The following is a 144,179-nucleotide window of genomic DNA, read 5'->3' on the forward strand; positions in this document are numbered from 1 at the left end:
TAGGCCATCAATAACTATTTTTTGTTTAACGATGTCGCGATGTCGGGGAAATTTTTAAGTCTGATGGAAGAACAAAAACAACAAAGTTTCCAGGCTGAAGCAAATAGGTTTATTGAGAGAGGGTTAGTCCCCCAACAAAGCCAATAGGTTTATTGAGAGAGTTTTAGTCTCCCAATAAAGCCAGTCATCCAGGCGTTGGACCTGAAAGACCCAGAGTTACAAAATCCATGGGTTTATATACCCTTCCAAAAGTTACACTTATACAACATTTTATTAATCTTTATTAGTTGCACTTCTAAAATTAAAACATATTCTTAGGAAATGTGAGGAACTACCTAAATGACCATAAATGTGGGTCATTGTCAGGCCACTGGTCAGCAGCGTGAACTCTTTAAGAAAAGTATGTCACTCGTGGTTACTAAAGTATAGCATTGCTGACTACTATATCTTGTGATATTACTTAATGCTTGACATTGGAAGGTTAGACAGAAGAGAGACTTAACCTTTTGACCTTATGTAATTGTAACAAAATAATATCTAATTATTTTCTTAATCAAATCACTTATAACTATGGTGAGTTTCTTATAACTAAAGGATGGGAAAAATCTCACTCACAATGATAAAATTTAAGTTCCTGCTGAAAACAAGCACACCAAAAAGCACGGACTCAACATGCAATAGCCAAGCAACAGATATTGGGGAGGAAGAAAAACGTTGAATGAAAAGTGAATCCTTTAACTGTTTTTTATAGATCCTATCCCAGACTCAGTCAGAAATATTCAGCATGTAATATTCCTATTAGAACTATTCCTGTTGTAATGATTTCAATGTGATAATGTCATAGAACACTTCCAGCAAGCAGTGGTGATAATGGAGTGGCTAAGGTAACTTTCAATACTTTAGCTTAGTATACTGAAGTGGCTCCTTTTTAAAAACAGAATCATTAGTTTTGCCATCAAGAGCAAGTTAAGAAGCAGAATGCAAACAATTCCTTGGTTCTCTTTTATTTCCATTTTCCCTAATTTATTATGATTTGTTGGTATTGGTGTTGATGGTGGTGTGTGTGTGTGTGTGTGTGTGTATGTGTAGGGGAGATAGAAGACACTATTCCATTATCACTGACTTCCAAATTAACATATACATATATGGCCCTTTTAAAATTTCAATATTTTATAGTCATGTTTAAAATTTTTTTGTTATTTTGTTTTGTTTTGCAACTAAAAGAGGTAAGGATAGCCCTAGAAGGATCCCCTAACTTAGCTGTTAAGGTAGTTGTTTAATTTTTCAAGTACTTTCAGCCCTGGGTATTTTAAGTTCATATAAAAACAACTCCATTGTCTTCCTCTTGCCTCTAGGATAAAAAATAAAGTCACCTGTTTTGCTTTTAAAGACCTTAAACTGTCCTCAACTTATCTTTCCTTCTTCAATGGAAATCAAATTCTATTGGAATCCAAATGTATTGGAATTTAATCATACCACACCAACAAACTGACCTCTCTTTTACTCACAAATGAAAGATCATTTCTCATCACCTTGCATTTGTAATGACCATCCCACATGCCTGAAAGACACTTGTGATTTTCCTCTGCTTCAGAGAGTCCCTCTCTTCCATTAAGATGCATCTTAATCATCATCTTCCTGTAGCCTTTCCTTAATTACAAATTTTATATATGAGGGGAAAGAGGGTCATGTGAACATGATAATCCTGACATTACAAACCTGAGACATTGGAAGGATTCCACTCTCTTCTATAAAATTTGGCAAATTTGGAAGTGAGGCAATATTTTTCAGAAAAAAAAGTCAATTTTGGACATTTTATTTGGAGATTTCTCAAGACAATCTACTTTGAAATACAAAATAGGAAATTTGTGTTGAGGGATTGAAGCTATCTATCTATCACCTATCTATCTATCTATCTATCTATCTATCTATCTATCTATCTATCTATCTATCTATCTATCTATCCATCCATCCATCCATCCATCCATCCATCCATCCATCCATCCATCCATCCATCCATCTATCTATCTATCTATCTATCTATCTATCTATCTATCTATCTATCTATCTATCTATCTATCTATCATCTGTGTATGTATATTTATATATATGCATATATGTATGTATGTATGCATGTGTCTCACTGTCATATAACGATATTGATTTTTCTGTGAATCATTCATAGAGAGATGATGGTTAAGTACATGAAAGTGCAAAAGTCATTGAAGAGAGAATATAGAGAGAAAAGGGAAGAGGACCCAAGATAGCATTTTGGTGGTAAATTAACAGTTGGGGATGTACTACTGAAGTTGATCCAGTAAATGATACTGAGAAGACATGTAGGAAGAGAACCAAGACTGGGCTATCATGAAAAACGATAGAATGAAGACTATCCAAGAGGAGAGGGTGATTAAAAGCTCCATGACTGGCAGGCTCACATTATGACTGAAGCAACCTGTAAACTTTTACCCCCAATGTCAAATGATATACTCTTATGTTCCAATTAAATGGTTATATATTGCAAACTGCACTTCTCTTGATTTTAGCCATAAAAATGTATGAACTAATTTAACAAAATGGTCATAATTGGTTTTGTGGCAACTTATAAACAATTAGCCTCAAAAGAAAATCCAAAGACAATTTTTATGACATGATATGTTGCACTTCCATGACTAGTTGCCTTATTTGAATTTGTGTTGAAGGATCTGATATGTGCATTTATACACATGTAATGACATATACAATATATGTGTGGATGTGGTGTGTGTATATCTTATATATATACATATATAGTCACATATGCACATATGTGTATATATGTTCAAATAAGTTATTTTGAGGAATTGGGAACATTTCCATGACAACCCTATTGCTGCAACTATGACAACATGGAAATAGAATTAGCCCAAGCAACCTGGGCCCTAGTTCTGCCTTTAATATTGGGTTTATCTTGATCAAATATTTATTCTATATGATCCTCAGTTTTCTCATCTGTAAAGTGATAAACTTTAAATTTCCTTCTATTTCTAGATTTTATGATTGTATAATTCTGTTGCTATGGTCTATGTTTAGGGACCACAATATATAAAGAAGCAGCATGGAATATTGGAAAAAGTGCTTGAATTGATACTAGGAAAACCAGAGATTTTAAGAGACCCTGGCAACTGGTCAGAAAGGGATTACAAGGGATCCCTGTGCTATTACTAAGCATGGAGTAAGGTTATGTTTGGCAAATAATTAAGAAGTCAAAGAGATGAATAGAACTTAGAAAAGGTAGTTATGATAGACCTCTGGAAAAAACTGAATGAAAATAAAGTAGTGGACCTTTTTTCTGAGATGTACATGTTACCTTTATAAAAATTGACTATGTATTAAGGTATAAAAACCTCATAACCAAATGCAGTAAAGCAGGAGTACTACATGTAGACTTTTCAGTCCATAACACAATAAAAATTAAATTTAATAAAGAGTGAGGGAAACTTTAATAATTGACTGGAAACTAAATAATCTAATAATAAAATGAGTGAGTCAAAGAAAACATAATAGAAACAGTAAAAAATTTCATAAAAGAAAATTAAAACAATGAGAAAGGATTCCAAAATTTGTGGGATGTAGCTAAAGCAGTTATTAGGGGAAATATATATTGCTAAATGCTTACATAAATAAAACAGAGAAAGGTAAGATCAATTAATTGGGCATACAACTAAAATAAACTAGAAAAAGAACAAATTAAAAATCCCCAATTAAACACCAAAATGGAAATTCTAAAAAATCAAAAGGGATTAATAAAATTGAAACTAGATTTAAAAAGCCCCAAAACAAAATGCTCCAACTGATAAGAAAAACTTGGGACTGGTTTGAACAAAAACCCAATAACATAGATATAACTTTGGCTAATTTATTTTATTTATTTTTTAATATGGAAGAAAACTGGGCGGGGGGAGAAGGGGGGGGGCTGAGCCAAGATGGAGGGAAAAGGCTGTGATCCTTGGATCTCCAGACATGAACAGTCCACATACCTTCAAAATAATTCCATAAGACAATTCTTGGAGCAGTAGAACACACAAAAGAACAGAGGGAAACCATTTCCCAGCCAAAGATTTCTTAAAAAGGTGACAGGGAAGGACTATAGAACTTGGCTGAGAAAGGAGCAGTGCACACAGTACAGATTCAGCCTCAGTCAGGCCATGCCTTCAGAGCCTTGGAACCATCAGTGTCAGCATCTACTTCTGAAACTTGGCTCATGGACCAGGAAGGGGACCAGTGTTTCCCCTGTGTGTGTGTGTGTGTGTGTGTATGTGTATAACTATGGTTTCTTCTGGTGCTAAGGTAGAGCACCCATATTCTGAAATAGTAAGCAAACTAGAGTGAGAGTGGCCCAGTAGGAGAGGGACATAAGCACGCTAAGCTTCTGACCATAGAGAATCAGATTTCAATCAGATTTCTACTTCTGGGTTAAAGAGTAAGCAGTGTGCAGATGGCAGAGGAAAGGCTCTTGAACTCATGACATGATCACTCCAAAAAACATCCAAATAATGCCACAGGACCATGCCTAGAGCAGCAAAACACATGGAAGAATGTGCTGAAATCATTTTCTAACCAAGAATGGCTTGGAAGGTCAGAAGGAGGGAGCTGTCCCTCCTTCCAACCAGGAAGTCTTCACCAGAGAAGGAGACTCCCAGAGCCTCTGAATCAGCTGAAGCACCAGTGTCATCTGGAACTAAGCTCACAGTCTGGTGAGAGGGCTGAGCTCTTGGCAGAGGGGAGACTACAGGGGTCTATGTTGGTACTGAGGCAGAACTTGAGTTTTTCACCTCTGCTGGGAACCAGGAGGTAGGCTTGAGTAGCAGTGGCCCAGGTGGGGGAGGGGCATAGGCTCATCAGAGCTGACAACCACAACACACAAAGCTGGTTTATTAGCAAGTTGGTCTAGGGTCATCTATAGACCAGGGAACAGGCCAGGCAAGTGAAGAACCCGATTCTCCTTAAATCATACCACCTGGGACTTCTGAAGTTTAGTATACTGTAGTATGGAAACAGTGCCCCACTTTAAGGAGCTAAAAGTCAAGTAAAAGAAAGGCAAGATGATCAGACAGAGAAAGGTGAGGACCATAGAAAGTCTCTTCAGTGACAAGGAAGATTGAGGTTCACCCTCAGAGGAAGATGACAATGTCAGATCTCCTGTATCTAAAGCTTCCAAGAAAAATGTTAATTGGTTTCAGGCCATAGAGGTACTCAAAAGGACTTTGAAGATAAAGTTAGAGAAGTAGAGGAAAAATAGAAAAAGAAATGAGTGTGATGCAGGAAATACATGAGCAAAAAGTCAACAGCTTAAAAAGTCAAATTGGCCAAATGTAAAAGGAGGTACAAAAGCGCTCTGATGAAAATAATTGCCTAAGAATTAGGATTGAACAAATGGAAGTGAGTGACTTTATAAGGAACCAAGACACAATAAAGCAAATCCAAATGAATAAAAAATAGAGGGAAATGTGAAATAACTTCTACAAAAACTGCTGACCTGCAAAATAGGTCCAGGAGAGATAATCAGAAAATTATTGTTCTACCTGAAAACCATGATCAAGGAAAGAGCTTAGACATCATCTTCCAAGGTATTCTCAGGGAAAATTGCCCTGATATTCTAGAAGCAGAAGATAAAATAGAAATTGAAAGAATGAACCAATCACCTCCAGAAAAAGATCCCAAAAGGAAAACTCCTAGGATTATTATAGCCAAATTCCAGAGTTCTCATCAAGGAGGGAATATTGCAAGCTGCCAAAAAGAAAGAATTCAAGTACTGTGGAGCCCCAGTCAGTATACACAAAATCTAGCAGCTTCTACATTAAAGGACTGGAAGGCATGGAATTTGATAATCCAGAGGGCAAAGGAATTGGGATTACAACCAAGAATCACCTACCCAGCAAAACTGATCATAATCTTTCAGAGGAAAAATGGGACTTTAATGAAAAAGAGGACTTTCAGATATTCCAGATGAAAAGACCTGAACTGAATGGCAAATTTGACTTTCAAATACAAGACCCTAGAGAATCATAAAAAATTGGAGTTGGGGGATATACTTGGGGTCATGCAGTGGGTAACTGTCTTGTATTTGAGGCCAGGTTTTGGCTGGGATCCCCCTGGGTCCAGGGTGGATGCTTTGTCCACTGTGTCACCTAGCTGCCCCATAATGACATCTTTAGGGTTAAATTGAGGGGTGAAGGTAATGCACTGGGGGTAGGGGAAGGGCAGAGGTGAAATCCTACATGAAAGTAACAAGAAAAGGCTTGTGGAGTGGGGAAATAGATGGGGGAGGAGCAGGGCAGTAAATGAATTTTACAGTCACAAGGAAAGGCTCAAAGACCTTAAACTCTCAGAATTGCCTCGATAAGGGATTAACACACACACACACAACTGTGTGGAGTAATTGATTTAAGATGGGCAGTAAATGAGCCTAACACTCATCAGAATAGGCTCAACGACCTCAATCTCATCAGCATTGGCTCAAGGAGGGAATAATGTACACACTCAATTGGGTGGCGTAATAACTCTAAACCTTTGGGAAAAAAAGGAGGGGAAGGGGATAAAGAGAGAGGGGCAAAATAAGGAAGGGAAGATTGGGGGAAGGGACAGACAGAAGCAAATCCCTTTTGAAGAGGGATAGGATGAAAGAAAATGGATAATAGAATAAATATCATGGGGAAGGGAAGAGGATGGAAGTGAAACAGTTAACAATAATAAACATGAAAAAGAGAAAGGGGGAGAATTGTACAAAAATATTTATAGAAACCCTTTGTGCTGGCTAGCATTTGAGAATCAAGGGAATGTCCATCAACTGAGGAATGGCTGAAGAAGCTGTGGTATATGATTATGGTCGAATGATATTGTGCTATAGGAAATGACAAACAGGATGATTCCAGAAAAACTCATGAACTGATGTATAGTGAAGTGAGCAGTGTTGGAAGGATATTGTGCATAGTGACAACAGTATTGTTCAATGAGCAATTGTGAATGACTTAACTGCTCTCAGCAATGCAATCATCCAAGACAATCCCAAGGGACAAATGACAAAGCTTCCTATTCACCCCCATAGAAAGAATTGATAAAAAGAGCACTTGTGGATTGTACATATATAACCTGGTTGCTGTCTTGTGGAAGGGGGAGGAAAGGAATGGAGGGAGAAAAATTTGGAACTCTAAATCTTATGAAAATGAATGTTGAAAACTACCCTTACATGTAACTAGAAAAATAAAATAAATGTTTGTTGCAAAAAAATTAAAAAATACAATAAAAATAAAAAATTTACATTCTAGATTTGCTTGTAACTTTTGATTACAAATCATGCATTCTTTCCAATGTACCACAATATCTTCAATTGTATTAAGAATATTTTAGCATAAAACTCAGTTATTTAAAATACTGCTTTCAAGTTAATTTTTTTTTGTTTCTTGCTCAAATCAGAGAAGGTAATTTAGGTTATATTTTAGGAAGAAAGTTATAGATGACTAGGAATGGGCTGCACAGAAATTACTAACAGGGCTAAAATAAAAACAGTTTAAAATCTGCCAAAAAAAAATAGAATAAGCGGCCTGTGGTAACTTACAGGTCAGGCGAGCTGAAAACCAGACTGTCATTAAATTGTACCATATTGGAGCCCCTGTATCTTTGGACAGTGAATCCTGGAAGCAGGGCTCCACTGTAATTAGATAAAACCCAAAGGATAAGCTGGCATAATGAGCAGGCAGAAAAAGCAGCAGACCATCAAAAGTTCCTTTGGTGGCAAGGCAGATCAAAATACACCCTCAGAAGAAAATAGCAAAGTCAAAGCTCCTACATCAAAAGCTTCCAAGAAAAATATGAATTGGTATGAGACCATAAAGGCACTCAAAATGGACTTTGAAGACAAAACTAGAGTTAGAGGGAAAACAGAGAGGTAGAGGAAAAAATGGAAAGAGAAATGAGATTGATGCAGGAGTGTCAGGCAAAAAAAAATGTCAACAGTTGAAAAGCCAAATTGGCCAAATGGAAAAGGAGGCACAGAAGCTCCCTGAAGAAAATCATTGCTTAAGAATTAAGACAGAGCACATAGAAGTTAATGACTTTATGAGAAATCAAGACACAATAAAACAAATCCAAATGAATAAAAAATAGAGGGCAATTTGAAATACATCCTTGGAAAACAGCTGACCTGGAAAACAGGTCCAGGAGAAATAATTTGAAAATCATTGCACCACCTGAAAACCATGACCGAAAAAGAAAAAGCTTAGACAACATCTTCCAAGAAATTGTCAGGGAAAATTGCCCTGATATTCTAGAAACAGATGGTAAAATATCAATTGAAAGAATCAACAGATTACCTCCAGAAAGAGATCACAAAAGGAAAACTTCCAGGAATATTATAGCCAAATTCCAGAGCTCCGAAGTCAAGAAGAAAATATTGCAAGCAGCTAGAAAAAAGGAATTCAAATATTGTTGAGCTACAGCCAGGATAACCCAAGATATAGCAGCTTCTACATTAAAGTACTGGAAGGCATGGCCTATGATATTCTGGAGGGCAAAGGAACTGGGATTATAACAAAAATCACCTACCCAGAAAAACTGATTATAGTCTTCCAGGGGAAAAAATGGACTTCAATGAAAAAGAGCACTTTCAGGCATTCATGATGAAAAGACTTGAACTGAATAGAAATTTTGATTTTCAAATACAAGACCTTTGAGAAGCATAAAAAGATAATCAGGAATAAGAAACCATGAGGGAAAATTAAGGTTTAGACTGTTTACATTCCTACATGTGAAGATAATACTTTAACTCATAAAACTTTCTCAGTAATAGGCCAGTTGAAAGGAATATACTTAGATAGCACAGGTGTGAATAGAATATGAAGGGATGATATATGTAAAGCATCTAATTTTTGCTTATCCTTGTCTTTTGTGGGGCAGGCAGGCTGGGGTGGCTTATATCTCGGGTCAGATTTGGGCTCAGGCCCTCCTGGCTCCATGGCTGTTGTTTTTTCCACTGTGTCACCTAGTTGACCCATGATGACATCATTAAAATAAATTTAAGGGGTAAGAGGAATACACTGGAAGAAAGGGAAAGGCAGAGGTGGAATGGGGTAAAGTAGCTCACAAAAAAAGAAAAAAAAGAAAAAGCTTATGGAGTATAGGGGAAGATAGGGAAGGAATGTCGGAGTGAGTGAGCCTTACTCTAGTCATAATTGGCTCAAAGAGGGAATAGCATACACACTGAAGTGAGCATAATAATTTATCTTGCCCTCAGGGAAAGTGAGGGGAAGGGAATAAGGTGGGAAAGGTGATGGAAGGGAGGGCAGTTTGGAGGAGGGTACAATAAAAAGCAAAACACTTTTGAGGAGGGATAGGGTGAAAGAAGATAGAAAATAGAGTACATATCAAGGGGAGGGAATAGGATGGAGAGTAATACAGTTAGCAATAGTAATTGGGAAAGAATTGAGGAGGAGGATGCTATCAGAAGGATGAAAGAACAATGCAAACCACTAATAGAGAAAGAACTGATGGTATCTGAATACAGTTTGAAGTGTAATTTTATTTGTTATTTCCTCTTTCTAGAGTTATTTTGTCTGTTTTCTTTCACAATCTGACTAACGTGAAGATGTTTTGCATGACTGTACATGTATTACATATTGATTTGCTTAATTTCTTAGCGAGGGGTGAGGAAGGAGAGAGAAAGCAATTTTGGAACACAAAATTTTTAAAAATCAATGTGAAACAATTGTGGTTTTTTATATGTAACTTGGGGAAATTTCTAAATAAATAAATAATAACAAGAGTTTTATTGTCCACAGGCAACTGAGGATGGACTTTGTTCAAGACTTTTTGTTTCCTGTGCCTTTGATTTCACTGATGTAGGGAATTCAACCCCATTCAGTTCAACAAATGATTATGGAAGTGTCTATCAGTCACTGTCAGGGTCTGGAGATCAAAAGATGAAAATTGAAAAAAACCCTATACTAACATAAGGTTTACATTATAACTCTTGTTCAGAACCAAAAACTCTTCTGAATTTATAGTCTTAAAAGATTATATAAAATTGCTCAGGAGGGAAGGAGGAAGAAAATTTGGAACACAAAGGCTTAAAAAGTCGTGTGAAAAAAATAAGGAAGAAAACAAATTAGCAGTATCAAAAAGATAAAGGGTAAATTTACCACCTTGATGATAAAATTAAAGCAATTATTAGGGTTTGTTGGCTAATTGTAATTTAGTAAAACTGATGATTTCAGTGAAATGGATGATTATTTCCAAAAATGCAAAATGTAAAGATATATATAAGTGGAAATAGCCTCTCACATAACCCTAAAGCCCCAAATTACCTGATATTAGGGAAAAAACACCAATTGAATAAGATATCTAAGAGCTCCCTAAGGGGGAAAACAGGATCAAATGGATTTACAAATGAATTGTACCAAACACTTAAGGTATAATTAATCCCAGTACTATATAAACTATTTTAAAAATAAGTAATGAAGGATTCTGTGGTAAAAAGTTTTTTCCAGTCGGTTAGTGAATATGGAAAGACACCAGTTTGTAAAGGACCACCCTTTCGGGGAGGAGACCGACGGCGGCCATGCATAGGCTACACACTCCAGCCCAGCTGCTAAGCACTCCACTTCAGGGGTGTGAGCTTAAAAGGCAAGGAGAGAATGGAAGTGGGAGCTCTTGCCTGCTCTCCTGGTCCAATGACTGGCACGACACACAGACAAATGCGGACTGGAGTTGTACGTAGCCCAGCTCGCCGTTAGCAGCACATGCTTGACTCAGCTCTCTCTCTCCCCCCAAAGGTGGCCTTGGGCTTTTGGTGAGTTTTATATGGAATATAGACTAAGCTTAGACTTAAGACTATTTGGATTGTATTTCTACTTTCCTATCCGTTTAATCAACATTACCTGGTAACTACCACACAATAAAAGCTCTAACTATAGACCAGAGGTTTCTTCCATTTACTAGTCTGGGAGATAAATTAAGGGAAAGGTTAAAGAGGGGAGATTTATGATCTAATAACCAATTTTAAATCTCACAATTCCTACGAATTTCCTTTTATGACACAAATATGGTTTTGATAACTGAACCAAGGGGAATGAAAACTAAGAAAACTAAAGGCCCATTTCCTTATTGAAAATTAATGCAAAAAATTTACATAAAATTCTAGGAAGTAGTTTACAGCAATATATCATAGAGGTCATATAGTATTACTAAATGGAATTTATACCAGAAATGCAGGACTGGTTCAATATTATTAGGAAACTATCAGCATAATTTATTGTATCAATACAAAAAAGCCCTATACGATGATATTATATCAATAAATGAAGAAAAAAGACCTTTAACAAAATAACACATCCATTCGTATTGAAAGAAAAACAACTATTATGAAGGATAGGAATCTATGGAGTTTTTCTTAAATTATAAGTAGCATCTATCTAAAACCAAGAGCAAACATTATGTATATTGGGAATAAATTTAAAGCCTTCCCATTAAGATCAGTGATGAAGCAAGAATGCCTAATATCACAACTATTATTTAATATTATACTTGAAATGCTAGCTATAACAATGACAAGAAAAAGAAAGTGAAATAATAAAAACAGTCAGTGAGGAAAACTACTACTTTTCTGCAGAGAACCCTAGAGAATCAGCTAAAAACTATTTGAAATAATTAAAAACCTCAGTAAAGTTGCAGGACATAAAATAAACCCATATAAATTATCACCATTTCTGTATACTACCAATGAAATCCAGCAGCAAGATATACAAAGACAAATTACATTTAAAATAACTGCAGACAATATAAAGTATCTGGGTGTCTATCTGCCAAGTCAAACCCAGGAATTATATGAACACAATTAAAAACCACATTTAACACATATAAAAATATGTATAAACAATTAAAGAAATATTAATTGTTCACTATAGACAGAGTCAATATAATAAAAATGACAATTTTACCAAAGTTCACTTACTTATTCAATGCCATACCAATCAAACTACCAAATGATTATATTGTAGAACTCGAAACAATAAGAAAATTCATCTGGAAGAATAAGAAGTCAAGAATATCAAAAGAATCAGTGAAAAAATATGATAGAAGACAACTTAGCAAGTCCATATGTTAAACTATGTTATGAAATGGTACTCATCAAAACAATCTAGTACTTGTTAAGAAATAAAGTAATGGATCAGTGGAATAATTTGGGCTCACAGTACACAGTAGGAAATGACCAAAAGTTCAAGCTTTTGAGATTAGAACTACTCATTTGAGAAAAAAAATTATGGGAAAACTGAAAATCTGTTTGGCACAGAGAAAAAGGAAGAAAGGAAGGAAGAAAGGAAGGAAGGAAGGAAGGAAGGAAGGAAGGAAGGAAGGAAGGAAGGAAGGAAGGAAGGAAGGAAGGAAGGAAGGAAGGAAAAAAGAAAGAAGAAAGGAAGAAATCTAAATATAGACCAGCATCTAACACCATATACCAAAAGAAAGTCAGAATGGAAAAGTGATTTAGGCATAAAGGATGATATCATAAGTAAATTAGGGGAGTATGTGAAGATGTACTTCTTAGAACTGTGGAAAAGGGAAGACTTTATGACGAAATAAGACAGAGAGAATCATGGGAGGTAAAAGAGATAATCTTGCTTACATTAAATTAAAAAAAAGATCTGCAGAAACAAAATAAATGCAGTCAAAATAGAAGAAAAACAGGAAACTGGGGGGGTTACATCAAGTTTCTCAGATAAAGACATAACCAAATATATAGAAAATGGAGCCATTTATTTTTTTAAAGAGCCATTAATCAATTTAAAAATGGCTAAAGGATATAAATAGGCATTTTTTTAAATCACAAAAGTATTTTATTATTTTCAGGTTACAAATAGAGATAGTTTTCAATATTTGTTTTTAAAATATTTCTAGTTCCAAATTTTTCTCCCTCCCTCACTTCCCTCCCTCCTCTTCAAGACAAAAAGCTATCTGAAATAGGTAATATATATGTACAATCACATTAAACATATTTCTGCATTAGTCATGTTGTGAAAGAAGAATCAGAATAGAAGGTATAAAAACCTCAAAAAAGAAAAAAACAAACAAAAGCAAAGGTAGAAACAGGAATACTTAGTTTCTAACATACTATCTTCCAGTTCCCCAGAAGTTTTTGTCAAATAGTGAGTTTTTATCCTAGGAGCTAGAGTCTTTGGGTTTATCAAACAGTAAATTACTATAGGCATTTACTACTGTGTCTCCTGTGCCTAAACTATTCCATTGGTCTACCACTCTATTTCTTAGCCAACACCAAATACTTTTGATGAATACCACTTTTTAGTATACTTTCAGATTTGATAGGGCTAGCCCACCTTAGTGTGCATATTTTCATTAGTTCCCTTGATATTCTTGACCTTTTGTTCTTCCAGATAAATTTTGTGATTATTTTTTCTAGTGGTAAAAATAATTTTTGGTAGTCTGATTGGTATGGCATTGAATAAGTACATTACTTTAGTTAGAATTGCCATTTTTTATTATCTTAGCTCAGCCTATCTATGAGCAATTGACATTTTTCCAATTATTTAGATCTGGTTTGATTTGTGTGAAAAATGTTTTGTAATTTCTTTTGTAGAGTTCCTGGGTTTGTCTTGGAATTTCTCTTTCTCTTGCTGCTCAACTTTGTTGGTCATGTACAAAATGCTGATGATTTTTGTGGATTTATTTTACATCCTACAACTCTGCTAAAGTTGTTCATTGTTTCAAGTGGTTATTTAGTTGATTCTCTAGTATACTCTAAGTATACCATCATATCATCTGCAGTTTTGTTTCCTCCTTGCCTATTCTAATTTCTTTAATTCCTTTTTCTTCTATTATTGCTAAAGCTAACATTTCTAGTACAATATGAAATAATAGAGGTGGTAATGGACATCCCTATTTCACTCCTTAAACTTACTGGAAATGTCTCTAACTTATCCCCATTACATACGTTTGCTGATGGTTTTAGGTAGATACTGCTTATCATATTTATGAAAACTCAATTTTCCCTATGATCTCTAGTGTTTTTGAGAGGAATGGGTGCTGTATTTTGTCAAAAGCTTTTTCTCCATGTATTGAGATGATCATATGATTTTGTTTAGTTTTGTTATTGATGTTGTCAATTATGTTGACAATTTTCCAAATTTTGAACCAGCCCTGCATACCTGCTATAAACCTCACCAGGTCATAGTCTATTATCATTGTGATAAATTGCTGTAATCTCCTTGATAATGTTTTGTTTAAAATTCTTGCATCAATATTCATTACAGAAATTGGTGTATGAATTTCTTACACTGTTTTGGCTCTGTCTGTTTTAGGTATCAACACTATTTTTGTGTCATAAAAGGAAGGTGGTAGAACCCCCTCTTCACATATTTTACAAAATCCTTTATATAGTATGTCCTTTGAAAATTTGTAGTGGTGCCTACCTATGTCCCAAGTTTTAGGGAACTTAACGGGGGTTTCTAATTTATTGCTACTTATAAATAAGAGGCTGTAGGACCAGTTTGGGGCATTAAACATTTATTAAAGCATATTAAATATTAGTAAAGAGAGAACATGTGGCTATGAAAGTTCAGAAGCCTAAAAGACAGACAGAGAGAGAAAGGCATGGCCTCTTCTGAGTCTCAGGCCAAGAGGAAGTTTGTGAGTATGTGAGTGGAAGCTTCCTGCAAGTCTGGAGGAGAGGCGGCCTTTACACATTGTGTCAAGCTAATTGCCTAGCATCATTCAAATCTATTGGTTTACTGGACTTCAGGGTGGTCCATGAGCAGTATGTGCTGAGGTCAGAGTAAAGAGGACAGACCCTCTGAGGGGAAAGCTTTCAGGTAAGTGTGATTTTAATCTGTAATTGTCTGTATTCACAGTCCAATGTCCAACTACTTTTTCTTTGAAATTCTCCTGACTCTGGGGCAGCCTTAAGAAAGGTCAGGCAAGGCACTCTGGGTCTCATAGGACCCCATTATTTTCTCACAAGATTATTGGAACCAATTGTTCTTTAAATGTTTGGTAGAATTCTCTAAGAAACTCATCTGACCCTGGAGATTTTTTCTTATGCAATTCATTGATGAATTTTCAGTTTCCTTCGCTAAAATGATGCTATTCAAGTCTTTTTTTTCCCTTTTCTGTTAATCTGGACAATTTAAAATTTTGTACATATTCATACATTTCATTTGGATTGGCAAATTTATTGATGTACAGTTGGGAAAAATAGTCCCTAATTATTCCTTTAATTTCCACTTTATTGGTGGCGAATCCACCCCTTTCATTTTTGATACTGGTAATTTGGCTTCATTCTTGCTTTTTTTAATCAAATTGACCAAAGGTTTATCAATATTATTGATTTTTTCATAAAAACAACTCTTAGTTTTATTTATTAATTCTACAGTTTTCTTACTTTCAATTTTATGAATCTCTCCTTTGATTTTCAGAACTTCTTATCTAATATTTAATTGGATATTCTTAATTTGTTTTTATTCTAGCTTTTTAGTTTCATCCCTAATTCATTGATCTCCTATTTCTCTATTTTAAAGATGTAAGCATTTAGAGATACAATATTTCCCTAAGAACTGCTTTGGCTGTATCCCATAAGTTTTGGTATGTTGTCTCGTCTCACTGTTCTTTCTCTTGGAAGAAGTTATTGATTGTTTCTATAATTTGTTGTTTGACCCATTCATCATTTTAGATGGGATTATTTAGTTTTCAATTAATTTTCAGTTTATCTTTCTATGACTCTATTGCATATAATTTTTATTGCATCATGTGGCCCTATACCTTTTCTTTCCCCTTGCTTCCTTTGCTACTGCCCTCTCTTCTATATGTACCTCCTTTTCCCCTTTTACTTCTTTAAGGGGTAAGCTAAGTTTCTTTATCCAAATGGGTATATATGTCACTCCCACTTTGAACCAAATCTGATGAGAGTAAGGTTGGGTATACTTCTTTTTTGGGGGGGTGGGGGGAAATGGGGGTTAAGTGACTTGCCCAGGGTCACACAGCTAGTATGTGTCAAGTGTCTGAGGCCGGATTTGAACTCAGGTACTCCTGAATCCAGGAACAGTGCTTTATCCACTGTGCCACCTAGCTGCCCCTGGGTATATTTCTTGTGGTTATGTTATCAGAGAACATAGACAGGTGTTGCACAGGATGAGTTAGTCAAGTATTAATTATAATCTATATCTCCAGAGAAAATATCTAAATCTATGCTTTACAAAGTTATTTGATGATATCTGTATATTTCTACTACTGACCTTGATTCATATATACTCCAGCACTTGTTTTATCTATCACTACTAGAAATTTGTGTACCATTCTACTTGTGCTTAGCCAGCTCACTTAGCTTTGTAGAGTATGCCAGTGGGGTTATATTCTGAATGGTGTTTCTTCAATTCCCCCTTGTTCTTCAGGGATCAGCCAATAAAATAATCGTTTCCACTAATGTAAATTACAATCTTTATGTGACTCTTTAGACTGTTTTGATAGTATTTGTGGCCTAAAATTTAATAACAAACTTGATGATAAGTCCTTCTGAAATTAAGTACACTGGTCCTCGAATGACAGATATACATCACCAGGCCTACCAACTTTATTGCTTGATAAAACCACTCAGAGCTTGTGTTCCTTTGGCAAAGTCTTCATAAATCCAAAGATATAATTTTTAAATAATGATACATTAGATTAAGACTTTATTATTTTAGTACTTATTATTAATCTGTATTACTAAATGCTACCTGTAATCATTCTATTCTTTGAAATATTTGGTAAAATGAAAAGAAAGGTGAAATAAAATTCTATGTGGCACATGAGAATCTAAAGAATAACTTTGGGGGGGCAGCTAGGTGGTGTGGGGACCAATTTTTAATTGGGGAGTGTTAGCTAAGCGGCTTGCCACAATATTAGGGCAAGGAAGGAGACAACTTTTCTCAAAACAGAGCAAGATTTACTTAACAAGAATGAACTTAAATAACACAAACAGTATTTGTAGGATCAAGGGAAAGGAAATAAAATGGGGAAAGGGAAATTATACAACCAGAACTACACCACTGCCCAGGAATCAGCTGAGCACACACAGCAGTGTCCTGTTGCCTTCCAGCTTCAAGCTAAAATGGTGATCTTCCCAGCAGACCCCAGGCTTACCACACACAGCCCCCAGCCAATTGGCTGGCCACTCTGACAGTCACATGACTGCCCTCACTAGGCTTCTAATCATTATAATTTTGCCAGGCCCATGTAGGTGTGGGTGAGTGGTGATGATGTGAGGTGTCAGCCCCATAGCTACAGCTATGAACAGTGGGTGGAGCCCTATGCCCTTTGCGGAGCCCCAGAGACCACTGTGCATGCTGAGGTTTTTTTTTTTTTTTAATTCTAGCCAAAAAATGGGGTCATAAAAACCTCAAATAACAATTAATTCTTTACAGTGGCACAGTGGATAAAGCATTGGCCCTGGATTCAAGAGGACCTGAGTTCAAATCTGGCCTCAGACACTTAACACTTACTAGCTGTGTGACCCTGGGCCAGTCACTTAACCCCAATTGCCCTGCAAAAAAGAAAGAAAGAAAGAAAGAAAGAAAGAAAGAAAGAAAGAAAGAAAGAAAGAAAGAAAGAAAAGAAAAGAAAAGAAAAAAGAAGAACTTTGGGGAAAAATAAAGGCATAGTGAGTATTTGTTAATTGAGAAATTGCTTAAATATTATACAATTCTTATGCATTTTTATTGTACAGTAAGATATTGAGAATATGAAGAATCTAGAGAGATATTTTAAGATTTCTGTGGACTGCTATGAAATGCAATGATCAGAACCAAAAGAATAACACACATGACTATAGCAGTATCCAATAAAATACCAATAAAAGGGATCAAAATTTAAAAAATTAAAAATTAAAAAAGGAAAGCAAATTCTGAGGAATTTAAAAATAATAATAACCTCAAATATTACATAAGTAAACATACCTATTTCTTCTCAACAAAGATGAATGAGACTATGATGGTGGTGTAACATATATCATTAAATCCAGTATACTTCTTGTCAAGTTCCTTTTATTTACTTTTTTCAAATAAAAGTTTAATTTTGATGTGGATAATAGTTACAGAAATTACTGTGATCTAAAAACAAAAGGCAACAATAATACTTCTGATTTTTCTTTTAAAGAACTTTGGGGAAATTTATCATATGTAAGAGAAACTGGAAATATTTTCATTATTTTTACTTGTTTTGGTCATATTTGCAGAGACATGTTAATAGCCATGTGTCATTGAACAATATCAACATTATATCTTAAATTCAAAAAGTTTTTTTTCCCATTGTGTGTAAATGTATAGGATGAAAAAGATATTCATGTAAATTAAATGAAGCATATTCAGTTAAATTTATATAATCTGGAGGTAGCTAGGTGGTGCAGTGGATAGAGCAACAGCCCTAGATTCAGAAAGACCTGAGTTCAAATCCGGCCTCAGACACTTGACACTTACTAGCTGTGTGACCCTGGGCCACTCACTTAACCCTCATTGCCCCATAAAAAAATTATATAAGCTCATTAAATATGTGTATACATACACACATACATACATGCTATATGTCCAATAATGAAAAATGTACTCATACTTATGAGATATTTCTATTCAAATTATATAACCAATTCTAAACAGAAAATTTTGGGAGCTATTGAATAAATGAAATATTAGTCTTGTAAATCTTTTTTGTAATTGTTGATCTTTCTTCTATTACATATCTTGGTTTCAATTCCTTCACTAAAATCCTTTGGCTATTAATGAGATAATGAAGTATAGATACCATTTTTGAGAGTTTTTTTAATACTTTTCTACATTATATGCTTCAATAACATATGTAAATCCAGATTTCCAGAAAAAATTCTCCTTCATCAAAATTGTCATATATTCCCAAAGGGATGTGTAAATTTAAGACTCTTAATAAATATGATTTGGTGTCTATATTTTAGTATTGCTTTTAAAAATGTTTGATAGCACATGATTCTAAATAGGTTTTATTTTTTCCCTTTCTATCTATGACTGTAGTGGACACTTGAATCTATTTAGATACATGAGAAATGTGCACTAAATGAATAAGTAAATAATAGATACTCATTACATTAATGTTCAGTTTAAAATTTCTAGAAACAATGTACATTCATGATTTAAGTAATGCCTTTTGTGGATTGGGAGACATTAGGCTAATATCTCCTTTTCTGGAAGTGAAAAGAAAGTTGGGAAACAATTTTTTTACATTTCTTACTTCTCCAGAAATTACTTGTTTGAACTTGGGAAGGCATATCACCACTCTGGGCCTCAGTCTCATAATTTGTGAATTGAGGGAGTTGGATTCCCTTAGCTCTAAAATCTCTTACTTCTAACACTGTAGCTCATTGTATAAAGCTTTAACATTTGAAACATGCAACAATGTGGACTCATTCATTCAATTTATGTTGAACATGAACTTTTAAAGGTATACAATTTAGTTCTGAAATTCTGTTTATCTTCTCACCTCTAAAAATTACTACTCATTAAACAAAAAACTACTTGTATTCTTAAGGTAGATTACATTTTCATAGACCTGAAAATCATAAAGGTTTTCTTTGATTTGAAAAAAAAAGTAAATGATGTCTTTTAAAGCATCAGCTTATTATTATCATCCTGATGTACTGTGAATAAATCCATATTTTTCTGCCCTTACTTCTGGTGATTTGTGTGACATCTGTGGAAATAAAAGGCTTTGAAAGAAAATGGGCAAATCTGGGTTACACGTGAGTTGCTGATGAGCTGAAATCTCAGCTACAGAGGAAAAGTGGATAGTGGCCTACTTAAACAACTGTTAAATAGAGTTCTGCTCCTGAATTATACTTCATCCTCACCAATGGACATCAATAAGGCCATTTTTTGAACCTATGAAAAGTAATGTCGTGTCATTGTAATATTCCCCCTGGAAAGTGTAAGTCCAGTGGAACCTCTATATGCACTTATGTTGAAAGGAGGGGAGAATTGTGTCACAGCTGACTTTTCCCTAGTTCATGAATTCTTTAGCTACTACACAGTTTAGTGAATGTATGGAATCTTCACCTTTTGTACTTTGAGTGAGAATTCTTTTCTTCCTTACAGGATTCTAAGGACAGGGCCCTGGCGTATGAGTCAAGAGACCTGAGATCAAGTCTCAAGGATTATATTACCTTGGGTAGATCATTTATTCTTTCTATACCATAGTATCTTTACATTAGCAATAAAGAAAACCATGCTCTAGATATCCCATAGGTTCACTATGTGGATTAAATAATATAGTATATATGAAATAATTTGGAATAACACAGAATCATAAAACAAGTGGAAACTTCTTACCGTTATCATTGTGTATTTTCCACTTTATTTCTACTCAGATGTCCTACTGTGATGCTGGGTTCTGAGGAGCTATACATGAAGAATGTCATTTTTGGCAGATTTTATTAAACTATAAAGACTTCGAGTACGGGTCAATTGACAGCCTGATATCTCAGGATCAGATCAAGTTTAGAGTTTTGTCAGTAGAAGCTCAACTTCCAAGTGATACTTTTTTGACCAGAGAAACTTACAAAATTAGCTACTGAGATGAGAAAGACTTTCAACCATTGTTGTAGAAAAGAATATTCACATTAATGAGTGTACTTATCTTTTGAAATTTATTTTAATATAATTACCATTATCCTCATATTAATTACTTATGGGTTATCTCAGGATGAACATTTTATTCCTCCAAGCTTAGTGAGAGGATCTGGTGTTATGGCCTTATTCAGCTAATAGGTATCCAATAGCTGCAATGGCTATTTTAGGCCCTAAGGCACATCTTTTCTTCTCTCAAAAATCATTTTAATTTCTGTCCCTCAAAAAGGAGGAAAAGAGAATTGTTAATCCCCATGGATGAGGTATTTACTATTAATAGATTAATAAATGCCCAGGGGTTTCAGCAAAATGGAACCAGTTTAGAGCTTTAAAGGAAAATAAATATTTCATGTAATATTCATTCACATTAAATAAACTAACATAGAGTCATGGGTAACTACCACTACCAAATTTAGTGTTGGGATTGGGGGCCATATTTCTTTTTCTTTCTTAACATTAATATAATCCTAGCCATTAATATACCTTGGCCACAGAATAAAAGTCCTACTGGTTCCTCTAATTTAGCTTTCAAATAAAGCTTTTTATTACTTTGCCACTTTAAACCATTGGCTCTATGAACACTCACTTTACTTTTTATAATGAAAAGAAATTGCATAGGTATACTTATGAGATAACTTCCACTACTTTTTCTCATTTCTTTCATAAAAAGAAGTAGAAATCTCTTCTTATTTAATAACCTCAGTATCACATTCAAAATAGGTCATGGCTTTTAGGCCATTAAAAACTGACAAAGAAAATAAAATAACCTGTTTTCTACTTCATAATGTACTGCTCTTGACCTAGTAGGTATTTTACAAATGTTTGTGATATCATCATACCAACATATTACATGAGAAACACTTCTCAGCTTCTTTGTAATGCCTTTTTGTCTTTGTGAAGTATAAATTTATTCCTTAAGGTTCTTGTTAAGGAATGTGTAGGATAATTCACACACACACCACACACTACACACACACACACACACACCACACACACAGGTTTGTCCCTGAATTTCCTATGCCTCATACATACATATATATATATATGTGTGTGTATATGTATATGTGTGTGTATAGTACATAACATGTATGTATATATACATATATACACACAAATGTATATATAATATGTACACGCATACACACACATATATAATATATACATACATACACACACAAATATATATATATAACCCTATATATATATATTAATCTATACAGGTGACACTCAGAGACTGTGGATAAAGATTGAATGAGTCTATCTTTGACCTAGCCTAATTGCCTCTGTGACCTCAAGCAAATAACTTTAGTTCTTTGTATTTCAGCAAATCCATTCTGTTATCAGAGACTAATATCATCTCAAAATTATTCAATGCACTTAGATAAAAGGGTGGTATTAGCAGGCAAGCAATAGATGATCACTATGTTAAAGATATAAGGAGACTATATGGATATAAGAATTTCATGGATATTTTTTATTTATAGCCTATTATTTCATTAATTACTATTATGAAATAACACCAGATTAAAAATAGACAAATGTTAAATTATAATATATTTGTCACATAGCTTCAAAGCCTTAGTAGGTCTTAAAATCCAGATTTTCAATATTCAATTTAAGTGACAGAAAACACACAATATGTAAAAATATGCATATATTATGAAAGACCACAGTAAGCAAAGAAAAAATATAATGATGTAAACTATGTATCTCACTTTCAAGAGAGAGTGGATATATATTGAAATGTGTATTGAAAATTCCTTAATTTTCAAATTGAATGGGTAAGGTATTTCTGAAGTGACCTCATTTTAAATACTTATGGGTGGAATTTTTTACTATAAAAATATATACTAGTTATTTTGCACATTAGAAGAATAAATTTTATTGTTGTCTTGCTCTTTCAAAATCTAATGTTCAAATATATAAAACCTTACCAGTTGTTGCAAGAGCACATTCTGTGGAATGACTGATTTTAGTTGTGTTTGTCTGAGACAAATGAAGAAAATGAAGACATTTAATTAGCAGATGGAGAAAGGTGAAATAATTGGAATAATTTAACCTGAAAAGGATACCAAAGATGAAGTTCTGGTTGTTTTTTAAATATAAAAAAGAAGTAGAATTTGTTATCCATCAACCAGAAAAGCAAGGAAAATTCTAGTATCATTTTATTAATATTTTCCTTAAAGATAACTAAAGGTTTTCATATTAATGTTACTCAGAGCAGAATGAGTTTCTTGTAGTACCCTGGAATCTTTAGTAATAAAATGAGGATCGTTCTAGTTTAAATAGAATAAGACAATCATGGCTGGGAGAATTGTGTTGAGTGAACTGGAATAGCTGAATTCTTATCCAGGTTATAAAACATAAAACTTAAATTTGACCACAACAAACCCCAAAGATAGTGAAATATTATTCATATTGAGTTCAACTTTTATTGGGTTATATCTACAATTATTTGCCTTTAGTATACAATAATCAGAGTACACTAAAATGGAAATGTGTAGGTTCAACCAGGACATCAGGAGTCAAAGATATAGCATTTGAAGGCAGTAGATAGTTGCCTTATATGAGCAATTCCTACTTGTCATCCTTCTCCTGATCCTTCCATGCTTAGGGATCCTCCTATTATAAACGGACAAAAAGTAGCTAAAGCTTTGGTCTCGTTTTTTATCTTCGCCTGTGGGGTCTCTCCTGAATATACTACCCCTACTATTCAGCACCACCTACTGCTCTGGGGTGGTGGTGCTGAAGGGACAGCTCCCAGCACTGAGGGCCGTCTCAGTCAGAGCTCCAGCAAAGCTTTTTGAAAGCATCGCCCAAAACATTCCTTTTTAACACGCATTCATTCACAAAATCTGAGAAGAGAACCACCCTCATCTCTGCTTACATGGGAATCTACTTAGACTGACTCTCGAGAACACCCACCACCCACCCTACCAATATTTAGTATGTAAACTGACGCGGAGCAAGAGGGGGAGGGAAGAGGAATCCAGGTGAGGATTTTGGGTCAGGGGGAGGGGAGGAGAGCTGAAGTTATCCCCCTCCTCCCATCTCTCTCTCTCTCTCTCTCTCTCTCTCTCTCTCTCTCTCTCTCTCTCTCTCTCTCTCTCTCTCTCTCTCTCTCTCGTTTCCCTCACCTATCATTTCCCCAACAACAACACCACCCCCAACCCCCGCCCCAACATACAGAGTTTGTGACTGGAGAGGATCCGGAAATGAGGCACTGTTGTTTTCTTGAGCCCATACAACATTAGCACGATTTATTCAATTAAATACTCGAAATTCTCCAAATACAGGGTCAAATATGCGTGCGTGTTTTCTACAATCACACAGTTGCTTTGCACAGATAAAACTCAGCCCTAAAGCGCGCTCGCTTACGCCCTTGAAAGCAGTAAAAGACAGTTGAAGAAAGGAGTTTTCTCAGTCCGTCCCTGTCCGTTCCATGAGTGTAAGGGTGCAGGCATCATAAACACCTGCTGCTGAACTCCTGGCCCCCATCGTTCCATGCCATATAATACACGTAGACCTGTACATTGTAGAGGTAAAGAGAAAGAGGAGGGAAATATATTTCCTTCATAAATAACTTGCATCTCCGCATTTCAGAATTCTTGATCATTCATGTTTTATGCAGCTGTTAAATATTTCATCAAAGGTAGATACTAATGCAGAACAGTTTTATTTTTAATAGGAAAGCCTTAAAATAGTCTGTTAGTAAATTGCAAGTATCAAATGATTTCAAATGTAATCTCTTCAAGTTCCCCCCATCCCCACCCCCTCAAAAAAAAAAGCTTGCTGCAGATTGTAGAGGATTAAGTCTGCAGCTAGAGCGAGGGGGATTAGGGCGATAGCCGTGCAAGTTAATTGTGCTGCATATAAAAAAAATGGGCGATTTGGTCTCTAGATGGAGAGACTGGTACCACCTTCCTTTCTAAAATAAAATCTCTCTGGCATGAAGTCACTGCCTATTCACATCCGGTTTACCCTGGGACGTATTACTACTGTCTTGGTAAAGAGAAATCTTTTGTTGTATATCTGCAGACCGAATATTGGGAAGAAATTTGGGTGTGAAATCTTGAACATTGAAGTACGGAAGAGTCCATGATGCTCAGACTGTATGAGTGAGAGGCAGAGCCAGGGACAACTACTCAGCTCCAGTCCCTCAGCCATCCTTACTCTGACCAGCTCCGATTTCTGGCGATTTTCTCTGGCAGACTTTCCACCCTCCCTTCCCAACCCCCCTCCCCCCGCCCCCCGCCCGCTTCTTCAGAGATCCAGTGCCTGGAGGGGGCCGGAGGTAAGTGCTGCTTCAGGACAGCGAGCAGACCTTTGAACGTGGGTTTTTCAAGCCTGAGAGATCAGGAATCTACAGGGGGAAGAGAGAGGGAGAGGCAGAATGCGAAGAGCCCGTTTCCACAGCAGGTAGAAAAGATTGGGGAAAAATGATGAAAACCTCAGTAATCGTTGGGTTACCCCCTACTCTCCCCCCATTTTCTTCCCTAGTTTTGGGTCGATTTGAATTTGGAATTTATTCTTGGAAGAGAAGGGCGAAATAAGACTTGTTTTGGTCTATTTTGCAAAGGTGGGGGTGAGAGGGATATCGTCCAAAGTTGCAATGATGGGAAGCAAAACATGTTTCAATGTAAGCTCTGGGTGAAGGCACTCTTTTAATCTGGCATCAAAATGCATTAAATGCATCGTTTCCCCTTTTTCAGTGGAGGCTGCTGAAATGCTCTTGCGTGTGGAAGTCTTTCTCATTTTGCATTTGATAAACTCAAGATATATTTTAAAGCGTTTAGATTGGGGTATGCAAGTGGGGGGGTGTAGAGGGGTAGGCACGTAGAAAAGAAAGTAGCCTGGGGTTCTTTTGTAAATTGGCATGTTTGCATTTCTCTTTTCATGCTGGCAAAGAAACTTAGTTCTTCAACAACTGTAGTATCTTGTTGAGATTGTTTTCTCTTTTAAAAATATAAAGGAAGGCAAAAGACCTGGAGCTCAATTTATAGATAATATTTCGGGAGGCTTAAAGAAAAATCAAAATACAATATATTTTTTAACGTTAGTTGAGTTCAATAAGGGAAATAATTTTTATTTAAATGTTGCTGCTTTATTGTAAGGTGCATTATGTTTGTTCTACTTGAATGCCAATCTCTTACTACATAGATTTTTATTGTTTCTTTTCTCTCACATTTAACTCATCTTTGTCAAAGCTAAACATGAAATCAGCTCAGATCTACTGATGGCTTAGCATTTCTTATCTCTAGATCCTTTTGTTTAAAATACATTGTTTTATTGTTCATATGTCTGATTGTAACTGTTTTTTTAAATTGATTTAATAGTCCCCGAGAGAGTGGAATGAATTGGTGTGGATTATTTTAGAGGCACACCATATTAAATTGTTGAGTACTTAATTTATAAAGTGCCTTAATATATTGTAATTCATTAATCTTGTCAACTACTAGAGATGCAAATTTGCATTTACATTTTCCGAATGTTTTAATTAAAATTCATTCAAAAATATAGAAATCTATTCAATTCCCTGATACTGAATTGGATTTTCAAAACTGAAGCATTGAATAGATTCAAAGTTTACATTACTGAAACCTCCCTACCATTCCTTCTAATAACCTACACATCAAAACCCAATAATTAGTAATGTTTTCATTTTATCTAAAAGAGAAATATTCTAGACAAAATCCTGGCAAAATGATGCACCTATTAGCTCTCATCTTAAAATATACCTGTTTATATGGAAACATTTCTGAGCAGGCAGCATAGCAAAAAAAGGGGGTGGAAGCTAAAGAAGTATCAGTATGTTTGTATGATATGTGTAATCAGCACAGGTTGGATTATAAAGTATGTCCTTAAGCATCATGGAGTGTTCGTGTGCTACTGAATAGGAATCAAAAGGATGGAGATTTCCAGCATTATTTTTGTACACAAACAAGTAGTTTCAAAAGATAAGAAAGATAAGCATGGTTAGCTCTGAGATAAAGGTTGAGTCCATTTATAAAAAGGTGATACAACCAGTAAAAAACAAAACAAAACAAAGACCCTTTCTGTTAGCTTCTACCATAATACATCGCTCTGAATATGACAAATAGTTTTAAAAGTTACTGCACAGTAAATTCTTGAAACTTTATTTTGAGGTGATTAAGTTTTTAGATTATACACAAAAAAGTAGAAGAGGATAGTTTTCTTCATATTGGGAAAGTTGAAAAGTGAAGTCCCAAAGACAGTTCTCAAGTTTGAGAGAATGCCATCAGAAAGTATTTAGATGTTTGTGCGTTTTCCAAGGGAAAATTAAGGATACAGATTTATTTCTCAATGGAGAAATGAAAGGGAGAGTGGGAAAATGGATGAGGCCATATGTTTGTATTGTTCCTATGTGGTGTCATGTCACTGTGAGGTCACTTCCTGACTTGAAAACATTCATCTAAATGGCCTCAGCTTTAGTGGCTATAACTCAACTTTTCCTGAAAGATATGTTGATATCTACTTATTTTATATTTTAGCTAGGAAAACCGAAGATGAAGAAGAAACTTGGTCTTTCTGAATATCTTGGGCCCTGGACACTCCTTCTGAATGCACTTTCTGGAAAAAGGTGGGGAGAATTCATTTAAAACTGCATGAATATTTCTATAACCTTTCATTTATTCAAACAGGGAGAAGTAAATTTGGCCTGAAAGGAAGCACTTCTAAGGGAATTCAGGAAAGTTAATTGGAGTCAAATCCCAGCTAAGTCTAAAGAGAACAGCCTGAAAGAATAATGCTGCTTCTTAGCATGGCATGTTAATTAGATTATGCTCAACAACCCTTCAACAAAGAATATGGGAATATAGCATTAAATTTCAAAATTGAACTTTCATTCCAAATAGGATCTGCTTATAACATGTTATTCATCGAGAACAAAAAAAAATCTTCCAAAATTCAGGTGCATCTACTCTGTTCCATAAAGTAATGTATCTATATATTAAACTTAGGTGTATAGGAATGCAGGGAATACATTATCTTCTAAAGTAATACTTCAGATTTGAACTCTAGATTTTATATGAAATGATGATATAGTTTACATATTAAATCAATGCTATGTCTGCTTAATTATATGTAGTGACTTATTTTTTTCAAATCTTTTAACATATATAGCAAAATATGATCTTGAATGAATGAGTGGTGAATATGGGATATAATTGATTGAAAGAGAAACATTTGTACAGGTAATTTTAATCAAAGCAAAAAGTAAAATCCATCAATAATCCAATTGATACTTTAATAACAGACAATATATTTTTGGTAACACTTTGTGAAACCAAAACAATTTTTTTTTAAAAGTTATGCATACATTAACTCACCATTGCTATTGCCAAGGATAGAGTAGGCATAACACAAAATCCAAATATTTTTTCAAAATGTAATAAATGAAACCTGTTTATTCAAACTATGAGGCAAACAAATTAATTTTTCAAACTCATACTTCGTAGGAGAATTTATAAATATTAATGTTTTTCACTTTTTCTGTCTCACTACCATTCATGGTGAAAGATATTTAAATGATGAGTGGAGGATATAGATTACAGTAATATATAACTAATTGAAAGATTTAAATGTAATTCATTGCTTTTTGAAAAATTATGTGGTGTCACTATTGTAATGACCTGTAGATGGAGTTAGTGTACAGTGTTTTATTATATGGTGTTTAGTTTGAAACCATAGTCACATACAGTAACTGACATTTCCTTTCAAAATACACACTCAGTTAATACCAATAAATGGTCTTGCTCTTTATCATCATTCCATATTCTGTTTTTTCAGAGTTGTAGTAAAATAGGAATATTGGCAATGAAATATCAAATTACACATAATTTTTTTTAAAAGTTCTCTATTTCCACTAGACCAACAAAGCTGGTCCTTTTTAGTCCAAAAGCAAGCAAGAATGTTGTGAAAAAGACTCATTTTCATATGGATATCCTACTATGCTGGACAAAGGGCATTGGGATGAAAATAACACATCTTGTTAATGCATGCGAGTCACAGCAATATATCTTCCATTTGGAAACAACTATATAAACTGATGAAAAATACAGGTACAGGTATCTGAAGGGTGTCCCAGAGATTAGTTTAATTGCACAAATTTAGCTTGCCTTACTATCTAACTTCATGGTCTTCCCTTCTTCCTCTCTTCCCACTTCTTTTCATGCTCATTCTTATATTTCTCAGTCTAAGGTATACTGGCATTTTACTTCCTGTTTTCTATGTGTAACCTTCAAATAACCTTGGAATGATACATGTACAACATTTGTTTAGTGACATTGAGTTTTATAAAGAATTTCATCAGGGTACTGCTTCTGCATTCCTGCCGTCATCTGCCGAGTAGAGGTCATGAAAATGCAAGACTCCTTGAAAAATTGGGCTATAAAGTTTTAAAAACCCAAACATTTAGGGTACAGACGAAATACAAAATAAACAAGTTTTTTTTTTTTAATGGGGGGAAACCTATATTGGAAAACCTTTATCTAAAGAAAGTTTAATGTATTTTCAAACATTGAAAGTTTTTTTTTTTTTAATTTATAACATACGGATTAAACTGATACTTGTATGTCTGGACCTTGCACACATAAAAAATTAAAATCTCATTTATCAATGTTTTATTTGGAAATGACATTTTGATAACATCATTTTTTTCCTTTAACAAAAACTCCTGAATATCTTGTTTTACTTATTTATTCACCTATTTGTGTTTGAAAATCCAGTAGAAGCAGAAAAAAATGAGGCCCAGCACCATTCTAAAAATTTTCTTATCAATGATCTGTTAATGACATATTTTGATCAAATATTGCTTTTATTGTTGCTTCAAGCTAGTTATAATAAGCAGGCTCATGTTGTAATTCTGCCATTTAGTGGCATCACATCAAATTTCCTAGAAGAGGGTTCTCACTTGTAAAAGATCAATTTTTCAGTAACAGTCTTTATTATACAAAATATAATTGATACTATAGGCAATTACTTCAAAGAAATTGATTATATTGAGTACACAGAAGACAAAGAAGTTGAGGTTCAAGATGGGAGACTATTAACCTGAGGTGCAATATGTATGCAATCGGTAGATTCTAGTTATATATACTATCCAAGTCTTATGCAATGAAGGGAATTGTACTAATGGGCAACCTTAGTCTTGACTTGACTTAACAATTGGCTATAATACCTCAAGGAATTTACTTCATATGATTCACTTTCCTTACCTATAAAAGGCTGGATTCTGTTAAATTATCTCTAATGGTATATTCTTATTCTGTGATACAAATGAACCAAAAAATATTCAAATAAGGAAACTGCCTCAAATGCCTGGAATATGTTACTGAAATTACTATGGAAGCTTTAAATGGACATTCCGTCAATTTACATTAAGACAAGTATTGATTTTAGCTTTCATGGAGGTAATATGTTGTTTTAAAAGTAATAAATATGGAAAAAAATGAAAATTGGAATATATTTGGATTTAGCAAGGGACTCACTAGAAAAAATGAGATACTTGATATGGGGATTACTTAATTTAGAAGAATGCCTGGATATTTCTTTGGAAGGAATTTTGTATTTGTGATTATTCTGTATTCCAGCTTTGGGCAAACTTCACTACAAGATGAAATTAAAGGACAATACCACTGTATTTACAAGAATTTTGGATCGACTCCTAGATGGTTATGATAACCGCCTAAGACAGGATTGGGAGGTTTGTGACATTCTTGTATTATTGCTCCATAAATTATTATTGAGCCTTTAATTTAATAATGATTTCTCTGTAGATTTTAAAACTATAAAAAGTACCATCTAATTTAGTGAACAACTTAAAAAAATCATCCTGTGCTAATTAAATATTTTGCATTAAAAATTTAAGTAATGTGAGATATTTGATGATAGACTTAACAAAAATATTCCACGATGGTGTGAAAAACAATTATATGTTTCACGAATATTACTTTTACCATACATGAAAGACTGGAAAACATTGTTTTTCCATTTATAGAATTTATTTCCATGTTCAGGGAAAAATAAATGTTATATTTTTATATTTTGCTGCACAAGAATCTAATGAAGATCATCCATTGCTTATCATCGCATTGTTATGAAACGTTTGAATTTGAGCAAGACATATAGATGTCCATTTATTCACAGGTGTGTTTTGAAATAGAACATATTTATCTATCATTTAATATTCATAGGATGGTTTCTCAAAGAGAATAGAACAGTTAAGACAATCTCTTTGCAAATATCTTGAACTTTGTCCTTTTAATCCCTTTGGAAATGTTAGAGTATAATTAGATTTTCCTGCTAACTGATAAGTGTGGGATGGGAGAATTTAATTAGTTATGTCCATTATGGGAGAGGTGCTGGATTCAGAGTCAGAGCACCTGAGTTCAAAGCCTAACCCTGCCACTCCCCATCTGTTTGACTTTGAGCACATCATTTATTCTCTCTTAGCCTAGGTCTACTCATTTTAAAATAAACAGGTTGGACTAGATGTTTGCTGAAGTGTGTTTCTAATTCTCAAAGTATGATGCTATTATTGAAGTTCATGATAACAAATCATGAAGCACTTTACATGAACATTTATAATAATTTTCAAATTTAAGGCAAAAAAACTCTGACCCCAAAAGTAAAATAGATTGTTTTTAAAAAATGGAATGTTCAAAGCCTCAGCACATAGTCCTACCACTGTCTATCAAGGTGGAAAGGTCTTAAGTATTTGCATGGTGATCCTGTAATGTGCTATCTCAAGAGAAGCATAGCTAAATTTGAAGTGACTCATCAACAAAACATGGACCACCAGCTGATACATTGCTTTCACTAAAACAGCTCATAAAGATTATTTATTAAAGCATAGAGAGTTTAGTTTCTGGATAAATGGGAATCTTTAATGAATGATATGGAATAGGAATACTTGAAATATTGATTGTATTTGTTCCATACAAAATAAATCATTATTTTCATTAGGATTAGAATGTATGATCCAAGTTCTTAGGCCATTCCATGAAATAATAAATACTGTTATTAAATACCAAGGGAAAATATAATAAATCTTACGTGTCACAGTTCTATTTAATCTTCAGATGCTTAAGGATCTTATCTTGATTTTAATGCTGAATTTGCTTCAAGTCACCTGAAGTTTCCTTATTCTTTGGAGGAGATGAGTCACTTGAGAGGATTATGGGACTGTTGTGATGGGTGCCAACTGACATTATGATTTCAGAAGGCCCTAAGGGGACTACCTTGTCAAAGCCACAAGTCAAGAATATGTCAAAAATCTCATTAGTTGCCTTTTCCTATCAAATTCAAATATTACATATCTGAAACAAACCTTTCACATTTTTAATTAAGTTATACTTTTAGTTTTCACTTAAGTATCTTTCTACAATCTGTAATAGAAAATAATTGCCCATTAAAATGTAAGTTCACATATAAAAGAATGAGCAAAAAGAGACAGTATATATGGCGTGTCAAAGTTTTATCTGCTTTCATGTAAACATTTGGATTAGCTCCAAAAATATGTATTCATTAGCTCTTCATTAGTGCATCTTTCAGTAATAATACATGATGAAACAGAATCTTATAATGCTTGAGTCAAGGATTGCAGATGAGACAAAGTGTAGTTACAAGAACAAGTAGTCAATTTGCTGCTCTAATATACAAGACGTCTTTAAACATGTGATAAGGAAATCAATGAGATTCCTTCATTAATCTCCAGCTCTAATATGTGGTTAATCCTCCCTCCACCCTACAACATTTTTCATTAAAACTTGGAATGTATGAATTAAAATTCAATGGATACCATCTTGGCCCTTGGACATAGTTAAAGAAATCCTTTCTCAGATTTTTACAAGTTATTCTATTTACATCCTTTATGAGATTTGGTACATTCCCCAATGAAAATTGTTTAAAATAGAGTACTTTTTAAAAAACAATATTTAGAAGATTTTGTTTTCTAAAATTTTGGACAAGTGATAAATTTTGATTATCCTAAATTGGTAACATCACTATATATACACTTGATTTTTTGCAAAAATAAGTGTGTGACAATATTGTGGTTAAGATGCCAAAATAATGGATGCTATTAAAAATAACTTAGAAATAATTTGTATATATCATGTTTTTATTTCCTTTATATACAATGTATATTCTTCATATTTGCCTTAATGATCTATCACATGCATGATTCTCCATGGTAGGGGCCTTGATTTGGGGGTTACAAAGGTAAAGGAGTGACCTAGGTAATTGCTTTTCAGTACATAGAGCAAGAGGATACCCTTTCAAAGAAATAACTTCATTTTGTCTAACCAAAGGGACAGGTGCACTTTAGCTAAACAGTTTAAACATAGTAAAGAAAATTGAGATAGACTTTTATAGAACAGAAGGAATAGTTTATAAACACAGACCAAAACTATCTCAGCCAGTATTTTTCCTTTCATGGATAGTATGGGAAGTAGAAGATGAGTAAAAGCAGGAACTTGATGAAAAATAACAATCGATCCTGTCTTCCCCTGTTAAGCATGACTTCAAAAGCTTAATCCCTGAAGAAATAACATTGTATGTGGAAATTGTGAAAAAAGTTTTTAGAAAGAAAAGTCCAAATTCTTACCGACTTTTCCAGCTAAAATATTCCACATAAGGGGAGATTTCTATTAAAATTGTCCAATTTGAATCATAGAGAAAGCTTTAGTACTGATAAACCTCATACTTTTTTGCCCCTATTTCAGGCAATGTGTACCATAGATGACATTTAGGTTTGGGCATATCAGACCATTCAATGCATATACAGCCATTAGTTTCTGAGAAGCTACAATTTGTGAAAATTTCTAACATCAATACTCTTACACCTGAAACAGCAAACCTAAATATTTAGTCTTTTTCCCCTTTAAATTAGCATAACAATTTACACACATGCACATATACATATGTAAAACTTTTCCACTTTATATTTCATTCATTAAGGGATTTTCTTTACTGGAAAATCACCACCTCTCTGTGCCTTACTAGTGGTCATAGGATAATAGATCTAAAGCTGGTAAGGTCTTCAAACTCCTCATTTTATATATGAGGAGACTGAAGTCAAGGAGCTTAATATAACAACCCAGGGAGTAAGAGTCAGATGCAAGCTTGTAGACTAGTTTTCCCAATTCTTGAGGCTCTGTCCCACACTATCTTCCTTGTAATAACCAAAGATATGACTTGATGGCCTATTCTGTGGTTGACCCTCTCAGTGAGAAGTTAATGAGGTTAGTCTTCACATAAGAGGCAAGATAAGTTAACATGCCTATAGCCAAAATCTTCTAGCTTGGTTGGAACCTTCTTAGAAACATATATTATACTGGCATAACTTGAGGAACCTATAGTCAGTTGCATTACATGGTGAAACATCATAATGAGAGTCAATGGAAGTAGCTAATAATTATAGTGATTTCAAAATAATCTAATTAATTTTATTTTTACAGGCCCCTTTACTCTATGTTTATCTCTACTTTACTGACACAGGTAGGGCAAGGCATTCAATATTATTCAAGGTGAATTAATTTCAACATGCCCCCGAGCAAAGAATACCCACCAATCGTTAAAAAATGACATGAAGTAAGATTTAAGATAATATTAATTGTAATAAGGCAAGGGGAGATCTGGGCTACTAATTTTGCTAGATGCTATTGTGGCCCAATATTAGATAGATAGACAAGATGATAGATAGATAGATAGATAGATAGATAGATAGATAGATAGATAGATAGATAGATAGATAGACAGACAGCCAGACAGAAAGAAAGACAGCTATAGCATACTTTAGCAAACACCTTAATGTTTCTTTAATTGTTCTTATCCTGTGAAATGAACAGAAACTGGGGTTTGTTGGTTTTTGTTGTTTTGTTTGAGTTTTTGTTTTGTCTACTGAGGAACTAAGAATGAGAGAGTAAGTGCCTCTCCAAGGGTCAAAGAACTAGTCAGCTCAAGTCAACAACAAACATTTAATAAATAACATAGATCAATTGGAAGGTAATCTCAGAAAGAAACTATCAACATTGAAAGGAATCAGGAAAGGCTTCTTTCAGAAGGTGAGATTTTACCTGAGATTTGAAGAAGTCACGGAATACAGGAGATAGACAATAGAGAGAAAATTCCAGGCATGGGAGGTAAACATTAAAAAATGACTGGATGGGGCAGCTAGGTGGTACAGTGGATAGAATACGGCCCTAGAGTCAGCAGAATTTGAGTTTCAAATCCGGCCTCGACACTTAACACTTACTAGCTGTGTGACCCCTGGGCAAATCACATAACCACAATTGCCTCGCCAATATATATACTGGAAATGGGGAATGAAATGCCATGTGTAAGAAGGGGAAAGGATACCAGTGCCATTGGATCATAGACCAAGGGAAAATGCTTAAGAATGAAGGGTTCAAATGCATATTTTCTTCCACTCCAAGTCCTAATACTATGTCAGTAAGTACTCTCACTAAAACCCATCTCTCTTGTGTGCCTTATAAGGATGCAGTTCAAGCAAGTGGTCCACCTCTTTCATGGGAGTCTTCCCTAATCCCGTCCCAGTCAACAGAATGTTCTCTCTCTTGTTAGCTATTCCTAAATAACTTTGGCCCTTGACTTTGTGGTCATCATTCTCTACCTTTTATGTCTTTATGTGTATGCATGCCATATACTTTCCAGTAAAATTTAAGTTCCTTGAGAGCAGGTATTGTTTTGTTTTTGAATTGGATAACCCACCACCAAGCCTAATACCTTGGGCACAATGGTTACTTAAAAAATAAATTTTAAATGAATTTGATGATATACTCACTCTACTTTTATGAAGATTAGAATCCAAAGTTTCAAATGGGAGGGATTGTTTACTTTTTTCAAAGTAACATAAGTTGTGTCATAGGTAGGATAGGAATCCAAGTCTTCCACACTAGTGCTAAATATGACAATAACTCACACTCTTTATACTTTAAACCTTAAGAAATATGCAGGTATCAGTTATATTACCAGAAACAGGATGTTCTTGTAAGTATTCAAGAAGGAAAGAGGAAAAAAAGAATTTGAGTTATTATTAATAGGCACAATCATTAATATGTAACTTCAGAAGCTTTTCCCAATTCTGAGTGTAGGCAATAATCATCCCTCAGCTTTATAGCTTAGTTACACTAAAAAAACAAACAAACAAAAACAAACTTGTGGCATATCACTTATTTAAATGGAACTAATAAATACATTTTCAAAGGGTTGTAACTGATTTGCAAAGGGCTGAACTTTAGTATCAAGAAAGAATGTTTTAAGTGTTATTTTACTCTGACTGTATCAGTATTATTCTTAGTATAGCCTTTGGAAGTCTAGCTAATTATTATTATTTTTTAATCTCAGGGTGGGATGGGGGCAGCTAGGTGGTGCATGGATAAAGCACTGGACCTGGATTCAGAAAGACCTGAGTTCAAATCTGATCTCAGACACTTGACACTTACTAGCTGTGTGACTCTGGGCAAGTCACTAAATTCTCATTGCTCTGCAATTAAAAAACAAAAAAAATCTCAATATAATTTTAACCAAAATAATTACTTAGAAAGATTGTAGAAATTAAATCTCTCTACTAGCTGTATGAGCCTGGGCAAGTCATTTTAACCCCCATTATCCCCCACAAAAAATTAATCTCTTATCAAAGAGAAAAATAAAGAACAAAATATTGACCACTTATGTCAATATCTGGTTATAAAGAGAGAAGCACAGGCAAGGTATTTTATTTGCAAAGAAATAAGCAATTAGTTTAAACTGGGAATTAAAGATCAAAATTAAATATCAGACTTCGACTAGGATGTAATTGTTTCATCTGTACCTGTGGAATGTTTTATATGGGGGGGGAACTCAATAGACATTTAACCTAATAAATAAGATCCAGAGTGTGACTTGTTTAAGTCGTAGTTTAAGGCATAGACATTGTAGAAGGCAGACATAGAAAGGGGGTAAGAAGAGGAAGGAAATATATTAAAGATAGAAAACGAGAAAGAAAGAATCAGAAACAAAAAAGGGAAATGAAAAAGAAAGCAGAGAATGGTAAGCAGCAGAAATAGAAAAAGAGGAAGGAAGATGAAGGAGAGAGGAAAAGAACCAAAAGGAAGATGAAGAAATGAAATAATGAAGAGGACTGCTCACTGAGATTTCTCAGAAGCACAGAAAATCTGTTTTGGAAGAAACCTTAAGAGACAATGGGGGACAGCGGGGTAGCGCAGTAGATAGAGCACCAGCCCTGGAGTCAGGAGGACCTGAGTTCAAATCCTGCCTCAGACACTTAACACTTGCTAGCTGTGTGACCCTAGGCAAGTCACTTAACCCCAATTGCCTCACACACAAAAAAAGAGAATGAACAAGACTATGTCTGATCAGGGATCTCTTCTATGACATAGCCAACAAGTTGTCATACAATCCTTGCTTAAAGATTTCTATTTGACGGGAGGACCCACAACTTCCTGGAGAAGTATGCTTAAATATTTGCATTTGATAGACTTTTGTTTGTGAAACATGTAAGTTATAGGTTACCAACTACTGGTTTAAGTTACAAACCACTCATCTTATTTTGCTGCATTGCTTATAATGCCATAACATTTAGTCCAATGATTTAGAAACCTGACCTTCCTGTGTTATATAGAACTGAGGGGGAGAAATGTGTAACTGCAACTGATGACTGTAAGTTTTATGATAATTCCAATTGCTTTGGGAACCCAATATGAAGTCGCTATTGCATTCTGTGACTGAGTAAAAAGTTATTAGCTAAAGAGAAAACATCCCTGCTTCTCTTTGCACTTTGGAAATGTTTTATTTTTAGTTTGTTTGCATTAAATGCATACATTTTTATACTTAAGTCAGAAAGCCACAAGTGGGGACCTAGGGTAAGAAGTTATTTGGCTTGTCACCCAGGATGAGAATTTGTCCTTCATATCCTATACATATTAAGGATTTCTTGTGATCATAAAAAAATCTATATAGGAAACAGAAATTCACTAGAATTCCTCAAAACATTGGATCTTGAATGTGAACTGAATTTTCTGAAGTAGTAATTCAGACTCTCATTTTAATTGAACAATTATTACTGAAAATATTTTGAAAGCATCTGGTCCTTTCCGCCTTAGTTCTCATGAATTGGGAATTTGAGGTGTCTCAGAATCATCATCCAGTAGATTAATTATCATTAAAAATATTTTGTAGATGTAGAAGTTAACAGATATTGAAATGAACATGTACTTACCTCAAAACATCCTTTGATTAAAAAAAAATCCTCAGTAACATCTCAATGTACTACTTTTTACTACTTTTACCAAACATGAATATCTCATAATTTATCTGGATTTTCTCTGAAATAATAAAAAGGAAAGAAGAGTTTAAATAATTTAGAATTGCTTTATGTGGTCAAAAGTGAATTGTTTTTTGTTACTACTGAAAAGTAACATTTTGCAAATTTGTATAAATATGTGCTGTTGGGGGTGATTAAAACATCAAGACCTATGGAGTTTCCAAGTTTCCCCCCCAGGGTTAAGGATTCATTTTAAATGATGAATCAAAGAATCTTAGAATTAGAAGCAGTCTCAGAGATGATCTAATTCAAGTTCTTACCTGATGCAGAAATCCCATCTACAAAATGATGTGATTATTCATTTTCTACTTGAAGATTTCCTAAGGAAGCTCAGCATTTACTTTTAGTAATATATGCTATCACTGCATTTCTTGGCTTTATTAAAATCCATGCAACATTTATTCTGTTGAATTTTGTGGTCAACTAAAATTCTTTAAAAAATCATAACATCTAGATGCAGATTGAACCACATTATCTCTATTTTTTTGGTTTTTCCTTTTAGAGGTTTTTCCTTTTTGCTCTGATTCTTCTTGCACAGCAAGATTAATGCAGAAATATGTTTATATGATTGTACATATATAACCTATATCTGATTGCTAGCTGTCTTGGGGAGAGGAGAGGGAGGGAGAAATAATTGAAACTAGAAATCTTATAAAAACAAATGTTGCAAACTCTCTCTACATGTAAAAGGAAAATAATAAAATATTTTATAAAATATCATAACTTTGGGCAGCTAGGTGGCACAGTGTATAGAGTACCAGTCCTGGAGTCAGGAGGACCTGAGTTCAAATCCTGCCTCAGACACTTGACACTTACTAGCTATGTGACCCTGGACAAGTCACTTAACCCCAATTGCCTCACCAAAAAAATAAAATATTATTACTAGTGTTAAGCCACATCCCCACCCCATCCTTTCCCTAAAGAGTGTGGTCAAGTAAACACAGAAGCCTGGTAAACACTGGAAAACTTGTGCATAGGTAATATGTCATATTGTTTAACATGAAATTTATTTTGAAACTCCAACTTTGAGGCACTATACTAGAAACTATTTCCAATTTTGACCTCTCCAAATATAATTTTATTTAAATTTATTGTTATAAAAAGCATTGCATTCTTAAATAAAAGAAGATTTTTAAAAATATGAAATGATTCATGAGACTGGTAATCCTGCATTTGTTGAAAATTTTATGAATTGGGGGTAGCTGGGTGGCCCAGTGGATAAAGTACCAGCCCTGGATTCAGGAGTACCTGCGCTCAAATCTGGCCTCAGACACTTAACCCTTATAGGGGTATGACCCTGGGCAAGTCACTTAGCCCCCATTTCCCCGGAAAAAAAATTATGAAATGTATTTTTCATGGAATAGCAATAGGGCATAGATAAATTTAAAACTTAAAACAATTTTAGGTCATTGTCTTAGGTATGTGGCACATAGCTATTGCATGGAGACTTTTGAGATTATCAAATCTGTCCTCTCTGCTCATTACAAGAATAGTTCTTACAATATCCTTATAAGGGGAACATTCAAATTCAGTTAAAATACCATTAGCTATGGAAAACTCATTAGCTCAATATGCAGTCCAGTCCATTTTTGATAGCTCTAAGGAATTCTCTAGCCCATTAAAAAAACCTCTTGCCCTTATCATTTTAAATATTTTAAACTGCATTTTAAGCCATCTGTCTGATCAATTCCAAAAAGCTTCCAAGATTAGGCAGAACCTTTGATACAATGCCAGAAAAGTTAAAAATCAGAGCTTGTGCAATGGGGAAACAGCTGCTGTGAATATTAGACGCAATCACCAATATGACCTTTTCACATGGGATCAGTTCCCTATTTCCATTCCATAGTCATTTCTCATGGCCAGGGTGACTAAACCAGGCAAACTCCCTTTGAGAGTGATTTGCCACACACTGGCTAGCTTGCAAGCCAAGTTCTCATCATGATCTGTCATCCTTTAAAAAAATAAGGAATGACCATGATTTTATTTTTGACCTTCTTTCATGTAATTTGAATGTTATTTCCAAGGAACAGCCATTAATTGGAAACTCAAAGACTTTCTGTTTCCTCACAGTAGACTATAGTAGTTAATGATCCTCCTCTCCTTTAGCTAATCCTTCACTTTACACATACACCAAAGATTCTATTTTCTATGCTTCCTAAATGGAACTATGTGGTCATGTCATCCTTGGTAAATAAATTATAAAGAGTATGCCCAATAAGAAATCAATAATAATAGATGGTGAAAGGCAAATAATTTTTATTCATGTGTAACAAATTCAAGATAAACAGATGCACAAGTCTAAGACAAAATTATTGTTTTCTAATTATATTCCCATCCTTCTCTTTACCTAGTCTTCCCTTCCTTGGTATTTCTGCTCTGTGTTTCAAGCCCCAGAATTTTTCAGTATTCAGGGACATGCAATCAATGTGTACATCAAAAGTAGGACTTGAAACTAAGTGTTCCTGATTCTGAAGCCCAGATTTCTATTTCGTAATCTACTGTGTCAAACAACACAGAAAAATACATGTACTAACACACAAAAACAAACACATAGAGACTAGCTCAATGGAATGTATATTCAGCAGCATATAATATATTGGAATATTGAACCAAAGTTCAAGTTTCCATTTAAATATTAATGATTACTCTTGTGAGTCTGTCCATTTAAGTAGCACTTTTTCAATCATACTACTATTTACCCCTATAAACTGCAACTTGTCCCCAAGAACAGACATTGAGTCTGAATACAATTTAAGTAAGCTATACTTCCAGTATTCCCTTGACATTCTATATAGGAAAACCCAGGTGTAAAGGAAATTAATTTAATTGTAATGAACTATTCTTGATGATGTCATACAGGCTCTTTGTGATTGGCACTTTTTCTATACCTATGTTATTTTAAACAGTGGCCTTGCTTCTTTTGAGCATTACATCATCATGGAAAACTAACAAATCTCAGATCTTCACACTTTAGTGAATGAACTGTTAATGGAACTCATTACTTCCTATATAAACCTAGGGGGCCACAAAAAAGTGCAGATATCAAATTTTATTCTAAGTAATATAATTAATGGCAACCAACAGATCAAATGCACATACCTCAAGTTGCCTTTGTATGTATACCTATGTAGACAGTGATCAATAAGCCAACTGTGTTCATATAAATGCATGTAAATCAATCCTGTTTTCGAAATTAATGCTGCAAAAAATGAAAGTAGATAAAGAGCACCATCATCTCCACTCCATATGCATCACTTTATTCCAATTGGTACTTAAATTATTGAGAATAATTCTTATTTTCAGACTTAGAAACGAAACAAAGTTTGAATCACATATTAAGTCAGATACTAATTTAGAGGTTCCAGACTTTGAAGATTTCCAAAATATTGGATAACTTCTTCTTCAATGGTAACTTTACAGTGACCCTGGGCAAGTCACTTAATCCTCAGTGCCCCACTAAAAAAAAGAAAAAGAAGAATTCTATCTTATATATGACCCTTTAAGAATAAAAATATAGCTATTTTTTATTTAAAAAATTAAGCAGGGGCAGCTAGATGGCACAGTGGATAGAGCACCGGCCCTGGAAATCAGGAGTAGTCCTGAGTTCAAATCCGGCCTCAGACACTTAACACTTAACTAGCTGTGTGACCCTGGGCAAGTCACTTTACCCCAATTGCCTCACTAAAAAAAAAAAATTAAGCAGGGCAAAGAGAGTTAAGTGACTTGCCCAGGGTCACACAGCTAGTAAGTGTCAAGCGTCTGAGGCCAAATTTTTACTCAGGTCTTCCTGAATCCAGGGCCAGTGCTTTATCCATGCACCCCTAGCTGCCCCTAAGATGGCTATTTTTAAAAAACCTGTTATGTGCCATCAGAGAATGGTAATTTCAGAACAAGTATAAATGTTTATCCATTATGTTAATGAAATGATGGATGATATTTTCACTGTTCAAACCATAGTTCTTAGAGAATAGAATACAAACATTTTCTTGTCAAGGTGGCATTCAATACTAAATCTCTTTTGAAATTATTCTAATATAGGATAAGTTTGTGGATTAAATCTTTTGTGACTACAAAAAAAATAAAGTAGCTCAAATAAACCATCATTCTACTGTGAAACTGGACAGTAACACTAGGTTGACTTCTTAGACTGATGGGGTAGGAGGATTGGATGAGATCACAATTCTGCTTGCAAATCCCATCTGATTATCTGGAAGCAGGAATTAGTAGTTTAGTATGCTCAAGTAACAATCCTATTTTTTTTTTTGGCTACCCTGTGTTTATGTTCTTCAAAGGCAACCCTTCAAAAGTGAGAAATGAAGGGAAACTTTGAACTTCTTGGACCCAATTATATTAGACAGTTTTTAAGAGGCTTTAAATTACTGTATAGGACACTTATGAGTTCTAAATCAGATTTTTTTGCCATTTGAAAAAATGACGTACTCTCATGGATCTATGACTTGTAGTACTGGAGTTATCATTGATTCTTTTTAAAACATAATAAATACCTTTCTTTTTACTTTGTATTACTATCATCACTTTCCTATGATCTCTGATCCTCCTTCATATACCTTTCCCTTGTAAGAAAGTATAATAAGCAAAATAAACAAACACAATGACAATATCTGACAACATATTTCTTGTTTTATACTTAGAATCTATTATCTTTCTTATATCCAATTGGAGTAAGATGACAAGTTTTCAATTTTTTACTATAAAAACAAATCTTTCAAATTTATTCCCTTTGGACATTGTGACATAGTCACCGCCTAACTCATACCCTAAACTTCTCTTTGCTAGACTAATTTTCAATTTCCTAGCCTCCTATTTGTTTACCTGATTTTTGTTTCTTTTCTCTACAATTTAAGACACCATTGTCAAGATATGCTTGTAAGGTAGAGCTGTGACTTTATCCTTTCTTGCTTACAAGCTCCTTCAGTCATCACTGAATTTAGGCTATAGTACAGAATACTTACTGTGGTATTTAAGATCCATAATATATTTTAGCCCATATTTTCAGGCCTAACTGCATATAATTCTTTTTCAAAAATTTTATGTTCCAACCAAACAGAAATGTCAAACATTCCCTGAACTCAATATTTTCTTACCTCTGTGCATGTGCCACAATTACAAGCTTGCACTAGCCTCACCCATCTCTGCCTCTCAGAATTATTGTTCTTCCTGTGACACTTCACTTAGGTAGCAACTTCCCAATGATGTCTTCCATAATCCTCTCATCGTTGTTGCTCTCTTCTCGTAGTTTTCTGGTTATTACACTCAACTGTGTGCTTGTTTTGTCTCTGTGATAGAACAGAAGTTTTTTGAGGGAAAGATCTGCTTTATTTTTGTCTGTAAATCTCCTGCTACCAGCGTAGTGGCTGTATATAGTACTAAATATTTCTGCAATTGCATCATATAGATCTGAATTACATAGTTCCATTAGGGAATTTTTTCCAGAAATTTGTCAGACATACTATAGTATAAAAAAAAATAAAGCTAGTAATTATATTTATGTATTATTATGCTAGATATTAATATGTTATATTCACATGGTCTATATTAATATTATAAATAACATATTAAATTCAATGCTAATTTAATCTTAGAATTTCATTTTTTACATTCTATGTCAGATCGATAGTTTTTTTTTTTTGTTTTTTGGTGAGGCAATTGGGCGTTGTGACTTGCTAGGGTCACACAGCTAGTAAGTGTTAAGTGTCTGAGGCTGGATTTAAACTCAGGTCCTCCTGTCTCCAGGGCCAGTGCTCTATCTACTGCACCACTTAGGTGCCCCTAAGTTATTTTAGTAAACAAATTGACCTCCAAATTGTGATCATTTATAATCAAAGCAAGAATATTGCTATAATCTAATACAATACCTTGCACAGGCAGATCATGTTCAGTACTTCAACATTTTGTTTCTTTCATGTAAACAACACATTTCTTCTACTGCCTACTGTATTTCTTATGAAATGTTATTGTTTATGTTAAGAAGTGTCATAACATTGCAGTATATTTGGTTTATTGTTTGATATATATGTCACCAAAGGCCAATAAAAATAATTCAAAGTTGAACTTGAAATGTTTTCTAATATATGGTTTTTCATCCCATGATGTGCATACTATTTTTTTAACCAACTTTGATGACATCAGTAGAAGTTATAGGCACGTATTTTGGATTATTTGATTGCAACGTAGTACCTAAAAATGGGCATTGTTTAATGTGCAACATTGTTTTTGAAGAGAATAAGTTTCCCAGACCCTTATTGATTGTGAATCTGGAGAATTAGTTTCAGAATAGCACGAGAATGTGGATTCGAATGTGCAAGATAGTCTAGCCTTAAACTATAGAAATTTTCAACAGAAGAGTCAGCAAAGCAGAACAGAATACACTGTAATTACAATGATTAAGGATAGCCCATATTAAAAACAATGCAAAAAATGTCCCTCCCTGTATTCTTTGAAGAGGTAAGGTACTACAAGTATGGAACTCCTGAATATGCTATCAGAATCAGTTGATGGCTAGTTTATTTTGCTGAACTTTCCCCCATTTTTTCATTCCTTGTTACAAGGCATGTTCCCCTGGCTAGTGCAGTGAGGGAGAGATGTATTCAGAATAAAGGTGATATAGAGGTTAGCAATAAAAAATGAAAAAAAATTAAAAATGCATACACGCAATGATTTATTTTGACTATAAATAAAGAAAAATTTTGTATAATTAGTAAGAGAATGTATGTCCATTAATATATAATTGATTACGGTATAAGTAATGGAAATCAATTAAATCCTCACCAAAAGATCCCTATGCATTAGCAAAAGATTATACTGTCTCTCAAAGTGGCATATTTCAACTTTCTTCCTTGCTGAAAATATTAACTGTGAAATTTCCTGTGTAAGCAGTAAATTATCAAGGACTATACTACAGACCAATTTTAGAAATAGCTAATCAAAGGCAATAAATTTCCCATTTGAGTGTGAGTTTGTGGTGGGGAGATCTAATGAGAATTGTTGATAGACACTCACTGTCCTAATTTCCTGCTTCATCAGAGCGTGTAACTGAGGTGGAAGACTGATATCTTCGTCACCAGCTTCGGACCCGTCTCAGACCATGATATGGTGAGTGACACTTCAGCTCTGCATTTATTGATGTGGTTTCCTTTTTAAAAGTTTTCTTAGAGATGAGGGTAAGAAAACTTAGAGCATGAGGACTAGTCTTCAATCGTTTGATACAAGCAACTACTTGTAAACTTTTTATATCTCCCAAAATGCCAAGTTGTATGGTTAGTGATTGTTCCTAGCAATGGCTGCATTCAAGGGTATTTAAATTATCGATCACTGTGGTTTTCAAATAAAGGATTACATAATATGCATGTTGTACTGTGGCATACTCAAGAGTGCCAGCCACTTAATTCTTGAAAATATTACAATCTTATTTTTCAAATCACAATGTGGTTCTGGTTGATGGTATTGCCAGCAAAAGAATAATGTATTAACTTTAGTTTTGGTAAAGAAGCTGATGTTGATTAAAGGATATGAGTCCTGATGTACCTAGATGTAGCCTGGTACATGGCAATAATCAAAAGTGAAATTGCTGAAATTACTCTGGACAGAGAAAAAAAACAAAACAAAACACAAAACCGTAACCAGTGAACATTTGATAAAAGAAGCAAAAAGCAGTACAAGGATTGTACCAAGGAGAATCTATGCTTCAACCATGGCAGGGACTACTTGGAGTAAAATTCATGAATAAGAAGCAAATTGATACATGTACATGCTTTTTTCACAACCGCATTTGTGCTAATTATATATGTTCTGCATTCCAGTAGAAGCTGGAATTATTTTAAGCAAATTGCACATTGTAAAGCACACACAAAGGGAACTTGAGAATTCATTTGTGGAATTCTATATGGATAGTATTGTTACTTTTTATAACAATGATCAAAAGTCTTTTCTTGGTGTAATATTTTCTTCAATTACCTAAAAGACACTGGAATCCAGGTGCATGGAGTATTGACAAACAGCTCATGTACTAGCTCTGTGTTATTGGGCAAGTCATTTTACCTTTGTTCTGCCTCAGTTTGGAAACTAGTTTAGTTAAATCAGGCCTAGTGTTCAACTGGTAACAAATTGTCCTCACCACTGGAATTAGAGTACCCCTAAATTTCTTGGTTTGGCACCAAAATTCTTACTATAACCAATGCACAGCATAAATCAGTTTCTAACAGGGTCCCTGGAAACACACACTGAGATTAATTCTTAAGCAAGATCTTTAATCTAGATCTCTAATCTAGTTTCTAAAATGTCTATTTGTTGGTATCATCTTACCACATAGTGCATACAGTGCTTCTTCTAGCATCATCCTTAGCACTTGGATACTAATAGATATAGAACAGAATGTTATGTCTTTAATCTAATAATACCTTATTGAGATCATATTCATCTTTTAAAAATTTACTTTTTTAAAGTTAGTACAAAGCAAATAATGTATACAAGAATCATATCTAAAGGTCTCTTTTGTCAGCTATATTCATTTCTCATATAACTCACATGACTATCATGAATATTTGTATAAATTAAGTTTATACAAAATAGGTATTCTGATGAATTGTCATATTAAAAATTCTGTGCATATAAACATCACAATCTTCTTAAAATACCATTTCCATCGTATCCTCCCTCTACTTAAGAAGCCATAATTATACACAAATTAGTAATAGACTTATTCCAAACTTCTTTTCTTGAAATTAAAGACACTTCATCTAATTTCATCTTCTCTTCCCAGAATTCTTCTCATCATAAACCCAAAAGAAACATTTCATCTAAGTTGGGCAGTCTCCTCTTTGTTATGAACCAAAACCATGTTTGTTGTTATAGAAGTGCATTCCTAACCACCTATAGGAGGTTCCCTTTCTATTCTTCCTCATCTATTCAAAACCCTAATTCTTCCTTCAATGATTAGTTAGCCCTAAACTGGCCATATTCTAGACCCTAGGTCTGACGATCGTTGCATATTAATCTTATCCTTGAGGCATACATATCATATGCTAGTTTTTCTGTGGGTAGGGAGTTTCAAATCTATGTCTCATCTCCTAAGATAGATTAAATGACAGAACCATAACCTTTTTATGTCTTTAGCATTTCAGCCTTACCCTAGTTCCAAGAACAGACTGAACATAGAGGGAAACTTGATAAATAGTGATTATTTGGGTAAACTTAGGGTATAAGGTCTTATATTTAATATTATCATTCCGCAAACCTCCAAAACTAGTGTTAACTTTTAATCCTAGTTTATATGCTAGCCTTTCTAGGCAGGTAGGTACTATAGTTCAGTGATCTGCCAATATCAAAAAGAAATAGATTTGTGCAGACTACATATTGACTTAGAAAACTTCAAATCAACATTACCTATGTCATATTGTATTTTCATCTATTTTGTTAAATAGTTACAATTACATTTTATTCTGTTTCAAACAACATTCTGTAGTTTTGCAGACAGTCTTGCTTGTGGGCTGTGATTTTAACATTTCTAGTGCAATGGTCCCTGGAGTCAGGAAGACCTCAGTTTAAATTCAGCCTCAGATACTTACTAGCTCGGTGTTATTGGGCAAGTCACTTTACTTTTGTCTGCCTCAGTCCCATGTTCTATAAAATGGAGATATAATGGTACATATATCCCAGGGGTTATGATAAGGATAAAATGAGATAACAGTTGTAAAGTGCGTCTGTGACCTACATGCCAGATATTATTTATATTATTATTTTAAATGATGCTATTTTTTTCAAATGGTCAAATCAGATGGGATATAGACTTTGAGATTCATTTTTAGCAATGAGGTTAAATTGTATTGTTAACCACAGTCTATTATTACACAATATCATAAATTTTTAAATGCCAATTTTTATGAAGATTTTATAGATACATATGTATGTGTATAGATGTATGTATATATATGTATATATGTGTGTATATACACATACAAACACGTGGATAAAATTAAATTATTGCTGCCCCTTAGAACCATGACATATAATGAGATTTTGATGTTCTACAGTCTTGCAACTCTTTAATTACCCCACTGAACTCATGCATTCCTGTGTAAACATCAGTAGTGGAAGTGGTGGGCCAAGTCAAAGGAAGTATGTCCTGATTTGTACATGTAAAGCCAGAAAATGACCATATTCCTCTTTGAGAGCTGAGCAATTAGCCATAGGTCTGTGATTGATTTGCCACATGTGATTAGTGTTGAATATATAGTAAAACACAGTCTTAGCATCTAAATGATTTGATCATTGGAGTGACATCATGCAGAATCTATCCAAGGCATTCATTCAGTGGTAAGCAACAAACCTCAGAGTAATGGAGCTGTTCTGGAAATCCAATCAAGACAGAATGTCACAGCCCAAATAAAACTATTTTTACTAAGAAAAAAAAGAACCTCCTATATCTTTCCATGAGAAGCTGATTTTTAAAAATCTATTCATAAAACTAAGGCAGCCTGCTTTCATTTGGGACTAAAAAAAAAATAGGACAGCTCCTTGAAATTATTTTAAAAGCCACTAAGTGGTAATCAGGCAGCCAATTCCCAGAGCCCTGGCCTCAGACAGAAATATTCAGAGAGCTCCATCAAATGGAGTCCATAGTGTTTAAAATGTATTATGTAGAAGAACACAGATGGGAATAGAAGTTGCACGCTGGGAATACTGAAATAATTACAGTATTGTTTAAAAATGTAAATCATTTTTACTCTATATGTATAAAGCAAGGTGATATTCTTCTAGGATACATGATAGAACAGGATTTCTTGGTGAGAAATTCCATCCAGGTTATGTGGGTTGAAACTGTGAAGCTTAACGTGGGTTTCTGGCACTCTATCTTTGTCTGCAGTTTTCTTGCCTACCCTTCCTGTTATCACTGCCTCTCCTCCTCATCACCCTTGTTCCTGCCAGCAAACCTTCTTTACTCCTCTAAACAAAATGAAATTTTCCTACTCAACATTTTAAAAACCTGCTATGCATTCTGAAATATACAGGTACATTATGGCATATGCACATTAATATGCATATGAAATTATGATGGTTAAAATATGAAAAAAGTTTGCAAAGTTATTCAACATAGGAGTGTAGAGAGATTTAAGTTCATAACACAACAGCGATAGTTTCATTTAGCTCTGAAAAACCCTGAAAAGACGTTGACATAAAGACCTATAGAATCCTATAATCAACTGCTTCTTAAGTGCTGCCAACTGCCTAGAGACTTCAAATCTCTGAACCTCAGTTTGCTCATCTTTAAAATGAGATTGAACTCTATAACCAGTTTGAATAGTTTTCTACTGTGTCAGAGTTCTTGGATCACCAGTGAATGGCACTACATAGATAACATATTTGGGCCTTCTGATGGAGTCTCAAAAGTCAATTTAAGGAGTGTTAAGTTTGTTCATAGATAACATGGGAGCCATTATCTAGGATGCCCAATTACTGCTACTATTGCTATTACTACAAGTACCAGTACTACTGTCAAATCAAGAAATATCATTTAAATTATATGAGTGAGGTAGGATGATATGATATATAGACAACTAGACTCTGAATAGAAAAGCCCAGAATTCACATTCTGCTTTTTATACATACTATCTGTGTAACCCTGAGTAAGTCATTTAACCTCCCCACGGCCCAAGGAACATTCTAGTTTTTCCAGCTTTATTAAACTTTACTCCTTTCTATGTACTATATGATGGAGTAGTAATAGCCTCCTTGCTCTTTACACTCAAGGCACTGCATATCCTGCCTCTGATCATTTTCACTGGCTATTCCACATGCTAAATGCTCTCCATTATCATCTCTGCCTGCTTGTTTCCCTGTCTTCTTTCAAATCTCAAATAAATTTTCACCTTTCTCAAGAAACCTTTAGCATGCCTTAATCTAATGACCTTCCCTCTGAGATTCATCTCATATGTTTAGTTCTGGAGCTTAAAAATATAGATGAAGATAATTTACACATTTTTGTACATGGTTATTTAGCTATTTACATGTTGTTTCTTGCATCCAACTGTGAACTCTTAAAAGCAAGGGCTATTTTTTTAAACCATTCTTTGTATCTCTACGTCTTTGACCAAGAGCCTGGCACATAGTGAGTGCTTAATAAATGGTAAGATGACTGCCAGACTAAGTTATAGAGAAGTTGTTCATCTGTATTAATAAATAAAGCTCTTAGATATCCCAACACCATTATAATTGCAAATATAGTTTAAGAAATAGAGGAAATTAAATTCTATTACATGCACTAAGAGTGTTTGTTATCATGTCTTATTTTTTGGTAAGTAATACAGTTAGTTTGAACTTAATTATATATACTCTCCTTTGACCATTGTCTATTTTTAGAGTAGAATTGGAAACTATTTTATTCCCAGCCATCACAATTTGGGGCGATTTTTCTGTGATCATTCATTTCAGTAAGTATTGAAGCAGGATTCAAACCCATGTCTCTCCTAACTCCAACTCTTTGCACTCTTATCATTATGCAGTTTGTTTTATATCGCAATGATGGTATAGCCATTTCTTTGTTTTTTCTGGGTCCTGTAGCTGAAGAATCCATAGCAAAGCACCTTAAAATAGTCAAGACTGATATTGCTTTGCTTTGTATTGAGAAAGAAAAATGAGAAAAGGAAAACTCATTTGTGGCTTCCTTTATGTTTGGCTCTCTAATGAGGAAATAGAATAACATGGCTTTTCTTGGGTTGCCTACATTCCACTTTGGGAAATGCTAATATTGGTGTTCATGAGGGATGTTAATGGCAAGACCTTTAGTTCTAATTCAGCATCAGGATAGTGAGTACTGTAAGGAGACATTAACCTTTTCAATTTCAAGAGCTGGTAAGTCCCTGTTGCTTGTTTGAGGATTAATAGATGTTTGATTCTAGCTACTGTCAAGCAAAATGCCATGTTTTGTTCAAATAAATATATTCCAAGGTGGTCTCATATGGAAGAGAATGATAATGAGCCTCTCAGAGTCCTTTTATGATGTATGCTCTCATGTTTGCAGATATCTTTTGTTATTTTTTTTAAAAGGAGTGGACAGAGGACTTTCCTTTCCTTTCCAAGTCCACCATACCTCTTCCAAATACAGGAACTATTAGAGGAGGGATAGCAATGCATTTTCTTACTGAGTAGAGAATGAGAAGGATAAAAATTAAAATTATAGCAAAGAGATTTAGGATTGGTATAATAGTGCAATAGCACTTCATATGTCTTTAAAGATTTAGTCATGAGTCTATAAAAGGAATGGCTAAAGTCAAAATCTGAAGGTTCCTTTTAAGTTTATGATTCCATATTTAACTCTTATACTTGTTTTAACATCTTTTTCTTTGAAAGAATTATAGAGATCCAATGGCATTGAGTGGCTACTGTGTTGGATTTTGATTTCAGAAAACCTGGGCTTGAATCTTGCTACTTTAATTAGCTGTGTGACTCAGGACAAATTACTTAACGTATTAAACCTGTTTCTTCTTTTGTATAATGGGTAAATCAAAGAATGAAAGCACATACTTAATTATTTCAAAGATAAATATATTATTATATTGTGTAAAAGACCTTATGACCCTATATATGTGCATATTGCACATAGAAATTGCACACTGCACATATATGTATAAATATAGAACACTACACACACACACACACACACACACACACACACATATATATATATATATATTGCACATTGCACCTATATAGGGTTATAAGATCTTTTAAGCTTATTATACATATCACGCATATTAACATTATATTGCTCATATACATTTTCTTTTTTTCTGTTCCTGCCACATACTATTTAGATAAACACCTCAATCTTGTAAAGAGAATTTAATACCATCTATAAATGAATATATAATAAATAGAAAATATTGAAGTCCCCAGATGTTACTGTTAATCTTTGTATTGTTGTTTTAACTCATAATTTCTACTTTCCCTTCAATGTGAATTTCTTCCAAAGTCAGCATGTACAAGCAAAACTACCAGTTAATAACATGATGATGATACCAATAACATGTATCCACCAAAATAACAAAATTAAAATGTTTTCTCTGAAAAATAGTCATCAAAACTGATCATTCTTCATTCTTTATGGTAGTATTCAAAAATCAATTGATTAGCAGTACAAAAATGGAACATCAAACCTTTAAAAATTATTTTCCAAATTTATTTAGGAATATACAATAGATGTATTTTTCCGTCAAAGCTGGAAGGATGAGAGACTTAAATTTAAGGGACCTATGACTGTCCTTCGTTTAAATAACCTAATGGCAAGTAAAATTTGGACTCCTGATACCTTCTTTCACAATGGGAAGAAATCTGTGGCCCATAACATGACCATGCCAAACAAGCTGCTTCGCATTACTGAGGATGGCACCCTGCTGTACACCATGAGGTAAGAGCCAATAATCTGTGCATCCACCAGTGAATATGTTTCTCTACCCCGCATCTCTATTACTCTGTTTCTCATTGAAGCCACCCTGCTTCAATTTAAAGTGTTCTATTTCTTATATTTTTCGTTTTCCTTTGTATTTCTTAGATTTCTGGTTGTTATTATCAACATCCAATGTGGGCTTAGAAGTAAAATTGTTACCTAAAATAAAAGTGTTTCTGCTGATAAAAAAGACCAAGACAAAAGAAAAAGGACACCCAATAAATAACTTAAGTGAAATAGATAACATGAAATGCTTCCAAGTCATATTTATTGGTTGTAAGAAATGAAAGTTTCTCTTACCTTTTCAAATCACTTTGAGGCTTTTCTGATGACTATAAGTGAATGGAATACATGAGCAGAAAACTCATTGCCCCATCCCATTGGCAACAAATAATGTACATACATAAACATTATTCATATAATCTCTATATTTTCTTTAAGGAAAAATAAGCAGTTGGAAATTTTAAATCATAGAGAACTGTTCCTTATGAGAAAGCAATTGTCCCAATTGCTGATAGCTTGAAAAAGGGTTTTCTATTTGTGAATTAGCCCCAAATTCAGCAACTAGAGTCATGTAATTTCTCCCTTGATATAAAAAGGTAATGAAAGCAAATTCTGAATTCATTTGGCATGTTTTTGCATGGAGGTAGAATTATATTTTGCCTTTAGAGTACTGCCAATCCTGGGTTTTCATTCACTGAGATTCAAAAATATTTGAAAAGCTGCTTTCGATATTGGTCCCAGCTGGCTAGAATTGGTACGAATATGTGGGTTCCAATGTTAAAAAACACAACAGAAAGAAAGAAATAAGGGGACAATTGGCCATGTGTGGGGAGAATTTGCCAAATATTCCAGGCATGATCTGTTTATATTCAAATGCTGGCCTTAAAGCTTTGTGACTGGTTAACCAAATCCATTGCTAATCTTTTCACTGCCCAGCTGTCAATTTGCTGGCTTGGGGTTTTTGTATCTTTACCTTTTTTTAAGATTAATCACTATGAATATATGCCAATTTTTCTCATTCCAAAAAATAAACAGGTTCCTTCCGTTAGCTAAATTTCTAACTACCCTTTGGTAATGGATGATATTGTATTGCTCCAGGACACTATGCATCCTATTAAAATTATTATATCTTTGGAAACTTGAAAGTAACCTTGAAAAACATAGTGACTACATTTATTGGTAGCATACTAATTCACACTTTTAACTGAGTTTATGATGATCTTATGGTATTAAACTTTCATTATTATTCTCTTCAAACATAAAATAACCTGTGTCCTTCAAATATTTATGGATAACCTGGTTTGGAAATACATATAATTTTACTAAATAGATAACGCAAAGTCTGAGCATGTCAAAATATATTAGAGAAACCTTCTTAAGTCATCTGTTATCTTTTGTTGTTTTTAGTGGAAAAATAAGGTTTAAAATTGCTTGAACAATAGTCCCTCACACAATAAGATCATTGATTGAAATAATAGTCTAGGGTTTTTTGTTTGTTTTTCCCTGAATCAAGCAACGGGCAAATACAGAGGTTGGCTATTCCCATTCAGCAGTGTCATCATCAGAACATCATTCCTTGATTCACCCAATAAACTACTATATATATTCTTGTTCATACGTGTGTGTGTACATGTATGTTTTAGGAGTTAGGATAATTTTTTGAGGACAGAGGTGGGACAAGTATGTTATTTCTAAATATTAAAGGGAATTGAAAGATTTATCCAAGAAAATCAAAGAAGATGAAATCAATTCTCTTTTATATTGGCCCTGCTAATGTACCCCAAATACATGTACACTACTACTTGCCTTTCTCAACCAATTAATTAGAAGTGGTCTCTAAATCATGAAAACATACTATATATACCATTTATAATGAGAAATTAGATAATTTTCCCATGAGGGAATGTCTGTAGAAAGCAAAAGACACTCATTTTAAAAAATTGTTACATGTGGATAAATAGAACATGGGTGTATACACACACACATATATGTATCTATAAACACACTCCCATTTTATGATACACACATATATGTGCATATATATGCATGCACATACATATAGTGTATATATATGTATATATGTATACATAGGTATATAAGTGAGTATGTGTGTATGTATATATGCATGGATGTGCAATCTCTGGCCATTTCTTCAAGCCTTAGGTAAAATCTTATATTCTACAGAAGACCTTTTCCAGTTCCTTCAGCAACCAATGCTTTCCTCTTTATGATTATCTTCCATTCTCTCTCTGTGTCTCTGTCTATCTGTGTCTCTTTGTCTCTCTTGGTCTCTGTCTCTCTCTTTCTGTGTGTGCATGTGTATCTATCATCTATCTCTCTAGCAATCTATATACATATAGGTAGATAGATAGATAGATAGATAGATAGATAGATAGATAGATAGATAGATAGATAGATAGATAATCAACTCCTTTATTCCTGGTTATGGGCAATTAGTTGGTACAGTGTATTAGAGTACTGGCCCTGGACTCAGGAATACCTGAGTTCAAAACTGGCCTCAGAAACTTACTAGTTGTGTGACCCTGGTCAAGTCACTTAACGTGTTTGGCCCAGTTTCCACATCTGTAAAATTATCCAGAGAAGGAAATGGCAAACCACTCCAGTATCTCTGCCAAGAAAACCCGAAATGAGGTCATGAAGAGTTGGACACAACTGAAATGACTGAACAACATCCCATTATATGAATCTTCTGATTTGCTATGCCTGAAAACATTATATGTAATGTTTATACACTATATATACATATATATGCACATGCAGTGTTATAATATAGGATACCATATCATGCCATGCCATGTTCCATTATATTACATAATAATATGGAATAATAACACAGTATAGAAAAATATGATATTGTATTACATGTCTATAATTATTTATATGTTGTCATTCCCATTAGAATGGAGGTTCCTTGACAGTAGAGCTTGTTTTTTGCCTTTTTTCTGTGTCTCTACCACCTATCATAGTGCCTTGAACACAGAAAGTGATTAGTAAATACATACTGATTAACTAACTGATCTTGAAGTCAAAAAGACTTTGAGTATTGACCCAGTGATGGGATGCATATCTTTCAGCTCTGGGTATGTCTAGCTAAGGCGTTCATTTTTAGATGGCTGGTCACCAAGTTATGAGATTTTTTTTTCAGCCATAGCAAATCATGAACGTTATTTAACAAAATAGAGGAACTGAGATATTCCTTGGGAGATGGAATGATGGAACGAAAGAAAACATTGCTATTTAAAGTATTGTAAATGGACAAACAGTGCATTGCTTTTCTTAGCCATTTGCCCAGATTTACCTTTTTATTATAGTGAATCTATCTCATTAGTAGTATTGGGAAGGAGAATGGTGGTGCAGAATCTGATGTGTAGTGCTTTTCCCTCATTTCTCAAATGACTAGATTGACTGTGAGAGCTGAATGTCCAATGCACCTTGAGGATTTTCCAATGGATGCCCATGCCTGCCCATTGAAATTTGGAAGCTGTGAGTTCCCTTAATTTTAATTGTCTATAATTTTGAGACCTCTAAGACTCAAATCAGACATGTTTGAAAGTGAGTACATTGGTAAAGTGCTTTTAGGAATCTTAAAATATGGTACCCTATCTATAACAATGAGTTTTCTATGTACTTTTTTTTTTTAGGAGGCAATTGGGGCTAAGTGACTTGCCCAGGGTCACACAGCTAGTAAGTGTTAAGTGTCTGAAGCTGGATTTGAACTCAGGTCCTCCTGACTCCAGGGCCGGTGCTCTATCCACTGTGCCACCTAGCTGCCCCTCTATGTACTTTTAAAAGAGCTTCAACAAGAGCTAACAACAGATAGCCAATGGAATAGATAACTGAATGAATAAGTTGAACTTACAAATTTCACTTCAATGGAATAATCAAATATTAAATAGGGGGTGAGAGTGAAATTAAAAAAAAATAAATTTCAGATTCACCCAAACTTAATTTACTTTTAAACTAAGATTGATATAATGGTTTAGTACTTATCAACAACAACAAAAAAATTATATGTTAATATCAGGTTGAATTGGTAATAAGTAAAAACAGTTCCCACTGAAAGGATTATCTAAACTTATTAGATGTTGAAATGGGGAAAATATATTAACCTTGTCCATGAGAAAATGATAGACCCCTTTGGATACACAAAGGAACTTATTTCATTATAAATAGTTTTAATGATACTCAGTATTTAACTAGTGTCTTATATTTTGAAGTTCACCTAGAAATGAACAGGAACCTTAATTTATCTGCCATTTCAAAATACAAAATTAGCAAACATATTCCTTGTCTATAGAGATATTACAAGGGTTCACTTCTCAGAGAGGTATACACTCTCCTCCTCCTCCATTTCATTCTTAGCTTAGGCAAATACTATTTGATAAGCATATGTGTCTACATGAAAAGTAGGTCACAATAACCTTGTCCCTAGCTTTTTTATTGTAGGATAAAATGGATGTGAGCACATTCAACTCCTTAACTATCTTCCATGCTTTCCTACTCTTTAAGTTGTTCTTCCTGAGTAGCTATTTTTGTCGCAATATGTGATTCATGGAGGAAAAATAAAAGTAATGTAGGAAGGTATCAAGAGAAGATACAATAAGGGCTCCCTTTGATTAATTGAACTAACATATTTTAAAAGATCCCAAGAAGGCATTATCATCATGTTCTAGACAAGACAGCACTCAAGTTCACTTAAATAGGCCTCTGCTCCTTATAGAAATATTTAAAGTCAAACTATAAAAATACTATAAGCTGTCATTTAATGATCCTCAGATCTAAAGAAAATGTTATTACAGCTTACTCCTAGGAATCTGTCTTTCTTAATCCTGTCCTGAAATCTTTGTCTATGGTGAAACTTCTCAATCATATCTTACACCACAAGCTGGAAATTTGTAATAAAATTTCTAAGAAGCAACTACAAATTTGTCTTTTTTGGGGGGGAGATTGTAATTTGAAATATTTTTCTTAAAATATTCTCATTGATAGAGGGCATGGGCTGAGGGGAGTTCTATCTATGCCAGCCTAAACTCTTAACTGCCACTTTTTTGCTGATGAACACCACAAATGACAAATAACATTTTTTTTTTGGTGAGGCAATTGGGGTTAAGTGACTTGCCCAGGGTCACACAGCTAGTAAGTGTCAAGTGTCTGAGGCCGGATTTGAACTCAGGTACTCCTGAATCCAGGGCCGGTGCTTTATCCACTGCGCCACCTAGCCGCCCCGACAAATAACATATTTCAATATCATTTATCCATTAGGTCACACGCATGTGAGATTTCTGAGAAAACTAGAGTGCTCACCCCTAATCACTGACCTCTTTAGTATTCAAATTGCCATAAGTGCTTTGAGGATTTTATAGGAAAAAAGCTGAAGAAGGATGAGACGGAAGATGCTTTAGAAAGTATCTATGCCAACTCTTCCTTATTTATATAGAAAGAAATTATGGTTTAGATAAGCAATACAATTTGTTTAAGGTTAGAAACCAAAGAACTGTGTTTAGATACTGTCTTTTGCCTCTCAGCACAGAAAATACCTGACTACAATACACTTCCTAATACCATGGTGGAAAAATTGCACACTCTCAAATAATCAGATGCTTGAAATAATCACCTGCCTCCTTCCCCATGCAAACAAACAAACAAACCCAAATAAACAAACAAGAAAAACTCCAAACCAAATAAGTAAATATTTCTCAGGAAAGTTGATGATAGTTCCTTCATGTGGATTATATTTCAGACATAACAGAGAAAATATTTACTCTAGGTCAATGTTCATTCTATTTAAATTCCTTACTGACCCTTCCTCACTCCCAAATATGGCACATATGAATTGTGTAGTGAAGGAGGCCATAAAAGCATTCTGCAGAAAAGCTTAACATGATTGTCAGGAATATCATGTTTTAGTGAGTGTTTCAATGAAATCCCAGTCAAGAGCCCTGACTTTGGGTAAACAAATTCACGTTATAATTCCATGTATATGTTGAAAGCTTAAATTATGTTTTCCAAGTTCTATTCTAGCTCCAATATTCTATTATCAATCAATTGGTTTCTCAAATGTCTGGGTGACTGTATTTTTTTTCAGTAGCCTGAAAAATACTATGCCATTATTTCATGTTGTAATTTATAATTGCCTGAGGGCTAAGAAATTTACTGGGTTTTCTTAGTAGGCTGCCAGCTGCTTAACTCTCATGGGTCATGACAAAGCATATCAACCACCCTTGGACTCACTCAACAGCCAGCAGACTTCAAAGAGGATACTTTGGAGACCTGTTTGGGGGTAGACTTGTCCTGGTCTACAGGGAGCTAAAATGAAAAGGGGAATATTTATTTTTAAGAGAGGGCCTTGGATAGATGGTGGATTTCACTCAAATCATACTGGCCAAAAAATTCCTCAACCTATTTCCAATGGTCCTCTAGTCAAAATACCAGATTAAATGGAATGTGGTTACAATTTATGCGAACATCATATAAAAGATGCTTATAAGCTTTCTGGAACAACAAAAGCCATATGTTGGCATGCAAAAAATATTAAAAAGATGTTTTCTTTAGCACAATCCTCTAAAATATGATTGTCATTGTTAACATGTTTTCTGCTTCTTAAAGAAAAAAAGGACAGATGTGCGTTTGTATGTATCAGACAGAAAAGGGTGAGGTGGGGTTATCGAGTACAATTGAATAATCCTCATTAAGTAACAACTTTATTTTTCCTTGGGTGAAAAGTCATAGTGAGATAGAACAAGTGGTGAATTTATTTTGGAAGATATTTTAGAATTTAAAGCTTAACCTAGAAGGATATAGTCACATAATTGGGTGCTTGAAACATTTCCCCCATCTTGGTTGTCTGGTTGGTTGAGTAATTGATTCTCTAGGACATGAGTAGTTTTCCACAATAGATCTTTGACTTGTTTTTCCTTCTTCAAATTGTACCAGGGATAGGCATTCCACAACTTCTTCCTGTACTCCATACTATTGTTCTATAACCCTGAAGATAGTGGCTCTGAAGACAAAGGCCTTAGGGTCAAATACTATATCTGATATTACTGGTGTGATCTTGGATGAATCACAACTTTGTGACTGATTTTCCTCATATGTAAAATAAAGGACTTTGAGCAGATATGAACTGTTATCTCTGCCATTTCTAGAGCTCTAATCCCTGCAATTCTATGAATTTTCCTTTTTTAATTTAAGCCTTATTTCCTCTTTTCTGGTACATTGATGATTTAGATATCTAGTGACACTCTTGCTTATACATAACCTTTAACTTGAAGAATAAATTTCCTCCTTAACTTTCTTTTTCTCAGATTGAACAATTCCAATTGCTTTAGCCTTTAACATTTCAAGCTCAGAAAGGAGAATGCATTGCAATGCAAAGAACACTAGATTTGGAACCAGATGATCTTGATTCTTGTCCTAGCTCCACTGATTATTAACTGTGAGATATTAGTCAAATCAATGGGTCTCAGGTCACTAATCTATAAAATGAGTTTTACACCAAATTACTTTTAAGCTCCTTAAACCTCTGAATCTATGATCACATGATCCATTGGAATTAGTTCAAAGAAAAGAAAATAGCTTGCCACTTGCTGTGATGCCTCAAGGAATGTATATCAAGACATTATGGATATGCTTTAAACATATGTATATATGTGTATATTATACTACTAGCCACAAAAATGTGATCTTTGCTATTCTAATTTATATTATGATAGACTGGGACAGAGAACAAGAATATGGAATAATCTACCTCTAAGTTAATTGAGGAGTTTATGGTAGCTCAAGATAATTATAGCATTGAGAACTATTAAAGCTAAGAAGGTTACCAACAATTGCTGTGGAATGATATATTAAAATTACATAGTTGTTGTCAAAGTAGACATTATATGTACATGTTTTATTTTTTCTGCTCAGCCATGCAAACAATTTAGGAGCTAGTGCAAGCCAAGGAATCATGGCTTCCATTGGCCCTGTTCCTACTTGTGAAGATAGAAGAATGTATTCTCTTTTGAGATCTTCCTATATGAAGTGAACTGAACAGTCCTTAGTGATCTGCCTGACTTAGAAAAGAGTAGAAATTAATTTGTTTAGTGTTTTATGTTTTTTCTGCATGTGCCCCTGGACCATAGTAAGTGCTTAATAAATGCTCTTTGATTGACTGATATAATTTGGATTTGACCTTTGCAACATTTCTATATTTCAGCAGGACAGATGTTGTTATCTAAATATTATAAAAATTTTTGGACTGAGGTATTTGTAATGGATCAGACTAGAAGACTGGAGAGCTGCAAATAACATATATAATATGAAGGAGAAAACCTAACATTAGCACAAATTAGCTATGTAACCATCAGGAAATCAATTCACCTGTGAAAAAATAAGGAACATGGATGATCAAATGATCTGTTAGCTTCCAACTATAAGAATCTATAAATCATAAGTAGAAAGTCATCCAAAATAAGAAAAATTTTGGATAAGAATTGTTTGTCACTATCCATGGAAGTCACTTTATTAAAACGGGAACTCCAATTTTTAGGCACTATAACTATTTTCCACCTGGATTTCCATGCCCTTCCCTCTGTGTGAATAAAAATCCTCTTTGGGGCATGCTGACCGACAGATGCAAGTTTCACATTTATTGCAACACATGCTCAATGCCTCACTAATTTAAAAATCAATGTGGCCAAATCCCCAAATTATCCATTTGTCATTCTTGCATGTCACACAAAGAGTCACTAGCCACTGTAATGATTCATAGAAAACTCTTTTTCAAACATCTGATGAGTGTACATCCAAAAATGAAACAAAGGAAAGCAAAAACTGATTGCTGACTGGTGACCCAGAAAGGAAGGGATTGAGGAGAAAAGATAAAATGCCTTTCTAATGGATAATTAAACCATGTGGGTAAGGTTCACAGCATCACTCACCTCATGACAGTCAGGTCCTTTTAGGAAAGCTTGGAAAAAAGAGAAACCTCTGGTAATCACCAAGTTTTGCTTTGCTTCTACAAACTCATCATTATTGGGAAAAGAAAATGACTTTCAAAGCCAGTTTGTAATATCTTAGTAGAGGGTACACACAATATTTTTGAAACCAAAATCCCAATTTTATTACAAGGATGGGAAAATCATGATCTGGTTGTGAGTGATAAGTATTTAGAATCCAATATTTTGGTAGGAATGATTTATTTATCCCACTTTTGATCTTATGATTTTTCAACAACAAGTTCTATATATGAAATATGGAAATCATAGTATCACATGTTAAAATGTCCCAAGGAAGCATAATCTATTTTTGTTTTGTTTTGTTTTTTTGTTGTTGAGGCAATTGGGGTTAAGTGACTTGCCCAGGGTCACTCAGCTAGTAAGTGTCAAGTGTCTGAGGCCGGATTTGAACTCAGGTCCTCCTGACTCCAGGCCCGGTGCTCTATCCACTGCACCACCTAGCTGCCCCAGCATAATCTGTTTTTAATCAGGTATAGTAAAACCTATTCTGATACTATAATAATGGAAATGAAAGTGCTTTGTGAATTATATAAAGCAATACAAATACAAAAATATATTATTATTATTATATAAAAACCCTAAAATTTCATGGTAACATGAATAACCATCATTGTTTTCTATATAAACATAAATGTTAATTATATGTCAGAGTAAAGCTACTTTCTAGTATTTTAGTCTATCCTTAATACAAATTTCTATGACAGTGATTATGCTAATAAATCATATTTTTAGTATATTCTTTTTCTGAGGGGTGAGGCAATGAGGGTTAAGTGACTTGCCCAAAGTCACACAGCTAGTAAGTGTCAAGTGTCTGAGATCACATTTGAACTCAGGTCTCCTGAATCCAGGGCCAGTGCTTTATCCACTGTGCCACCTAGCTACCTCTTTTAATTATTTTTTTCGGTAAGGCAATTAGGGTTAAGTGACTTGCCGAGGGTCAAACAGCTAGTAAGTATCAAGTGTCTGAGGTCGGATTTGAACTCAGGTCTTTCTGAATCTGGGACCAGTGCTCTATCCACTTCATCACCTAGCTGCCCCTTTTTTTTTTGGTACATTCTTAAGAAGGAGTGGGGTTTAGTAGAAGAATCATTACACAAAGAGCTAAGGAGATCTTTTAGAGTAGTAACTAGGGTGTGATTACTAGAGCTTTGACCCAGGTGCTGAATTTTTAGGGTATCAGTATCACTTGTCTTTTACCAATGCAGAAGTAACAGAGCTTAATACTTGATTATCAAGCACAATTAAAAAATAAGAAGCTCTTTCCTGCTCCATGGTTCTCCCTATGACTTCATGCATGTATTCAAGTATTCCTAATCAGTCAATTGTCATAGCCTCTCCCAAATGATGGCATTTGTGTGTGTGTGTGTGTGTGTGTGTGTGTGTGTGTGTATGTGTGTGTGTGTGTGCTAGGTGTGATTGGTGGTTCTTGCCTTGTGTGTAAAAAATTCTAGTTGTATCTAGAGATACAACTCTGAATTCAAGTATTCCCTCAGACATATATTAGCTTTGTCACAATTTTTCTGGGCCTAAGTTACTTTGTCCATAAAATTAGGTTATAATACCTATCTGGGGGCAGCTAGATGGCACAGGGGATAGAGCACTGGCCCTGGAGTCAGTAGTACCTGAGTTCAAATCCGGCCTTAGACACTTAACACTTACTGGCTGTGTGACCCTGGGCAAGTCACTTAACCCCAATTGCCTCACCAATAAATAAACAAACAAACAAACAAATAAATAAATAAAAATAAAATAATACCTATCTGTCTGAAGAGATGGGTTTGATTAAATATTCAGTGAGAAACCTCCAGTCTTAACAGTTCTGTGACTTCTGTGATGTGATACATTATTCTGCTTTTCCAATTAGATGCTTACACTAGAGCAGAAGTTGTATACGAATGGACCAGAGAACCAGCACGGTCAGTGGTTGTAGCAGAAGATGGCTCTCGCCTAAATCAATATGATCTCCTTGGACAAACTGTGGACTCTGGAATTGTCCAGTCCAGTACAGGTGAGTGATCATTCTAAATTCTAGTATTAGGGAAGAACATCAATGCAAGTTTTAAAAAAAAGTTACAGATTCAGGCACTTTAAACTGAGAAATCGATGTTATCTTTAATAAAATGGAAGACAGTGTAGAGGGGAGGTAAGGGCACTGTGGTCAAAGTCAAGAGATCATGTTTCTTGTTCCAGCTCTGGCACCAACTTTCTGAATCATATTCATCAGATCAGTTCTCTTCTGTAGGCCTCTGATTTTTCATCTATAAAATTAGGAGGTGAAATAGGTTATTTTCATGGTCCTTCTCTCCTCTGTGTTCTAGGAAGGTTCTGGTGACTAGGTCCATAACTGAAGCATTCAAAGGGAAATGTTTTATTAGAGGAGCTCTCTCTTTAACTAAGAAGCTTTCCAAACTAAAATTTGAATGAGAGAACAGATTCACTGTGCACTGAAAAAAGGTCTTCTGTTGATCTTTAGGGAGATTGGGTATGTTTGGAGTAGGTGGGGTGCCAGTCTTTTGTTGCTTTGTAATTGATATGCTAATGATAGTGCAGAAGGTTTAAGATCTGGATCAGATGTTATTAAACAGTTGGGACCCAATTTTCAAATTTGGGCAATCAGACTCCACTAATGAGTAATCAAATCAGTGCTTAGTCATTTAAGCATCCATTTTATGTGTCTAAGTGAAATGGGAACATCAGTTCAGCACCCAAAAGTCACATTTGGATTCCAGCTCTTTGGGAAATGTACCAAAAGGCTGAAAGCATGACTCTGGAATCCCACTGCATGGGAAAGAGTTCAATTTATGACAACTTTAAAAGTCTTCAGCAAAATGTAACCCTTTTAATGGAGTTCCTTTAAAAATCTAATCATCTACATGTCTCAAGAGACTTAGGCTCCCAAATAAAAATTATTTAGCAATAAAATAATCACAAAAAACAAAAGAAAACAACAAAAGATCACATTTTAGGTTTCTGTTATGCTGCCATTTTTTATAATTTAAATATTCAAAATGGGGCCTACACAATCTTTACAATATTAAAACATCTGAAAACTTTCCCCCTAAATATCAGGTAACCCCAAATCAGTATACTTTTCCCTCTATAGCACTGTATTTGTTTTTAAAGCCTAATGTATATATTCATTTGTTTTTCACTGGAGGCAAAGAAAAAGAGATATGGTTAGATGTTTTGTTTTGTTTCATAAGGAGAAAAAAATATTTATATTTACAAAGAAGTTTCTAAGTTTGAGTCTGACACATATCTGTTTCTTAAAAAAAATGCTTATTGGGGACAACTAGGTGGTACAGTGGATAAAGACCCAGCCCTGGATTCAGGAGGACCTGAGTTCAAATCTGATCTCAGACACTTGACACTTATTAGCTGTGTGACCCTGGGCAAGTCACTTAACCCTCATTGCCCTGCAAAAACAATGCTTATTGATGACATATGAATATATTTGATTGCAACCACATCACATGACTGAGTAGTGAAAAGACCACTAGAACAGGAGCCCAAGGAGCTGTCATCTTGCCTGTATATGAGCTACAGCATAGCATAGTAGAATAGCTATGAAAACAGCACCTTCAGTAAAAATTTGGCTATATTGCTCTCTAAGTGTTTCACTTTAGTCAAATATCTTCCATTTTTTGAGTCAGTTTCTTCATTTGTGAAATGAGATGGGTGGAATTTGATTATCTGTGAAGTCCTTTCTACGTCTAACTCTATAAAACAATGACTAGCATAAGGCTACATCTCTTTTCTGTATTTGTGTCCACATTTGGGGGAAAAAATAAGAGTAGGGTTGGAACAGATGACTAAAATTCCCTTTTTGCTCCAACATGCTATGAGTGTTCTGATTGAAATTGCTTTATTCTGAGCATTTTAAATAAATACAAAATCATGAAGGTAGTAATAGACTGAATAAGGCCTTTTTATATTCATATTTCTGAGTAGTAGCTTGGACAATTCATGAATATTTGGGGGAACAGAAGTGGCAGAATTCAGTGAATTATTGGGATTGGGAAGCAAATTTGATTTATTTAGTAAATTATGTGGAAGCACTCCAAAGGAATATAAGCTTTCTGGGTTTCTGCTCTTGCCATCCATTAAGACAGTCTCTATATGCACAGTATGAATGAACAAAATGTTAGAGTTAGGTCTCTGATGACATATTTCATACCTTATTGTATAGCTTTAAAAATATTAAGAGAAGTAAGAGTGCTATCACCTACCTGCTGCCAAAGGGCCAGGAAAGATGGCAGATTCTATCCTAATGAGCTACACATAGGATAATAAAGGAAGGGGGAAGGTGAGGATCTTTAGTCACTATAAAGCTTTTCCTGGATACAAAATCAATCCAATTACTCTCTTGGACAGGGAGACTGCCATTCATTTTTTGTTCAATGATTGCTCCCTGAAGGTATAAATTCCCCAGCAACTCCTTTTGGATAACAAATTAAGGGAAAGATAGGAGGCTGACCAATATATTTTGATTTTCAGATTGATTACATATTGATGAAAGTCAGTTTTTTTTTTTTTTTTTTTTTTTATGGATTAATTGCCAACATGACATAGTAAAGAGGTTCAATCTTGAAGAGAATGATGAGTGTACTCAGTTTGGTGGAAAAGCACTTGAACTATTATCCAGACACTTTTTAAACACCATTCCCAGTATAAGTCAAGCAATGTGACAATTTATTTTTTCAAGTCTTATTTATCTACCAACTATACCTACGAAGTAGATGACCATGAACCATGTTCCTTCTACATTTAAGTCTTAGGAAAGGTTTTCACTCAGAGTTTACTCTAGAAGTAAGTGGTAGCACAGTGGATAGAGCATTGTGTCTAGAGTCAGGAAGACCTAAGTTCAAACTAAATTTCAGACACTCAATATCTGTGTGAATCTGAGCAAGTAATTGATTCTTTTTTAGCCTTGGTTCCCTCAATTATAAAATAGGGATATACAATAAGGACATTGTGAGAATCTTATGGGATAATATTTATTCACAAATAATCCCTTAGTGCAAATCTCACAAATGATTGGCACTATATAAAGGCCTATTCCCATTCTTTCTGCTTCTTTCATTACTTTTACTCCATATGCAATTTTAAGAAGTTTGGTCTAGAACAGTTTAAAAGTAGGGAATATTTTTAGAGTGTAATAAATACAATACCTGATGGTCATCAAGAAACATTTGACCTGTACATAGGTATTTGGGGGAGTCATCAAGTTTAGATATGTTACTATCAAATATATTTAGTTTTAATGACCTTTAAAAGGAGTGCACTTATCTGGAAACAATAATGTAGTCAATAATTTCCTGACAATGTCCAATCAGTGAGGCATGTAGAACTATGGATATTTATGGTCCAGGAGCTAACTTCTTTCCAAGGTCTACCTATATGCTTCATCTTGATTTGGAGATGAACTTGAGTCTTACTTAGACAGGCAGTCAATAAACATTTATTAAGTATCTACAATGTGGCAGACAGTGTGCTAAGAGCTCGGTATACAGAAAATCCCACAAAAGTTAGTCATTGATCTTGAAGAGCTCACAATCTAATGGGACGGACAATAATCAAACAAATATGTTCAACTTGCAAACTGAGGACATCCTTTCAAATGGAAAATAGATCTCTCATTCCCCAAAGGAGAAGACTGGAGAACACAAAGATCAGTTCTCCAGAGAATGAGAAGGCCAGTTCTTGAGATTGAAATCCCCATTTTCCCAAAAGAGAAGGAAAACTGGAGAAAGACAATGCCTGTAAAATCAAAGAAAGGTTTTTATTTATTATTTATTTATTTATTTATTTATTTATTTATTTATTTACTTACTTACTTTTTTTATTTATTCATTTAATTTATTGTATTTATTTCTTATTTAGCAGGGAAGAAAAGAACAATTTAATATGCTGCATGGTTACTATCCAGCCTATGCTGAATAGGACACCAGATATTAGATTGTGTAGGTTTATATATATTTTAAACAAAAGGACTTAATTTTGGAAGGAAAGGTGGGCTTAGCAAGTGGGTTCCATTCTTAAGGGGAGGAGGAGTGAGAAATTACAGGGGTCTAGGAGGTGGCCTTTGATATACAAATGAGAAAGCCTCTTTGATGATAAGCAGTTTATGCTTCAAGGCTTGATTAGGATATGTCTTGATAAGGAGATACCTCAAAACAAACAAACAAACAAACAAAAACCCAGGATAATTCTGAGAGTCCCATAACCAGGGCTGGGAAAGAGTTAGAGACAATAAGACCATAAATGGGATATATTCATAGTCTCAGAACTTGCAGACAGGTAAGATAGAAATGTCTCTTAAAGGTCCATAAACCCCCATCACCAAATGGTTCAGGAACTGCTTCAATGCTGATATGATATTGGATTCAGAGCTACTAATTCTACAGCTAGTTTGACTTTGGTCACTGCAAAGGATTGTTGGTGTGTTAGACAATACAAGCAGCCCTCACAAGTTGTACTGATTACCTGGATAAGTGGCAGACTCAAGCAAATCAAGGTATCAATTTTCATAAGCTATATACAGTAAAAAATAGGAAATAGTTAACAGAGGTAAAGTACTAGAATTGATGGATTAGAAAATGTTTTCTGTAGAGCATGGAACTGTAGTTGGGCTTTGATGGAATTCAGGAAATGCAGAAGGTGGAGATGAGGAGAGAGAAGATTCCAGACCCTGAGGAGAGGCAAGACTTGAAAGAAGAAGTTCCTTGCTTGTGAAACAGCAAGGTGGTCAGTGTCACTGGGTCAAAGAGTATGTGGTGGGTAGTAAGATATAAGAAAATGAGAAAGGGGTGTGTGTGTGTGTGTGTGTGTGTGTGTGTGTGTGTGTGTGTGGAGAGAGAGAGAGAGAGAGAGAGAGAGAGAGAGAGAGAGAGAGAGAGAGAGAGAGAGAGAGAGAGAGAGGTTATGATTGATCCTAGAGGTGTTTTAGAGATATTAGTATTTATTGAGTGTATGAAAGGGAGGATGACATGGTCAGATCCATGATTTAGGAAAATTACTTTGGTGGTTGAATGGAGGATGGATTGGAGAGAGGAGAATTTTGAGGCAGTCAGACCCAACAGTAGGCTCTTGTAGTAATTCAAATGTGAGGTGATAAGGACATGAACTTGAGTGGTGGCAGTATCATAATAGAAAAAGGGGCATGTTAAAGAGATTTTGCATGTATAAAAAGGTGAGCCCTTGGCAACAGAGTTAATATGGAGGATGAAATATAATGCGGAGTTGAATATGACACCCAAGTGCCAAGTCTAAGGAACTAGGAAGATAGTGTTGTCCTCTACATTAAAATAACAAAAATAGGAGTGTGAAGGCTTAAGGAAAAAGTAAGGAAGTTCAATTTAGGAAATCTTGAGTTTAAAATGTCTATTAGACATCACAATTGAGATGTATGAATGGCAATTGGAGTTTGGATTTCAGCAAAATGGTTAGGGACATATAGTTTGATTTCAGAATCATTGACATAGAGATAGTCATTTAAATCTATGGAAGCTGATGAGATCACCAAGTGAAAGAGTATGGAGAAAGAAAAAAAAGAAGGCATACCACCACAGAATCCTGTGGTATGCCTATAGTTAGAAAGTGTAACCTGAATGAGGATACAGTGATGGAGACTGTGAAAGAATGGTCAGACACATAGGAGGAAAAAGAATAGTATTCCAAAAACCAAAGAGAAGAGAGTATTGAGTAAAAGAGAGTAATCAACAGTGACAAACAGTAAAGAAAGGTCAAGGAAAATGAGGATATAGAAACAGACTACTGGATTTGGCAATTAAGGGATCATTGGCAACTTTGGAGAGAGCAACTTCCGCGAACTAATCAGATTGGAAGCTAGATTGTACGAGGCTAAGAAGTGAGAAGAAAATGGAGGCACCTACATCACATGAGAGACAGCCTTTTCAAAGAATTTGTTCACAAAGAGTGGGGAATATATAGGAGTTAGTGGGGTTGGAAGGGATGGGAACTCTTAAATAATTGAATTGAAATTAATAGCCTAAAATTAAGGGTTTTGAGGATGGGAGTGACATGAATATGTTTATAGGCAGTTGGGAGGAAGTAAGTAGAGAGGGAGAGATTTGAAAATAAATGGTAGAGTGGAGATGGCAGAGGGGCCAATTTCTTGGAAGATACAAAATTGAATGGGAATGGAATGGCATTAACCTAAGCCACCTCATCAAGTGAGACAGAGGTGAAGGAGGCAATAGTGGCAGAAGGTCATCTGAGTGATACTAGACAAGTAAGAAAGAAGAGGAGGGAGGTCCTGGTGAATATCCTCCATTTTTCCTCTGGGAAATATGACACAGGAATTTTAGTTAAGATGTTAATGTTAGGGAGAATCATGGAAGGTTTGAGGGTGAAAATAACGGTTTGGAAAGGCTATTGTGGAGAATGGGATAGTGAGTTTCTAGGAGAACTATAGAAGAATTACCTGGCATAGGTGAGATCCCAGTTAAAGTTACATAAGGTACTTTGTAGTAGAGAAATCAGAATAGTGATTTTTCTTCTCCTAGATTCAACAGCATGTGTAAGGGAGTGAAGGTGACATATGGTTGAAGTCATCCAAGTTTGATGCTTTGCAGGGTGATATTATTAGGTGACAAGATAAGGGTCCCAGGGATTCAAGAGAAAAAGGTAGAATAGACGTAAACTGACTCACAAAGGAGTCAAGATGGGGAAAAGATCAGAGAGTGACTAGTTCAGGAGAGATGGTGTGGAAGAATGTTGAATTCTATAGGATTTGAGTTTTGGTGTAAATAATGAGTAGTGTCTGGTAAAGGAAGGTAGAGTGAGAGCTAGAAAGCCAAAAGATTATGGTCACAAGAGGATGAAGTTTGGATTCTTGACCACGTTAATGCATTTGTGGTTGATAATGTGCTTATGGATCAAAAATTGCAGGAAGTCATATCACAGTATAAAGGCTTTGATTATCAGTTCCAGGGATAGACTATGTGTCACCTACACCCCTACCTATTTAAGTTGAAAAAGGGTCATCATGAATAATCTCATAAAGTAATGCATTTTTTGGTCATGAGAACAAATCATAGAGGAATAGAAATCTATGTTTGAGGAGGTGGAAGACACCAGAGACATCTTCACATTCTGAAGATCAGGACACTGACTTACATAGAGGTGAAAAAATCATGGATCCTTCAGTTGAATAAAATAACTATCTAAAATATTTAAGCAAGACCATGTTCATAATAATCAGATCACAAACTTCCCCTACTCTCAAATTGAAAAATATGTCAAAATAGATAGAATGCTGAACTTGGATTCAGGAAAACCTGATTTCATTTATTACCTCAGATAATTAATATCTATGTGACTCTGAGCAAGCCATTTAATATCTCTTAGCCTCGGTATTTTTTAGAAGTAATATAAGAATAATAATAGTTACTTGTTCACATAGTTGTTCTGAGGACCAACCAAAATAAAATATGTATAGCACTTTAAAAATCTAAAAATTCTTTATAAATATAAGATAGTAGTAGTAGGAGTAGCAGCAACAGCAGTAGTAGCAATAGTAGTAGCAGTATTAGTAGTCATTGTTGTCATCATCACTGTTGTAGCATCTTGAAAAGCTACATTACTCTTGTCCAACTAATAGTAGATGCTTTAAAACCATGAAATCTTTAAGAACTATGGCAAACAAAGACTATTTCAAGAATCACAGTAATTCTTAAGTGATCCTAATATGAAATGCTATAGAAAGGAAGATTTATCTTTCCAATATTTAACTTTGATAAGGATTGATACTTCTTCATTGGTAGCAGAGTTCATTCACTAAATGACCATTAAGTACAGTGGAAAAGGTAAGAATTAATTTGTTTATTCAAAATGTATCACTTTCCTCTGTCATATAACTTCCTTGAATGCAGGGACATACTCATTTGTTTGTTTGCTTTTGTCAGTACTTAACATGATCCCTGGACCATAGTAAATCACATAAGAAAGAGCAAATAAGTGGTTTTTCATTTATTCTCCATCAATCTAATGAAGAGTATTCATAATAATGCAGTAGAGACAAACTGGCAGGTGAGGAAGAAAAGGCCATTTTCACTTTCAAGTCAAGGTTAATTTTTTATTTAAAAATCTTCTAAAATTTCCTGAGTTAATGAAAAAGAGGATGGCAAAAAGTTGAACTTAAACTGACTTACAATTTTTAAAGATCACATTTGCTGCTGCAACCCTATTGAAGACAAATGTATATTTGAAAGACTCAAAGTTCCATTTAGATGGAAATCATCTGCCACTTGCAAAGTATTGTCTTGCCCTAAAAATCAGCAGTCTTTGTGCTCAATAAATGTTATATTTTTGTTGCTATATGCTGAGTGCATCCGCTGAGAGGACAGATTTCTAAATAGGATTTCTTTCTGGCCAGTTATCCAGTGCAGATATTGAAGTGCTAAATATTAAAGCTGAAGAAAAATGGTCCTGTTTCTATCCCTAACATAGGGCAACTGTAAGATATGGCTCCTACTTTTTTATAGCAGGAATGTGAGCTATTTAGGGGCAAGGGCTGCTTCAATTTTTTTTCTTTTCAATCCAAAATACTTAACACACTGCTTTATACGTAGTAGATGCATGATCAATTGCTTAATGAAGAAATTAGTAAACAACAGATTTTCTTACACATCTGAAACTCTTAGCTTACAAGGCAATAGACTATTAGAGCTGGACCTCACATATCATGCAATCCTACCCCCTCATTTAACAAAGGAAATGGAAGCCCAGTTTGGGGAAATGACTTGCCCAAGGCCATATAAATATTGGTAGGGATAAGAAAAGTGTCTCACTTCTCAGCACTCTTAGGGTGGTACTATGACCTGATGTTTCTCTTTTGTGATAAAATAATATCATGGCCCTATTGACAATTAGAAAATCATTTACCTAGAATTTTAATTCAAAATATAACATAATCATCAAACTAAATAATTTTAAACCTTTGACCACACATATAAGGTACACTATGTGTAGCCTGAAACATATTTTAGTGGAAATATTATATCTCCTTAACACAATAAATGCAGCAAATATCTCCCAAACTGATTTTCATGATATCTTCAGTGTTCTCAGTGCTTTTAGAAGCAATAGTTCATTCAGTTCGATTATAAGAATGGAACTATCTTTGACACCTTGTGACTGAAATAAAAATCAGGTAGATTTAGGAAGAAGAAATGTGGAGAAAAATTATAAAATAAAAACCATATTTTTTATATTTGCAAGTGAAACATGTTAAAATGAAGGAATCTGTGACTTATGAAAAACCTGATACGTCATCTTTGGATCCTGAAAAAGTGAGTGACTTAAGCCAGATGTTGGGTTAAGTACATTCATGCTATCTGGAGCCACAATTAAATTGAAAGCATAATCTTAAGATGCTGCATAGAATGCCCAAACTGAGCACCTTTTAGAAAATGTTTATTCCTACTCCCTGGTTTTCAGATGAAGAAGGTACATTCATAGAGAAGTAACTTGAAAAGGGTCACACAGCTGGTAAATAGCAGACCCATTAGCAGAAACTGGGTATCTCTCCTACCAATCCAGTGCTCTCTTCACTCTATTACTGCAACTTCCATCTTCCATATACCAGATAATAGCCTGTTTCTCAATCAAAGCCTTTAGATTATGGGTGAAAGCCAGAAGTGATTATTACAGTGGAAAATAATATCTAGAAGACATGAAAAGACCCAGTATCATTCAGCACAGAGAAGAAAAGATTGAATAGTCTAACCCCTACAAGGATCATGATTGTGGAAAAATGAGAAAGCTGGTAAAATGAAATATAAACTTAGTTGTGACCTTAGGAAACTCATATCTCCTCTCTAGGCCCAAGTTCCCTCATAAGGAAAATAAAAGGGTTAGATTAAATGATCTCTAAATATCCTTACCTCTCTAATGTCCCATGATCTGATTAAGGTATATTGTCACATTGGTGTTTTCTGTCCTTTACTAAGGACATTAGAAGAAAAAAATAAAATGTTTGCAGGAGAAATTTGGGTTGGTAATGGGATAAAATTTTATCAGAAATATAGTTCTTAAGCCTTAGAGCACAGGGTCATAGAATTTAGAGTTGGAAGGGACTTTTAGACCATCTGAATTAATATCTTTGCTTTTCAAGGCACTATAGTGTAGAAAAGAGAATTGACCAAGGTTACACAGATCACAGAGTTACTCCAGATTACAACCAAAATAAGAAATTTCCTTGAATCTACTTTTATAAAAACTTGTACTCTTCTTTCAGAGGCAGTTTAAGTACTACCCCAAACTATGTTTGAGTAAGGTACCAATCAGGGGTGATAACAATTTTCAAACTCTGAAGTTATACTTACAGTTCCAATTAACACAACTGCTCAAAGGAGTACTGGTTAGCCCTGCAGAGACCACTATTACATTATGAGACTCCAAGAATCACTAGAATGTTATCTTCTAGTCATTTTTTAGCTATGATCTACAATGACAACATTCTGCAACTGAAGCTGTATTCATTAACTAGCAGAAAAATATGAAGATTGGTACCCTGTAAAATGATGTTGATGACGATAATCATGATAATCATGATAGCTCATCTTATATATAGTAGATTAAGGGTTGCAAACCACAATATTTACATCACCTCATTTGATCCTCACAACAACCTTTCCAAGTCAGTGCTATTATTACCACCATTTTATAGATGAGTAAACCTAAGCTGTGCTTAGATGACATCCAATGACACATAGCTTGTATGTGTCTCAGAAGGGATCTGAACCCATGTCTTCCTGGCTCTAAGTCCAGTATTCTATCCAGGATCTCATATTGCTTATAATGTACAATCTAGATGAATATAATGCTGTAATATAGATTTTAAAGTTTTTGAAGTACCTCAGGCTGTACCTGGAGGGACACACAGCTTGAAATCTGTGATATGAGTCTCCCTATATCTCTCTGATCCTAAACTCTTCATATGCAAAATGTGGATAATAATAGTGCCTACCTGCAGTGTTGTTGTAAGGATCAAATGAAATAATGTATTTAAAACACATTGAAACCGTTAAAGCACTATGTATTCACACTTTCATTATTATCATAATCAGTTTATCTTATTTGAAGGAAGATAAGGAAGGAGAGCAGAAAGATAAAGGCAGGCATTTCTTTCTCTTTACTGTTTCTCACAGTGAAAATCTGTGGCTAATTTAAATAGCCAAATAAATCTTCATTATGGTATGATGCATTGGTATATCTTACATGTACCTTTAAGTCCATTATATGTTCACACTATTGTGAGATATTCATAGTTCAGCAATCCTCTGTCTAGGAGAGGTCTTAGTCATATTTTAGCCCAATCCATTCATTTTACTGGTGAGTAAGAAGAACATAGAGGGATAGTTATTTTGTAAAAGGTCCCACTGTTAGTGACAGGTTATACTAGAACCTAGGTCACATAAGTTCAAGGTCAGCCCTCTTTGAAATTAACCCTGTTAAATTAGTCTTGCATTTTCATATACCCCAGCCTTTTTGAGATAAAAAAATCTTCCCTATTGATTTATATTGTTAACTAATATTTAGCTTATTTAAGTGCTTTTGAATAAGGTTATTGTTAAACAAGTCATAAAATAAACATCAAGGGGAAAGGTATTTCTAAGGCTTTACTGAAAAACTAACATATTTTTGGATTCAGTTCAAAAAGAATTTGTTACCTGTCTATGAGTAGAATACTGTACTAGACATGGAGAAGTGTATACAATTATCCAGTGGAACTATGATCTCAGCAATATGAGTCCTCCTAATAATGAAGAGAACAAGCCATTAATGATTTTACTTACTGAGACACTTTTACTCATGTCCTTCATAAAACTATCAGAACATGTTCACTGACTATTCTGTAGACTTTCTTCACATCCTTTTAACATTGCACAGTTTTCATGAGACACAAAGACTCTCCAGCAGTTATCCCTTGCACTCTCTATAAGGCCATCTGTATTCCCACACACAATATGAATGACTATTAAAATATTTATTGATATATTTTATTTTTATAACACCTGAACTCCTCATTGTATTGTCATTATATTCAAATCCTTCCAGATAGCTGTCCCTTGTAATTGATAAGAAAAACTACAAAGAAGGTTGAGAGGGGAGTAATTCAGAAAAACTAACCAATATTGAAACAAGTCAAATTATGCAGTGTTATGTGCTCATGGTTATCCACTTTTTATTTTTTATTTTTTTGTGAGGCAATTGGGGTTAAGTCACTTGCCCAGGGTCACAGCTAGTAAGTGTTAAGTGTCTGAGGCCAGATTTGAACTCAGGTACTCCTGACTCCAGGGCCGTTACTCTATCCACTGTGCCACCTAGCTGCCCCGGTTATCCACTTCTATGAAGGAAATGATGTCTTCTCATTCCTATTCTTTGTGTATAAACCTCACTATTAGAATTTGGAGGTAGCAGATTTCAATTTTATTATTGTTACTGTTGTTTTCTTTTATGCTGGTGTAGTCATTGCATATATTGTTTGCCTCATCGTACTGACTTTATTTTGTATCACTTGATATGATTATCCCTATGCTATTCTGGATTTATTGTATTCATTATTTCTTACAGCACAGTAATATTCCATTACATTCATGTACTAAACTTTTTTTAGCCATTCTCTAATCAATAGGGCCCATCTTTTTCCTCCTGTTCATCCATTTCTGATAAATTCCTTTACACTGCTTCTTCTGTGTAATTCCTTATTTGTAAAATTTCAGTTTTAAGCACACCATTTAATTTTTATTATGTTTTGTATGATCTTCCAATTAATTTTCTTAGAGGTTATATTGTTCCATGTGATGTAGTCATGGCATAAAATTGCAAATGCTATACAGAAAACAAAAAAGAACAATTCATGTGTGTGTTTATGTGTATATGTGAGCATGTGCTTTATTCTAAGTTCCATAATGGTAAGGACTCTTCTTTTGGGTGCCTCCCCTTCCTGTTGGTCCCACTGTGCACTATAGTAAACATTCATCAGAGGCACTGAATTGTTGTTGAGTGAATGAAGAAATATATAATCCTTGCCCTCATGGAGCTTACATTCTAGTAATGAATGAATTATTGAATGAAATAAATATCCCATATAAAGAGCTTATTATGTACCAAATATTACAAAAATTGAAGTTCTGACACTCTATTAGAAATGAAACAGTACAATTAGAAGAGTTGTGACTAAGAAATAAAGTCTCAGTGTGGGTAGTCACAGAGATCTATCAGCTGATCGATGGCCAGCTGACTGACAATTTCTTCCAGAACTAATGGTAGTATTAATTTTATTAATGAAACTAAAATAGTAGATGAAGAACTATGGGAATGAGAGAGCATAAAACACCAAGATATAATATGCATATAAATAATTATAACATAGAAGAAGGAGGAGTATATTTTGCATGTGAATGTGTGTAATTTTCATGAATTTCTTTTCACATTTGACTATTATACAGCTAGAGCTTTTAGCTTTTTAAAGCAAATTCTCAGCTTCTTGTTATTGTTTTTTGTTTTTGTTTTTGATTTTTTGTTGAGGCAATTGGGGTTAAGTGACTTGCCCAGGGTCACACAGCTAGTAAGTGCCAAGTTTCTGAGGCCAGATTTGAACTCAGGTCCTCCTGACTCCAGGGCTGGTGCTCTATCCACTGCAACACCTAGCTGCCCCTTTCTTGTTATTGTTGATGTTCTTTTTCTTCTCCTCTTCCTCCTCCTTTTTCTTTTTCCTTTTGATGCTAGTACTAACATGGTAACATATATACTGTAAAAGTGGTGATATTATCTTCATGAGGTAGGGTTTTGTTAAGGTCCCACAGTTACTTACATCCTGAATACTTGAACCCTAGGCTCAATGCATATTATTTGAATTAAAAAATGCTCTCACTTTTACTCAATTACTCCTCCTGACTTCCTATTATAACCTCAAATATATTCTTATTTCTCATGAATTTCTTCAGAGACAGATGTTGTATAAGACTATTTGAATGAACATTTTCTCTCACATGTTGAATTAGAGGAAGAAGCATTTGCCAAATTTGGTGTATAAGCACTTATTGTCTAGGCACAGTTTTTCACCAATCCAATTTAGGATTTTGTGTGTGTGTGCATATGTATATATATATATGTGTGTATATGTTTTGACTGATACAACAAGGTTATATCTATATTTGCCTTTCATTTTTTCAAAAGATGCTCCTGAAACTCCTGCATCATCTATAATGTAAGCCAGTGGCTGTGTGAAATGTTGCATGGTCTCCCGTTCCTTCTTCCCAGAAACTTCTGTTTGACAGCCAGTCATTTGTAAGGAGAGCATAATGTCAAATAATGGATTCTAAGATCTTTCAAAAGTCACTTTCCTTTGGAGATATTTCCTAAAATGTCACACATCAAAGGATGAAAATAGAGGCTATGCATATTTCTAGCATTGTATGAAACATGAAATTTATCCTTGAGGATGGCGACATTTTCTAGGCAGTAATCAAGGAAATGCTTAAGAATATGTCTATATCTAGCTAGCTAGCTATATGTGTATATTCATGTGTGTATACACATACATATATGTATATATAATATTGTTAATTCTATATTTGTCCCTCTATGAAACTGTAAATAAATAGAAATATGAGCTATGCTATGTATGGCAATACAATTTTCTGCATTTTTATTCAAGGTCGTGTCACATTTTTTATTAACTCCAGGCATCATGATTGTTTTTGCTTTTCCAAAAGCACTGAGTAGGTATTTCCTACATAATGTGTCAATCATGCAAACAATTAGAAAATTCATTAGAAACAAATAATATTAATACATTAAGGAATCTTAGTGATTAACTATCAAAAATCTCTTATACATATATGCGAACTGAGGCTCAGAGAAGTTAAATGGATTGTCCATGGTGACATAATTTGCTAGTGACAAAGTCAGGATTCCAACCTTTTTTACTTATTCCCAGGCCAATGTATGTCTTAGCCTGATTTATACTTCCTAAAAAAGTGCTAATTTTTGGTAAGCAACATTCATTGAAGCTCCGTCTCCTCCAAGTAGTAATAAATGAATGAATTTTAAGTTTAAAATTTTCAAATATGTTTAAGTATCCTGAGTTTATATTTTATATCAGATATACAAACAAAAGAAGACATTCTTTTGGCCTAACAGTTTCCTGATAAAGTATTACTTAATTAAATAGTGATCTTTTAGGCAATGAAGCAAATATAAAACAAAAAAACTAAAGAATGAAAAAAAAACCCTTACCTGCAGTTTTCTTTTTAGTAGCATTATGTGTTTCTATTTCTACTATTTTGGTAAAATATAAGCTTCTTGAGGTCAGGGATCTTTTTTTTTTTTGTCTTTTTATCCCCAGCACCTATGACAGTACCTGACCCATGGTAAGTGCTTTATAAATGATTATTTAATTAAATTTACTTCCTTCTACACAGGAAAATGAGACTATATTCTGAGTGATTAAATTACATTTTGGAATAGTATCTGTAAAAAAGCAGTTTATACTACAATGCAAACCAGTTGATTTGTCAATTGATAAGAGCTATAGAATAAAAAAAAAATTAGACCTTGAATGGAAACTTAGTGATTATACACTCCTCCCCAACATTAACAAACTACCCCACCTTTACAGGATAGAGAGCTAGATTTGGCACTATAGCATCTATGTTTGAATCTTCCTTCTGATATATTTTACCTTGTGATCTTGGGCAAATCAGTTAACCCTTTAAGGATTCAGTTCCCTCATCTATAAAAAATGGAACTATATTAAACAATCTATACTATACCTCTCAGCTCTAAATCCAGCTATATGATAGACTATGTCAATGAAAATCTCAAAAGCATTTGGGCTTGGTTTGAATCATGCTATGTGAGATTATTTAATGACATGGTTTATGTCAGCCATCTTGATGTCTTGGCATTACAAATATTATTTTGACCCATAAAGAGGTTTTCTTCCAAGGTGAACAAGATTTTCACCAGTGTGTTCATACTGTCCACATCTACTATTGGTGAATGTCATTTTATTCCCTATGGAAAGCCATATCTTATGATTTACTTTTTATTGATTTCCAGGTGAATATGTTGTCATGACCACCCATTTCCACTTGAAGAGAAAGATTGGTTACTTTGTTATTCAAACATACTTACCTTGTATAATGACGGTTATCCTCTCTCAAGTTTCTTTTTGGCTCAATCGAGAGTCAGTCCCAGCAAGAACTGTATTTGGTAAGTGCAAAATAAATATTTAACTCTCATTCATATGTATCTAGAGAGAGAGAGTTATATTGATATCAAAAGTATATACAGGGCAGGGCAGCTAGGTGGCGCAGTGGATAGAGCACTGGCCCTGGAGTCAGTAGTACCTGAGTTCAAAATCCGGCCTCAGACACTTAACACTTACTAGCTGTGTGACTGGGGGCAAGTCACTTAACCCCAATTGCCTCACTTAAAAAAAAAAAAAAAAGTATATGCGGGGCAGCTAGGTGGTGTAGTGGATAGAGCATCGGGCCTGGAGTCAGGAGGACCTGGGTTCAAATATGGCCTCAGACACTTGACACTTACTAGCTGTGTGACCCTGGGCAAGTCACTTAACCCAAATTGCCTCACCAAAAATAAAAAAAGTATATGCTATCCAGGGCAGCTAGGTGGCCCAGTGGATAAAGTATCGGCCCTGGATTCAAGAGGACCTGAGTTTAAATCTGGCCTCAGACACTTGACACTTACTAGCTGTGTGACCCTGGGCACGTCACTTAACCCTTATTGCCCTACCATAAAAAAATGAAAAGAAAAGAAAGTATATGCTATCCTTTAATAAAAAAAAGAAAAAGACAGCAAAAAAAAATAGGAATTTGACAACAGAAAAATGCAGGTAATATTTGTATATATCATATGAGCAGTGTTTGCTTTTGAAAATAATCACATCAAATTTCTTTTAAATAATAAGGTTCTCTGATAAATATTATTTACTATGTGATATATAATATATCTAGAGAAAATTATGCAAAGGAACGTATCTGTATAGAAGAACAAAGGTAATATAAATATTACTAAGGTTTTTTAAACAATAAAAACCCATATTACATTACAATTTTTAAAAACTCTTAAGAATTAATACTCATGAACACTAAAGAATTTTTCTGTACAGACAACTTTCAAATCACTTTCACTGGGAATTCTTCCACTTTGGACAAAAAATAGACTTAGAGAAAGGGTGAAGAAGATAGTGTGATAGAAGGAACTGGTAGCATAGAGGACAGTTGAATTTTGAGTACAATTGGACTAGGAAAGACAACAGCTTGTCTCCCAGAATGTCTACCACATATCGCTATGGGGTTAGAGGAAAAACATTAAGACAGAGGAACAATGTTGAAGAGACACTAGACATGTTGACCCTGGAAAAGATGAAGGTATAGAACCACATTGTATAGAGAATATTGAGGTTCAGTTTCCACGTAGAAGTAATTCCCAAGGCAAAATAAATGTACACTCCTAGATATTGGCATTCTGGGAATAACCCTTTGATGCCCTGGAATAGTTACAGTTCTGAAATAGATACAAATTAAATCACTTAGTACTCACAATAACTCTCTGAAGAAAATAAGTCAGGGATTATGAGATTCACTTTATAAAAGAGGGAAAGAAAGTAGAATTTAGGTGAAATAAGTATGTCCAAGTTCATACAACTAGTGAGAATGCATAAGTATTAGGATCCTAAAATTAGAACTGGAAGGCTATTTTCCAGATGAAGAAACTGCAGTCAAGAAAGGTCAAAATGACTTGTCCAAGGATTCTCAAATATTATTTGAGAGGCAAATGGTTTGAATCTCTGTATTCACCTGGAATAATGGCCTTATTACAAATCTAAATGAAAGTATAAGATTGTCTCCAGATCCCACAAATATAAACAAAAGTCAAAACATTCAATTTCAAATATTCATATTCATATACTTTTAGAGTTGGAAGCACATTAGAATATGTAATGCTCTCTTTTCCTATATCATGAATTCTAAGTAAGAGAAAATCTTTCCTTTTAAGGATCCCATCATTTTTACTTTAGTGGCCAGTTTTTCCTCTTTGTGGAGAATCAGGTCCCTAATAATCATCATAGCCACAGTGACCAAAGTAATGGAAATGAAGTTAAAAAAGACTCGTGTACAAATTAAACTTCACACTTACTGGCTGTGTGACCCTCAGCAAGTCACTTAAACAATATCTCCCTCAGTTTCTGCATCTATTAAAGGAGTATAATCGTAGTACCTACCTCCAAGGGGATATGTAGTGAGGATAAAATAATATTTTCAAAATGCTTTACACGCCTTAAAGTGTTTTATAAATGAGAGATGCTATTATTGTTATCTTAGTCAGCTGTTCAAGCATTTCTTTCAACCTGTAGTCTTTGTTAACCTTCTGTTTTGTAACTAGCAGTTTAGCTGCTTATCAGAATTAAATACAAATTCCTAAAAGGTGTATTGAATCAGGACATTTTGTTCCTTAATAATTTCAAAAGCCAAGAAAAGTTTGTGTGTGTGTGTGTGTGTGTGTGTGTTTTAAGAATGAAAATGTAATGGCAAGTTTGAAGAAAAATTCACCTACAAAGGTATTTTGTTTTTATTAACTTTTTTTTCCCTTTTTGGAGAAAATTCCCTTCAGCTTTTCAAAGTGTTTTACATGTAGCAAACTTTGATCACAATGCTTTTCAAAGGTTTTTTTCTCTGACTGATATATGCCCTTTTGATTATAACTACATAGCAAACCCAGCTGTGGTCAAGGTATTCTGAACATCAAGTTGCATTTTTTTCAAATATTTTGCCTTCAAAAAAAACCCCGAATTCTGAGACCTTTATGCCTTCAAAACTTACTTAACAAACATGTTCCTGATCTTTTTACTTTGAACTCAGTGTGTTATTTTAAACTATGCCCTGCCTGAAGGTTTATGGACTGTGCAAAAAAATATGCAAAAAGCCACTTAAATGTTGCATCTAAAATTATTTATTTAAACTTGTATCTCATAAATTCATGAATTATTAAGTATTACAAATATTATTATAGACCTCCTAAATACATTGTAAATCAAAATGAAAACACCCTGCTAGTTATATCTGCTATCAACTAATGGATACACATACATACACACACATATATACATATGTGTTCATGTATATAAAATCAGCTGATCAACAAAAAATGATTGACTATTACCATGAGCCTTTAATATATACCATATATGAAATAATACCTGACTTTAAAGAACTTACATTATATTCGAAAGACAAAATGTATATATATCTACTTTGTGTATAAATGTTTATAAATATATGCATTTATATAGAGATATGCAAACATAATATATACAAAATGAATACAGGATATGAATAGGATATGGAAGGAAGAGGTCCCACTAGCACCTAAGAGGTGTAAGAAATTGATCCATAATCATGGCATTTAAAAGCACTATTTCTTAATTGTTATGATCCATTAAGACTAAGCACTGTGGACATAAACCACAACAGGAATTGAATATATTATATGAGTACAGTTATCAAGATACTTGGTAAATAACTGATTGTATATAAATACAAAAAAATGGTGAAATGTGTACTATATCCCATGAATTTCAGGAAATTCTCAATCCCCAAATTATTATTCTCTGTCTATTATTAGAAGAATAACCTACTGCCTCCTCTTATAAATGAGGAACTAGAGTTTCAGAAAATGACATAGCCATAGCCACTGCCTCCCACAAGTTATCATCTAACACCAAACATTAATAACTATTGGTTTTCTTTCTTAAACCACTGCTACTCCACAGGGATCTTAGTAGATATCATTGGGTGCTTTTAAGTTAATGAAACATGAAGACATTTCTATTCTTTTCTCACTAATGAGATATTTTATGGAAAGAGCTATAAAAGCTTGAAGTACAACAGAAATGGGAGATATTATTACAACAGTTTTTCATGCAATTTTTTGAATATAGAATAAGGGTTGATGAAGGGTAAATTGATTCCATATATATTTTCAAAATTGGCCCACAGGGAAAGGGAAAAAGGGGAGGGTCAGAAAAGAAGAGAACTACCTTTCATGATATGGACTACCCCAGGAATATAGGGGTTGTAATTAAAAGTAAGAGAATCAGCACAATTAATTTGTATGTTTATTTGATACCCAGAATTGGTTCAACTCAGAAAGTAACCATTGAGCTCCTCCTTACAATCTAGTATTGTTGAGATTAGAAAAGTGCCACTGCACCCTCAAATAGCTTGTAATATTTGACTTTTGTGACCAATATCACATGGATTATAAACAAAAAAAGAACATTTTATAACATTAAAAATTCCCAGAAAATCAATTCTGCATTACAATATTGTAATGGTAATTTATGAAAGACAGCAATTCTGATTAAGACAAGGATTTAGTATAATCCCAAAGGATCAATGATTAAAAATGCTATCCCCCTCTAGAAAGAGAATTAATAAACTGTGAGTGTAGATTGAAACATACTTTTAAAAAACTTTCCTTATTTTTCTTGTTTTTTGTGTATTTTCTTTTGCAATATGTCTATTATGGAAATAGTTTTTACATGACTTCACAGGTATAATTGATATCACATTGCTTGCCTTCTCAAGAGCTAGTAGAGGGTCAGGAGAGAGGGACAGAGTTTGGAACTAAGTTTTTTTTTTAATGAATGTTTAAATGATTCTAAATGTAATTGGGAAATAGTCAATAAAATAAAATATATATTTCAAGACATAGTCTGCATGAAATTTTTTTCTCTGTAACTCCATAGCTTTTCATGGTGACTTTGAAACCAAAGAATGGAAGTAATTTATCCAGAGTCACACAGAAAGTACCATACTAAATTAAAAACCTGAGATGGGATCTAAACCTAGGTCTTCTTATTCCAAATCTGAAATCATGATTAGATCATTATTCATTCTGCCTAGATTCTACCTTCCCCAAAGTAGAATAAAAGGGAAACCACATTCTCACTCTATAAAGCTGTATAATCTTTCTTTATTGATAGATTAATATTCCAATTTTTTATATTTTTATGCATGTTTTCTTTTCTCCCTCCAGGAGTGACAACTGTGCTTACTATGACCACCCTAAGTATCAGTGCCAGAAATTCTCTTCCCAAAGTAGCCTATGCCACAGCCATGGATTGGTTTATTGCAGTGTGTTATGCCTTTGTATTTTCAGCATTGATTGAATTTGCCACTGTCAACTATTTTACCAAGAGGGGTTATGCTTGGGATGGCAAAAGTGTTGTTCCTGAAAAGGTAAAAATATTTAACAGTTACAATAGAGCATGTCATTTCTTTGAGAGTCCCTAAAAGTAAGTAAACCAATTAGGGGACCATGTCAACAAATCAGACCAATAAATATTTAAATGCTTACTATGTCCTAGATATTATGGTAGGAAAGGCCAATTAGATTCATTCATTTAATCATCACTTTTTAAATATATCTATTATATACATTCATTGTGTATTACTAAGGTAATTTGGTAAAGTACTAAGATAAGATACTAAAGTAATTTCCATAGTTCCTGACTTTCAGGACTTTATAGTCTATGTGTCCCTTGGAAAGTTTCTTAAAATCTATGAGTCTTCACTTTTAAAACAAGAGGTTTGTAATAGATGGCTTTAAGATTCCTTCCAACTCAAAATCTAGAATCTTATGAATTCCATAGGTAAGACAAAATATATAAAATGGTATATGCCTATGAAAAATATGTCATATGAACATCAGTTGAAGAAATTTCAACTAATCTTTAGCATGGAGAAGGGCATGATGGCTGTCTTCAAACATTTGAAAAATTATGTGGAAGAAGAATTAGGCTTTTTTTTCTATTTGTTCAGTCTCAGAAGAGAATCAGGAATAATGGACATAAGCTGTAAAGCATCAGATTCAGGGTTGATATCAGTAAAAAAAATAAAGAAAGAAAAATCAACAATTAGAGCTGTAAAAATCTAAAATGAGTTGAGTCTAGATGTGGTAGGTTTTCTTTCTTCATAAGCCCCTTCAAGTAAAAAAAGTGGATGACCACTGGTACAGTATGGGTGTTCTAATATTATAGCATCTATGTGTTGCATTGGAAGGCCACTAAAGTCTTTACAAATCTAAACTTCTGGGATTCTATGAATTATATGATTCAGTAAAATAAATATTATGCAAGGTAGAACTAGAAAAGTACATAATAGTGGTGTGAGTTGAGAGGACAGAGAGAAATGTCTTTTGGCTTGAGGAAGGGAGAATTGAAAATCAGAGATGGCTTCTGGAAGGAAGTGACATTAGCCTTGATTATTTTTTAAATAGAATTTTATTTTCCAAAATATATGCAAAAACAAATTTTAACATCAATTTAAAAAAAAAAAAGGATGAGTTGAATTTCAAGAGACAGACATAGGGGTTGTAATGATTCCTGGCAATATAAACTTAGGGGAAAAAAGAAATGCTGAAGTGGGGAGAGCAGAAACAAAATCCACTGAACAAACATTTGGTGCTGATTTCAATGTTATATATCAAAGCGTTGTATAAATGGTCTCATATAATTCATGCATGAACTAACACCACTTATTCGTTTACTGAGTTCAATTAGGCTAAATGTTTATAACTTCAATTTCTAGACTTTGGGTTACCTGGTGACTTCCAAATTAATAATTAAAAATGACTGAATAGGTGATATTTGTAATTTACATAGTAAGTCATTATCTTCATCGTACTGTTCTGAATCTAGAACTGATTTTTCCTCCTTTCTCTTCTGAGGTAAATTGAGTAGGCTAGGGTTTGGTTTTCAAACAAACAAACACACAAACAAAACCCCCTAAAAATCCACCTCTGTCAAAGAATGAATATTTCTGAACATAGGCTCAATAATATTAGGATTTTGAATTAGGATGGTAGGATTATTTTAGGATTTGGAAGGAACTTTGAAATCTCCAAATGAAGGGTTCTTCCTACAATATGCTTGACAGATGGTTCATCTACTCCCTGTTTGAACCTCCATAGCATTCTTGGGCCTAATGACAGCTTGGTTGAGTGAATTTTGTCAGGAACAGTCTATAGTTCTAGCTAATAAAACTGTAATGTAACTATGTTACACTATTTCCCATGGATTTATATTATTTCTTTTTATTACTTTTTAAATGTTCTAAATGAGAGTTAGTTTAAGAAAGCATTAAATGACAATCTAGTACTGATTATAAAAGGTTAAAGTATCCCTAAAAATCTATTCTTCCTTGATTACATTTTAAAGATAATTATATGTCCTATTGAAGAGGAGATATTTTGCTAATTGAATAATTTGGTAATTAACACCAGAAAAAGCCTTTTAGAACTAGGATACCCTATCTAGCATGACTGAATTCCAAAATTTTGATATGTACAATTTTAGAAATCAAGAAAATCAGCTTTTGTTAAGCACTATGTGCCAAGAACTGTGCTAAGCACATTACAAATATTATCTCATTTGATCTTACAACAACTCTGTGAGGTAGACTTTATTATTATGCCCATTTTTTTTTTACACTTCAGGAAACCAGTATAGGCAGATTTTACTTGACTTGTCCAGGGTCATACAGCTAGTAAATGACTGAGGTTGTAACTCAGGTCTATCCTGACACTAGACCCAGTGCTCTATCTACTCTGCCAACTACTTGCCTCTAAAGAAAACAGAGATCACAGAGTATTTCCAGTAGCACTGTGTAATGTATTTAAATATATATTTGGATGAACATAGAATTCACTAAATTAAAATGTAATGCCACCTCCAATTGCTTATAAAGGAATGGTATACAAAACTTATTTTGGGTGACCAAATAATTCTCAATAAAGAAATAGAAAATTTCAGATAATTGCCAAAAATTTAGTAATATTCTATTTGCCTTGATCTATGAATAGCATGATAAAACATTAGAAAACAATTCAAGAAATCCTTATCTGAGTTTACTATGTGAAAGTGAAACTGGAGATAGGTGAAATTCGGGTTCCCTGTTAAAATCTATGAATAGTTTGTCTTTTGGAACATAGCAGAAACTTTGGAAACAATGTTGGGTTCTTTTTAAATAAGCCAAATTAAACCAAATCATCAAGGTGGACAAAGAAATATACAGCTACTTATTTTAGTGTGGGTAAAAGAAAACCAAATACCCAAATAGATGCTGTCACTCCCACAAGAGTGGGATCACAACACTTCCATTCCTGCTCTTCCTTTGTGTAGGATCACAACATATTTCTGTCCCCTACAGAAGTCCAATCCAATGTACTATGGATAGTTTTTTCTGCTATCTTTTGAAATCCCATGGATACCAGTGGAATTCAAGGACTTGGTTAAGCTCTTGTCACATGACCAGCCCATCACCTCTTTCACATATATTTTTCTTTGTTGATATCTTTGACACTTTCTCTTTTAGAATTCCTATGTGTAATGTGTTAAGAATCTTTTGGATCCTGTAACTTTGTTTATTGACTTTTTTATCCAATGACTAAAAAAAAAATGTAGTTCCTCAGCAATTGTAGTGACTTTGAGACAAACAACAGATATAAAATATATAAAAAATACTAGCTGGAGTTCTTATTACTTTGAAAGCTAGAGATGGTGTTTAGTCTTCTTTCTGGAATCAGCATAAAACCTGAAATAAGTCTGGGTAATTTAAACTCACATGCCTTATATATTTAAGACAATTCATAGCAAGGAAACAGTCTGGTTTATGGGTTGGTAAGATTGATTTAACCTATAGTATTTTTGTAGAAAAAAAATCACTGAACAGAATGTTGGTTTTCCTCTTTTTTCCAGCCAAAGAAAGTGAAAGATCCTCTGATTAAGAAAAACAATACCTATGCTGCCACAGCAACAAGCTACACCCCTAACATCGCTCGGGGGGATCCTGGGTTAGCCACAATTGCTAAAAGTGCAACAATAGAGCCCAAAGAAGTCAAGCCTGAAACGAAACCACCAGAGCCCAAGAAAACTTTTAACAGTGTCAGCAAAATTGACCGATTGTCAAGAATAGCATTCCCATTGCTTTTTGGAATCTTTAATCTAGTCTACTGGGCTACCTATTTAAACAGAGAGCCTCAGCTTAAAGCCCCCAACCCACATCAATAGGTATTTTAACTTGCATAGTCTTGTTCAATATTTCCACACTGGGAATTGCCTTCCGTTCTCAACACAGTAATTCCCATTTGCTTCATTGCCTCTGTCTTAAAGAAACTGAAGGTTTCCTTATTTTAAGAATAAATCATAACAGAACAAGAAACCCTGTATGTTAAGTCCAAAGCTGTGTGGTAAATACACCTGGGAAACCGGATTTTGAGAGAGGGAGTGGAAAAAAAACAAAAAAACATGATCATGGAAAAAAAAAAGGAGACAGAGAGAGAGAGAGAGAGAGAGAGAGAGAGAGAGAGAGAGAGAGAACAAAGAAGAGAGGGAAAGTGAAAGAAGTAGTGAAAAATACTTAATGATCTAACCAAATTTTATGTAGATATTATATTGCCAAATTCCCTAACAGAGACACTATATATGTCAAAATATTTTTATGCAAATGGTTTAAGGAAAAATATGTTTAAATGTTGTAAAAAAGCTTACTTCCTTGTTGCATAGAATATATAATGTATTTACTCTTCTGTTCATTGACATGATAGAAGGAAGGATTGGATTTTTGAGATTTCCAAGTTCTGAATACTGTTGCTTATGCTAATTCTATTTTTAAATCCCCAGGCTTATTGTTATAGAGCTAAATACTATTTTAAAAATATATATATATATGGAAATTTCATATTCTAAGGTGCATTGATGAATGCTTCAATCTGTCATTTATTGTCATTGTTGTTTTTAGCAAGCAGTCTAGATGAGGCATCATCTGAATTGCATAATCAATAGAATGGGAAAAAATAGTCTTCCCCTTTCCAAAAATCTAACTCCAATAGAATCCAGGTCCTAAAAAAGGTTGCTTCTTGTCTGGAAAATGTTTTAAGAGGGGGTGAAAAAAAAGTATTTTGCAAGCTCTAGATATGTTGAATGTATTATTTTCTATAACACTACATTAAAAGCTTTAGATTGAAATTTATGAATAGCAGAAAAAACAAAATAGAGTATTTAATATATGTAAATAAATGGCATGAGATTGTACATTTTTTTTTACTTTTTTAAATTTGAGTTCTTAAAATACTGTGCAGGGCTCACCTCTGTTAGGTCTTAATATGTTATATTTTGTGGAAACATATTTAGAGCCTGCATATAAAAGAACCTGCAGGAATCAGTAAGAGCATAAAGGAAGAAGATATTAATTGGGATTATAGAGATAGAGAGAAAGCTGGCAATTTCAAAAATACCTGATGCAGAGTAGTAAGTAAATTACTCTCTGCTCCAATTTTAGAGAAATATTCAAATTTAGTCTACTGTGTGGTAGAGAAAATAAATTTTTTAAAAAAATTGTTCCAGCTAGAAAATCATCTGTATATTACTGCTATATTTGCTGATACATAACTGTTACAATAAGTGATGTAATATATGTAGCATTCAATACAAAACAAACATCATACACAAAAGAATGTACAGAAAATAGATTTTATTGAGTAAACTTACTACATGTCATTTTTACTGTAGCAATATCTTTGTAGGAACACTACGTAAGGGCTTTAAATATACAATGTACATTTTGCAGGTATACTATTTATTATTCCCTAGGAAACAATTCTAGTCAGTTTCATTACAGCTGACAAGTTTTAGAGATATACGTTTAAGTAGCAGGTATTTTTGAAGTGCTCTGTTTGATTGAAAAGAGTTTTAAAGATATTTAAATTCAGTAATCCAGAATTCATGGGCCATGTTCTGAATACATTTAAAATACTATCACATGAAAATTTAGCAGAGATGTTCAGTGAGACAGTTAATTTTCAGTCCTAAATGTGGGGCAACATTTGATCAAGTCTTTTCTTTAAAAGCTTCTCTCCAATGGGAAAAAAACAACAACAAATTAGTAGTGTATTGTGTAAACACACATTTGTATATGTATACATACATACATACATACACACAGTGATTGCTCAAGTTACACAAGATTTGGTCCTGCCTAAACTTGAAGAGCTAATCTGAAGTTGAACCAAGGATGTTTCACCTTCTGCTATCATGTGTAGATATATGTATAAAAAAACACAATAAAATATGGCTCTTTAACTTCTCTGTACTTGTTTATCTTGTTCTTTTGGTGTTAAACTAATGTGTTCATTTAGAGCGTTTTATGCTCCAACTTATTCAAAGCTAACTTTTGGTCTGCATTTTGCACAATAGATATGGATATTACTTAAGTAGTCTGCTTTTTTGCTATGCAACGATGGCATTATATGACCTCTTTGTTTGTTAGTATATGTGGATAGTATTTTATTGTATGAATTGATTGCACAGTTTATCAGAGACCAGATATTTTATGTAGCTTTTCTACAGTGCTTTGCTAAACCATGTAACACTAGTAAGTCTTCCTTGAAAATAATGGTACACTCTTATAGAGGACAGTTCCTGTTTACTCCTGGGATAATTTTAAAGATGACAGTGAATGTTTATTGCACCTCAGTGCAGTGATGTGGCAATAAAACCTAAAACTAACAGAGGTTGTTTATGGCAGACGCATGCATTGCTTTACAGAGTTTAGCAAAAGCTCTTTATTTTATGTCAGGCTGTAATTCTATTATAATAATAAAGCTCAAATTATTCAATAACAAAATTAAATTGTATACTTTGTTTTTTTTATTGGTCACTTGCTACTCTAATGTTGACAAGAAATTAATTTTCTTCTGTGTTTGGGAGATCCAAAGACAAAAATCAAGATATTGCCTGTCCTCAAGGAGCATGCATTCTACTGATTGTTCCATTACCTTAATAATTACTGAAAAAATCATGTAAGTACATTGGTTCATAGGATTATAGGCTCAGATGTGGAAAGGAACTTTGAAGTCATGCAGCTGATTCCCTTGTGTTACAGATAAGCATTTCAGGTAAGCCCAAGAAATTGTCACAATTAGAACCAAATTCATCTAACTACAAACCCAGTTTGCTTTCTATTTCACCAGGCAAAGAAAAAAAGAGTATAGAGTTAAAATTATTATTTTTGTCTTTATGGTATAGGTTGAAGAGTTTCAAAGATTATAAACCTTTGATGGTCTCAGAAATTATGACTCTGCCTTCTGTCAAAACATTACTTCATACCTTTTAAAAATGGTTTTCAGCTAACGAATTTAACCATCATAAGCATTATCCATCTGAAAATCTTTTTCCACGTGAGAAATCTCATTCAAAAGCTCCCTAAATATGTATCTCTTGTCGCCTCTCCTCCTCCTTTTCTTCCTCTTTATCCTCCTCTTTATCCTCCTCTTTATCCTTCTCCTGTTCCTTAGTCTTCTTAACTTTTCCATGTTCATCACACAGTTCAGAGGTAGGATTTGAACCTAAATCATCCTGACTATAGATGTATCTCTCTAGTTGCAATTCTACTCTGTCTCTCATTAAGAAAGTATAATAAATATATGGAGGTGATTTTTACTTGTCAAATTTACACTATTGCATGGATTCCAGCAAGGATTATTAAGAATAGATAAGAGTATATTTAAATATAAAATATAATCATATTAGAAAATATAGTGAAAATAAAAATATAATTTAATACAGTACAATACAGCATCATATCGAATAAAATATTACAATATACTGTCATATACCACAATCTAACATAACATAGAATAATTTAAAATAATCCAATAGAGCATAGTATAAAGGCATAACAATATAATATGACATATAACATCATATAGGATGACATGAAATGAAAAGGTATGGTGTATTAAAAAGGTAATATAGAGCAAAACAACCCTATTGCAATGAAATGCAATCAAATATAATACAATATGATATAGCAGGATATGATAGGACGGGGTAGGATAGAATAGAATAGAGTAAGGTAGGATAGAGTATTATAGTATAATATAATGTAATATAGCATAATATAACCTATTATAACAGTACCCTGTATCACATAGCATGACATGATATGATACCAAAATCAAGACATTATATAATATGATATAGTGATATCATGATAGCATTGGGTCCTTTTTGTTCCTGACCTTGCGCTGGCAGGTTGGGTGATGGAGGTCTCTTAGAAATAGTTAGATTTTTACTTTTCTCTCTGATCATTAGATCCTAATGCTCTTTTTTTTTTAAAGCGAGGCAATTGGGGTTAAGTGACTTGCCCAGGGTCACACAGCTAGTTAAGTATTAAGTGTCTGAGGCCGGATCTGAACTCAGGTACTCCTGACTCCAGGGCCAGTGCTCCATCCACTGCACCATCTAGCTGCCCCAATGCTCTTTAATAAATGCTTAAAGGTCTAAACTCTTGCTAAAGCTTCTAATTTATTGGCAACAACTCATTAGAGTTTTAGACAGTATAGCTAGATTGATACTTTACAGTATATATGTGCTATTTTCGTGGGGTGCATGTAATACTGACTCAATCACAGGTTCAAATATTAAATCTTTTCCCCTGAGAACGTAAAAGTGGAAGCCTCACCTCTATTTGCTCAGTCTCTTCTGGGTAAGGGAAAACCGATATTTATGTTATTGTTGTCATTTCAGTTGTATTCAATTTTTTGTGAACCCATTGGGGTTTTTCTTGATTAAAGATACTAGAATGGTTAGAGATTTCCTTCTCCAGCTCATTTTACAGATGATGAAACTGAGACAGAGTTAAGAGATTTTCCCAGGGTCACACAGCTAGTAAGTTTTTGAAGCCAGATTTGAACTTGAGATGTATCTTTCTCACTCCAAGACTGGTATGCTATCTACTTATGTGCATACACACACACACATAGATTCCTGCATAAATGCACTCAAGCATATAATATATATATATTTATATTTATTTGCATATATGCTAAATTTGCTTCTGATGTGAGATTGTAATTTTTACATTTGACAAAGTATATTAGTCATTAGAAAATGTATTTATAGATTTGTAGAATTTCAGGGCTGAAAGGAGTTTTTGGTTTCAGGAAATCCAAACCTCCTATTTTACACTTACAGAAATAGAGACTCAGAGAGGTTGTGACATGTCCATTGTGTTAAAGATAAAAACTAATAAGAGAACTCAGGTATTTCCAATCCTGGGCGGGGGGAACCCTCAAATATGTCTGTTTTCCCTCTGCCTTCCTAGGCTTATGGGTAGAGTTAAAGTATTTTGATTCAGCTAATCACTTGTTGATCCTTACTAATTCCCCTATCTAAAGATCCCAGTAGAGCTTTCTGGAAGAGATCCAATATTATAAAGAAAGATTAATTAAGCATCTACTATATACCAAACATTTGATGAGCTCTTTAAAAAAATCTCATTTCATCTTCAAAGCAGTCTATTGCTATTATATTATGCACATTTTGCCATTGAAGAAACTGAGGCAAACTGAGGTTAAATGACTTTCCCGGGGATGCACAGTTTATGTCTGAGGTTAGATTTGAACTCAAGTCTTCTTAAACTCAAGGCCCAGTACATTAATTACAATACCATCTAGCTACTTCTGACAAACAGAATGTTCATCCTTTCATTTTTCTTTTTTAAACGTATAACCATAAACATTAGAAAACAAATTCAACACCTTTTTTCCATATTCAAATAAATAAATTTCCATATAGAAAATATCTAAAGTCACTTCTTCTTTGTCTCTTTTAACTTCCTTTCTTCTTTTATTCCTACATACATTTAGTAGGGGTTTTGGTCACATTAAATTCTTTAAATTTATATATATATATATATATATATATATATATATTTTAATTTATATTTTTCTTGACCTATTATTTTCTTGTTTTTGTTTAATAAACATATTTGTTTATGTTCTATATCCTTATGAATCTTAATTATATGATTATATTCCATTTTATTGCTATATCTTGATTTATTTAACTCTTCTTCAAAAGAAATGGTATGGGGCAGCTAGGTAGTGCAGTGGATAGAGCACTGGCCCTGGAGTCAGGAGTACCTGAGTTCAAATCTGGCCTCAGACACTTGACACTTACTAGCTGTTTGACCCTAGGCAAGTCACTTAACCCCAATTGCCTCACTGAAAAAAAAAAAAGAAATGGTATAAAGGCCATGGTAATTTTTTTTTCAAGGAAAAAGCTACAATGTCATTAAATTTCACTGCCTACCTAAGGTGTAGTTTCCTATCTCTTTTTTAAAAAATTCCACTCTCCCTGCATACCAAAGTTAAAGAATCTCTGGAGGAAAGAACTGGACATTCTTTGAAGCAAATGCTCTTGCCTCAAGAAATCGTGTTCATTCAGAATAGGATGCCAAGAGTAATAGGTTTCCTGAAAATATAGGAGGAATATAGAAATCTAAATTTAGAATTTGATACAGAATATGAAAAGATGCCAGAAGAAATTTCATCATAGGGACTTAAATATAAATAATAAAAAGATTCATCGCCTAGCCCCCCCCCTCCAAAGAAATAAAACAAAACAAAACAAAAGATCCATTTTAACAAGAATACACAAATAATCTCTTATGGAAAAAAATGTGATGAAGCATGAGAGATATAGACAGGAACTTAATAATTCATGCAAAAAAGGGGGTTTGCACCTTAGGGAGAAGCAGTGGTGTGTAGATCTTATAGCTACAAAAAGAGATGTTACTTGAATAACAATAGCTTTTTCCTCTAAAATCTGGGGTAAGAAGAGAAGAGATTGGATCATGTGAGATATCTTAGTGAGAAAAAATATTCAAAGGGATATTGAGATGGAGAAATTTGGGATCAGAGACCTTTGTGTTTGTGTGTATATGTATTTGTGCAAGCATGTATGCATATGTTTATATGCACATTTATATGTTTATAGCCCACACATATGAATGCACATATATTTGCACAATTTAACTTTAATAATCATATTAGGGATGTTTTGAAGATTTAGTGCAATGGAAGTATTCATATTTATTCACTTTTCTCCAGAGAAAAATATTTCTTAGCCATTACTTCCTTCCATAGTAAAACAAGTAAAAATTCTAGGTGATATGACATATCTTTCTTTCAAAGAAAATCTAAATAATATCCTCAGATGAAGTCAACGTGATTGTAGATAATTGTCAACTGAAAAGTTGAGCACATTTTAAAAAATAAGATCTAACACACAGGCAAACTTTAGTATTCATATTTACCTTGATAGAGGACTTGGAGTTTTAAAATAAGTCAGTACAAGTGTTCATTTTGTGTATCAATCAGTTGCAGTCTGCTGATCTTATTAGAGGCTTTGAAAACAGTTTGGTGGTGATTGCATACAATCAGGTCGGCTCTTATGTGAGAATAAAGAAACAAAAGTATCTGTTAAGCATGAGGTTAGGGAAAAGAATTCTGGTTGTTTTCAATAAATGTGACCACATAATTCTATCCTGTGTCTCCTAAGAATGTTGCCGAATATTTTTAAGGGCTACTCTCTTGTAAGTTTTTAAAATTAAAAATAAAACATGTTAAAAACCATATTTATCTATTCACATATATTTACACATATGCATATATAATATCTATTTTTACATACACAGATATTTTATATATATATATACACCCACACCCACACACAGATACAGAGAAAGATAACTGTCAGGATAGGGACATAGAGATAGAAATAGAATAGGGAGATGCATAGAGAAGGGCCATATGTTTTCAGTGATAAAGAGAATTCCCAGGAGAGGAAAATCTCTCTACTAGTACAGGTCAGCTCCTTCTCTGAAACTTATATTCTTGTCACCTACCTAGAGCACTAAGATGTTAAATGACTTTTTGAGAGTTATACAATCAGTATGTGTCGAAACTGATTACAAGTTATGTCAAAAATGTCTATAAAGGGGAATCAAATGATATTTGGACAATTCCTCAGGAGAAGCTTTCAAATTTGATTAAAATTGATAAACTTTCCTAATGGTTTATTGTTGTTTAAAGTTTTACTGTTAGAAATTAATAGAGGAATAGATTCCTTTAAATACTGTAGAAATAGTACCAGGCTCTAGTATTAGGCTACAGTTGCGGACGACCATGGATCAGTGCCTTGAAGAGCTACAGGCCACAGTGTAGCTGTGTAGTCCCATACGGGATCCGCAGCTCCTGGCGCAATGAGGACATCGGAAAACTGCGCTCTCTGTTGCCGGTCAGTTCCTGTGTCTCATTCGTTTTTCTTCCGCCAGAGCTTGAAGGCCCATTTCAGCTGCACGCAAGCTGCTCCTGAGTACTGAACTCCATCGGGCACAGTCTTTGGCCATCTCCTCCCAGCTGCTGATGTCTATTCCTAGAGCCCTCAAGTCTCACTTGCACACATCTCTGTAGGGAAGCTGGGGGCATCCAGCAGGTCTTTGGCCTGAGGCTAACCCGCCATAGAATAGGTCCTTAGGAATGTGCCTGTCTTGCATGGGTGCACATGACCGAGCTCTAGGCGTAGGGCAAAGAAATTACATTACCTGATATTTGTCTTCCTTTGATTCAAATTAAAATAAATTAAAGGTACAGCCTAATAATTTTAAGAAGCTTTTTTGAGATGGAGAAGAATTTACAAAGAGAAATAAGAACAAGTTAGTGTCCTAAAGATTACAGGCTTGTATGGGGAAAAAAGAAACACTTGAAAATTTTAAATACCTCAATTTTTCAAAAGCTCTGGAGTTTTATTAGGGTCAGCACTCTGTCCATTTTCATCCTTTACAAACCCTCCATGCCTTTGCAGGCATTTTCATGTGTTGCTGTAGATAATACCACATGTGCATATATAATAAAATATATTCTATTTCATATATAATCCAATATTTTATAATACATGTAAATAATATTATTTCTAATACCATCTTTATAGTATATCCTAATAGTTTAAAACTACCTTGTCTTTTTTTTTTTTTTTGCAGGGCAATGAGGGTTAAGTGACTTGCCCACAGTCACACAGCTAGTAAGTGTGAAGTGTCTGAGGCCAGATTTGAACTCAGGTTCTTCTGAATCTAGGGCCACTGCTTTATCCACTGCTCCACATAGCTGCCCCTACCCTGTCTTTTTTTTTTTTTTTGGTGAGGCAATTGAGGTTCAGTGGTGACTTGCCCAGAGTCACATAGCTAGTAAGTGTTAAGTGTCTGAGGCCAGATTTGAACTTGACTCCTAGATGTCACAGCAACCCTTTAAAATACTGGAGGTGGGGGAGTTGGAATACTCCTTTTCCCTATTGCCACATCCAGGTTTTTCCTCCACATCTATCACTTAGTAACTCCTTCTCCTTTTGTGTTCACCCAGTCCATATCTAAAATCCAATCAAAACTGTGGTAGCTGTTGTCTACTGGCCTCCATGACATTCTCCTTTCCCCATTGCATTCACTATATGGCTCACAGTATACCTCTCTGCTGCATCTCCTTCCCTCATACTAGGATACTTCAACATATATATATATATATATATATATATATATATATATATATATATATATATATATATATATATATATGTGTGTGTGTGTGTGTGTGTGTGTGTGTGTGTGTATGTATATATGTGTGTGTGTGTGTATGTGTGTATATATATATCTATATACATATATATATATAAATTTTCAAATACTCTCCCCATTCTACATTCTGCTCATTTCTCATGACCAACTCCTCCATCCACCATAGCCATATAAAAATGATCACACCCCTGATCTTGCCATCACCCAGAAATGTTCCACTTCCATGTATATGGAAATTCCTTTACCTTATCACATTTTTTGTTATTTTACATCTCCCTCTGCCTTATAGACTCTATTCCTCATTCTCACCAAGACTTCCAATTCCTCAAGCTGTCTGTTCTTTCTCATGCAACTACTTCTTCACCAACAACACTTATTTTTCTTCCCTGTCTTGATCTTTAGGTGAACTACTTCAACTCTATACTATCCTCTTATCACAAGTTTCCCACCTCTTATACTTTTCATTTATCTTGCCAGGCCCAGCCTCAGCTTTGGATAATTCCTACCATCTGCTGCATTTATTCCCACAAATGTGCTGTTGAAAGAAGCTTTAGAAAATCATGAAACTCCTGACTGGGTCCACTAGATATTTGTTATACAATCTCACCTACCATACCCCCCACTATAATAAGGCAATACTTCTGTATTTTCCAATTAGCTCACAATACTACTCATCATGATAACACTTGAAAACCTTTTTCTCCCTCTTTAAATCTTCCATGATTTCCCTTCTCCACACCCCTTCAGATAACTTTTCTTCATATTTTTCTGGAAAAAAAAAATGAAGCCATTCACCAAGAGCCCTGGCTTCTGCCTGGTCCTGGTCTCACATTACCAAAATGCTTTCTGTCATTATCGCCTTCCAGTCTTCCTTTCACTTGAAGAGGTTGTCCTTTTCCTTGATGACCTTTCTCTGTAAGGGTCTACACCCTATCCCATCTTCTAAACATGGAGGACTCAATGTTGGTCAAAAGGGTAATAAGATAACTTCAAAAGCTAATGTGGGGTGGCTAGGTGGTGCAGTGGATAAAGCACCGGCCCTGGATTCAGTACCTGAGTTTAAATCCGGCCTCAGACACTTGACACTTACTAGCTGTGTGACCCTGGGCAAGTCACTTAACCCCCATTGCCCCGCCAAAAAAAAAAGGCTAATGTGATCATGGTTTACATTTAGATGCACAGCAGCTTAAAATGAGATCATCATTGTGTTATATTCTGCCAGATTAGATCATCACTGAATTCTTTTTTTTTTTTTCAGGGCAATGAGCATTAAATGACTTGCCTAGGGTCACACAGCTAGTAAATGTCAAGTATCTGAGGCCAGATTTGAAGTCAGATCCTCCTGAAACCAGGGCCAGTGTTTTATCTACTGCACCACCTAGCTGCCCCAAAATCCCTGAATTCTTGTGTTCAGTTTTATGTCTCACATTGTAGTAAGGACAATGACAAGTTGGGGAACATCTACAGAATGGACAGCAGAATATTAAAGAGACTCCTTAGGGTCAGTTGAGTGTTTGGGGGAGTTTGTGACCTGGATTAGGGGACTAGCTCACCCAAAGAATTGGAGGCTTATCACAAATCTTATAAAATAAAAAGAGATTTATTACGAGAGGAATATATGGCTTGAGAACAGATCACCTTGATGACTATCCCATTGGAATAATAGGAGATTGGTCTCTTATATTTTTATCAGATAAAAGTCAGGGAAAGGTATTACAAAGAACTGGGAGGAAATTATAAAGCAATAAGAAACACAAAATAAACCGTGGCCAGTTAACCTAAGAGGTTTTCTTTGATAACAGGGTATTAGTCTTTGATAACAGGGTATCAGTAGAGTATGCAGCATTCCATTCATAACTTGCACATCATCTTTCAGCCCTTAGCATTGCTCATCAGCATACTGAGGTCTTGCCCTACAGCAGCTCATTCCTGAGATGGAAATGTTTTCCCCTTGGCCTAGGGGGTTTTAATCTTTTGTATTTCTTTGGGTCCCATTACATTTCCCCCTCTCTTATTTCTGGCAAGAAAGGGGTGAATGTTCATCTTCTGTAGCTTCTTCAAGGCTGAAAAATGGGGCATAGAGATGTCCCTGTTGATTAAAGAGAGAGGGAGTGAGAGGTCTTATGGGCACAGTCAAAGTGTGACAGTGGCATCACTATGGCTTAGGCTCAGTTGACAAATCTATAAATGTTTAGTCCAGAGAATAGAAGTCTCTTTAGAGAGATTTCAAAAACTTCAACAACTGTAGCTATCACATGGAAAGGGACTAAAAGTATTTTTCTCCCAGAGAGGAGAATTAGTAGTAGTTTTTAGTAACTGAAAAGATGATTTTAAGCTTGTTATGTGAGAAAATTTTCTAACAATATAGGAATGCAAAATTTGGATTTCTAAAGGAAGTGGGATACTCCTTATCAAAAGTTTCCAAGCAAAAGTCAGATGACCAATTATCATATATAATGTAGCAAGAATTCTTTTTTTTTCAGACTAGGGTCAGAGTAGACACTGAGATGTTTTCCAAATTAAAACTTCTTTCATTTAGAAAAGAACCCATAATCTGGGAGGTGATAAAATAAGGTCATAAGATGAATAACAATGGGCTGGGCCCAAGTGCACATCAGGTTAAGTTATGGGACCAATAGACAAGTAAGTTGTTTCCTTAGATGGGGAGTTGTGTCCTGCCATATCTGGAGAAAATGAAATCCCCAAACATCCAAGATATTTATTTCATTGGAGATAATAGACAATCCATGCTTGTTGGCATTCAGTCTAAGCAACAACTACTCTAGCAACAGATGGCTCCGATTAAGGCTCTTCCCCAAGGGTTAATGAGTGCAAGAACCATAATCATGAGTAACACTAATAGTGTCAGCTCCATATTTAAAGAATTTGTTTTCTGGTCAATTAAACACAGGATCCTCAAAATACTAGGGAAAATGTTGTGGTTTTACATGTAAACATTAGGCAGGGCTATACAAAAAATGATGATAGTTCTATATCCACCATTGTAAATAGCATTTCATAAACTTACTAAAATGTTAACCAATATGTGCCACATATTCTTTGATTTCAGAAAATTATTCCTCATCACTTAAATATTTTAAAGATTTTACATTGGAGAGAAAATATAAGAAGTATCCAACAGAAATAAAACAGGTTTTTTTGGTTGTTTTCTTATAAAGTTATAAATTAACCCATACTGAAATTAGGAAGGCAGGAATGGGCTGGAAAGTCTAAGCAAAACAACATCAGCCCACAAAAACCCTTCATTAATCTAGCTCCTAAATTACACATCCAATTTAATTGAACAAGCATTAAGTGAGTTCTTCTAATGATACTTCAGTCTTTTATCAGCTGTAAATGTATAATTTTTTTTTTCCAAATGACAGATACTATTCTAGATTCTGGTAAGGATTACTTTCTTCTGAGGGTGGGGTGAGGATCTATCATTTGTATAAAGAATTCAACAAAAACTCTTTGTTATTGAGGTCTGATCTTGTAATGCCATTGACAAAAGGAACTTCATGTGAGGAAATTCCCTTTATTTTTCAGTCCAATAATTCTTCTGTAACTTATGTTTTACAGAGCTCCTCAGGGACACTGAGAGGTTGTGATCTGCCCAAGGTCACAAAATTTATATATGTTATCAGTAGGAATTGAATCCAGGTTTTTCTTACTCTAAAGCTAGCTTTCATGAATACAAACCATAAAGATATATTGTGTAGACACACACAAACACACACATGCACATGGGCTAGAATATAACCTATACAAAATCAATTAAGAGGTAATTCAGGGCAGGCACAGAGATCATTGACAATTCATTCTGGTTCAAGAAAATCCTCTGGAATGGTTATATCCAAATTTATCTAATTTAAAAAGTGAGAGAGGAGGTGCTAAGCAGCTGTTTCATAGAATCTCCCTGTTTTAATCTCCCTGTACTTGCTATATAAGAATAATTTCATGGTGCACCTGGTCCTATCTACCTGAAAATGATACCAAGATGAAAAATAAGCAAAATAAAGTAAAAATGGGGGAAGGACTAAAAGATTTTCTTTTCATTTTTTTATTATGGATTGTGAAAGCTCAGGATTAAAAACCCTTCCTTTGGTAGCACTTGACTCTGTATAAGCACGTGATATATTTAACATGAATGTTACTAAGATGTCAATCAGCTTTACTGCTTCCTTTAAATGGGATTTTCAGAAAGGATTCCTCATAGGAGGGGTATATAGGAAGACAGGTTTCAAAGATCATAGAGAAGTTATTACTATGACTTTACTGATAAGCAATATGACAAGATTTCTTTTAGAAATTGCGGATCTCTGACAGTTAGTTATTTAAAATTTATTGATTTAAATAAATCTGTTTTCTTCACTATTGTGAATCTTAAGGTATTACCAATATTCATAAAAAGGAGATTTCTTGATCCTTTGCCCATCTCTTTGCTTTAATATAACATTCTGGGGAAATAATTGTTTTCATTTACATGTAACATATAATTTAAAGCCTCATTATTTAGTAGTCTGTTGATGCAAAAGGAAGGGGAAGCTGCTGGTCCTATCTTGATAATGACACAATATGGGCAAATTATTTAACATTTATCCTAATGGTAAATATACCATGAATGCATCTAAACTTCCAGTCTACACTTTCTCCTCTACCAATCACCAATGAAGAAATTGAAATAGTAGGATTAAATATTTTCATATGCCAAAGAGCATATGTGTGTATAATGTATGTAAAAAGGAAGGTGAATCCCTGCCTTTACTCCACCATTTTGTATCTACCTCCCTGGTCTTCAATATCTTTGCACAAAGTTTTTATCATCTGATGGCACACACTTCAAAATACACCCTCAGAGGAAGATAACTAAGTCAAAGCTCCTACAAGCAAAGTTTCCAAGATTATGAATTGGTCTCAAGCCATATAAGATCTCAAAAAGGATTTTAAAAAGAGAGGTGGGGTGGCTAGGTGGTGCAGTGGATAGAGCACCGGCCCTGGAGTCAGGAGTACCTGGGTTTAAATCTGGCCTCAGACACTTAACACTTACTAGCTGTGTGACCCTGGGCAAGTCACTTAACCCCAATTGCCTCACTAAAAAAAAAAAAAAAAAAAGAGAGGTAGAGGAAAAAATGGAAAGAGAAATGAGAGTGATAAAAGAAAATAATGAAAAAAGTCAACAGTTTGGTTAAGGAGAAATAAAAAATACTGAATAAAAGATCACCTTAAGAAACAGACTACACCAAGTTACAAAAGTGGTACAAAAAGCCATTGAGGAAAAATGTCTTGAAATGGTGAATTGGCCAAATGGAAAAGGAGGTACAAAAGCTCTCTGAAGAAAATAACTCCTTAAAAACTAGGATTGACACTATTGATTAGAAAAATGCAAATTAAAACAGCTCTGAAGTACCACCTCACACCTATCAGATTGGCTAATATGACAAAAAAGGAAAATAATAAATGTTGGAGAAGCTTTGGAAAAATTGGAAAACTAATGAATTGTTGGTGGAGCTGTGAACTGATCTAACCATTTTGGAGAACAATTTGGAACTATGCCCAAAGGGCTATGGAACTGTTCATACCCTTTGACCCAGTGGTACCACTACTAGGTCTGGATCCCAAAGAAACCATAGAAAAGGGAAAAGGGCCCACATATGCAAAAAATATTTATAGCAGCTTTCTTTGTAGTGCCAAAGAATTGGAAATTGAGGGAATGCCCATCAATAGGGGAATAGCTAAACGAGTTGTGGTATAGAAATGTAATGGAATGCTATTGTGATGTAAGAAAAGATGAGTAGGAATAGTTCAGAGAAACCTGGAAGGACTTGAACTTATGCTGACTGAGAGGAGCAGAACCAGGACAACATTGCACATAGTAACAGCAACATTGTGTGATGAACAATGGTGATAGACTTGGCTCTTCTCAGAAGATCAACCATCCAAGATAATTCCAAAGAACTCATGATGTAAAATGTTTTCCATATCCAGAAAAAAGAACTGTGGATTCTGAATGCAGATTGAACCATACTATTTCTACTGTTTTGTTTTGGTTTTTTATGTTTTTTGAGTTTTTTCCCTGGTTTCTGATTCTTCTTTCAAAACATGACTAATGCAGAAATATGTTCAATGTGATTGTACATATATAGCCTATATCACATTACTTTCTGTCTTGGGGAGGGGGGAGGGAAGGGAGAGATGGAGAAAAATTTGGAACTAAAAATCTCATGAAAGAAAATGTTGAAAATTATCTTTACATGTAACTGGAAAAATAACAAAATACTTTTATGATTAAAAAAGAAAACTAGGATTGAGCAAATGGAAGTTTTATGAGAAATCAAGAAACAATGAAGCAAAACTGAAAAATGAAAAAAAAATAGAAGGCAAAGTGAAATATCTCATTGGAAAAACCACTCACCTCTAATATAGATCCAGGAGAGATCATTTGAAAATTAATGGACTACCTGAAAGCCATAATCAAAAAAGAGCCTTGACATTATCTTCCAAGAAATTGTCAGGGAAAATTGCCCTGATATTTTAGTATCAAAAGGTAAAATAGAATTTTAAAGAATCCACTAATCACCTCCTGAAAGAACTTCCAAAATGAAAACTCCCAGGAATATTATAGCCAAATTCTAGAGCTCCCAGGTCAAGGAGGAAATATTGCAAGAAGCTAGAAAGAAACAAATCAAGTACTGTGGGGACACAGTCAGGATAACCCAAGATCTAACAACTACTACATTAAAGTATTAGAGGGCATGGAATATGATATTCTGGAGGGCAAAGTAATTGGTATTACAACTAAAAATCACCTACCCAGAAAAACATTGTATAATCTTTCAGAGGAAAAAATGGGCATTCCATGACAGAGAGGACTTTTAGGCATTTGTTTTTAAGTGAGGCATTTGGGGTTAAGTGACTTGCCCAGGTTCACACAGCTAGTAAATTTTAAGTGTCTGAGGCCAGATCTGAGCTCAGGTACTCCTGACTCCAGGGCCGGTGCTCTATCCACTGTGCCACCTAGCTGCCCCACTTTTAGGCATTCTTGATGAAAAGACCTGAGCTGAATAGAAAATTTACCTTTCAAATACTAGGCTCAAGAGATGCATAAAAAGGTAAACAGGAAAAAGAAATCATAAGGGATATTAAAAGATCAAACTGTTTATTTTGATTCCTACATGTGAAGATGATACTTGTAACTCATAAGAACTTTCTCATTATTAGGGCAGCTGGATGGAGTATATTTAGAAATAGGTGTGAGTTTAATATGAAGGTATGATGTCTTTAATAAATAAAATTAAGTGGTAGTAGATGAATGCATTGGATAAAGGGAAAGGGAGAGGTGGAATGGGATGAAGTATCTCACATCAAAGAAGCAAGGAAAAGCTTATGCAATGGAGGGGAAGATGGGAGATGTGCTGGGGAGTGAGTGAAACTTATTCCCATCAGAATTGAATCAAAGAGGGAATAACATACACACTCAATTGGGTATAGAAATCTATCTTAGGGGGCAGCTAGGTGGTGCAGTGGATAAAGCACCAGCCCTGGATTCAGGAGGACCTGAGTTCAAATCTGACCTCAGACACTTGATACTTACTAGCTATGTGACCCTGGGCAAGTCATTTAACCCTCATTGCCCCAGAAAAACTATATATCTTAACTTGCAGGAAAATAGAAGGGCAAGGGAATAAAGGGGTATGTGGTAGAAGGGATGGCAGAGTGGGGGAGGGGTTAGTCAGAAGGAAAACACTTTTGAGGAGGAATAGGGTGAAAGGAGATAGATAATAGTGTAAATGTCATGGGGACAGAATAGGATGGAGAGAAATGCAGTTAACAATTATAACTATGAAAAAATTTTGAAGCCAGTTTGTCTGATAAAGAACTTGTTTCACAAACACATAGAGAATAGAGTCAAATTTATTAAAATACTAGCCATTCCCCAATTGATAAGTGACCAAAAGATATAAACAGTTTGTAGATGAAATAATCAAGGCTATCTGTAGTCATATGTAACAAATATTCTAACTCACTATTGAATAGAAAGATGCAAGTCAAAACAATTCTGAAGTCCTACCTCATACCTTTTGGATTGGATAATAAGACAGCAGAGGGAAATGACATATGTTGTCAGTGATATGGGGGAAATGAGACATTAATGCACTCTTGGTGGAGTTGTAAACTGATTCAAACATTCTATAGAGCAATTTGGAACTATGGTCAAGGGGCTATAAAACCAAGCATGCTATTTGAACTAGTAATACCACTACTAGGATGGTATCCAAAAAGAGATTAAAAAAATGTTAAAGGACCTATATATACAAAAATATTTATGGCAGCTGTTTTCTGGTGCAAAGCATTTGAAATTGAGGGGATGCCCATCACTTGGTGAATGGCTGAACAAATTGTGGAACGTGATTATGATGGAACATTTTTGTGCTATAAGAAATGATGAACAGAATGCTCTCAGAAAAAATCTGAAAAGATTTACATGAGCTAATGCAAAGTGAAATGTACCATATATAAAATTTCAGCAATATTATAAGATGATCAACTGTGAATGACATAGCTATTCTCAGTAATCCAATGAATTATCTAAGACAACTCTGAATGACTATGATAAAAATGTGATCTGTCTCCAGAGAACGAACTGTTGGTGTTTAAATATCTATTGAAGCATAATTTTCTTGAGGTTTTTTATCTGTTTTCTTTCACAATGTGACTAATATTAAAATGTTTTTCATGACTATAAATGTATACCTTATTTTGAATAGCTTGCCTCCTTGGGGAAGTGGGAGGAAGGAAGGAATGGAATTTGGAGCACAAAATTTCAAAAATGGACATTAAAATTGTTTTTACATGTAATTGGGGAAAAATAAAATTCCAAATAAATGAAAAAAGTGTACATAGATGTTTTTGTTTGTTTTTTGGATTTTTTTTTATGGAGTGAATTACATTGAGGATCAGGCATTCCACTAAGGATTACCAATATATATTCTGCCTTACTGAGATCAGTGTCTAATCAATATAGTCATTAGCCTTTGATTCAATAGAAAGGCATAAAATATGGACAAAATAGGGAGCCCTCCATATACAAACATTCATATATTGTGTTTTGTGTGTTTTGTGTGTGTGTGTGTGTGTGTGTGTGTGTGTGTGTGTGTGTGTGTGTGTGTGTGTGAGAGAGAGAGAGAGAGAGAGAGAGAGAGAGAGAGAGAGAGAGGGAGGGAGGTGTAGCATAGCTCAGAAAAAGTGTACTTGGAATGAAGAAGACCTGAATTAAAGTCTGGCCTCAAGAACTTCTAGTTGTGGGACCTGAAGCAATTCATTGTACCTCTACCAACCTCAGCTTCCTCATCTATAAAACTCGGATAAAATTAGTACTTATTTCACAGAGTGGTTGTGAGAACCAAATGAGTTAATACTTGAAAGCAAACCTTCAATTGCTAGATAATACCATCTCATATTTTAAATATTTATTTTGCTTTTCAGACCTCCTGTCAAATGTTCTAAGGGGCCATGCCATATCCTAACAGCAAAATTTTAGTAATCTAAATTCTGTCCAAGTCCATATATTACACTATTTATTGCACTTATGGAATAGAAGCCAAAAAATTGGTTTTCCTTTGAGTTTTTGCATCCATGGCCTGCTCAGGCTTTCTTTGGAAAGGAGATTTAAAAAACAAAATCTGTGATCAAACCATTGTTAGAAAGGAATTTTCCAGGGATGTTTTGGAAATAGAGCCTAAGTCCTTTGAGAAGTAACTGATCATTCTGTAAACAACAGTCTAGTTTCCAGGGAAAAGTAGATAAATAGGAAAGAAGAAAGGAAGGAAGGAAGGAGAGGAGCAAGGGAGGAAGGAATAGATCAAGGGAGGAAGGAAGAGAGAGAGGGAGGGAAGGACGGAGAGATGAAAGAAAGAAGGAAAAAACAGAGCTATCATGCCACAAAGGAAACTGACTCCACAAAGGGAAAACAAACCCATAAGAAGAAAGTTCAGTACATAGTTCAGGAGGCCTATTGTTGAAATTGAATATTCATGGGGCAGCTAGGTGGCACAGTGGAGTCAGAAGGACCTGAGTTCACTCAGACACTTAACATTTACTAGCTGTGTGACCCTGGGCAAGTCACTTAACCCCAATTGCCTCACTAAAAAAAAATGAATATTCAGTACTTACTAAGATCCAAAGCTAGGAGAATGATAATCGGCAGGTATTTGGGGTATTCATCCTTCAAAAAAAATCCCATGATAATTGTATCTAAATAAAAGTCCAAGTAAGGAATGTACAAGAAATCTAAGCTACTGATATATTATCAATTACAAACATATAATAGATGGGAAAGGAGCCAGGAAGAGGGAGGAATATGTCTGCCAATAGTTTCAGTGAGCCAATTGGGAAATAAGTAATGTATGAAGGACATACTTGGCGGCTGCTCAAGTTAGATATCTACAAATTCTGTAAAGGTTAAATAAATGTAACAGGATTCCACTAACACTCCCATGATGGGCCCAAAATAATAAATCCAAATAACTTACAGCAAAGGGTTCTTTAGGAAGGAAATGAGTTTAATAGATGGGATTTAAGGAGGGAGTGTGGAATTTTGCTTTAAAGAAGGACCTTAGTCTTACCTAAGGTTATGGCAAGATAATTTTGGCTTATGAGGGAGTTATTATGAACCAAACTTCAGAGAATATTATTTTACCTAAAGAATAGAGTGAGAGCAGAGGTTTCCAATTCATGGATATAAAAGTTTACTTAATATATACCATTACATTGCAAAAAACAAAGCATAAAAGAAAATAATTATTCAATAATTCAGGTATGAGAGGACCTCAGAATGAAATTGGTTCTGTGTTGGACAGGAAGAACAAATTTACAAAACCAAATGATTTTCCAAATGGTCTCTCTAATCAGATTTCTATTTTCCAAGAAACAAGAAGAGAGTTTGATGACAAGACATTTAGAAGGAACAAAAAAATGAATGAATGGATGGATGGATGGATGGATGGATGGATGGATGGATGGATGGATGGATGATTATATAGACTGACCAGTGAATGAATGGAGAAGGGGAAGAGAGAATCTTTTCTCACTATCTATAACTGAGATGAAATGATATTAATACAATGTCAAAAATAAAGTCATAGAGACTGGGTTAAGCCTTTGGAGCTTGTATTTTATTTATTACATACAAAACTATATGGTTATTTCTATCATCTTATTGTGATGGTTGTTGCCCTATGGATTTTGTCTGTTAATAGAAGCATCAAATGCTTTCTGAATATAATATAGGAAGATTTCAAGTAGAGGCAAATTCTGGCATCTAATTGTGCTTCCTTAAGGGATAAACATTAGTTTCCATGAATCAAATAACTTTGGATTAAAAAAAATAAAAGAAAGAAAAAGCAGGTCTCCTTTACTAGTAATGTTGGTCTTTCATATACCTGTTTGCTTTCATTGTTGCCAACGGTTATTAGGAAATGAATCGAAAAACATTCTTGGGATAAAGTAGAAATGACAGATTGTACTATGCCATATGGGGGCCATGAACAAAAGCAGCTAGCAGCCTGAGGCAGCATGTGTTGGCATAAGGGAACAGCCTTCCCCAGACTGCCAAGTCCAGCAGCTTTTAATCAAGACCTCTAGGTGACCCAGGTGACACTGAGTTTTAGCCACCCTAGTATAATTCAAGAAAAAAATAAAAATGAATGCTTCATTCCAACACAATTCAGTTTGACTTCCTGTTATTTCCCTATATGTGCCCTTAAGAGCAAGTGAAATAGTCTTATTTAGAGACTCAACTGTGCTCCATCAAGTGGAAGAAAAAAAGAGATTAAAAAATTAAATTCACGTAGGAGAAGGCAGGGATATCTGCTGAAGGGAAAGGGCCCCAAAGTATTTGAGAAGTTGTTGCGTTCCGTAAATGTGGAGATAAAAAGGCTAAACACTCAAATATTAATAAAACAATAATAAATTGCTCCATATATTTGTTTGTTCATTCATTCCATCCACTTAATAAATAAAAAAGCAAGTATTAAGCACGACTTAAGTCCTAGACACTGTGACAGGTACTGGGAACACAAGCAGAAATAATTGAACAATCCCTCCTTCCCAGGAATTCGATGTAATATTCTATATAGAATAAAAATAATGTATATGTGAATTAGCACAAATTATTTTGACAAGGAAGTAGATAGTGAACTGGCCACAAAGCCAGGAAAAAAGTTGATTCAAGCCCTACTTCTGACATATCTCAGCTGTGTGACCCTGCATGTCACTTATCCTCTCAGTGGCCTAGGGAATTCTTTGACATTATAAATTACATAAAAAATGCTGACATTCACTGGTAGATGAATTTCTTACTATGAGTTCCTTAAGCCAATAACAGTCCAGGGTAATTGCTTATCCCTACTGCTACATACAAGGTAGTTTGGCAGAAAGAATTTTAGTACTTGGAAATGGGGGTAGGAATGTGATAGAGAAGATTCCAAGTACTTGAGCTAAACCTTAAAAGTAGAGAGGGGGTACTATGAGGTGGAAATTAGGATACATTCATTCCTAGAACAAAGTGTAGATGTTACAAATTACAAAGACATAAATAATGTAGATACATACATGCAATGTAGATTTCAGAATAAAAGAGGGATAATGATGTATAGGAAAAGTATAATTATAGATCGGGGCCAAATGGAAAAAGACTCTGAAACTACAATATAATTTATTCCAGTTAATAAGGAGGTACTGGGTTTTACAGGGAAATATCCTAGTCATATCAGTGCCTGAAGAAAGTAACTGGAATAGGGAGGGAATTTAGACAAGAGCACTAATTAGAAGGCTTTGTGTGATAATTTGAAATAGGGCTGATAAGACCCTAAGTAGTTGTTTGAGTAAAAAGGAGTCAAATATGAATGACATTAAAGATAGAAAGGCAATTGATTAGTTATGAGAAGTGAGCAGGAATAAGGGGTTAAGGATAAGACTGAAATTAAGGACATGGGATATTAGAAGGATAATGCACTGGATAAAAATAGAAAAATTCACATATTCATTCATTCAATAAATATTCATTGTGCAACAACTATGTGCTAGGATAGACATGAGTACATGCTGTCATTCTAGTCTTCAATTAAATTACATTGTAGATAGAGTGATGAGATGGAAATATTAAAAATAAAAGTATTATTTACTAAACTAAAACTTTGATAATGCCACAGATTGATCTATCTGTGGACACACTGATGTTGGTGATGATAATGTTTTATTCAAATTTAATCTATTTGTACTCAGAAATCATTCACAAGAACTCAATTCCACATGCTGAGGTCTGTCTTCTGATCTATTAAAACTATGTGAGCAAACAGGTTGTCTATCCATCATCTCTTGTTTTTGCCACTTAATTTTTCTAGCACTTTTTGTTCTAAATCTCTTTGTTGATATTTTTATGTCCCTTTGGGAGATATTGTATTTCATGGTAGAATTGAGGGCAATTCCTTATGGGTTATATTCTGCTGTCTATTCAAAGCCACTTTGCAACTCTCCATTATTCTTTTGCTGAACTGCAACTTGAGTTCCTCAGTAATAATGGAGCAGTGGGGGGCAGAGCCAAGATGGCAGAGAGAAGTCAGGAAGTTGCCTGAGTTTGCCCAAGTTTCCCTCAAAAACAACATTATATAAAGCCTCTAAACAGATTCTGAAAATACAAAACCTACAAAAACACAGAGAGACACAATATTCCAACTTGAGATAATTTACAAGACTTCAGGAAAGGTCAGTCTCACTCAGGCAAAAAGTGAGTAAAGCACAACTCTGCACAGTACAGCATGGAGAGGGTCTGGGCAAGTCAGCACGAAGCTCTTGGCCACAGCAGAGCAACTGAGACCCCTTGATCCTGGCTCAGCAAACTAGTGGCCCAGCAGGCCAGTGGTGAGATCCACCAGCACCAGAAGAGAGGGCATGCTGCAAGCTGGTGGGCCACCCATGCGACAGGCACCACTGGGCCTGGCCATTATAGTGCCTGAAGCAAACACAGGGAGGAAGCCCAAGGAAGTGAGAAATCCATAAGCCACAGAGTCCTCAGAGTAGAAAGTCAGTGATACAGCCCCTATCCCCAAGCACAAGAAGCTTGAGCAGTGACCCTTCTACCCCAGAAGAAGACCTCAAATTAAAAAAAAAAAAATAAAATTAAGCTGCAATGTGAGTAAGAAACAGAAGAGGGCTCTTACAGTTGAGAACTTCTGTATCAATAGGGAAGAGCTAAACACAAACTCAGATGATAACAATACTCTCAAATTGCCTACATGTGACACCTCAAAAGGGAAGATGAATTGGTCTTAAGACCAAAAATCCTTCTAGGAAGAGCTCAAAAAGGATTTTTAAAATGAATTGAGAGAGGTAGAAAAAAATGGGGAAAGAAATGAAAGCAACACAAGAAAATTATGAAAAGAGGATCAGCAGCTTAGAAAAGGAAGCACAGAGATTGACTGAAGAAAAGAATTCCTTAAAAAATTCATTTGCCCAAATGGAAAAGGAGGTGCAAAAGTGTACTGAAGTAAACAATGTCGTAAAAATTCAAATTGAACAGATGGAAGCTGATGATGCCATGAGACATCAGGAATAAGTCAAACAGAATGAAAAGAATGAAAGAATAGAAGAAAATGTAAAATACCTCACTGAAAAGACAACTGACATAGAAAATAGATCCAGGAGAGACAATCTGAGAATCATTGGACTGCCTGAAATCTATGATCAGAAAAAGATTACAATTTCAGATTTTTCTCCCTCCCTCCCCTCACTCCCCCCTCACCTAGACAGCAGATAATCTGATATAGGTTATATCTATATATCTATACAGATATAGATATAGATATAGATATATACATATCTATACACACAAATATATATATATATATACACATAATAACATTAATCCTATTTCTGCATTAGTCCTGTTATAAGAGAAAAAATCAGAGCAATAATGAAAAACCTCAAAATAGAAAAAAAAAAAACACCAGCACCAAAAACAAAAGAAATAGTATGGTTCATTCAGCATCTATACTCCACAGTTCTTTTTTTTTTTTTTCTTGGATTTGGAGATCCTCTTCTATCATGAGTTCCCTGGAATTCTTCTTTACCATAGCATTGGTGAGAAGAATATAGTCCATCACAGTAGATCAACACTCAATGTTGATGATACTGTGTACAATGTTCTTCTGGTTCTGCTCATCTCACTCATCATCAGCTCACGTAAGACCGTCCAGGGTTCTCTGAACTCCTCCTGCTCATCATTTCTTTCAGCACAATAGTATTCCATTGTATTCATATACCACAACGTGTCCAGCCATTCCTCAATTGATGGGCACCCCCTAAACTTCCAATTCCTTGCTACCACGTAAAGAGCAGCTATAAATATTTTTGTACATGTGGGTCCCTTTCCCCTTTCCATGATTTCTATGGGAAAAAGTCCTAAAAGTGGAATTGCTGGGTCAAAGGGTATGCACAGCTTTATCGCCCTTTGGGCATAATTCCAAATTGCTCTCCAGAATGGTTGGATCAGTTCACAGCTCCACCAACAATGCATTAGTGTTCCAATTTTCCCACAGCTTCTCCAACATTTATTATCTTCCTTTTTTGTCATTTTAGCCAGTCTGATAGGTGTCAGGTGGTACCTCAGAGTTGTTTTAATTTGCATCTCTCTAATCATTAGAGATTTAGAGCATTTTTTCATATGGGAATAGATAGCTTTGGTTTCGTCATCAGAAAACTGCCTGTTCATGTCCTTTGACCATTTCTCAATTGGGGAATGACTTGGATTCTTATAAATTTGATTTAGTTCCCTATATATTTTAGAGATGAGGCCTTTATCAGAAGTACTGGCCTCAAAAATTGTTTCCCAGCTTTCTGCGTCCCTTCTAATTTTGGATGCATTGCTTCTGTTTGTACAAAATTTTTTTAATTTAATATAATCAAAATCATTCATTTTGCATTTTATAATATACTCTATCTCTTGTTTGGTCATAAACTGTTTTCCTTTCCAAAGATCTGATAGGTAGACTATTCCTTTCTCTCCTAATTTACCTATGGTATCACCTCTTATGTCTAAATCGTGTATCCATTTTGACCTTATTTTAGTATACGGTGTCAGATGTTGGTCTATGCCTAATTTCTGTCATACTATCTTCCAGTTTTCCCAGCAGTTTTTGTCAAATACTGAGTTCCTATCCCAGAAGCTGGAGTCTTTGGGTTTATCAAATACTATATTACTGGTGTCATTTACTACTGCATTTCCTGAGCCTAGCCTAGTCCATTGATCTATCACTCTATTTTTTAGCCAGTACCAGATAGTTTTGATGATTGACACTTTATAGTAAAGCTCCAGGTTTGGTACCACTAACCCACCTTCCTGTGAATTTTTTTTTCATTATTTCCCTGGATATTCTTGATTTTTTGTTTTTCCAGATGAATTTTGTTATTATTTTTTCTAGCTCTATAAAATAATTTTTAGGTAGTCTGATTGGTATGGCACTGAATAAGTAAATTAATTTAGGCAGTATTGTCATTTTTACTATATTAGCTCTGCCTATCCATGAGCAATTGCTATCTTTCCAATTATTAAGATCTGATTTGATTTGTGTGAATAGCGTTTCGTAGTTGTGTTCATAGAGTTCCTGGGTTTGTCTTGGCAAGTAGACTCCCAAGTATTTTATATTATCTACCATTACTTTAAATGGAATTTCTCTTTCTATCTCTTGCTGCTGGACTTTGTGGGTCATGTATAGAAATGCTGATGATTTATGTGGATTTATTTTATATCCTGCTACTTTGCTAAAGTTGTTAATTGTTTCAAGTAATTTTTGAGTTGATTCTCTAGGATTCTTTAAGTATACCATCATATCATCTGCAAAGAGTGATAGTTTTGTCCTCCTTGCCTATTCTAATTCCTTTAATTCCTTTCTCTTCTCTGATTGCTAAAGCTAACATTTCTAGGACAATATTAAATAATAGGGGTGATAATGGACATCCCTGTTTCACCCCTGATCTTATTGGGAAGGCCTCTAATTTATCTCCATTGCATATAATACTTGCTGATGGCTTTAGGTAGATACTGTTTATTATTCTAAGGAAAGCTCCACCTATTCCTAAACTCTCTAGTGTTTTTATTAGGAATGGGTATTGTACTTTGTCAAAAGCTTTTTCTGCATCTATTGAGATAATCATATGATTTTGGTTGGTTTTCTTATTGATGTGGTTGATTATGTTAATAGTTTTCCTAATGTTGAACCAGCCCTGCATTCCTGGTATAAATCCCACCTGGTCATAGTGTATTATCCTGGTGATCACTTGCTGTAATCTCCTTGCTAATATCTTATTTAAGATTTTAGCATCAATATTCATTAGGGAAATTGGTCTATAATTTTCTTTCTCTGTTTTTGCTTTGCCTGGTTTTGGTATCACCACCATATGTGTGTCATAAAATGAATTTGGTAGAACTCCTTCTTCACCTATTTTTCCAAATAATTTGTATAATATTGGAATTAATTGTTCTTTAAATGTTTGGTAAAATTCACCTGTAAACCCATCTGGCCCTGGGGATTTTTTCTTAGGGAGTTCATTAATGGCTTGTTCAATTTCCTTTTCTAATATGGGTTTATTTAAAGATTTTATTTCTTCTTCAGTTAACCTGGGCAGTTTGTATTTTTGTAAATATTCATCCATTTCATTTAGATTGTCAAATTTATTGGCATACAGTTGGGCAAAATAGTTCCTAATTATTGATTTAATTTCCACTTCAGTGGTGGTAACATCACCCTTTTCATTTTTGATACTGGTAATTTGGTTTTCTTCTTTCTTTATTTTAATCAAATTAACCAATATTTTATCTATTTTATTGGTTTTTGCATAAAACCAGCTCTTAGTTTTATTGATTAATTCTATAGTTTTTTTTGCTTTCAATCTTATTAATTTCTCCTTTAATTTTCAGGATTTCTAGTTTAGTATCTAATTGTGGATTTGTAATTTGTTCTTTTTCTAGCTTTTTAAGTTGCTTGCTCAATTTATTGATCTTCTCTTTCTCTTTTTTTATTCATGTAAGCAGTTAGAGCTATAAATTTTCCCCTAAGCACTGCTTTTGTGGCATCCCATAGGTTTTGGTATGTTGTCTCATTATTGTCATTCTCTTGGATATAGTTATTGATTGTTTCTATGATTTGTTGTTTGGCCCATTCATTCTTTAGAATGAAATTATTTAGTTTCCAATTGACTTTCATTCTACTTTCCCTGGCTCTTTCCTCCTCACGACGTTTTACTTCTTACACCTGCCTCCCCCAATCTGCCCTCCCTTTTTATCACCCCCCCCCCTTTTCTTTACCCCTTTCTCCCTTGCTTTTGTCCAAAAATGCACATTTTTGCTGGGTAATAGATTCTTGGCTGCCATCCAAGCTCCTTTGCCTTCCGGAATATTTTGTTTTGTTATAGGTGCTGTGTGACCTGCTTTTTACTCTGAGGCCTTTATAGTGTGTGCAGTTCAGCCCCCTGCACTTCCTGTCAGAGCGTGCTCTACCAGGTGCCCGATCCCGGCGTCCGATACTGCCTGTCCGGTTCGTGGCCCTCCCAGACGGTGCAGGTAGGTTTTTCCACTGTCCTTCTTGGCCACCAGATTTTTGAGCCAGGTTCCAGGGGCCTCAGTTGTTCGGCTGTGGCCTGCAGCTCCTGCTGACTTGCCCCAACCCCCTCAGCGCTGGGCTGCTGCCCTGCACTGGGTCTCCCTTTTTCCTGAGTCGGACCGACCTTTTCCTGAAGTCTTCTAAATAATCTCTGGTTGGAAGACTGTGTCTCTCTGTCTCTTTGCAGATTCTGTAGTTTCAGAATCTGTCCAGAAGCTTGATTTAATGTTCTTTTTGAGGGAACAGAGGAGAGCTCAGGCAGCTTGCTGCTTCCTCTCCACCATCTTGGCTCCGCCCCGCCCCCCCCCAAGTGTTCTTTTTATCAGTTCCTTCTATGGGGGTGCATAGTAAGCTTCTTCATTAGTTCCTTGGTATTGTCTTGGATCATTGCATTGCTGAGAGTAAAGTCATTCACAACTGCTGATTGAACAATACTGCTGTCACTATGCACAATGTCCTCCCAGCTCTGCTCACTTCACTATACATCAATGTTCATTAGTCTTTCCAGGTTTTTCTGGGATCGTCCTGTTTGTCATTTCCTATAGCACAAGACCATTCCACCACAACCATATAGCACAGCTTTTTCCATCATTCCTCAATTGATGGATATTCTCTTGATTCTCAATTCTTAGCCACCACAAAGAGTTGCTATAAATATTTTTTGTACAATTTTCCCCCCTTTTCTCTTTTTCATGATTACTATTGTTAACTGTTTCCCTTCCATCCTATTCCCTTCCCCATGATATTTATTCTATTGTCCATCTTCTTTCATCCTATACCTCTTCAAAAGGCATTTGCTTCTTTCTGTCCCCTCCCCCACTCTGCCCCTCCTTCTTCTGCCCCTCTCTCTTTATCCCCTTCCCCTCCTATTTTCCTGAAGCATTAGAGATTATTCCACCCAATTCATTGTGTACATTATTATCTCCTTGAGCCAATTCTGATGAGATTGAGGTCTTTGAGCCAATTCTGATGAATTTTAGGCTCATTTATTGCCCAGATTAAATAGATTACTCCACCAAGTTGGGTATATGTGTTAGTCCCTCCTGGAGGCAGGTTGGATGAGTTTAAGGTCTTAGAGCCTTTTCTGAAGAGTGTAAAATTCATTTACTTCCCTGTTCCTCTCCCAACTCTTCCCTAACTCCATAAGCCTTTTCCTGCTTCTTTCATGTAGGATTTCACCTCTGCCCTTCCCCCTCTGCCAGTGCTTTCCCTTCCCCCCTCAATTTAACACTAAAGATGTCATCACCTAGCTAGGTTACACAGTGGACAAAGCATCACTCCTCGACCCAGGGGGATGCCAGCCAAAACCTGGCCTCGGACACAAGAAAGTCGCCCACTGTACAACCCCAGGTTATGTCCCCCAGCTACAATTTTTTATGGTTCTCTAGGGTCTTATATTTGAAAGTCAAATTTGCCATTCAGTTCAGGTCTTTTCATTACAAATATCTGAAAGTATTTTTCATTAAAGTCCCATTTTTTCCACTGTAAGATTATGCTGAGTTTTGCTGGGTAGGTGATTCTTGTTTGTAATCCCATTTTCTTTGCCCTATGGAATATCATATTCCATACCATCTGGTCCCTTAATGTAGAAGCTGCTAGATCTTGTACTATCCTGACTGGGGCTCCACAGTACTTGAATTCTTTCTCTTTGGCAGCTTACAAAATATTCTCCTTGACCTGAGAGCTCTGGAATTTGGCTATAATATTGCTAGGAGTTTTCCCTTTGGGATCTCTTTCTGGAGGTGATTGGTGGATTCTTTCAATTTATATTTTAGCTTCTTCTAGAATTTCAGGGGGATTTTCCCTGAGAATATCTTGGAAGATGATGTCTAAGCTCTTTCCTTGATCATGGTTTTCAGGTAGACCAATAATTTTCAAATTATCTCTCCTGGACCTATTCTCCAGGTCAGCAGTTTTTCCAAGAAGATACTACACATTGCACTCTATTTTTTCATTCATTTGGATTTGCTTTATTGTGTCTTTGTTTCTCATAAAGACACTGGCTTCCATTTGTTCAATCCTCACTCTTAGGCAATTATTTTCATCAGAGATCTTTTGTACCTCCTTTTCCATTTGGCCAATTTGACTTTTCAAGCTGTTGACTTTTTTCTCATGTCTTTCCTGCATCACCCTCATTTCTCTTTCCATTTTTTCCTCTACCTCTCTAACTTTATCTTCAAAGACCTTTTTGAGTGCCTCTATGGCCTGAGACCAATTCATATTTTTCTTGGAAGCTTTAGATATAGGGGCACTGATGTTGACATCTTCCTCTGAGGGTGCACCTCGATCCTCCTTGTTACTGAAGAAACTTTCTATGGTCTTCACCTTTCTCTGTCTGCTCATTTTGCCTTTCTTTTACTTGACTTTTAGCTCCTTATAGTGGGGCACTGTTTCCAGGCTATAGTTTCCCAAACTTCAGAAGTCCCAGGTGGTATGATTTAAGGAGGATCAGGTTCTTCACTCACCTGGACTGTTCCCTCTTCCTAGATGACCCCAGACCAACTTGCTAATGAACCAGCATTGTGTGCAGTGGTTATTAGCTCTGACTACCCTGTGCCCCTCCCAGACCTGGACCACTGCTACTCAAGCCTACCTTCTGCTTCCCAGCAGGGGTGAACAACCCAAATTCTGCCTCAGAACCAGGATAAACCCCTGTAGTCCCCCCGCTGCCCAGGGCTTAGCCCACTTACCAGACTGTGAGCTTAGTTCCAGACAACACTGGTGCTTCAGCTGATTCAGAGGCTCTGGGGGTCTCCCTGTGTGGTCAGGCCTTCCTGGGACTGGATCTGTGTCAGCATGACTGTGGGGTTGGGTTTGACTCCTGTATCAGCACAGCAGCTCCCTCCTTCTCACCTTCCAAGCTGTTCTTGCTTAGAAGATAATTTCGGGGGGCAGCTAGGTGGCACAGTGGATAGAGCACCGGGCCTGGAGTCAGGAGTACCTGAGTTCAAATCCGGCCTCAGACACTTAACACTTCTTAGCTGTGTGACCCTGGGAAAGTCACTTAACCCCAATTGCCTCTCTAAAAAAAAAAAAAAAAAGATAATTTCGGCACATTCTTCTGTGAGTTTTGCTGCTCCAGGCATTTTCCTATGGTGTTATTTGGATGTTTTTTGAGTGATTGTGTCATGAGTTTGAGAGCTCACTGCATTTCCTCCACCATGTTGGCTCCATCCTGGAAGTCACTGAAATTAATAAAATTTTTAAAAAATATAAAAGAGATAAACCTTTTGTTAATTTGATTTAAAAAAATAAAGAAGAAAACCCAATTTCCAGTATCAAAAATCAAAGGGGTGATTTCAACACCAATGAAGTGGGAATTAAAGTCATAATTACGTACTATTTTGCACAACTGTATGCTAATAAATTTGATAATCTAAATGAAATGGATAAGTATTTACAAAAATACAAATTGTTCAGGTTAACTTAAGAGGAAATAAAATTCTTAAATAAGCTCAAATTAGAAAGAGAAATTGAACAATTCATTATTGAACTCCAGGGCCACATGGGCTTACAAGTGAATTCTACCAAACATTTAAAGAACAATTAATTCCAATATTATACAAATTATTTGAAAAAATAGGTGAGGTAATTCTATGAAATTCTTTATATGACACAAATATGGTGTTGATACAAAAACCAGGCAGAGCCAAAACAGAGAAAGAAAATTATAGGTGAATTTCCCTAATTAATATTGATGCTAAAATTTTAAATAAGATATTAGCAAGGAGATTATAACAGGAGATCACCAGGATAATACACTATGACAAGGTGGGATTTATATCAGAAATGGAGGGCTGGTTCAACATTAGGAAAACTATCAACATAATCAACCACATCAATAAGAAAACTAACCAAAATCATATGATCATCTCAATAGATGCAGAGGAAGCTTTTGACAAAATACAGCACCCATTCCTAATAAAAACACTAGAGAGCATAGGAATAGGTGGGAGCTTTCCTTAAAATAATAGGCAAAATCTACCTAAAACCATCAGCAAGCATCATATGTAATGGAGATAAGTTAGAGCCCTTCCCAATAAGATCAGGGTTGAAACAGGGATGTCCGTTTTCACCTTTATTATTTAATATTGTACTAAAAATTTTTAGTTCTAGAAATAAGAGAAGAAAAAAGGAATTAAATGAATCAGAATAGGCAAGGAGGAAACAAAATTATCACTCTTTGCAGATGATATCATGGTATACTTAGAGAATCCTAGAAATCAACTGAAAAATTAATTGAAACAATTAACAACTTTAGCAAAGTTGCAGGATATAAAATAAATCCACATAAATCATCAGCATTTCTATACATGAGCAACAAAGTTCAGCAGCATGAGATAGAAAGAGAAATTCCATTTAAAGTATCAGTAGACAATATCAAATTATAGGTATGAAAACAATCATGAAGTTCAGGATGGAGAGCTGGATATACATGCAGCACAAAGCATATTACTCTACCTTCAGCAGCAAGTAAATAGTCTAAGGCTGTCCTATTGTCCATTATTATATTGGCCAAAGAATCTAGGGACTCTTGGACATCCTCAAGGCCTAAAGCATTTTCTTTAGAAATCTTTTATTTGCTAAGGTCAGATTAGCAAGGATTGTCTCATGCTCTAGGTACCCCACACAAAGAATGGAAAGGGCCACAGTTTTACAGATCTACCACAGGAAATTATTCCCAAACCCCATTTTTCCCTGTGACTTTCCTCAGGAGGGAGAGGACTCAGAGGATTCTAGTACAGGGATATGGAAAACCCAAGGTGCATTGACCATAATTGGTGTAGGGGCTGAGGTAAGATGTGGTTAAGACCATGAACATAAAAGTTTTCTCAGGAGACCATTATGGCACAAAGAATGGTGTCTCTGCCTGAGATGCCAGTGGTGTTATATAATGACCACAAACCTATATCCTGGAGGAGCACAGATAGATGGCTTGGTTGACCTTAACACTGGACTAACCATAGCCTCCTATTCTGAAGAATTGTCACAGGAGACATGCATACCAGGTCTGAGGCTTGCCTGGGATATGGTGTTTCCTTGAAACAGCAGGGATATGGTCTCTGCTCTGTGGGTTTCTCTTTGCATACCTGGCAGCCAAAAGGGCCTGCCTTAGTTACTGCTTCTCCTAACTGAATGAGGGATTTATCACTCTAGGTAGCAGAGAATGCATAATTGAAAAGACATGGGAGAGCTGAGAGGATGGTGAGGTGGGATGGAAAGAACATTATTTTCATGTTTCCTATGGGAAAAAACAAATCAGAGACAGACATGAAAACATAGTACCATTGTACTTGTCCCCAAAACAACATGATCATGTGGAGCCTCCTTCAAAAGAAGGAGCTTGAAGATGCCATTTTGTGTCTGTGAAGATATATAAACTTTTTCTGCTCACTGGTTAGAGAGCTTAGATTAGATCTATATTAGTACTGTGCTATCAGTTTCATTAGCATGATACAAATCAACTTAAAAGCAAACAGCATGACAAGAATGTATGAAATACAAATTAGTTTACAATTTCAACTATAAGAAGAATGTAGGAAATACAAATCATTTTGATAGTTCAACTTAAAATTATGATAGGATTATGTGATTCAAAGGGGGTTTGTCAAGGACAAGGATTCCCAGATATTTTTTATAAGATAGGTACTTATTATCCTGGGAGAAAAAGCCAGTAGATAGGGACTTATCTGCTAGGTATCTGGGTTCCATTTGGAGTTCAGTTGGAGGGTATTTTGATCTTATTATTCCAGGGTTGAATAAAAATTCTTTTGGATAATAAGGTAGCTCCATTAAATACAGGTGGTTTATATATTCATCATAACACTTTTTATCTCTACATTTGCATATATGTAACATATGTTCATGTGTATATCTATATACTGAATAACTATGTATGTGTACATATATAGTAATATATACCTATATATATATATATATATTTACAAAAACAAATGTATATATACACACACATATACATATACACATTGAATATCATAGACTATCTTTCTTTTTTAATTTGACATTTTTAATCATAAAAGTATTTTACTATTTTCCAATTTCATGTAAAGATTTAACAATTGTTTTCAAAAGATTTTTAGTTCCATCTTTTTCTCCCTCCCACCCTTCCCTCTTCCTCCCCAAGACAGAAAGCAATTTGATATAGGTTATATATGTACCATCACATTAAACATTTCTGCATTAGTCATTTTGTGAAAGAAGAATCAGAAGAAAAGGGAAAATCCTCACAAAAACAAAAACAAAAGTAGAAATAGTATAGTTCAATCTGTATTCAGAATCCACAGTTCTTTTTTCTGGATGTGGAGAACATTTTCTATCATGAATTCTTTGGAATTGTCTTGGATCATTGCACTGCTGAGAAGAGCCAAGTCTATCACAGTTGATCATCACACAATGTTGCTGTCACTGAGTGCAATGTTCTCCTGGTTCTGCTCACTTCCCTTAGCATCAGTCCAGTTAAGTCTTTCCAGGTTGTTCTGAAATCTGCCTGCTCATATTTTCTTATAGCACAATAGTTTTCTATTATATTCATAGACTAGAACTTGTTCAACCATTCCCCAATTTGTGGGCATTCCCTCAATTTCCAATTCTTTGCTACCACAAAGAGAGCTGGTATAAATATTTTTGTACATGTGGGTCCTTTTCCCTTTTTTATGATCTCTTTTGGATACAGAACTAGTAGTGATATTACTGGGTCAAAGGGTATGCACAGTCCCATAGTCCTTTGGGCATCTATCCAAATTAGTCTCCAGGATGGTTGGATTAGTTCACAACTACACCAACAATGCATTAGTGTTCCAATTTTTTTCACAGCTTCTCCAACATTTATTATTTTTGTTTTTGTCATATTAGTCAGTCTTGTAGGTGTGAGGTAGTACCTTCAAGTTGTTTTAATTTCAATTTCTCTAATCAATATTGATTTAGAGCATTTTCTCATTTGACAACAGATAGCTTTGATTTCTTCCTCAGAAAACTGCCTGTTCATATCATTTGACCATTTCTCAATTAGGAAATGACTTGCATTCTTATAAATTTGATTTAGTTCACTATATATTTAGAAACAAAGTCTTTATCAGAAAGACTAGCTATAACAATTGTTCCCCAGCTTTCTGCATCCCTTCAAATTTTGGCTGCATTGTTTCTGTTTGTACAAAATCTTTTTAATTTAATGTAATCAAAATCATCCATTTTGCATTTCATGATCTTCTCCGTCTCTTGTTAGGTCATAAATTGTTCTCCCCTCCATAGATCTGAGAGGTAAACTATTCTTTCCTCTCCTAATTTATCTATGGTATCACCCTTTATGTTTAAATCATATACCCATTTTGAACTTATTTTAGTATATGGTGTGAGGTGTAGGTCCATGCCTAGTTTCTGCCATACTATCTTCCCATTTTCCCAGCAGTTTTTATCAAATACTGAGTTCCCATCCCAGAAGCTGGAGTCTTTGGGTTTATCAAACAGTAGATTACCATAGTCATTTACTCCTGTGCCTAAACTATTCCATTGATCTACCACTCTATTTCTTAGTCAGTATGAAATAATTTTGATGACTGCTACTTCATATTATAGCTTTAGACATAGACTGTCTTTCTAACTACATGGCATAGTTTGGACATATGAATTCTTTGTATTAACTACCTAATGATATTCCTTATGAATAATTACTTAATAGTAAAATAAAAGTCTTTGGTCTATGAAATTATAGAATTAAAATAATAAGAATTGAAAGAGACCTAAAATGTTTTTATTATTGTTTCACTGAGTTTAAGAAAATGTTGAGAACTCTGTGATTTGGAGTTATAATGTATAGGCTGTCATAGAACCTAAACTCTACTTTGAAAATCAAGTATATTTTTTGTGAACAAATCCAGTATTTTAAACATATGAAAAATCTAGACGAATGGTATTAATGTTTATTAGACAAATAAAATGTTAGCAAAGGTTTCAAGTAAGAAAACAATGAAACATCCATACATTATCATATAATAATTGATATTCAGCAGGGTAAGATGATCTACAGTCCTGAACAGCAGGCACAGCATATTTAGAATATCAAATAATATGCCAGTAAGGCATTGGTTCAAAATGAGGAGTAAATGGAGGATTATTTTCTGATGCAAGTTGTAAAAGTGGATTGGAGAAATATTTAAAAATTATGAAATATGGACTTAATGGGACTTTTTGTATGGCAAAAATTATGAATATGAGAATTCAAGAAGCATGGTAAGATAGATGCTAGCTAGCTAGATAAATAGATACTACATATTGAGAGTGAAATTAGCTGAAACAAAATAACACTATATACACTTGCTACAGTGGTATAAATAAAAATAAAGATACTAGAAAGAAAATGAAACTCTGAGAAAAATGAAAACTAATAATGGTCCTGTGGAACAGTTAATTTTTCTGACCTCACCTCATTACAGCTGAAAGTGAAGGATTACTAAGACTAGCACAATCCTGGTACACACTGTAAGTACTAAATTAATGTTTGCTTTTTTGTTTTTTGTAACTTGTAAAAAAGCTAGATTTTGAAATACCCCTGTCCCCATCTTCCTACCACAAATGAAAGATCACACCAAAGTTGTTTTTTTATGTACTTCAAAGGAAAAAAAATACAGTTTCTCAGTATATGTCATTTGAAGATAGTTAATAGAGAGGTGCATTTGGAATGATAAAATCTGATGTAAGTGAATAAATAATTTTGTTTGCTAAGTTAGTCAAAAGACAGCTTGAATTCCAAGTAACACACATCTATAAGAGGGGAAATAAATGGGAAAAAATAGTAATAGCAAACGTAATCCAAATCAGACAGGAGCTGAAAGCAGAAAAGTGTTAGAGCAAACCGACCAGAGTAGATATTGGGGAGTTACTAATAAAAATGTACACTTCACCCTCTGCACCACTGTCACAAAGAGAAAATGAAAAAGTGCAGCCAATGCTTGAGAGAGTTAGATGGGGAAAATAAATGAAAAGTAATCAGTCCATGCATTTCTACCTCACAACCACTCCTCAGCTCTAAAACCCATTTCAGTATAAATACAGTAAACACTGCTCTGATCCAGCTATAACAATTTGACCTTAAATGAAGTCAAATGTTATATCTTCCCCACTGAAACTGACTCAAGAAAGGAAATTTGATTGCAGTGACATAGTTGACATTGAATTACAACTTAAATTCACTCTTCACATTTGAGAAAAGATCAACCACTGGTGACCCAACAAATTTTTTTTTGATAGAAAAGCTAAAATGTAAGAGTGAAGCATGAAGATTATATGGACAAACAGTAGCCTTTGACAGGTTGATGGTGAGAAGGGCAGTTGTGAGGTGGTCACATCCTCTTTTATGAAGGATATATTTATCTGGTTCTGTGTTATGGAGAAAGTTAAAGAACAGAAATTAGATGCCTATAAAGAAGAAGGAAGTCTCTCCTCTCTCTGTCTGTCTCTGTTGGTCTCTGTTTCTGTGTGTGTATGTGTGTGTGTGTGTCTTTGTCTGTCTGTCTCTCTTTCTCTTGGGGATCAGTCACAGGCAAACTGAAGACACTAAGAAAAGACTACTGATCACAAGGGAAGATACAGAAAAACTATAAAAATCAGGCAAAAAATTATTAAAAAGCACAATAGCCTAGGGTCAATAACTATAGCCAGAAATAATTCTATACATATATAGAATTTCTCTGAGAATATTGTTTTAGTACAGAATAATGCAATAATATGCAATGATAATAATTGCCCAAGTTCATCAAGAAGAGGAAAGCTTTGGTTCAGTCCTTTCTGTTTAAGAAGATGGGAAAATATTTTTGTAGCAATAGCAAGAGATAACAGATGGAAAGCCTGTACTAGGAGACACAAAATGTTGGTGGGGAGGGAACACAGATGAAGTCCTTTAGGGTGTCCTTTGAAAGCACATACATACACACACATAGACACACAGACACACACACTGTCCATCCTCTAGGTTTACATGACTTGATGTTCATTCCTGGGACATTTAATAAAGGATATTATAAGTTCTCATCCTGATTCTTCTTCCTTTATGAAAACATTTCTCTGAAGCAGAGAGCAACAAAGAATGGAATGGAAACAGTACCTGGAATAAGGCTATAATTACCTCATTTGTTTCACTGGATCAGAGAATAATTCATTCCATAAACACATTCTTCAAATGAATTATTGTAACGAATTGGTTATTGCTAATGTCTTCCCTAATGTTACTCATGGCCACAAAAAGATGTATTTATAAATGCCATATCTTTTATGAACCAGTGAAGAGAATTCTTGAGACTATTGGTTCCAAATGCATGAATCCTCTTATTGGGTGTGTTTTTTTATGAAAACAAACTCATTCTGCTTCCTTTGCATCAAATGAAAGTGCCCTTCCCTAGGCCAATGCCATCTATCCTTCAAAACTCACTTCAAATTATATGTCATCCATGGAGCTTTCTTTGTTCCTGGTCTGATTTCACTTCAAATCACCTATTCATCACCTCCCTCCTCTTTGTCTCTGTCTCTTTTTTCTCTGAATCTGTCTGTCTTTTCATTTTTCTCTCAACAAGCAAAGAACATTCTCATTTTTCTAATGGAACATTATTCCATCACCATCATATAACACAGCTTGTTTAGCCACTCCCCAATTGATGGGCATTCCTTTGATTTCTTATTCTTAGCCACCATAAAGAGAGCTGCTATAAATATTTTTGTACAAATAGGACTTTTTCTCCTTTGGGGAATGTCTTTGGGGGCAGCTAGGTGGCTCAGTGGATAGAGCACCAGCCCTGGATTCAGGAGGACCTGAGTTCAAGTCCGGACTCAGACACTTGACATTTACTAGCTGTGTGACCCTAGGGAAGTCACTTAACCCCAATTGCCTCACAAAAAAAATATAATTGGGAATGTCTTTGGAATATAAACCTAGCAGTGGTATTGCTGGATCAAAGGGTATGCACAGTTCTATAGCCCTTTCAGCATAGTTCCAAATTGCTCTCCAGGATGGTTGGATCTTTTCAGAACTCCACTAACAGTGGATTAGTCTCCCAGCTTTCCCATATTCCCACCAACATCCAATATTTTCCATTTTTGTTATATTTGCCACTCTGATAGGTATGAGGTATTACCTCAGAGTTGTTTCAATTTGCATTTCTCTGATCAATTGTGATATAGAACATTTTTTCATATGATTGTAGATAGTTTTGATTTCTTTATCTGAAAACTGCCTTTTCATATCCTTTGGCCATTTATCAACTGGAGAATGACTTGCATTTTTATAGATTTGACTTGGTTCTCTATATATTTGAGAAATGAGGCCTTTATCAAAGACATTTATTTCAAAAATTCTTTCCCAGATTTTTGCTTCCCTTGTAATTTTGGCTATATTAATTTTGTTTGTTCAAAAGCTTTTTAATTGTATGTAATCAAAATGAACTACTTTACATTTTATTTTACTCTCTATATCTTCTTTGGTCCTAAGTCCTACCTCTGCCCATAAATCTCACAGATAATTTATTCCATTCATCCTTTATGCATAAATCATGTACCCATTTTGACTTATTATATGGTGTGAGGGGCAGCTAGGTGGTGCAGTGGATAGAGCACCGGCCCTGAAGTCAGGAGTACCTGAGTTCAAATCCAGCCTCATATGCTTGACACTTACTAGCTGTGTGACATTAGGCAAGTCACTTAAACCCAAATGCCTCACAAAAAAACCCCAAAAACTATTATATGGTGTGAGATGTTGGTCCATACCTAGTTTCTGCTATACTGTTTTCCAGTTTTCCCAGAAGTTTTTGTCAAATAATGAGTTTTTGTTCCAAAAGCTTGGGTCTTTGGGTTTATCATATACTGTTTTACTATAGTCATTTACTACAGTGTAATTTCTATCTATTCTATTCCACTGATCTACTTCTCTATTTCTTAGCCTATACCAGATTGTTTTGATAATTCTCAGTTTATAATACAGTTTGATATATGGTACTGCTAAAACACCTTCTTTTGTATTTTTTTTTCAGTGATTACCATGGTATCCTTGAACATTTGTTTTTTCGAGATGAATTTTGTTATTATTTTTTCTAACTCTATAAAATAGTTTTTGATAATTTGATTGCATAGCAGTAAATAAATATATTCACTTAGGTAGGATTGTCATTTTTATTATATTGGCTTTGCCTACCCATGAGCAAATAATACTTTTCCAAGCATTTAGATCTGACATTATTTCTGTGAATAGTGTTTTGTACTTCTGGCCATATAGTTGCTGTGTTTGTCTTGGCAGGTAGACTCCCAAATATTTTATATTGGCCACAGTTATTTTAAATGGACTTTATCTTTCTATCTGTTATTGCTGGAAATATTTGTAATATATGGAAATGCTGATATTTTATGTGGGTTTATTGTGTATCTTGCAAGTTTGCTAAAGTGCTTAATTATTTCAAGTAGCTTTTTAGTTGATTCTCTAATATTATTTTTAAGGAAAAAATTTTGCATGGAAGTCTGGCAATGCAACATTTTATAAATGAAAGGATCCAAGGTAAAAACAAGGATTTTTGATCCTTACTTTATCATTTATAAATAAAGCTGAATGTTTAGGTTTATGTTTTAAGCATATGTGTTTTACAAGTGAGTTGCAACAATACTGCCATAATTAGTACTGTCTAATATTTATTAGTTGATTAGAATAAGTCTAATAAGAAGGGACAGTAAAAACTATCAGAAAATATGTTTACCTATCATGATTGACTGAACTACTCCCTGGACCCATCTGATATCATTCAGAGCTTTGCCTGACACATTAAGTCCAAGAGGAGCCCAACCTACTTGCTGAATAATCAAAATGCTCTCAAAACCAAATACAACTTTTATCTGGAAGAGTCAAATTGATAACCTTGAGTTCAGTTCAGGGCATAATATAAAGTTTAAGATAGGCTCTCCATGAGACAATTAAGCTGATTCTGTGTTTGGACAAACCTTAATTATTGTCTGAAAAATAAAGCAAAATAGATCAAAGAGTTTGGTTAGATCACATAATTTCCCCCATACTTAAGGTCTTAGAATGGAAAGAAAAGCATTCTCCCCTACCCAGTGTCTTCAGACTATACCCATCATTTCTCTGGTTCAAAAGCAAACTCTTAAGGTAGAGTTTGTATTCTCAGGAGTAGAATTTATTACTTTATTACAGGTCTCTTTTTCAGAAGAAAAATCTGTGGCATATTATATTCTTCATTGTAATGATTTATAGTATGTCTGTGGCTTTTGGAGGCCAAACTATCAGTTGTTCTCTGGATGCAGTGGGTGTATTTTTTGGAAATCATGACAGGTTAGTGACTACTTCATCATCAGTCTCAGGAATCCATTCCCAGAGAATGCTAATACAGTACAAGGTGCATGACAAGCCCTTTGTTGTTTGAATTGTCCTTTTGTGGTTCAAAAATTTCTAAATATGAAAAAAATCTACTTTTAAACCATCTGATGTGTGATAATTATTTACCAGTTACTTCTGCATTTGCATAGTTTATGATTGAGCAGAACAGATTAATGGAAGAAGGGTGTGTGTAATAACTATGAAACAGAGTAATATGGATAATTTCTATGTGTATTATGGAAATCACTCTTTTATACATTATATATTTACTGGTCTACATTTAGAATTATAAAGCATACATTTAAGGGCATACATTTATCATTTCTCTATATGTTTTCTCATAATGTATAAGAATTTCAAAATAAGTATAATACCCAAACACCAGATATACAGAATTATGCCTTGAAGTTCAGAAAAAACATAAATTATTTTAGACATTATAATTTTATTTTTAAATATTCAGAGATATTTGATTAATTCAGTTTATAGATAACATTTTTTAGGGGAGGAAGGACCTCAGAGGCCATTTGGTTCAAGTTATACTTTCAATGAAATCTTATTATATCACCCATGAGAAATGGCCACACATTTACTTCTTGAAGACTTCCAGTGAAGGGGAACCTGCCACCTCATAAGGCAGATCATTATTTCTGAACAGCTCTAATAATTAAGATTTTTCTAATACCAAACCCAAATTTTCACTTTGACATTTCCACCCAATGAAAAATATGTTTAGCCCTCACACTATCCATACACCAAACCTTTCAAAGTAAATCCAGCTATCATATGCCCCTGAATATGCATGTCAAAAATGGAAAAAAAAAACAATAAAATGAACAAACCTAGATTTAAAGAGGTACTATTAACAAAAACAGAAAATATGGGATTTTGGAGATGTGGGAAAGCTGGGATGTTAATCCATTGATGGTGGAGTTGTGAAAAGATCTACCCGTTTTGGAGAGCAATTTGGAACTATGCCCAAGGGTCTATTGAACTGAGCCTAACCTTTGATCTGGCAATACCACTGCAAGATTTATATCCCAAAGACATCCCCAAAAGGAGATAAAGACCTATTTGTACAAAAATATTTATAGCAGATCTTTTTGTGGTGGCTAAGAATGGGAAATAAAAGGAATGCCCATCACTTGGGGAATGACTAAACAAGCTGTGGTATATGATGGTGATAGAAAATTATTGTGCTATAAGAAATGACAAGCAGGATGACTTCAGAAAGGCCTGGAAAGACATGTATGAACTGATGTATCGTGAAGTGTGCACAGAGACATCAATATTGTTTGATGAAGAACTGTGAAAAATGTAATTATTCTCAACAATACAATGATCCAAGACAAAATCAAAAGACTATTGATGAAACATACCATCCATCTCCAAAGAAAGAACTGATATTGATGGAACACAAACTGAAACATGCTATTTTTCACTTTCCTTTCTTTTTCTTCTTTTATTCAAGTTTTCTTATACAAAATGAAAAATATGGTAATGTTTTAAATAATCATACATGTATAACCTATATCTGATTGCTTAACAACTCAGGGAACAGGGAGGGTAGGGAAGGAACAAGGAGTAAAAATTGGAACTCAAAAGTAAAAATAAAAATGTTTATTACTTTAAAAATGAATTAATATAAACAAAAGTTGAGAACTATCTTTACATGTAATGGAAAAAATAAAATTTCTCATACATTTAAAAAAAAATGAATTAAAGAAGATGGCAGAGAGTAGCCAGAAAATTGTGTGAGCTCTCCTTCTTTTCCCTCAAAAAGAACATTAAATCAAGCCTCTAAACTGGTTCGGGAACTACAGAACCTGCAAAGAGACAGAGAGACACAGTCTTCCAACCAGAGACAATTTCGAAGACTTCAGGAAAGGTCGATCTCACTTGGGCAAAAGGGAGGCTCAGCTCACTGCAGTGCAGCGTGTGGGAGAGGGTGGGGCAAGTCAGCAAGAAGCTGTGGGACACAGCCAAGCAACTGAGGCCCTTTGATCCTGGCACAACAAGCCTGTGGCGCAGCAGAACAGTGGTGAAACCCACCTGCATCAGCCAAGAGGGTGGGTTGCCAGCTGGAAGGATACTCACAGAACACCTGCCAGAAGACCTACTGATCCCAGCACACTTGGATACAAAGCCCAGGGCCATGTCCACTGATCCCAGTGTGCTCTGACAGGAGGTGTAGGGCAGTGAAAAAGCTACAAGCCATAGAGGCCTCAGTGTAGAGAAGCAGTGACACAGACCCTATATCCCAGCACAAGAAGCTTGAAACAGGGACCCTGGTGCTCCCAGAGGAGACCTCAACTTAAAAAAAATAAAAAATAAAATAAGCTGCATTATGAGTAAAAAACCAAAAAGAACTCTCACCATTTAGAGCTTCTGTGCTGACAGGGAAGAGGCAAACACAAATTCAGATGAGGACAATACTCCCAAATTGCCTACATGTGAAGCCTCAAGAGGGAAGATGAATTGGTCTCAAGAACAAAAAGCCTTCTGGGAAGAGCTCAAAAAGGATTTTAAAAATCATTTGAGAGAAATGAAAGCAACACAAGAAAATTATGAAAAAAGAATCAGCAGCTTGGAAAACGAAGCACAAAGATTGACTGAAGAAAACAAAGCCTTAAAAAATTCATTTGGCCAAATAGAAAAAAAAAAAGGTTCATAATCTCATTGAAGAAAAAAATGCCTTAAAAATTAAAATTGGACAGTTGGAACATAAGGAATCCATGAGACACCAGGAATCAGTCAAGCAGAATCAAAAGAATGAAAAAATAGAAACAAAATGTGAAATACTTCATTGGAAAGACAACTGATCTGGAAAACAGATCCAGGAGAGACAATTTGAGAATTATTGGACTGCCTGAAAGCCATGATCAGAAAAGGAGTCTAGACATCATATTCCAGGAAATTATTAAGGAGAACTGCCCTGATATTATAGAATCAGAGGATAAAATTGTCATTGAAAGAATCCACCGATCACCTCCTGAAAGAGACCCCAAAAGGAAAAGTTCAAGGCATATTGTAGCCAAATTCCAGAATTATCAGGTGAATGAGAAAATACACCAAGTATCCAGAAAGAAGCAATTTAAATATCATGGAGCCCTGGTCAGGATTGCTCAAGACCTAGCAGCTTCAACATTAAAGGACCGCACGGCTTGGAATATGATATTCCGGAAGGCAGAGGAGCTTGGATTGCAGCCAAGAATCTATTACCCAGCAAAAATGTGCATTTTCTTTCAGGGGAAAAGATGGACATTTAATGACATTGTGGACTTTCAATCTTTCCTGGTGAAAAGACCAGAACTGAATAGAAAATTTGATCTCAACATACAAGACTCAAGAAAAGTTTAAAAAGGTAAACAGACGGGGAGAAAAAAAAAAGGTTACCCTATTAGGTTAAACTGTTTATATCCCTATATGGGAAGATAATACTCATAACTCTTAAGAACTGTAAATGTATTTGGGCAGAGAGAAGGACTTTACACAGAGGGTATAAATATAAATTGTCTTTGATGTGATGACATAAAGGAAATTAACAGATTAAAAAGGGAGCTTATAGTGAGAAGAGGAAAGGGGAGGTGGAATGGAGTTAATTACATCATATGAAGAGCTGAAAAAAAACCTATTACAGTAGAGCGAAAGAAGGGAGGGGTGAACATTGTTTTAACCCTACTCTCATTAGATTTGATTCAAAGAGGGAATAACATATATATTCATTTGGATAAAGAAACTTAGCTTATTTTTTAGGGAAATAAAAGGGGAAGGGGAAGGGGGAATGTTAGAAGGGAGGGAAAAAGCAAGGCAGAAAAGGGTAAAGAAAAGGGAGGGGGTGATAAAAAGGGAGGGCAGATCGGGGGAGGCAGGGGTAAGAAGCAAAACGTTGGTGAGGAGGAATAGGGTGAAAGAAGGGGGTGGAAGTACAAAGGGGGTAAATAGAATGGAGGGGAATAGACAGTCAGTAATAATAACTGTGAATGTGAATGGGATGAACTCTGCAATAAAATGAAAGTGAATTGCAGAGTGGATTAAAAGCCAGAATTCTACAATATGCTGTTTACAAGAAACACATTTGAAGCAGAGAGATACACACAGAGTAAAGGTAAAAGGCTGGAGCAGAATATATTATGCTTCAGCTAAAGTAAAAAAAGGAGGGGGTAGCAATCCTTATCTCAGACAAAGCACAGGCAAAAATAGATCTCATTAAAAGATAAGGAAGGAAACTACATCTTGCTAGAAGGCACTATAGATAATGAAGCAATATCAATATTAAATATGTATGCGCCAAGTGGTATAGCATCCAAATGCTCTGAGGAGAAGTTAAATGAGTTACAAGAGGAATTAGACAGTAATACTATACTAGTGAGGGATCTGAAACTTCCCTTCTCAGAATTAGATAAATCTAGCTAAAAAATAAATAAGAAAGAAGTGAAAGAGGTGAATAGAATACTAGAAAAGTTAGACAAGATATATGTCTAGAGAAAACTGAATGGGGTTATAAAGGAATATACCTTCTTCTCAGCAGAACATGGCACATTTTCAAAAATTGACCATGTATTACGGGCACAAAAACATCATAGTCAAATGTAGAAAGGCAGAAATAGTAAATGCATTCTTCTCAGATCATGATGCAATAAAAATTACATGTAAGAAAGAGCCATGGAAAAGTAGACGGAAAATCAATTGAAAACTAAATAATTTCATTCTAAAAAATGAATGTGTTAAACAACAAATCATAGATAGAATCAATAACTTTATCCAAGAAAATGACAATAATGAGACAATATACCAAAACCTATGGGATGCCACAAAAGCAGTACTTAGGGGAAAATTTATAGCTCTAACTGCTTATATGAATAAAAAAAGCGAAAGAGGAGATCAATAAATTGGGCATGCAACTTAAAAAGCTACAAAAAGAACAAATTACAAATCCCCAATTAGATACTAAACTAGAAATACTGAAAATTAAAGGAGAAATTAATAAAATTGAAAGCAAGAAAACTATAGAGTTAATTAATAAAACTAAGAGCTGGTTTTATGAAAAAAAACAATAAAATAGATAAAATATTGGTTAATTTGATTTAGAAAAAGAAAGAAGAAAACCAAATTACCAGTATCAAAAATGAAAGGGGTGATGTTACCATCAATGAAGTGGAAATCAAATCAATAATTAGGAATTATTTTGCCCAACTGTATGCCAATAATTTTGACAATCTATATGAAATGGATAAATGTTTACAAAAATACAAACTACCCAGGATAACTGAAGAGGAAATAAAATCCTTAAATAAGCCCATATTAGAAAAATAAATTGAACGCTTGTTCAATTAATGGACTCCCTAAGAAAAAATCCCCAGGACCAGATGGGTTTATGGGTGAATTCTACCAAACATTTAAAGAACAATTAATTCCAATATTATGCAAATTATTAGGAAAAATAGGTGAAGAAGGAATTCTGCCAAATTCATTTCATCACACAAATATAGTGGTGATACCAAAACCAGGCAAAGCAAAAACAGAGAAAGAAAATTATAGACCAATTTCCCTAATGAATATTGATGCTAAAATCTTAAACAAGATATTAGCAAGGAGATTACAGCAAGTGATCACCAGGATAATACACTATGACCAGGTGGGATTTATACCAGAAATGCAGGGCTGGTTCAACATTAGGAAAAGTATCAACATAATTAACCACATCAATAAGAAAGCCAACCAAAATCATATGATTATCTCAGTAGACACAGAGAAAGCTTTTGAGAAAATACAGCACCCATTCCTAATAAAAACACTAGAGTTTAGGCATAGGTGGAGCTTTCCTCAAAATAATAAACAGTATCTACCTAAAACCATCAGCAAGTATTATATGCAATGGAAATAAATTAGAGGCCTTCCCAGTAAGATCAGGGGTGAAACAGGGATGTCCATTATCACCCCTATTATTTAATATTGTACTAGAAATGTTAGCTTTAGCAATCAGAGAAGAGAAAGGAATTAGAATAGGCAAGGAGGAAACAAAACCTATCACTCTTTGCAGATGATATGATGGTATACTTAGAGAATCCTAGAGAATCAACTAAAAACTACTTGAAGCAATTAACAACTTCAGCAAAGTAGCAAGATATAAAATAAACCCACCTAAACATCAGCATTTCTATAAATGACCAATAAAGTCCAGCAGCAAGAGATAGAAAGAGAAATTCCATTAAAGTAACAGCAGATATAATAAAATACTTAGGAGTTTTACATGCCAAGACAAACCCAGGAACTCTATGAACACAATTACCAAACACTTTTCACACAAATCAAATCAGATCTAAATAATCAGTAACATATCAATAGCTCATGGATAGGCAGAGCTAATATAGTAAAAATGACAATTCTACCTAAATTAATTTACCTATTCAGCACCATCCCAATCTGACCACCTTAAAATGATTTTATAGAGCTAGAAAAAATAATAACAAAATTAATCTGGAAAAACCAAAACAAGAATATCCAGGGAAACAATGAAAAAAAAAATGCACAGGAAGGTGGGTTAGCTGTACCAAATCTGGAAGCTTTTACTATAAAGCAGCAGTCATTCAAAACTGTCAGGTACTGGCTAAGGAATAGAGTGGAGGTCCAGTGGAATAGGCTAGGCACAGGAGATACAGTAGCAAATGACATTAGTAATGCAGCTGTTTGATAAACCCAAAGACTTCCAGCTTCTGGGATAAGAACTCAGTATTTGACAAAAAACTGCTGGGAAAACTGGAAGATAGTATGGCAGAAATTAGGCATAAACCAACAGCTTACACCTTATACTAAAATAAGATCAAAATGGATACATGATTTACACATAAGAGGCGATACCATAGGTAAATTAGGAGAGGAAGGGATAGTTTACCTTTAGATCTTTGGAAAGGAGAACAGTTTTAACCAAACAAGAGATAGAGAATATTATGAAATACAAAATGGATGATTTTGATTACATTAAATTAAAAAGGTTTTGTACAAAAAGAAGCAATGCATCCAAAATTAGAAGGGATGCAGAAAGCTCAGAAACAATTTTTATGGCCAGTACTTCTGATATAGGTCTCATTTCTAAATATATAGGGAACTAAATCAAATTTATATGAATCCAAGTCATTCCCAAATGAGAAATGGTCAAAGGATATGAACAGGAAGTTTTCTGATGAAGAAATCAAAGCTATCTGTTCCCATATGAAAAAATGCTCTAAATCACCATTGCTTAGAGAGATGCAAATTAAACAACTCTGAGATACCACCTGACACCTATCAGATTGGCTAATATGACAAAAAAGGAAAATAATGAATGTTGGAGAAGCTGTGGGAAAATTGGAACAATAATGCATTGTGGTGGAGCTGTGAACTGATAAAGCCATTCTGGAGAACCATCTGAGTTATGCCCAAAGGGGTGATAAAGCTGTGCATACCCTTTGACCCAGCAATACCACTTTTGGGTCTTTTCCCCCAAAGATATCATAAAAAAGGGAAAAGAACCCACATGTACAAAAATATTTATAGCTGCTCTTTTTGCAGTAGCAAGGAATTGGACATTGAGGGGTTCCCCATAAATTGGGGAATGGACTAAAGAAGTTGTGGCATATGAATGTAATGGAATTTATTGTGCTGTAAGAAACAATGAGCAGGAAGAGTTCAGAGAAACCTGAAGGACTTGCATGAACTGATGATGAGTGAGATGAGCAGAACCAGAAGAACATTGTACACAGTATCATTAACATTGTGGTTGATCTACTGTGATGGACTAGATTGTTCTCACTGATGCAATGGTACAGAAGAGTTCCAGGACTCATGATGGAAGGGATCTCCAAATCCAGAAAAAAAAAAGAACTGTGGAGTAGAGATGCTGATTGAACCATACTATTTCTTTTGCTTTTGGTGCTGTTGTTTTTCTATTTTGAGGTTTTTCCTCATTGCTCTGATTCTTCTCTTATAACATGACTAATGCAGAAATATGTTTAATGTTATTATGTATGTGTGTGGTATATATATATATATATATATATTTATATATATATATATATATATATATATATATATATATATATATATATATATATAACCTAGTATCAGATTACCTGCTGTCTAGGACGGGGGGGAGGAGGGGAAGGAGGGAGAAAAATCTGATATTGGAAAGCTTGTATAAACAAATGTTGAGAAATATTTTTGCACATTACTAGAAAAAAAATAAAATACTTTTATCAGGAAAAAATGAAATAAAACATTTTACAAAGAGGTGATATTAAATAAAGGGAAGAAATATTATAAATTCTAAATAAAAGTACAGAAATTATAAATAAAACTAAAATTAATTCTTTTAAAACCACTCAAAATTGATCAACTTTCAGTGAATATAATTTTAAATGCATTAAACAAAATCAACACAATATAAAATAAGCAAGATCGAATCAAAAATAGAAAAAAGTGATTATCAGAACTGATTATGCATAGTTACATGCAGACAAATATCATTATTGGATATTGATTCTAAAAATTTAAATATATGAAATCTGGTCAGACTACAGTGATTCATCCAAGAAACAATAAAATAATCATTTAAAACAAAAAACATCCAAAATGACATGATCATTTTCTATAGTGTAGGGGAAAAGCTTTTGACAAAAGCAACAATTATGCTAATAACTCTGTAAATTTATTGGCATTGAACAACCTTTTTTTAATATCATAAACAGTATTTATCTAAAACCAAAGTAAAAATCACATGCAATTGGAATGCACTTAAAATCTTTCCCAAATAATGTTGGAATTAAAGATACCTATTCTTCATTATTTCATATGGTTCTATAAATGCTAGCAATCACATTAAGACAAGAGAAAATAAATAAAAACATAAAGACAGGTGAAGATGAGATAACAGTATCCATTTTTGCTAATGATATTTTCATCTTGATTTACTTGGAAATATCAAATATCAGCAAAGAAACTAATGAATTATAAATTATTTCAGCAAAGGTGAAGGATAAATGGATTCTTAAACAATTAAACTAGTGATAAAGGGAATTGTAAGAGATAAAAGAAATAACATGATAGTGAAACTGAAAAACTCCACAGAACTGATGAAGTTTATTAAAAGAAGTTGAATGGGAAAAAAAAAAAGACTTTATATCAAATTGCTTCTGATAAAGTTTGTCACCTAAGGCATATTTAGGCCTCCATGATCAGAGCCTTGAAGAGCCACAGTGTGGCCACAGTGTGGCTGTGCAGTTCCGATACGGGAGCCGCAGCTCCATAGTGACTTATAACGGGTAACTGCCACATCCTGTGTTGTATCTACCCCATGAGGAGTAGCTGGAGTGTCTTCTCCAGGGTGCTGGCCTGGGCGGATCAATATGGAAAACAAGCTGTTGCCCATGCAGCAGGTTTTCCCTCTCCACAACATTGGTGGGTCCAAAGGAAAGGAAGAACCAATACAGTTTGGCACCAGTGCCACCACAGGAGTTGCCAGAGGGATGTGATTTTTAACATCAAACTGCCTAAGGGACTCCGACTCCTGATTTTCCTCAGGGTTAACTCCTGAAGCCTTTCCCATATATGGGTATAACCGGCAAGGCAGCAGAGGTTTAAAATCAGGGTTTCCTTCCCCTATGGTTGCCTGCCAAGGCTAACAAGCCCCACCTGCCCGAAGTGACTGGTTTTAAGGCGTCAGTGACTCGCCTTCTCCCCTTCTCCTGTTAGTGGAAACAGTTCCACCAAGAGAAGGCCAGGAGTTGGGCTTCAGTTGTCAGAGGCTATTTTGAGACTCACGCCATTGGAGCATTTTATAGAGAGTGGGAGCTTATCCCCACTCCCACCCCAGCATGACAAACCTTTGGAACTAAGGCATATGAACAATTAAGATATATTTATCTTTTTGTACACACAAATGCGTATATACCAAAATATTTATAGTATGACTTTTTGTGATAACAAAAAAAATAGGAAAAAAAGTAGATGGCCATCATTTGGAAAATTACTAAACAATTAGATACATGAATGTAATGGGATGTGTCTGTGCTGTAAGAAATAATGAATGTGATGAATATAACAAAACAAGTTAAAATCTACATGAACTGCCTCAGACTGAAGTAAGCAGCACTAGGATAACAATAAACACTTCAGCGACATAATTGTGTTTATTTTTTTTAATTTAATCATGAGATCATTTTATTATTTTCCAGTTACATTTAAAGATAGTTTTCAACATTTTTTTCATAAGGTTTTTAGTTCCAAAGTTTTTTCCTCCCTCTGTTCCCTCCTCCCTCCCCAAGACTGAAATTAATCTCCTATAGGTTATATATGTATAATCACATTAAACTATTTTGCAACAATATAAATTGAAAGAAAAAATACATACACATACACATCAAAAATGGATGCTGCAGGATTATAAAGAACAATTACATTCAAAAGAATTGATATGAGAAGATATTCCCACCTCAATCCTTTGAAGAAGTGGGAGTACATAATTGTTGTACATTGTACATATATTTTTAGAAGTTTTTCCAATGTAACAATCAGTTTTCCTGATTTTTCCTTTTTTAATTTTTGTCAAAAATACTATTATGGGGGACTGAGTTAGGAAATACAACATTTGCACAATTAGTAAGTTATGAGAATAGTCTACTGAATAGGTAAAATGCTATAATAGTGTAACAATTGCTCTAATAGTGCAACAGTTCTTAATTGCCACCTATCAAGTCAAGTTTTTAATAGAATATGATTTGTAAACATCTCATTATTTTAACTTTCATCCTTTTAAAATAGGTATTTGGAGGAATTTTGCTCATAATTTAGTAGGTCCCATTCTAAAGTGGCTCTATCCAAACAGCATTTGGGTAGTAGACATTTTCAGTAGCCAGATTGCTGCCTTCTCTATAAACAACATGAAACGAAATCCTCTCAAAACAAATTTCTAGGAGCCACAAAAAATGACTTCAAGTATTAGGGTTCAGTTCTTAAATGCACCCATGAAAGAAAAATATTTTGACACAATACGATTTACACATACCTTATTCATTTTACCTTCATTAATTTTCGGTGGGGCAATGAGGGTTAAGTGATTTTCCCAGGGTCACACAACTAGTAAGTGTTAAATATCTGAGGTCAGTTTTGAACTCAGGACCTCCTGAATCCAGGGCCAGTGCTTTATCCACTGTGCCACCTAGCTGCCCCCTTACCTTCATTCTTTAAAAAAAAAATTTTTTTGGTAAAACAAAAAGTCAATAACAGAAAAAAACTTTTCAACATATAAAAATAGACTGCATAAGAGACTAGAAACTTCTGTTATGTTGAACTTAGTGCATATATATAACATATATACTTACATACATATATAGATATATAGATGATATATGAAAAAGCACTGGCTTCCATTTGTTCAATCCTAATTCTTAGTCAATTATTTTCATCAGAGAGCTTTTCCATTTGGCTTTTCAAGCTATGGACTTTTTTTCTCATGTCTTTCCTGCATCACTCTCATTTCTCTTTCCATTTTTTCATCTACTTCTCTAACTTTATCCTCAAAGTCCTTTTGAACACCTCTATGGTCTGAGACCAATTCATATTTTTTTAAAGTTTAGATATAGGGGCCCTAATGTTGACATCTTCCTCTTAGGGTGCACCTCGATCTTCCCTGTCACTAAAGAAACTTTCTATGGTCCTCACCTTTCTCTGTTGCCTTTCTTTTACTTGACTTTTAGCTCCTTAAGGTGGGGCACTGTTTCCAGGCTGCACTATTCCAAGCTTCAGGTGATCCCAGGTGCGATGATTTAAGGAGGACCAGGTTCTTCAATTGCCTGGCCTATTCCCTGGTCTATAGATGACCCCAGACCAACTTGCTAATCAACCAGCTTTCTGTGCAGTGGTTGTTAGCGCTGACTAGCCTGTGACCCTCCCCAACCTGGGCCAGTGCTACTCAACCCTACCTCCTGTTTCCCAGCAGGGGTGAAAAACCCAAGTTCTGCCTCAGCACCAGCAGAGACCCCTGTAATTTTTCCCCCTGCCAAGGGCTCATCCCTCTCACCAGATTGTGAGCTTAGTTCCAGATGACACTGGCACTGCAGCTGGTTCAGAGGCTCTGGGGTTCTCTTTCTCTGCTGAGCCTTCCTGGACTGGATCTGTATCAGCATGACTGTGGGAGTCGAGCTCTACTCCTGTCTCAGCACAGCAGCTCCCTTCTTCCAACCTTCCAAGGCATTCTTGTTTGGGAAAATGATCTCAGCACATTCTTCTGTGGATTTTGCTGCTCCAGGAATTGTCCTATGGCATTATTTGAATGTTTTTGGAGCAATTGTGTTCTGAGTTTGAGAGCTCACTGCCTTTTCCTCTTTCCTTTATTTGTGAAGTCTTCCCTGCCAACTCTTGTCCCTAGTGACTTCCTTTGAATTGGTATAGCACTTTCTGTTAGTATCAGTTTCACAAATTGCCTTAGCATTATTTTGTTTTCTACTATATGTCTTTTCTTCCCCTCCTGAAATTGTAAGTAGCATAAGGGCAGGGCCTGAAAATTACATTCCTTCTATTTCCTTTAGTGATAGCAAAGTATTTTGCATGTAATAGATACTCATTAAATATTTCTCTGTTCATTAAAGGATTGACTTCAAGAAAAAACAAAAACAAAAAAACACCATCAAGACTGGTAAGTACATAGGTAGTAGTAGTAGGCTTCCACCAGTCGCGGATGACCATGGATCAACGCCTTGAAATGCCACAGGCCACAGTGTGGCTGTGCAGTCCAATACGGAAGCCACAGCTCCTGCTGCAACGAGTACATCAGAAAACTGCGCTCTCTGTTGCCCATCGGTTCCTGTGTCTCATTCGTTTTTTCTTCCTCCCAAGCTTGAAGGCCCATCTCAGCTGCATGCATGCTGCTCCTGAGTACTGAACTCCATCCGGGACAGTTCCTTGGGCCATCTCCTCCCAGCTGCAGATGTCTATTCCCAGAGCCCTCAAGTCTCGCTTGCATACATCTCTGTAGGGAAGCTGGGGGGCATCTAGCAGGTCTTTGGCTTGAGGCTAACCTGCCATAGAATAGGTCCTTAGGAATGCGCCTGTCTTGCATTGGTGCACATGACCGAGCCAGCGGAGCCATCTTGTTTCACAGAGTTGGACAATGTACCCACACTTGAGGAACTTGAGAATGCAATTAGCTCCCTAAGATGTGGAAAAGCTCCGGGGTGTAGATGGTATCACAGCTGAATTGATCAAATGCTCTAAAGTACATAGGTAAGTACATGTATATATGTGTGTGAATACACACCCATATGTGTGTGTATAAATTGAATCAGACATCTCTTTTTACATTGAGGAGCCTAATAGATTATGTTCAACATTTCTATTTCAGATGGACATTTATGCCCAAACGGGGGTGTATCTATAGTGGGAGACCAAATATTATAACGTAATTACCTCTAAAGCAGACAAGCATAAGATATTGTCATGAATCATGGTTATAGTTCCCTAAAGATTCATTAAACACATGCCTCAGATTTTAGAGTTCATGGCTACAGCTACTAACATTAATGTTATGAATGGACTTTCTACAAACAGCCAATTAACCACAACTTTCTGGATGAAAATCCACTATCATTTACATCAAACCTCTAAGTCAAAGTCCCAACCAAAATCCTCAACCTCAGAGTATTAGGTTGAATTTCCTTTAAGCAAGTATCATGAAAAATGTTAAAGGAGAAAAAAAAATCCAATAATTTTGTATCTGGAAGTGATTTCTCTAATGAAAAATTTGACATACAGTTAATCATTGAGCTGTAATTAAACCCTAGTATCCTTGTCTAATGGTCCCTCCTTCCACTAAATTATTCTTGTATCTCTGTCATTCTGTCTCTATTTTTTTCTTCATCTGCCTCTCTCTCTCTCCTCTCTCTCTCCCTCCCCTCTCTCTCCCTCTCTCTCTCTCTCTCTCTCTCTCTCTCTCTCTCTCTCTCCTCTCTCTCTCTCTCTCCCCCCCCTCTCTGTCTCTCTGTCTCTGTCTCTGTCTCTCTCTTGACTAGAATACTCTTGCATGAATAAGGTATGAGATGAAGAATTCAACGGTTATTC

At 34.8% G+C, this 144,179-nt stretch overlaps 1 protein-coding gene across 1 annotated transcript; it reads left to right on the forward strand.

The window, feature by feature from the left end:
* Positions 1-23,510: 23,510 nt before the first annotated feature.
* Positions 23,511-89,103, forward strand: GABRA1 (gamma-aminobutyric acid type A receptor subunit alpha1). The gene is given in 12 exon segments (XM_043984356.1): positions 23,511-23,656; positions 24,702-24,957; positions 27,176-27,264; positions 30,275-30,302; positions 30,304-30,387; positions 45,076-45,144; positions 52,233-52,453; positions 55,917-55,999; positions 63,383-63,526; positions 79,615-79,767; positions 84,619-84,821; positions 88,340-89,103. Coding segments are annotated over 11 exon segments (1,566 nt in total). The 5' UTR covers positions 23,511-23,656; positions 24,702-24,777; the 3' UTR covers positions 88,652-89,103.
* Positions 89,104-144,179: the final 55,076 nt, after the last annotated feature.

This window comes from Dromiciops gliroides, chromosome 2 (assembly GCF_019393635.1).
Source record: "Dromiciops gliroides isolate mDroGli1 chromosome 2, mDroGli1.pri, whole genome shotgun sequence".
NCBI classification, from domain to species: domain Eukaryota; kingdom Metazoa; phylum Chordata; class Mammalia; order Microbiotheria; family Microbiotheriidae; genus Dromiciops; species Dromiciops gliroides.